Below are 144,179 nucleotides of genomic sequence, written 5' to 3'. Positions count from 1 at the left end.
ATAAGTTGACATACATGACTTGCGCACTTCTCATAGTTGAAGTGCTTTAACAACGAAACCTTAAGTAGCTCATCTACTATACAGTCAATCACACATCCCTATGTTTGACATACCAACAAAAAAACCCAATATTGCAACACCATAATCACAATACATAGTCTTCAAGTCTTTAACTTCTCAATCCAGGCTACTCACCCTCAAGTTGTCTTATCACCTCATCGATTTGAGTTACCTATTAAATCGTCTGAGTGTTTTTTTTATCTAGACTACTTGTGCTCGAGGCCTTCAAGCTCCTTCTTGATTTAGGCTACCCACTCTTGAATTGTTTGAGCATCTCCTCGATTTGGGCTGCTGGTCCTTGAGGTCTTCTAGCTCTTCCTTGATTTGGGCTACCTGCCCTCAAGCTCCAAACCACTTGATTTGAGCTATCTGCTCTCAAGTCCAATCTCACATTATTTGAGCTACTTGTTTCAAGAGCAAGATCATCTAGAATGACTAAACTTGCACAATTGAAACATCAACATGAAATACATACTTAATTCAAGTTACCTGCATTTACCTCCCTCCATATCCGTGGGACCGGCTCTAGGGGGGTCGTTGATGTGGCGGTTCCACTTTTTTTTTTAATTCAAGTTATATTGCTAAATTGTTAAATAAGATGGTCGAACCTGAGGAACTAATTTCCCAATTTGGCACCTTATGGCTGAGATGTAATTAAAACTCTAGGGGTGCACATGACACTGCCGTAGGTGGGTAGGGAAGTTTTGGTGCAACTCAATGCTACTTTAGGCCAACATGGAATTAGTATAGGTGTGTAAGATAACATTGTTGCAGGTGGTTCTTGTTAGTGAAAGAAGACATCGAGCCTGTTGAGGAGAGTTGGTTGTCTGGAGTCGCTGCAGATGCCCAAAAAAAAAAAACTACTGCACCTTTCGGACTTGTCCAGGAGATGGAGCATGACAGGGAAAGAAAAAAGTCTTCTCAAAGGAGGAGGCGTCAAGGAGGAGGCAGGGGGTGATTTGGTTGTGAGGGAGATGAGATGAACAAACAAATAAATTCTGCTTCATAGGAGGAAGCAGGGGTTGTATGCAGAGGAATTAGGATTGAGGTCATTTTTAAAGACTAACCCATATAAAATTGAAAATAAACTAAAATAATTTTTAAAAAAAGTAATAATCATATTCCTAAAAGACCCATTCAAACTAGATTTTAAATAAATCAACTCACAAACTATAAAAACAAAAACTAAATTTATGAAATTATCCTACACTCATAATAACTCCTGATAAGACAATTGCCCAATTTAGAGACTACCTTAAATAACTTATCCTCTTAATCAAGATAATTAATCAAAAATAATCTTTGACAAAATCTAAAATCTTTAAAAATTAAACAATTTAAATTCCTAGTTTGCATTAATGTATTTCTTGCCTCATAGCTTACCTATCTATGTTCTTTGTTGATACTATTTTAGTTTCTTGCCTAGTCTGCAATACCAGTATATGATGTAGTCATAGTGATTAGCAATTGCATACCTTTATCTACTTAGATTGTACTAAGTTTTAATTTCTTATACATATAGGTATCATCCTGATAAAAACACAAGCAATCCTGAAGCATCAGAACTTTTCAAGGAAGTTGCATATTCTTATAGTATCCTATCAGATCCAGAGAAAAGAAGACACTATGATTCTGCTGGTTTTGAGGTAATTATCTTTTCAGTAATGGCCCTAATGATTTCAGCACTAATGCAGTGTTTAAGTAGTTTTAAGTCTCTTATTAAAATTGCAAGCATATAACACCCTAGTTTTATCCCACATGGGAAGTCATAGTTATTAAATTACCACTAACACATGGGGTTAAACATTTTGGGCCAACTTATGTGTCATTCACGGAAATTATATAGTTGGAAAAGCTTGTGACATTTCAATTTAGTTTAACATGGATATTGTGAGCCAATCTGAGGTGTTTATAAAGTTTAAATGTGTACTGATATAAACTTGGTCTTAAGCATTTTGGTTCGACTATCGAGTTAGTGGACTAGTTCTTTCATCTAGCGTTGAAAGAGTTTATATATTACTTAGCTGTATTACAAATATAATGACAGATAGAACTAGGGAACCAATACCTCAGATATAATATTCAATGATGTATTTTTCCTTTTCTCACATGGATATAACTAAACACAAATATGTATAGTTACTGAGTGCCTGTTCCATGTATATCCATATGGGCAGTTCACAATTACCCCCACTGGGTTGTGGAAGTTTATTAAAGTTATCAATGCTTATGGTGAGAATCGGTTCAAACTGGTTCCTCAAAAAATAGATTACCTAAGAAACGACCTAACCTAGCTTTTCCCCCTCATGGATTGGCTACAGCTTAAGTCACAGACTCACACACTTATACCATAGGTTGGATAAGAATAAATATGATAGGAAAACTAATAATCTAAGATTTGGAACATGAAACATAGGAACCCTCACTGGTAAATCAATGGAAGTAGTAGATACGATGATTAGGAGAAGAATTAGTATTTTGTGTATACAAGAGATAAAATGGGTAGGCAAGAAGGTAAAACTGATAGAGAACTTGAGTTTTAAGTTATATGATACACAGGAAAGAGTAAAGTAAGAAATCGAGTGAGTATTATTGTAGATAGTTCGTTAAAGGATGAGGTTGCAGAAGTAATTAGAAAAGGGGATAGAATTATAACCCTTAAGATAATAGTGATGAAAGAAACTATGAACATAATTAGCGTATATGCATCGCAAATAGGATTAGATGAAGCTACCAAATCAATGTTTTGGGACGACTTGAATGAAATATTACAAAACATTCCGCTAAATGAAATGATTTTAATAGGAGGTGATCTAAATGGGCATGTCGGAGTAAAAATGAGAAATATGAGAGGGTATATGGGGGTTATGGGTTTGGAACAAGAAATGAGAAAGGAAAAACTATATTAGATTTTGCGATAGCACATAACCTTATATTAGCTAATATGTTTTTTAAGAAAAAAGAAGAACACTTAGTCACATTCAAAAGTGGGAATAATAAATCGCAAATTAACTTTCTTATGGTTAGGAAGAAAGATAGAAAAATTTATAAAGATTGCAAGGTCATCCAAGAAAGCATAACTACCCAACATAAGTTAGTAGTGTTGGATATACGCGTCAAGCATAATATCAATAGAAAGAAAATATATACGACTCCTAGAATTAAGTGGTGGAAGTTAAAGGATGGGAAACAAAATTTATTCAAGGAGAAAGTAGGAGTACAAGCATTAGGTGAAATATACGATGATTTTAATATAACATGGGATAAAATGGTATCAAAGTTGAAAATAGTAGCTAAGAGTGTACTCGGTGAGTCAAAGGGACATGCACAAGTAAGGAATCTTGGTGGTGGAATGAGAAAGTATAAGAGAAAGTGAAGGAAAAATCAATAGCTTATAAGGAATTATATATTTGTAAGAACGAGAAAAACCTACAAAAAATATACAATAGCCAAGAAAGAAGCTAAGAGAGCAGTGAATGAAGCAAAGAATGAAACTTTTGAATGATTATATAAAAAATCGGATACAAAAGAAGGGGAAAGAGATATTTATAAAATAGCTAAAGTGAGAGAAAGAAAGACAAAAGATCTTATCCAAATAAAATATATTAAAGATAAATATACTAGGGTACTAGTAAACGAGGGAGAAATAAAAGAGCCATGGAAGAGGTATTTTTATTAACTTTTTAATGAAGGTTTAGGTGACCAACTTAACTTAGATAATTTAATTAGGTCAAAGGAGCATAGAAATTTAAATTTTTATCGTAGAGTTCAAACTTCAAAAGTAGAACAAGCTTAAATAGGATGCACAATGAAAAACTCGTTGGACCAGATGATATTCTGATTGAGGTATGGAAGTACCTAGGAAAATAAGGTATTGAATAACTTATGAAATTATTTAACATGATATTGAAAATAAAAAAAATGTCTGATCAATGGAGAATAAATACTCTAGTTCCCTTATATAAGAACAAGGGAGGCATACAAAATTGTGTAAACTATAGGGGTATTAAAAGAGTCATACCATGAAACTTTGGGAAAAAGTAATAGAAAAAAGATTAAGGAAGGTGACCACAGTGATCGAAAATCAATTTGGGTTCGTGCCGGGAAGGTTGACAATATAAGCTATACATCTTTTTAGACAATTAATTGAAAAATATCAGGAGCAAAAACGAGATCTGCACATGGTATTATTGACTTAGAAAAAGTTTATGATAGACTCCCAAGAGAAATTATATGGAGAATTCTAGAAAAGAAAGATGTTGGTGTAACATATATTGAACTAATTAAGGATATGTACGAGGATATAACAACTAGAGTAAAGACTTCAGGCGGAGTAACTGAAATATTTTCAATAAAGATAGGGTTACATCAAGGATCAGCTCTAACATTAATTATGAACGAACTCACTACACATATTCAAGACATATTACCGTGGTGCATGTTGTTTGCAGATGATATTGTTTTGGTAGATGAAACACGTGAAAGAATAAATATTAAACTAGAAACTTGGCGGGAAACTAGAAGGTAAAGATTTTAGGCTTAGTAGACTAAAGACAGAATATATGGAATTTAAGTTTAGCAATATTAAATATAATGAGACAATTGTTAAGATAGGAGACAACGAGTTGTCCAGAACCAAGAGGTTTAGATATTTAGGATTATTTTTTGTAAAATGATGGAGGGATTGAGAAAGATATCTTACATAGAATACAAGCAGGATGGTTGAAATGGAGGAGAGCGTTGGGTGTTTTGTGTGACTGTAAAGTACCTCTAAAACTTAAAAGAAAATTCTACAAAATCGCAATTAGACCTACTATGTTGTATGAAGTTGAATGTTTGGCTATGACTCGAGCATATAAGCAGAAGATGGAGTTGCAGAGATGGGGATGTTAAGGTGGATGTGTGGACATATGAGAATGGATAAAATAGGAATGAGTGCATTAGAGAAAAAGTCGGAGTTGCATCTATTGAGGGAAAACTTCGAGACATACGTTTAAGATAGTACGGGCATATACTTAGACTACCAATAAATGCTCCAGTTAGGCGATGTGAAACTATGACAAACACGCATATCAAACGAGGAAGAAGAAGACCAAAAAAGACTTGGTTAGCCACGATAAACTAAGATAAACTTTATTTAAATATAGATGATGGTATAATTGGAGATAGAGCTCAATGGCGTAAAAGGATCCATATAGCCGACCTCACCTAGTGGGATAAGGTTTGGTTGTTGTTGTTGTTGTTATATGTATCTTTATCTTCTCTCTATATATAATTGCATTCTTCTTTAACTACTTTTGGATAAGCTTAGCAGAACTCTTTTTCTTCTTTGCCATCTTCTGTACCTCTCTGCTGTTTTCTCCTTGCAATCCCTTCCAAACTTATTGTTCTTCCTTATGTCTCTTTATCTAATCCACATCTCACATGCAGAGGAACAGTGTTCCCTTGATGTATGGAACTTTGTAGTGATTATCTAATTTAACCTAATTATCTTTTTGTTTCTCTACCTCTCCATTGTTTATCTCTTCTCTCATTTTCTTATTCTCCTTCCAATTCAAAACTCAGGTGTCTAATTTTTTGATAGTTGAGTGGCTGGGTTCCTTATGTGGGCCTATTCTACTAAATGGTTGTCTTGAAGTCAGTGAACTTCAATTAGGACGTTCATCTAGGTAGGATTTTGCTTATACAAACCAAGCTTTACCTTACATAGTGTACCTTGAACCACAATATATGGACTTACAAGCAGCTATGGTTGACATAAATCCTTGCTGAGTGATTTTGAAATTCTTGCCCTGCGGTATCAGATGGTGATGAACTTAATATTCTGTTTTAGTTATACATTGATGTGATTGTTTTAAGGAATTGATTAGGTAGTCTGATTTTTCTTGGCTGACGTATAAGATCTGTCTTTTTGCATCTAGATTTTGTAACTATTTCGTTTTGTTTAGTATTGATATCCTATTGACCTATTTTCCTTTTGACTACCTGTTCTGCAGCCAATGGCAAATTTGTTTAAACTTTAAAATGCACCCACATTTAGTCCCCCAAAACACTGACACCTGTGCATTCTTTCATTGGTTTAGGCTTTGGATAATGAGAACATGAATATGGAGATTGACCTTTCCAACCTTGGAACTGTAAATACAATGTTTGCAGCACTTTTCAGGTGATATTGAAATATTTTTGGTTATCAGTGTAATATTCTCTCTCTAAGCTTGCATTTCCTTTTCATAGCAAGCTGGGAGTTCCTATTAAAACTACGATTGCTGCTGCTGTCCTTGAAGAAGCTCTAAATGGAACTGTCACAGTTAGACCACTTCCTCTTGGAACATCATCAAATGGCAAGGTACTTTAGTTTGTTACTTTGTTCCTTGTGAATGTAAATTTTTTCTTGTTACTTTGTTCCTTGTGAATGTAAATTTTTTCTTATTCCTGTTGCTTCTGTTGTAGGTTGATAAACAATGTGCTCACTTTTTTAGTGTCACAATCAACGAGGAACAAGCACAAGTAGGGGTTGTTATCCGAGTAACATCAGCTGCCCAAAGTAAATTTAAGGTGATGGCTAAGGACATTGAATTCTACAAATAACTTGGATTTGTTTATGCTTCATTTCTTTTAGAGTTTTTCTTCTTTTTTCTTGGATGCTTCCATGTCTCTAACTTTCTGTTTTTTTGTTATCAACATAGTTACTTTACTTTGAGCAAGAACCAAATGGTGGTTATGGACTGGCTTTACAGGTGATTTTCACTTTTTTCTTCTTTTCTGCATCTTTTATAAAAACAAAGTAATATGCCAATCATATATTTGCTATGTTAAATATTGAAAGAATTAATGACGAATGCTTATTGATCTTACTGAAGTCATTGAGCTTGTTTTATTGGCTATAAGAAAGGAGGAATTGTAGCAGTTAATTTGCTGTGGACAAAGGAGGCATTCCTTTGATTAGTCATAGACTTGAAGTCCTTACTATCATTGTCTAAAACACTATATATATATATATATATATATATATATATATCAACACTTTGCCTTTGGCTGTTGAGAAGATAATATTCCTATGCTATCGTATCTGAAATGAATATCACTTAGTGTTAGATGTGATGATATGCAAGGATTTGATGTAATTTTACTTTGTGAAGCTGCATGTGGTCTATATTTGGTATTCTAAGTTTAGATTTGTGTTACTGTAGACTTTATATCGAAATCAACCATCTTAAACTCTAATAGCATGGGTCCTTGAGTTGTTTTACCTTTTTTTTTATCCTCTAAATTCAATTTTATCCATGAGGATCTTATTTTTTTTTCAAATAATTTGGTGTCTATTTGACTTTCATTTTTCATATCTCTTACTATTTCTATATCTTTCATCTATGATTTTTGTTAAATCTTCACTATTTTTATTGAGCTTTATGTCCCTTGACATGTTCATTTAACTCGTTGATGTAAGGGAGCAATAGAGGATTGAGAGAAAAAAGGAGGTGAGACGAGCAAAGAAACTTAAGTTCAATACCTTTGATAATCAGACTCATCACTACTCCTTTGCACATGACATTGGCAAATTTGAGTGGACACTTGAAATCTCTATTGATCACAAGCAAAAATTTATAAATATAGTGATTTTGGACACTTTTCCACATGCAAAAAATTATAGATATAGCAATATTGGACACTTATATCCACACTTATGATAGATACTCGTACTAGAGACCAATGCTCTAGTTGAAGAACTGACTAGATGATTAAATTTATCCACATAACCTATGCAGCATGGAAACGATAGTGTTTTTGACATTTACATTTAGGAGCATTGTTGAAGACAGAACAGTCATCTATGATATCTACTCAAATATTTGATATTGAAAATTAATATTTTAGTCAAAAGGTAAATCAATCAAATATGTTCAAATCCCAATTTTGTTTAGCTTTAACTACATATTGCCATGCTTCCTTACATTTTATCATGCCAATCTTGGTTGCACAAAGGAACAAGCCGCCATGCCACTGATGCTAATCATTGGAGTTGAATCACTATCAACAATGACTGAGCTGATTTTTATTTTAAGAAATTAGAATTTCACAAAAGATTAATGAGAATTTTGGTAAAAACTAAAATCCAATGAAGGTAGTTAGAAATTGGTTGGATTATATTAGAATCTTGATGGAACTCATTGAAATATGATCAAATAAAAAGTGGAGATGAATGAAATTGAGTTAAAATTTAGTTAAAGTTAGTTGATTTTGAAAAACTTGACTAATCTAGCCTTCCCTTTAATCCCAACTTCATTCTTAGGGAACTCATATAGAAAGGACAGGCTTTGCTTTCCTCTAAAATTGCTTATGTTGCCATAGGTTTATATCCACCACAAGATCAAGCATCACTTATTTAACTTTGATATCACTCGTTGGACTCAACACTCAATGTCTTATTCATCTTTCTCTTGCTTTCTATTGGTCAAGTGAGATTATCATGGATCGAAAGAAGGTATTAGGGATTGAGAGAGAACACAATAATCATTGGTCAACAACAATTCTAAAACTGTTATTCCTTTAACTAAAAACTAGTTAGAGATTTGACTGAACCCTATAGAATTAAATATAAAATAATAACACTTTCATATATATATATAGTCATGTTATGATGGGCGCCTAGCTTGCACGACTAGGGGGTGCCCCCACTGTGTGGGGCGCCCCCTCAGTCACGCAAGCTAGGCACACATGTTTTTTTTGGTCCTATTATGTGATAGGACCATTACACAACCCTCAAAATATCTCAAAGTTGTGCCAATTTAAAAAAGCCCACAGCTCTCTATGAACTTGCTTTGAAGTGTTTCTGAGGTTTTGGTCAAAACTTTAAAAGTACTTCAAACTACGACCATTACACTCCTACAGCCTCCTGAGTGTAACCATACTCTCAGACCTAGACTCCCCAACCTAGATTGAGAGATATGGATTTTTGAAATCTTCACAACCTTAAGACAATTTAACAAGCTCATTAAAGGACTTAGGCCTATCATACTTACTCATTAACACCACCAAAGGGTTCTTAGAACTCTTCTGGTTCAAACTATGTCAAGATTTTAAAATTTTGAACATTGTAGGACCATTAATGAGTTTTTGCCAAAAACTCATTGATGAACTTAAGAACCTTAAAATCACTTCAATTTAGGACCATTACATTCCTAGGAGCCTCTTGAGTGTAACTATGTCCTCAAACCTAGACACCACAACATATATTGAGAGTTGTGGGTTTTTGAAATGACAATTTGGCACAAGCTCATTAAAGAGTCTAGGTCTGTCATACTCACCAACACCACCAAAGGGTTTCTAAGACTCCTGATTCAGGCCATGTCAAAATTTAAAAATTTTGAACACTATAAGACCATCAACAAGTTTTTGGCCAAAACTCACCTCAGAATCGCTTAAAACCATAACCATCCTTAGATCTAGATTTCACAGCCTAAATTGAGAGGTTGGTTTTTGAAATCTTCACAACCTTGAAACAATTTGGCCTATGTCTGTCATACTTACTCACCAATACCACTAAAAGATTTCTAGGACTCCCTTGGTTCAGACCATGTCAATATTTTGAAATTTTGGACTCGAGTTTTGGCCAAAACTCGTAGATAATTGTCTATGTATCTTTAGTGCGATGATGTTATAACTTTTATTTGAAATAGATCTATCTATCTTTATGCTGCACCGATTGCTTTTCTCCAGGGTTATATAATTTTAGTTTTCTGTATCACCAGGAAGATAGTGAAAAGACTGGAAAGGTAACATCTGTAGGAATGTACTTCCTACATTTTCAAGTTTATAGGATGGATTCAACAGTCAATGCAGTGAGTTAACTCTTTCATTCCTAGGAAAATGATTCATTATTAATCATGATAAATGACAGTAGATGCATTCCAAACCGTTTGAATGTTTTATCTTTTTTGAATAGTTAGCAATGGCCAAAGATCCAGAGGCTGCTTTTTTCAAAAAGTTGGAGGGTCTTCAACCTTGTGAAGTATCTGAACTAAAACCTGGAACCCACATATTTGCTGTTTATGGTTCGGATTGCTCTTTGTTCTTATTTGCATGTTTACTATATGTTTTCCTCTGGGTATTTGACCTGAATTGTTCTTTCAGGTGATAATTTTTTCAAATCTGCTAGCTATACAATTGAAGCTATCTGTGCTGCATCATATAAAGATACCACTGAGAAGCTTAAAGAGATTGAGGCTCAAATTTTAGCAAAAAGAAACGATCTGCGCCAGTTTGAAGTAGAGTACAGAAAAGTAGGACTCTTTTTATTTGTCCATGACTACAAAGGTAACTTGTGATCAACTTTGATATTCTTCTTGTTTTGCAGGCACTAGCACGCTTTCAGGAAGTGACAAGCAAATACAACGAAGAAAGGCAATCTGTATGTATCTTTTGTTAATGCATAATGTTTTACTACTGGTTTCTACCTAAATAGTTTTTGGTTCTTTTGCCTATGTATCTTTTTGACTGACTATGTGTGGAGCTCGCTTCATATATTCTTTATGTTAGCATATTGCTGTTTTTGCTAAATTGATCGCATTTTTTTTTTTGGTATGTTTCATTATTATGGCTTTTGGTGCATGATTGTTGTTATGGACATAAATGTAAATGTCATTTATATTTGGGATGTATTTGTAATTAATAAATAATAGATAGTGGTAGCATGGTTTAAAATTTCATGGCATACAAGATAGTATGGTCAAAAGTACTGTTGTAGTAAATCAATGAAACTTGATATAAATTTACATGAGTAATCTTTCCTGTGTCGTCTGTGCTTAAGTATGCCAATGGGGATTGTATAATGCCCCAACACTCATCACTCAGTAAGGTTTGGCACACCTTAACACACATCCAGATGAATTTAAATAATATTTGTTATTTTTTGTAACTTGTTACTCTAATATTTATCTAATTGCTATTTTTTGTTTTCTAAAAGTAGATAAGGTTATTGGAAGAAGATTATAAAAGTAAACCTTATATGAATTCATTTTGACATTCATTGAAGTGAAAAATGAGTTAAAATAATATTTTGTATAACTGTCTAAATGATATAATCTTATTAATAAGTAGGCAAATTAATGTGAAAGAGGGGTAAATGAGTAAAATTCATCTTGACAACTATAACACATGCCAAAGCACGTTGTGCATTTTATAGTACATTAAAATTTTAATTCAATCGATTAATTGACTGTCTAATTGCTGAGGTTTTATTTTTAGAAACAAATAAACTACTGAAAGAGGAGTAAAGGAATTTAGGCATCTATATTCATTTAAGAATACTTTAGTATTTGCTCAAGTGCGCTCAAAGTTACGCCCTAGCATTGAATGTAAATAACTTCTTAGTTACTAAAGACTTATCTTTAAAAGAAAGAAGTGAAGTCAAAGATGTTAAGGATGAGATGCACAAGGAATAGCTATTCATGATATAAAGTAAGGAATAGTTATTCCTTATAAATCGGGAAATAAAATTTTGTAGGAATTAATATTCAATGTTATTTTTGCAGCAAAACATTGGATTGTTCATTCTATAGGAATTTATAGGGAATAGAAATACACTTAATGTGAACCAAAAGCACACTTAGTATGGTTACACAATGGTGCACGCAGAGTAGAAAACAGAATTATCAGAGCTAGCCTGAGATGTGAAGTTGCTTGAACATGGATTTTAGAAGCTGCTACGTAGACTTTGCCTCCCTTGTGGATTTAATCTCATGTTTCAGATGAAGACAATAAATCTTAATGTCCTCCAAAGTTCCAAATCTTAGTTATTTTCATTATTATGCACAAGGTGCATTGGTTGTAGAAATTGAGAGTTACTTTGTCGCCTCACCTGGTTGCTTGAACATGGATTTTAGAAGTTGCTTTGCCTCATGGATTTGATCTCAAAGTCAAGTCAGGTGAAGGTAATCAAGAGGACAAATTGTAGTTTTATAATTAATCAGTTACTTCCTAAGTTGTAATCCCTCTAGGCTCTAACACTGCCAAATCTTGTGAATGCTTCTGGGTATCACACAAGTGTTGTTTGTGATGCAAGGCAAAAGCCCTTCACTTCATGATCAATTTGTAATAGAACTAGCCTCCTTCACTTATTCTTTGTTTTTTGCTTTTCATTCGCCCAATCCTCTCTCTGTATATCTTCTCGCAATGTCCATGGATAAATTGACAAAAAAAACATTTTCTTCAGAAGTTCACTGGTTTCATGTATGTATATTTCTCCAGGTTGATGAGTTGCTGAAACAAAGAGACACTATACAATCCTCTTTTACAACTGTGCGAACTTTGGTCAATTCCAGTGGAGTTACTAGTAGCAGCAGCAAAATTCCAACCGAGGATGACAGATCAGATAGCCCGGTAGAGAATGCAAATTCTGATGGGAAAGAGAAGTCAAGTAAGAAGAAATGGTTCAACCTCAATCTAAACCGTTCTGATAAAAAGGATTGAGTAGTATAGAGTGATATTCTTTTGTAAATGTGGGAAATTTTATGGTTTGCTTGAATATGCAACGCTGCCCTCGTGCAAGTCTGTAGACGGGTAAAGTCAATTCAGCCATTAGTTAGCCTTTTCACAGGGCTCCCAAAGTTTTACTAGTTTTCACTCCAATGCATTGTTCAGTTGGATGCATTAGCTTTATAAACCTACCCATGGGCTTTAGGTTTAGCAAGAAAATGAAGTGGTGTTAATTGGTCAGCGGTCGTGATCTTCCTTCTATATGTTTATTTCAGTTTGTTGGATGTTATGTGTATGGTTATAAGTTAGTAGATGTACTCGATGAATGATCAACCCAAGTTTTGGCAGCCTGACTTGGTAGTGGCTCAAGGGTTGGGCACAAACATGATTTTTATTTTGCAACTAAAGAGATTGAACTGAAGGTACAAAGCATGGCAGTATACTAACATCGAAACTGTGAAGTAGATAGTCTAAGTTTTTTTATGTAGCATAGGCTTTAATGGATTCCTACTTTGGAATGACACATTCAATGGAACTCCATCAATAGCAGAGCCTCCAACTGGAGCACCAGGAAGACAAAGGACTGTCGTAAACTTCCACAGCAAGTGCACCAAAAGAGAACGAACCAACAAAACTAATATGAGGGATCCCTTTGGTATGTTTTATGTGAAGATCTATTTCATAGTCGCTTGAGAATTCTGGCAACGTATTGAGCACATTCGTGACAATTTTTTCCCTTCAATTTTGAGGAACTTTTCTTCTAGCAATGATCAATTACAGAATTTTTGCCTTTAATTTGTATGTATGATGTATATAGATTGAAGAATATGGGAAATATTATTAATTTTTGCAGCAAAGATCAAGAGGTGAAAACTTCAAGCTTATCAAACAAAGGGATTGCTAAAATATCCTATCACATATTTCAAAGACTCAGATGATGAGTGTGCTTTATTGAAACTCTGTAATGGGTCCTCGGCACTCCATCTTTTGTAACAAAAGGTGGAATTCGTCATTCCAATGGACTCATACAGTCCCACGATAATATATGAGGAGATAAATTGAAAAGCTATAGTTGGTCACTACGGAGAGAGTTATTTGTTCGGCTTTGCCAAGATCGATTCCTGCCCATTGTAACAAGTTCTATCCCATAATAACTAACTCAACCTTACCTCAGGACCCTCGACACTCCATCAAGAAGCATCAGCTAGAGAGGAGGCAGCTATTGACGATTAGACTTGGCAAGCATCTAGAACCCGAGAACCAATCATCTGCATCATCACCCGAGATGGAACTTTTAATATATATATATATATATATATACCACCCGAGAAGACTTAAACACATCAAAGCACCTACCCTCTAGCTCAACAAAGCCTTTGAAGAAAGAAAGCTAAACGGCCAAAGATGAGCTCAGCTGGTTTGGGCGAACAACCAGTGATGATGACCGATGACAAATCTGGCATAGTCATGCAGCTTTGCCATGGTATCATGCAACATAAGCAACCAAATGAAAGGCACTGATGTCCCCTATTCAGGGGCAGATCTAGAATTTTACGTTTAGATGGACTGCATACTTAAGTGACGAGTAGACCAACTATACACATTTTATTTTTGAAAGGCCAGAGCGGATTCTAAGAGAAAAATCAAAGGGCTTCAACTTGCAAGATAGCTAGCTTCTTCATTTCATCTTACTCTTCTTCCCTTTTTGTTGATGTCTATGCCTTCCATTTTCCTGTTCAACTGCAATGTCATGAAAAAGATTTTAAAAATTTGTTTTGCGTTTTGACAACCTTGATTGTGGTTTTGGTTTGAGAAATAGGAAAAAAGAAAGGTTTTCATGACAGATTAGGGTAGATATGAGAACGAAAATCTCCTGATTAGATTGGAGCTGATGTAAGATTTGAGGGAGTAAATTATGGATTCCTCGTCTGATGCCGGAGATTTCTTTCTTGTTGATTCTTAAATCAAGAGTAATTATTTTTTATGTGGCAAAAGATGATTCGTTCGCTCCCAACGCCCCCACCAATCTGTCTCTATGCCAACACGGAGGAAGTAAATCATAAGTAGCTACTAGTCATTAATGTAAGTGGTCAAGATATGAGAGAAGACATACTTGGAGGCATCGAATTTCGAAAACTTAAGTTTCAAAAGCTTTTTCATAAACGTATGCAAGTAGTTGTTATTCTGAAAGTTTATTTTCATCATTATATCTCTTTCTACAAGTCGAAACAAATAATATTAAATTAATGAGTTCGGGTTCTAAATCATCCATTCATATACAACTATAGAAGTTTGTATTAATTATTGCCTTCTAATAAATATTCTCCATTGTTAAGTAATACGTAAGCTTTCAGCTGAACACATTAGTTTATAGTACATTCTTGGCTTGTATAATTGTATTCCTTTCTCCTCCCTTTAGTTAATTGGATTCCCAATCCAAGTGTAAATCTGCTCCTGCCCCTATTCCACTAAGTCAGTCAATGTGATTTTATTGGGCATATATGTATGATGTACACGAGTAGGTAAAATTTGTGTCTAGCAAGTTATTTGGCAAAAGAATTGGAAGTAGATGCTCATTATATAATCAGAAGATATATATATACATTGACTGGAGCCTTGTAGAATGAGTCTAGATCCTATCACATTTTGAAATTGATGATTCAATAATTTCAAACTCACAGTTCAATAATTAAAAAAATCTCAACTCTTGATCTTAACTTTACGGTTATGGTTCATGATTCAAAATTATTGGTTGCGATTTGCGATGTATTTTAATTTAAATTTTTTATAAATTTTGAAAAATAAAAAAGGATTTTAATTGATTTAAGTTGCCTATATATTTTCTTAGGAAATAAGATAAAAAATAATGTAGTTCACTTATTTTTTTTACTCTTACTACTTTAGAAAATAATGTTGTTTATTCACTTTATTTCCCATCACTATAATGGTACTTCTTTCATATCAAAATCTTCTATCTCGTCATTTGAAAATTACATACCTTGTATTCTTTTTCAGCTCTAATCCAATGATCAAGTAGTACTTGAGTTTCCAAATAGTAGAAGCAAAGTAGATTATCTTTCATCTAAAAAAAATATTAACCAAGTAACATTTAAGATATTACATCTAGAGTTAATTAAACATTTATTCTAAAATAATGGTTACACGGGGTAAGCTAGAATCTTTTTTGCTATAACAGAAAGGATGAAATAACTTTGGCTTTTTTGTGACTAATAGAATATCAAAATCTACCTTGCTATTTTGCTTCATTAAAATTAAAATAAATTATAAAATAATTCTAAAGTTCTTGTTTAGAATTTAAAAATCCTCGTGGACATTTCATTTGTTCTGATAATAAAAGTTATACTTTCATGAATTTTAAATTACTATTTACTACTAATACTCTATGTTTCCACCACATTAGCTTCTAATCCATATTTTAAAATATATTTTTTAAACATCATATAAATTATTTCTAGCATTTTATACAATAAAAATAACATTAGGAGAAAAATAATCTTTAAATCACGATACATAACTAACATTTCATGCAAAATATCTAATTTAGATATAGGATCCAAAATAAAATGCAATCAAATAATTATCAAGAATATTTTCCCCCATTTTTGCCTTCATTACTAACACATAAGAAGATAAAATTTCATTGGTGCTATATCCATTTAAAATTAAAGCTTTGTTATAAATATTTATTGCAACTAAATAAGTAGGATATCATTAAATACTTTAATTTTATAAATATTATTACACATGTTCTATGGGTGAGAAAATAAAAATATATTAATATTACTAGTATTTTTTTAAAAATCGAACACAGTAATTTTCTATATTGAAATGCATCTTATAATAATTTATACATTAAATTCTAAGATATTGGTACATCATGTAAAAAAATTTTAATACCTTATTTATTTTTAGATTTTATATAATGGGGAATGGATGATTTCCTGGCGGAAACGTGCCCTCGGGGGAAAACTCCTCCCGCCCCTTAGATACTTAACGATCGGCTATAAGTTGATCATGTGATTTACCTCCCTTCACATAATTTAGGAATGGACTGCGAGAGACGTCTAGAACGTAATCACCTTTTGCTATAATCATGTAAAAATTTTATAGATTTCATACATTAATTTGATAAAATATACACCATTATTTCATTATACTAGAATAAATAAAACTAACAATTTTAATTGGTCAAGTTTGATTTTTTAAAGTTTTAAGTTTATCTTGCACACGTAAATTTAAACACGACATACACATTATATATAAAAAATATAAACCAATTATAGCATGTTGATATTCAATTTCAAGTTCTTCAATATTTGCAATATCAAAATTAGAATTATTAAATTATATTCAAAATATTTTAGAAGTTAATTCATATTTTTTTTAAAAAAAATTAACATATCAATTGAGATATGTTATGACCTGCGTGTGCTCCATCAAACACTAAATATGGTAGTGAGTGTTTTTGGATTGATCGAGAATTGTTAATCCAATGGAAAATTACATCAATATATGATTAAGTTTATTAATAATCACTCTAAACAATGGAATATAGAGATATTTTATTATTTAATTTACTAAATTTATTTTTAAAAAATTACCTTGTCTTACTATTTTTTTTAGTTGTACGAATGAGTGGAGTTTGGGAAATACATTTAGCAATAGCAATAGAGTTAAGAGATTTTTGACAAAAATACTCAAAAGTACATTTCGAATCAAAACTAAAAAAATATGTTGGACATAAATAAAAGCTAATAATTCTCTTGTTTTTAATATTATTTTTTAAAATAAACTAGAAATGATACCTCCACAAATCATTAAAACTCTAGATAATTGTATTTGAGAACAATCGACTTTAAACTCAACAAGGTGCTTAGTTTCAATATGTTATTTAAATGATCTATAACCGTCACTCTATTGAATTTGTTAAGACGCATTACAATACTTAAATTTTGCACACATCTATCTAAATGGAGCAGTGATTTTACCAAAGCCTCAGGACTACGGTGCTTTGGTAAATAGTGAGATGGGCTCTCTAGGTAATGAGGGTTCGAATCTGATCCAAGCCACATTAACTTGAGGAGTTCAAACTACTTATGACGTTAAGTCGTCAGCTAGGACCATCTGTGCTTCCTGATTTATGTTATTGTTCGGTTGAAAACTTTTGTGGGTCGTATCAGTCACATTTAGGATTAGTCAAATCATAAGAGCTGGATACCTGGATTACCAAACAAATAAAAAAAAAGTGATTTTATCAAAATATTCAATAATACTTAAAGGGGGAGTTGTTGAAGAGATGGCTCATATGTTTAGAAGCCAACACGGTCGTGTCCGATGGCATGACCGATACATGTCAGCTTCTGAGAGTCAGGACGTCGCATCGAAGTACACCATCACATGGCCATATCACAGTGCATGGCTTGGCCATGCCGGCAGGCATGGCCTAGCGGCGTCTAGGTCTGAGGGAACGATTGCACCGATGGCATGAGTATGCCCATAAGCATGGCATGGTTGTGCTTCTAGATGGAGGCACCGAGAGTTGAGAGATTTATAGTATTACTTGGTATTGAGGTCTAAAATACCAAGTATTGCTTGGGTTGTATATATAGGATCATTGTAAACTCTAAACCTAATTTTTAAATTGAGAGTTTTTGGTTATTTTGTGAAGTAGACACATCATCAAACAATGGTAGTTCTCAGGGTCGGCCCTAACTTTTATGGGCCCTTGGGCAAAAATAAAAAAGTGACCTCTATAGATAAAAAAATTTACTAACATACAATTTGAATATAGTTTAATAGAAAAACTTAAAAATCAATATATTTCATTTAAAATATGTTAAACTCCATATAAAATTTATTTCTCAAGATTATTCAAAAAGTGCAACACCATACAAAATATGTTTCCTAAGTTTCTCCAAAAAGTGTAATACCTACAAATAAAAAAAAATAAGTATAAAATAATCATTGAAAAAATCTATATCTTCTAACATTTTGAGAAGCAAAATCATCAATAAGGTATTCAAAATCAAGTTTTTCTAACACCTCATTTTTGATACATAGAATTGTCAAGTCATTTACATTCAAATCATTATCATCATTTTCTCTCAATTCTTCCTGCTCATTCGTTGCATGATTATGATCATCATTTTCTCTCAATTTTTTCCGCTTATTGATTTCATGATTATTTAATTCTTCTTGATTACTCGATTGCTGCTTATTTGTTACATGATCATTAGTTCTTCTTGACTTTCTTCTTGCAATTCATCAACTCAATTTTCAATTGAAGAGCTAGCTTTAAAAAACTTATGAAGAACACCTTTGTGAGTTTTAATAATCTGTTTCACTCTTTTTCTTTTGTTTCTTTTCTAACTCCAAGATTGATATTTTTTTAGAAACATGTTTGTATTACAAATTTCAAGTGTAAAAACAAAACATACAAAACCAGCAACAAAGCTAATAATGAACAAACACAAGCAGTGAAAATAATAGTCAAAGAACAATAAAACTTGGTTTGTGCTTGAAGCAATCGATATAACTTATTCTATAATGATTAAAATTGGGATAATTTATTTAAATTCTTTCAAATCGGTCAGAAAAATCATAAAATATAGACTCCAATATAATATTAAAAATCAATATTGAATATTGACAATAAGGAAAAATATAGATAAGTAGGTAACTTATGATGTAAGTTTATATATTGATGAATGATGATGTTGATGAAATTAAAATTAATAACCTTTTCTAATTTAATTAGAAGATATTTAAAGGAGAAGAAAGAAGGAAATTAGCGTTCCAGATTCATACTTTACTTTTTAGAGTCTTATGACTTCTGTAAACAAATTAATGAAGAAAGAATTGTACAAGAAATAAAATCTTGGAAAGAGAAAAAAAGGATCGTTTACCTTCCTTCTTGTTTTTTCTTTCTTTTCTTTTTTAGAATTTTTTCTTAAATTTTAATAGAAAATATATTTTTTGGACCTTTGTTAAAACAATTCAACAATATATATATTTTTGGACCTTTATTAAAATAATTCAATCAAATATATTTTTTAGGTTTTTATTAAAACAATCTAAGTATATATAATATATATTATATATGCATGTCAAATTTGGGGGCCCCTAAAAATCGGGGGCCCTTGGCCATCGCCCTCGGTGACATGCCTCAGGGCCAGCCCTGGTAGTTCTTTGTATATCTTCTCTTCTGTCTCAATTTTTCTTCTTTTTTCAATTTATCCTCTATGATTCTTCACTATTGTTGTGGTGCAATCTCAAAAACTAGTATCAGAGTCAAGTTATCATATTTGGGATTTCTTCTACAAAGTTTGATCTGATGAAGTTCGATAGAACTGAAAACTTCGAATTATGATATAGGAGGGTTAAAGATTTGTTAATGCAATAAGACATGATGAAGGCGCTAGGTGAAAAGAAACTTGAAGTGACGGAGAAGTTAGATTGGGAGGAATTATAGGTGAAGGCGGTGGCAATGATTACACTTTGTCTAACGGATGACATGATATATCATATTATGGATGAGGAAGCACCGGTGGCAATTTAGTAGAAACTAAAAAGTCATTACATGTCTAAGTCATTGATGAACAAACTTTATCTTCAGCAGAAATGGTTTAGGCTTAAGATGGCAGAGGACACAAATCTAATCCAGCATATCAAAGCAATTTATGACTATCCAATGAGGTCATTTACGACTATCCGTAGTGATTCAAAATTGAAAGAACCTATATATCCTTATCTTTGTCATTTTTTAGGTAGCTTTGTCTTTGAATGGAGTAGAGAAAGGAGACTCTAAGAACCTAATGATACATCCAATGCATACCAATGATTTGTGTCGAGAATACTATGCTAGGACATTTTCAATCAGATTATAAGCGATCTAAATTGAATTGATATGAAGATTAAAGATGAAGACAAAGCGTTGATGCTATTCAATTCTCTATTGTCATCTCTTACGTATAAGAATTTGGTTACGACTCTAATGTGGGAAAGGAAACTCTCAAATTAGAGGAAGTCACAAGTGCTATATTTGGTTTTCATTAGTGGAAGAAAGCTAGCGATGAGAATTCGCAAGGTGAATGACTTGTCGTAAGAGGTAATCAAGAACATGGTAGGAGAAAGACTCGATATGAGTCGGGCAACAATAATAAGGCCCAATCTAAATCAAGAAAGAAGCAGATCACATGTTACAAGTGCTAAATAAAGGGTCACTTCAAGAGATATTGTTCAGAGAGAGAAAATCAATGTAGAGAGTAAAGATGATTCATCGAAGTCTGCAACATAGTAGAGGAAAAAAATTCAGAGAACGACGATGGTAATATGCTTTCTGATCTATCTAGCTCAGAGCAATTGATAGATTCTTGGATCATGGATTCAGTATGTTTTTATCATATTATGCCTAACAAGGATTGGTTCGACATATATAGATTGGCTAATTTTGATTCTGTTCTGATGGACAACAATGCATCTTGTAGAGTCATTGGAATAGGAAATATCATAACCAAAATGTTTGATAGTGTAGTCAGAACATTGGATGATGTTAGACATGTATCAGATCTGAGGAAGAATCTAATTTCATTAGACATACTAGATGGTAGTGCAAGTAAAAAAAGTCAATGAAGGTGCTCTAACAATAATGAAAGGATAGAAATTAGCAAGGAATATATATAGATTGCTCGACACCACAATTGTCGGTGGAGCGGCTACTGTAGAATCTGAATATGATAATATAGTCTTGTGACATATGCTGCTGGGTCATATGAGTGAGCGTAAGATGATGAAGCTTTATAAAAGAGATTTATTAAAGGGTGTCAAATCATGCAAACTCAACTTCTTCAAGTATTGTGTTCTTAGAAAATAAAACAAAGTGCAATTTAAGATAGCCACACATAAGGCGGAGAGAATTCTGGACAATATTCATACAGATCTTTCGGACCAACCAATGTAGTATTATATGGTGGACATTTGTATTTTGTGAGTTTCACCGATGATTACTCATAGAAAGTCTGGGTGTACTTTATGTGTTACAAGTCATAAACTTTTTCAAAATTTAAGATGTGAAAAACTAAACTAGAGAATCAGACTGGAAGAAAAATTGAATGTCTGAGATCAAATAATGGTATTGAGTACACGGATTTAAAGTTTTTATGAGCAACATGGTATCAAGAGATACTTTACAGTTCGTAAGACATCACACTAAAATGGTGATCAAGAGGATAATAATCGAGAGAGATACTTTACAGTTAGTAAAGGATGAATAGGAGGACAATAATCGAGAGAGTTTGATGTCTCAGATTAAATGTAGGACTTGCAAAAAACTTTTGGACAAAGACAATAAATATGGTGTGCTTCTTGATTAATCGATCACCAAGGGCAATACTAGATGACAAAATATCATAAGAAGTATAGATAGGAAATTTGGTTGATTACTCTAGTCTGAGACTGTTTGGATGTCCAACCTACATACATGTTTCTAGTAAGGATAGATCAAAGATGAATGTGAAGTCTAGACAATGTATTTTTCTATGTTATCAAAAGGGGATGAAAGGCTTAAAAGCTTTGGGATTCGAAGGCAAATAAGATGGTAATCAACAGAGATGTGACATTTGATGAAAGAGACATGTCACAACGTACTCAGTGAGAAGAGAAATAAATACCAAAAAAATCACAACAACAATAAGGATGTTGTGCATGTGAAGCTAGAAACTCATGGTTCTAATGGTGGTGACTCAAAGGACATGGAGCATCGGACTATAGCCGGAGAAAGGACCAGACGTATAATCAAACTAACTACTCCGTATGGTTTTGAACACTTAGTTTTTTATACACTTATCACTAGTAGCTAAAATTTTACTACTTTTTAAGAGGTAGTACAAAACTCAAAAAAGGGCAAGTGGATGGGTGCTATGACGAAAGAGGTAGAGTGTTTGCATAAGAATTAAACATGAGATCAGGTGGAACTTCCTAATGGAAAAAAGGGCTATAAGATGCAAGTAGGTATACAAGAAGAAAGAACCCATCTCGGAAAAGGAGGAAGAGAAATTCAAGGCTCGGCTAGTAGCAAAGGGTTACTCAAAGAGGAAGGAGATTGACTATATTGAGATATTTTCTCCAGTGGTCAGATATACACCCTTCACGATAGTATTGTCTTTGGTAGCACATCATGATTTACAGTTTGAGCAAATAGATGTGAAGACAATGTTTCTTTATGGTGATTTGGAGGTGCAAATTTATATCACAACTATTGGTGCAAGGAACACCAGATAATCTAATTTAGCCTCTAGAATTTTGATGTTTAACAATATACCAAGGTCCAATCAAGTTTGACTAAGGGTTGATCCAACAAGACTTAATGTTTGGAAAAGAGAAGTCTAGTCAAGTCAAGGTTGATTGGATGACTAACAAGGTAAGAATTCCTAGTTCTATCTAGGCAAGGAAGTCATGGTTGGAGGGATTGGGCAAGGAAGTCCTGGTCGGAGGGATTAGGCAAGGAAGTTCTAGTCAGAGGGATTGGGAAAGGAAATCCTAGTCGGAGGGATTGGGTAAGGGAGTCCTGGTCGGAAAGATTTAGTAAGAGAAAGTCCTAACTGAAGATTAGCCAAGTGATAAGTCTATCGATTGACTATTCCTAACTGAAGATTAGGTAGGTGAGAAGTATCTACCTAGTAGCTAGTCCTAATTAGAGTTTAGGTTAAGTCCAAGATGATAAAGGGTGACCAGATGATTAGCAAAGAAAATCCAAGGGAGTGAGCCCTAGGTAGGGAAGATAAGTTTAATAGTCAAACAGACTACAGTTAAGGCTTAGGTTGCTTGTTTGATATTGTATGCTTGTCTTGCATAACCTAGAGCTGGAAGCAAGACTAGAGAAGTAGACAGACCAAACCAGGCATAGCCAGATCAAGTCCTAAGTGAACTGGACTTGATTCAAACATCCCAGACTACTCCAAGTACCCCTATTAAATCCAATGCCCCGAAGGTCCGAGCACCCTATCAGATCTAGGTGCTTGAATAGTCTAGGATCCCCTATCAGATCCAGGCGCTTGAATAGTCCAGGATCCCCTAGAAGAGTAAAAGCTTCTAGGCATCTGGAATGGGTCTTTATAAGGTGCTGCAAATAGGAGCTTGAGAATATTAATTCCTTCATTCTACTCTTCATCTCTATGCTCAGGAAAAGGTGTTGTGAATCTCTGCAACCGGGGAAGCTTCAAGAGGGGTGTACTACGCTCAGGACTTCTGGATCGGTCATAACATTTGGTTTGGTTTTTGTACAAATTGAGCTTATTATTTTAATTCTTTGTGCCTATATAAAAATTGTAAGACAGGTTTCTCCGCTATCGAAAAAGTTCTAGAAAGGAGACCACTATTGGACAAACGGTCTCCCTTGATTAGGCTTTGAATGTACTGACCCTGGGAAGTTGAAACCAAGAAAATCCCATGAGACTTTTAATCTCCTCTATCAAGCGCACTGGTCCTACAACAACCATGAGATTTTAGTCAACTAAGCAAGAGCACTTGGTCTGTAAATTGAAGAAGTCATTTTATGGGCTAAATCAATCTCTAAGATAATGGAACAAGCATTTTAACTCTTACATGGTTCAAAATGGGAACAGAAGATGTGAGTATGACTGTTGCATTTATGTGAAGAGCTTTGACGATGATTCACTTTTCTTCTTGCTACTTTATGTGGATGATATGCTGATTATTGTAAAGAATATGACTAAGGTCAATAAATAGAAGAAGCTATTGCGCAATAAATTTGATATGAAAGATTTGAGTACGACTAAGAAGATTCTTGGGATGGAGATAAATAGAGACAGAGTCTCTAGGAGATTATGGCTATCTCAATGGAGTTACATTGAGAAAGTGTTGGACAGATTCAGCATGGGTAATGCAAAGTTTGTAAGTACACCTCTAGCTCATCATTTCAAATTATCTCTTGCATAATGCCCAAGGGCAGATAATGAGATCCAAGACATGTCAAATGTTCCTTACGCCAATGCAATTGGTTCGTACAAGACTTGATTTGGCGCATGCTATTAGTATGGTGAGCAAGTTCCTTTCAAATCTAGTCGACAACATTGGGATGCGATCAAGTGGAATTCCAAATACTTAAGGAATACTATAATTATGGTATCATGCTCAACATACTTTTATGATATGTTGATGTAGATTATGTAGGGGATGTAGGTGACAGAAGGTCTACTGCAGGGTATGTGTTTACTGTGACAGAAGAACCTATTTGTTGGAAGTGTATGATACAACCCATAGTTGCATTGTCCACTACTAAGTCAAAGTACATGGTAGTAGCTGAAGTAACTAAGGAAGCATTTTAGCTTACAGGGTTAATCAGAGAACTTGGTGTTCAATAAGGTGGAGTTAAGTTGTATTATGATAGTCAAAGGACTATCTATCTGGCAAAGAATCGGGTGTACCATGCGATAACCAAGTATATTGATGTGAGGTTATCCTTATGTGTTGGCAAGAGAGTTGACGCGACTGAGCAATGAGTAGGTTAATCAAATTAGAGAAGAGAAATAATCCATAGCTCCTTTGTCTTTTCTTATTACTATCCTTTTATACACTTTTCCCTCAAACATTTCACCTTTCTCATTAATGAAATTGTATTTATTATAAGAGAGTAATGAACCAATTATTGGTTCATTAATTACAAGAGATATTTCATCTTCTTCCAAACTTTTAATGAGGCTATGATTGATGATGACATAGTAAATGCACATGAATATTAATTAGTTCTTCTGCCTGTTCCCCTTTCTAACGTATCATGAGCCCATAATGAACATTGAATATAAGCAGCGTTGTGCATTTAATGGAGGCCACAATAACGTATCGAGTTAATACAATAATTCGACCGATCGGTGACTTGGTAATTTGCCTCCTGAGCAGCAAGATACCCGAGTTATGACACGATTTCTCAAAACCTAGAAAGGATACTTTAGTGTCAGCGGTGACTCTACTCTAAACCCCCTCAGTAAGGCTTAGAAACGATAAGGGCTTTCCTGGTGAATGAATTGTCCACTCTTAATCAGCTTGATCATTACCCGAGCGATGTATCTCCCCTCCTCGACTTTAACTTTTACTGTCATCTCACTTGCTACATTGACTTCTTAACGTCACGTGGCACCTCCTATGGACCTCCACATCATATTGGTTAGTTAAGTACATCATGAGATCTTTCTTGGGTTTTTTGTTGTCAGATTGGGGAAGATAGCTTCTCCAGTTTGTCATTTTCCAAAGATTATGGAACATGATTAGATTTCATATGGTAGATTCTACTAGAAGAGACAAATCAACTTGAGCTGAAACAGGCAATATGCTATAGTGAAGTAGTTGTGAAGCAGGAACTCAATAGTATTTTTTTTGCATTTAAAGCTGCTTACCGAAATATTTTCTTGAACATGATTATACGAGAGTAGATAATTAGTTAATTAAATAGCTTTTGTTTTCCTTCAACTTTTAAGGAAACTTGAAGAAGACAGAATCCATGGGGAAAATAGGAATTGAAATTTTCAGTATTAATAAGAATTAGATTTACATCTGGAAAGATTTTAGATATGAAGGAGATAGATTTTGATTCTCTTCCAAGCATATAAGTAATTCATTGGAATTGATCATCACTTTTATATAATTGGGATTCTTTAAATTGTATTTTCATAGAGGACAAAAAATGAAAGAGAAGAGACGAGATGAGAAGAGGAGAAATTAAAGGAAAAGATGAAAGTACTTAGTGCTGGTTGGTTCTTTAAAAGGAAGAAAGGAAAATAAATAAATATTACTAAAACAAGCTAAGTTTTAAATTCTTGATCTTTCTTTATTATGAACTTTGTGTACCAAAAACAACCGCAAAAAAGGTAAAATCATTCGCCTCAGCTCCTCCACTGCACCTAACCCAAGGTTATCACGAGGAAGATAAATCATGATAGTCGAGAGGACAAATTTGCAAGATCTATCGATTTCATTGAACATAGGCAATGATGGTGTTATTACCAATCATTATTGTTGAGAGAAAATTAAGAATATCATGGACGAGGTATTTTTCCCATTTTAAGTTACACACATCTTTACCAATGGGTAGGTATAACTCTAAATTATAGTTATTTAATTATTTGAATTTAATCTTGCTCACATCTTTACCAATGTGATTGTAATAATGGAGATTGAGGGCACCAAGACAACATCAATTGATGGAAAATCTAAGTTCTACAAGGCATTCGACGTCAACAAGGCTAAGAGTTCATGACTTAGGCATCATCTCAAGCTGCGCTAAAAACTCAAGCTTCGATATCCTAACCACTAGAGGTGACCACGTCGATGCTATAGTTGTGGAGCTTTATGCACATGTATAACAAGTGCATCCAAAATCAAATTGTCTATTCTCACGGTATGTATAATTAGGGTAAAAGGAGAGATTGTTACAAAGGAAGTGACAAACTCCACCTCAATTAGGATTACAATTAATCCAACCACACTTACAATCAAAGCAAGCTTAAGACAAGTTTGTAAAAATCAACATTTACGAAAACCAAAGTATGCAAAAATCAACATAAACGAAGGGGACACTCAATTTATGTTCTAGAAATCAGCCTCAGGAGAAGTAAATCGCATTTTTGCCCACCATCTCAACTAAAAGAGTAGCTTTGCATGCGACTGCAAAAGAAGGGTGTAAAGCCCAAAATTTCTCAAAACTGTTTTAGAAATATAGTATGATTTTTCTGGAATTTTTAGATATTTTTCCGGAATTTTCCGAGTAGCGGAAGTAGCAAAAATAAATGTAAACGAAAACGGCCTAAGCGGGAATCGAACCCGAGACCTATGGTTTAAGGGATAATGTTAGTAACCAGTGAACCCAGCAGGGCCATGCTGAGAGAAAGGAGAAACATCTATATTTATATTAGAGTTGACCGGAATTACCACTTAATATAAATAGAAGGGTTAAGTGGGTTTGGTTTATTTTGCTTGGTTCGGCAAACTCCTCCCTCTCCAAACCCTCAACGCCGACGCCTCCTCCTCCTCCTCCTCTCTCGGCGCCCAAACCCAAGGACTCTCGGCTCATCTTCCGGTAATGACTCCAACACGAAAGAGGTTCTTCTCCGCGAGAGGAACGCGAAGACGTGAGCAGGTCGTCGAGAAGGCCATCTCCACCAGAATTCTAGCGAATAGAATTGTAAGGAATTTAGCGTACGAGGTAAGAAACCCCTCACCTGCGGTATAATAGCTCCGGTTGGTTTCCCACGCATTAGTTTTAGCTATATGCAGGTTTTTCCGGCACATAGGGTATGTTTAAACCCTCCTCGAGGATTTAGGGATCTAGTTGAACACCTCTAGACGGGCCGGACACGTTGTTCTCCTTTAGTTGGATATTCTAGACGTTGTCAGGTGCCTAGAGGTGATCTCCCTATTAGAGGAGAGAGTTGGAGCACACCAAGTGTTCGGTAAAATGTTAGTGTAGCTAAATACCACCTCAGTTATGTTTAATAGCTCAGTTAAATGCATTAGAGGCATTTAAACCAGCACATTAGTTTAGTTCAGTTTTATGGGACTACGGTCCAATGGGTGGGCTCCCACAGTCGCCTCTAGGTTCAGATAACCTAGCTCTAGGTTCAGATAACCTAGAAACAACAATTTATATCGTTTAGCTATAGATATCAGTATTTTATTTTCAGTGGCACTGTACTGGATTAGATATCCATTGGGTTGGACTCCCACAGTCGTCCCTAGGTTCAGATAGCCTAGACAACCCTGCTAAATTCGGGACTTGCAACCCCGGGTCTAGTAGGGATGCGCGCACAGCAAGTACAGTTGCCGGGCCCAACAACATGTTTAGTATTTTCACCTATTATGTATTAGATTTCAAAACTCAAAATCAATTATGCTAGTTGAGTTTGTTTCCAGTTACAGATTTAGTTTCAGTTAGTTTAGCTTATGTTCAGTTCAGTGTTTTATTGCTTGCTACGCTATGATTCAGTGTTCATGCCATGCTTATGTGTTATGCTTTATGATTTCAGTATACCATGACTTAGCAAGTTCAGTGCATATTTTCAAATAGCATGCTTTAAAAACCATATTGCACCGAATGCATGTTTTTGTGAGGTAGATGGTTTCTTACTAAGCTTGTTAGCTTACAGATACTACTTTTCTTATACTGCAGATAAAGGTAAAGGAAAAGTGGACTAGCAGTGGAGGCTGGAGGTCAATGCAGATGAGGATGTGTGTGTATGGAACTGGAATCAAAGGTCCTTAGGGGACATAGCAAATGGAGCATTAGACTCTTTAGCATTTACTTTAGCATTTTATTTATTGGTTTTGGTTTCCATGTTCTAGGCACTTTTAGTTATGTGTTGCCATGAATTCCTAAACTATGCCCTATGTTAAGTCAGATTGCTAGTTTATGTCGTTGGAATGTTATTATATGTTGTTAGAATAGTTATGATGCATTAGTTAGGTGTTAAGTGGGGTTTTGGCACGCCAAAGTGCTGAAATCCGAGTCCCCGGGTGAAATCAGACTCTGATCAGTCTCCCGACCGATCAGGGCCTGACTGTGTCACTAGATCGGTCAGCCGACCGATCCAGCCAGATACAGTATGCTACTGTATCCTCCTGGATCGGTCAGCCGACCGATCCAGCACGATACAGTAGCGTCCCAGGAGATTTCAGGTGCTTGGATCGGTCAGCCGACCGATCCAGACATACCTGGATCGGTCCGACCGACCGATCCAGTCGGGAACAGAACGTTCCCCAGCTCCGATCGATCCACGGACCGATCCAACCAAGAGCAATCGATCCAGTCCAGCTCGAATCGATTGGGAAGCTCAGGTTTCGTCCAAGAAACTTATCACTCCAGCTCCTTGACCGTAGGGGATGTAGGATACACCAGATATCCCTTAGATCATCTCCCTTAGCACAGGTAGAACCAATAACATGTATTAGGTCAGATATCAGTAGCAAAAGAAAAAAAAAACTCAAATTAGATCAGTTTTCCGCGCAGCTTAGCACAGTAACCGTAGCGATTCGCCTTACAGCCTAGTAGTGGAAGGTGGGTCGTTACAGAGTGGTATCAGAGCAGTGTTCCATACTTCCTACACACACATCAGCATTGTACCTGCAGCTTCCAAGTAAGGATACCTCCCCTCTCTTTATTGTTCTTGCTTTCTAGTTACAGTTCATGTTTATATGCCTACTTCCTGTTAGTATGAGATAGTCTTTGAACATGATATCAGTAATTATATAACTGTGATAGTAGTAGTTATACATATGTTCTCTATGTCTTTAGAAATGGCACGAGGACCCCCAGCTAGAAGGGCACTAGCTACTGAGCCCCAACAAGAGACAGGCAGTTCAGTGCCTCCTCCAGACCTTACAGCATTAGTGGCTCAGTTACAGCAGCAGCTAGCTGAACAGCAACAGGAAATAGCCACCTTAAAGGCTAATCAGCAGAATACCCCCACAGTCACCCCGGAACCGAACCTGACGACTCCAGAAGTCTTAGAGGTTCCACCAGCTCAGCCTACAGCGCCAACACCAGCACCAGTACCAGCACCAGCAGTCCCAGCAGCTGAGCCAAGAAAGGAAGCCTACCTGATCCAGTGGCAGCGAGTCAAGCCAGAGAACTTCTCAGGCGCTAGTGAACCATGGGATGCACAAGCCTGGTTCAAAACACTGGAGAGCACGATGGAGCTTCTGGACTGGCCAGAACACGAGAAGGTGAAGTGTGCCTCCTTCTGCCTGACAGGAGACGCACGCATGTGGTGGGAAAGAATCAGAACGAAGCGCCCAGTGAACCAGATGACATGGGCCGACTTTGAGAAAGAATTCTTTGAGGAGTTCTTTCATATGCGGGTTACAAACCGCCACTATGACGAGTTCACTGAGTTTCGCCAGGGCAACCTATCAGTTGAGGAAGTCGTGAAGAAATTCAACAGGTTGGCTCGTCTGTGCCCAGAGCTGGTCAGCACAGAAAAGGAACGGATTAGGTTGATGCTCAAGATGCTGAGGCCAGAGATAGCAGTGAACGTGGCTGGTGGCATACATAGGCCACAAACCACAAAGGAGTTGGTGAGCAGTGCCTTGACCACAGAACACTACCAGAACAGCATGAAGCAGCAGAGGCAAGTCTTCTCAGAGTCCAAGGGCCAAGGAAACTCTCACACTCAAAAACAGCAGGGCCACAGCTCTAACTGGAAAAGGAACTCCAATAGCAAGTGCAAATCAGGGAGTGACTCAAAAAGAGGACCATCTAGCAAGCGACCCAGTTATCCAAAGTGTGCCACTTGTGGAAAATTCCACCCAGGGGTTTGTCGCAAGGGCACACGAGGATGCTTTGAATGTGGACAAGAAGGGCACATGGCCAAGCAGTGCCCGAACAAGACCGGTCTTCCTCAGCCACAGCAGATCCAGTATGCAGGTCAGCCAGCTCAGTTACATCAGATGCAGGCCGCTCTAGAAGGTCCACTCATCAGCCAGGGCCGATTAGAAACCCCTCCAGCTATGGCGAATACGAGGATCTACTCACTCACCAGAGAGGACGTAGCAAATGCCTCGACAGTCGTCACAGGTCAGATTAGCATTTTTCAATATAGTGCTACTGTTCTATTTGATACTGGGGCAACCCATTCATATATAGCTCGGATGTTCTCCGAGAAATTAGAAATACCCCCAGAGGTACTCAGTGGTCAGTTTCTGACGGCACTACCTTCAGGAGAGGTCATGGCATCAACGCACTGGCTCAGAGCAGTGCCAGTCATTATAGCAGACCGGGAACTCTTTTGTGATCTGATCCTGCTGGAAATGACTGACTACGACGTCATCCTTGGAATGGACTTCCTGATCAGATACGGTGCTTCCATAGAGTGCCGTAAACAGAAAGTCGTATTCCAACTCGAAGCAGAAGCACACTCGGAGAACCAAAGAGAAAAGCCGGAAAATTTCTCTTATGAAGGCACGTGGTTGATGGATTCGGATGTACGGGGTACCTAGCACAGTAGTCAATACCCGACAGCTAGCCGAGGTCCGAGTTGTATGTGACTACCAGTACCTCGAAGAGTTACCAGCCTAGCACCAGACAGTGAGATTGAATTTGAGATAGAGCTCTTCCCGCACAAATCCTATTTCCAAAGCGCCTTACCGCATGGCAGCAGAATCAAGGAACTTCATGAGCAACTACAGAAGTCGCTTGACAAGGGCTTCATACGCCCTAGTCACTCACCACGGGGAGTGTTGTCGTGAAGAAGAAGGATGGAAGCATGCGGCTATGCATAGACTACAGAGCATTGAATCAGGTCACGATCAAGAACAGGTATCCTCTTCCCAGAATAGATGACCTGTTCGACCAGTTAAAGGGAGCAGCAGTGTTCTCTAAGATTGACCTCAGATCAGGATATCACCAAGTCAAAGTCAAGGAGGGTGATATACTAAAGACAGCATTCAGGACCAGATACGGACATTACGAGTTCGTAGTCATGCCTTTTGGCGTGACAAATGCTCCAGCTACATTCATGGATCTCATGAACAGAGTATTCAGGGAGTATTTAGATCAGTTTGTTATTGTGTTTATCGATGACATTCTTATCTACTCAGGAACTCAGGAAGAACACTCAGAGCACCTGAAACTAGTATTGCAGACCCTTCAGCAGAACCAGCTATACGCCAAATTCACGAAATGTGAATTTTGGCTAGATCAGGTGTCCTTCCTGGGTCACATCATCTCAAAGGATGGTATTATGGTAGATCCCAGCAAGATAGAAGCAGTAAGTAACTGGAAGAGACCCAAGAACGCCAGCGAGATCAGGAGCTTTCTGGGATTAGCAGGATATTACAGGAAGTTTGTAGAGGACTTCTCCATGATAGCCTCCCCACTGACTACTCTTACCAGAAAGAACAGAAAATTTCAGTGGACAGAGGACTGTGAGAACAGCTTCAGCGAGCTAAAAAGGAGATTGACCAGTGCTCCCATTTTGGCTCTACCAGACGACACCAGCAGCTTTGACATCTATAGTGATGCCTCTAAGTTGGGATTAGGAGCAGTACTGATGCAAAATGGCAAGGTGATCGCCTATGCCTCCAGACAACTCAAGGATTATGAGAAGAATTACCCTACTCATGACCTTGAACTTGCAGCAGTAGTGTTCGCTCTCAAAATTTGGAGACATTACTTATATGGAGCTCAGTGCAGAGTGTATACAGATCATCAGAGTCTGAAGTACTTCTTCACTCAGAAGGATCTGAATATGCGACAGCGCAGATGGCTTGAGCTGGTCAAGGACTACGATGTAGACATCCTCTACCATCCAGGGAAAGCCAATAAGGTAGCAGATGCCCTTAGCAGAAGATCCAGTGCTACCTTATTATCTCTTACAGCCATGTCACCGCCCCTACAGAAGGAGATCGTAGATTTCGGTCTTGAACTCATCGTTGGACAGCTCTCTACTATGACCTTAGAGTCCACCTTGCTTGGTGATATTCAGTCAGCTCAGGCAGGACCCTGAAATTCGAAAATCAAGCAAGGGCTAGCGGAATCAGAAGTGGAGAATTCAGAGTGTCCGATAGCGGGTGTTGTATTTTGGTGATGGACTCCGTGTTCCAGGAGGAGCTACGGAGACAGATTTTAGATGAGGCTCACAGGACTCCTTATGCGATGCATCCAGGTTCCACCAAAATGTATCAAGACCTGAAAAACCGTTTTTGGTGGCCCGGGATGAAGCGAGACATCGCCAGATATGTTAGCATCTGCCTCACCTGTCAGAGGGTCAAGGCAGAACATCAGCGACCAGGAGGAGTTCTGCAGCCTATACAGATCCCAGAATGGAAGTGGGAGGATATCTCTATGGACTTCATAGTGGGACTACCCAGAACCGCGAATGGTTTTGATGTCATCTGGGTAATAGTCGACAGGTTGACTAAATCAGCCCACTTCTTAGCTATTAGAATATCCTACTCCATGGAGCAGCTAGCTCAGTTGTATCTTAAGGAGATTGTCAGGCTGCATGGAGTCCCACGGACCATTATATCAGACAGAGACAGCAGATTTACATCACACTTCTGGAAGTGTGTGCAGTCAGCTATGGGCACCCAGTTAAAATTCAGCACAGCCTTCCATCCTCAGACAGATGGTCAGACGGAGCGAGTAAACCAGGTACTCGAAGATATGCTCCAAGCTTGTGCCCTAAATTTCAAGGGAAGTTGGTGCAAATATCTGAGTCTAGCAGAATTTACATACAACAACAGTTATCAGGCCACTATCGGCATGACTCCTTATGAGGCACTCTATGGGCGGAGGTGCAGATCACCAATCTGCTGGTATGAGAGTGGTGAACATAAGGAACTAGAGCTTCAGACAGATCTAGTAGCAGATACCACAGCAGCAGATTCGCCAGAGGATAGAGACAGCACAGAGCCGTCAGAAGAGCTATGCCGATACACGACGCAGACCCCTAGAGTTTTCAGTTGGGGATACAGTTTTCCTCAGAGTAGCTCCCATGAAGGGAGTCATGCGTTTTGGGAAGAAAGACAAGCTAGCTCCCAGATATGTGGGACCCTACCTTATCACGAAGAGAGTGGGCAAGGTAGCATATGAGCTAGAGCTTCCTCAGGAGATGTCAGCTGTCCACAACGTATTTCATGTCTCCATGCTGAAGAAGCATATTCCAGACGCCACCCAGGTGATTGAGCCCCAGTTGGTACAGGTCCGTGATGATCTCAGCTATGACAGTCGGCCTATTCAGATAATAGACCGAGCAGTAAAGAAATTACGGAACAAGGAGGTACCATTAGTCAAAGTCAGCTGGCAAAATCACACAGCAGCAGAAGCGACTTGGGAGACAGAGGCCAGCATGAGACAGAAGTATCCAGAATTGTTCTAAGTTCGAGGACGAACTTTTTATAAGGTATGAGGGATTGTAACGCCCGAAAATTCTCAAAACTGTTTTAGAAATATAGTATGATTTTTCTGGAATTTTTAGATATTTTTTCGGAATTTTCCGAGTAGCGGAAGTAGCAAAAATAAATGTAAACGAAAACGGCCTAAGCGGGAATCGAACCCGAGACCTATGGTTTAAGGGATAATGTTAGTAATCAGTGAACCCAGCAGGGTCGTGCTAAGAGAAAGGAGAAACATCTATATTTATATTAGAGTTGACCGGAATTACTGTAGGATCGAAAAGAATTTAGATATCTCCACAATAGCATGATATTGTCCACTTTGGGCCTAAGCCCTCATGGTTTTGCTCTTGGGCTCTACCCAAAAGGCCTCATCCCAATGGAGATATTTTTTTCTCTTATAAACCCATGATCTTTCCCATGTGTTTCCAATATGGGACTATGTTTGCAACCTTGCAACCCCAACAATTACCACTTAATATAAATAGAAGAGTTAAGTGGGTTTGGTTTATTTTGTTTTGCTCTTGGGCTCTACCCAAAAGGCCTCATCCCAATGGAGATATTTTTTTCTCTTATAAACCCATGATCTTTCCCATGTGTTTCCAATATGGGACTATGTTTGCAACCTTGCAACCCCAACAATTACCACTTAATATAAATAGAAGAGTTAAGTGGGTTTGGTTTATTTTGTTTTGCTCTTGGGCTCTACCCAAAAGGCCTCATCCCAATGGAGATATTTTTTTCTCTTATAAACCCATGATCTTTCCAATGTGTTTCCAATATGGGACTATGTTTGCAACCTTGCAACCCCAACAATTACCACTTAATATAAATAGAAGAGTTAAGTGGGTTTGGTTTATTTTGCTTGGTTCGGCAAACTCCTCCCTCTCCAAACCCTCAACGCCGACGCCTCCTCCTCCTCCTCTCTCGGCACCCAAACCCAAGGACTCTCGGCTCATCTTCCGGTAACGACTCCAACACGAAAGAGGTTCTTCTCCGCGAGAGGAACGCGAAGACGTGAGCAGGTCGTCGAGAAGGCCATCTCCACCAGAATTCTAGCGAATAGAATTGTAAGGAATTTAGCGTACGAGGTAAGAAACCCCTCACCTGCGGTATAATAGCTCCGGTTGGTTTCCCACGCATTAGTTTTAGCTATATGCAGGTTTTTCCGGCACATAGGGTATGTTTAAACCCTCCTCGAGGATTTAGGGATCTAGTTGAACACCTCTAGACGGGCCGGACACGTTGTTCTCCTTTAGTTGGAGATTCTAGACGTTGTCGGGTGCCTAGAGGTGATCTCCCTATTAGAGGAGAGAGTTGGAGCACACCAAGTGTTCGGTAAAATGTTAGTGTAGCTAAATACCACCTCAGTTATGTTTAATAGCTCAGTTAAATGCATTAGAGGCATTTAAACCAGCACATTAGTTTAGTTCAGTTTTATGGGACTACGGTCCAATGGGTGGGCTCCCACAGTCGCCTCTAGGTTCAGATAACCTAGAAACAGCATGTTATATCAGTTAGCTATAGATATCAGTATTTTATTTTCAGTGGCACTGTACTGGATTAGATATCCATTGGGTTAGACTCCCACAGTCGTCCCTAAGTTCAGATAGCCTAGACAACCCTGCTAAATTCGGGACTTGCAACCCCGGGTCTGGTAGGGATGCGCGCACAGCAAGTACAGTTGCCGGGCCCAACAGCATGTTTAGTATTTTCACCTATTATGTATTAGATTTCAAAACTCAAAATCAATTATGCTAGTTGAGTTTGTTTCCAGTTACAGATTTAGTTTCAGTTAGTTTAGCTTATGTTCAGTTCAGTGTTTTATTGCTTGCTACGCTATGATTCAGTGTTCATGCCATGCTTATGTGTTATGCTTTATGATTTCAGTATACCATGACTTAGCAAGTTCAGTGCATATTTTCAAATAGCATGCTTTAAAAACCATATTGCACCGAATGCATGTTTTTGTGAGGTAGATGGTTTCTTACTAAGCTTGTTAGCTTACAGATACTACTTTTCTTATACTGCAGATAAAGGTAAAGGAAAAGTGGACTAGCAGTGGAGGCTGGAGGTCAATGCAGATGAGGATGTGTGTGTATGGAACTGGAATCAAAGGTCCTTAGGGGACATAGCAAATGGAGCATTAGACTCTTTAGCATTTACTTTAGCATTTTATTTATTGATTTTGGTTTCCATGTTCTAGGCACTTTTAGTTATGTGTTGCCATGAATTCCTAAACTATGCCCTATGTTAAGTCAGATTGCTAGTTTATGTCGTTGGAATGTTATTATATGTTGTTAGAATAGTTATGATGCATTAGTTAGGTGTTAAGTGGGGTTTTGGCACGCCAAAGTGCTGAAATCCGAGTCCCCTGGTGAAATCAGACTCTGATCAGTCTCCCGACCGATCAGCCGACCGATCCAGCGCGATACAGTAGCGTTCCAGGAGACCTCAGGTGCCTGGATCGGTCAGCCGACCGATCCAGACATACCTGGATCGGTCAGCCGACCGATCCAGACATACCTGGATCGGTCTGACCGACCGATCCAGCCACACCTGGATCGGTCTGCCGACCGATCCAGTCGGGAACAGAACGTTTCCCAGCTCCGATCGATCCACGGACCGATCCAACCAAGAGCAATCGATACAGTCCAGCTCGGATCGATTGGGAAGCTCAGGTTTCGTCCAAGAAACTTATCAGTCCAGCTCGTTGACCGTAGGGGATGTAGGATACACCAGGTATCCCTTAGATCATCTCCCTTAGCACAGGTAGAACCAATAACATGTATTAGGTCAGATATCAGTAGCAAAAGAAAAAAAAACTCAAATTAGATCAGTTTTCCGCGCAGCTTAGCACAGTAACCGTAGCGATTCGCCTTACAGCCTAGTAGTGGAAGGTGGGTCGTTACAAAGGGGCCACTGCTTCGCCATGCAACAAGCGGTCACTTCGCGTGCGGTCGCACGCGAGGGGGCCGTTGCCTCAGTCAGAGTCGTAACTTCCATTAGACCAGAGAGGCAATCGTCTCATGGCCCAGCCCAATGAAGGGTCCATTTTTTTTAATTATACTAAAAAAATGAGAGACATGGATCCTAAATGGTCGTTAAACCTATTCTCACGGCTCTGAGGCACATACTGGCGCATGCCTCTTCTTTGCATGCAATTTCTTCTCTGATGTTGCTCTTCTTTGCACGTGATTTCTTCTTCGGCGTTCTTTCTATCAAGGCACGGATCCAAGGAACAAGAGGTAATCATAATCTTCTTCTTCAACCATCTTCTTCGTCTTGCAACACGTGACACTAATTGTAACCTAATCGTGCAACAAGGATCGTTTGTGCGACCTAATTGCGTCGATTCTCATAGTGGCTATCTCACTCGACGCGGATTGGCGGTTAACCTTTACTTGTGTGACATAATTGCGTAGCACAGGACTGTCGCACGCTACCTCAATCGCTTGTGCAAACTGCGACCTAATTGCATGGTGTTTACTACTTATCGTCTTGCTACTGCCTGCAGCCACCGCATTGGTATCAATGTTACAGGATACACTAAATGGACTATCAATGTTATCGATTGAGAAAGAAAGAGTTCGACGAGTAGTATTTATATAATTATTTTAAATATTTATTAACTTCTTAGTGATGTAATATATTTATTTTTAGTTTATTTATATATTTAGTATATGTGTTATTTGTAAATTAAACTTTATTATTATTTATCGTAACAAAAAAGTCATTTTTTAGTATATGTTTCAGGCCCCGTCGAATGCAGGTACAACTCTGTGCCTCACTAGGAAGCTGGCAGGTGGTCGATTCGTGCGGCCGATACTTGTTGGGATTCTATTTTAAAGAGAAATAAGAAATCTATGATTATCTTTGAGCTCCTCCTTACTTACTGTAGAGAAGTACTGGCTCTATAGATCATTCTTACTGGCTCTATAGATATAGAATGAGATAAATACAAATACATTAGATATATGGTGGGAATTAATTACTGAGGTTCAACCCTTGATATCTATGCCCTATGGCAATGACATCTATATGAAATTGTCACGGAAAATAGTCTAATGGATAATTTTCTCTTAAAAAAATATTTATATTGATATTTTAGATTAAATATCATTAAAAAAGTCATAATTGATCTTATTTTTATTTCTAATTTACCATCAATCGTCTACTAAAAAATTGTATTCTCAATTCTTAAATATTTTTTAAAATAATATAAGTGCCGCCGAACATTGCCCCGTAGGTAAGTTTCCCATATTAATTTGCTAATGAGCAGACCATCCTTAGAAAATGCTTCGCAATCATTATAAACTGCGCCATGATGACATTTCTATTCGAACAATTTTTATTTTGTTACTTTAATCAATCTCACTTTTGAATATTCAATTATTATTATTATTATTATTATTATTAACTTCTTCACTCAGTCTCAGGCTCAGCAGCTGCTGCAGCGCCAACTGTTATCAATGGTGGATTCGATTGGGCTTGCATCGGCCACCATTTAGATATTATTATTATTATTTCACCGATTTGTTTAAAGGAGGGAAGAGTCGGCATTTCCGCGTTGGTGTTGGTCTCGGTGTTTGATGATTTCCTCTACTTCTTCCCTTCCTCTTCCCTTCGCCCGCGCCCACCAGATCTGCGCTCTTTGATGCTTCTCTACCCGGCGGAGATGGCGGACGGGGAAGCGGGGGAGGGTTGCAGGGAGGGGCGACCTCGCCGCGCCGGGAGCGGCAGCATGGTACCGCTGGCGCAGCTGATCGGGGAGGAGGCGAGGATGGAAAAGGTGGAACGACCGCGCGTGCGATACGGATGCGCCGCGCAGTCGAAGAAAGGGGAGGACTACTTCCTTATTCGGACCGATTGTCAGCGCGTCGCCGGCGACCCCTCCTCCTCTTTCTCCGTCTTCGCGGTAGGCTCCGGATCCCACTTTCTCTTGAGCTGTCCTGTCTTAATTCACGAATGAATACAATTGTTCTCCTCTTTGGATGGGGTTTGGGACAAATATTTTGTTCATGGTCTACTAGGGAAGGGAAACTGCCCTAGTTTTGTAGTGGCACAACTCGCAGTATCGCTGCAGTTTATGCATACTTTCTTCCAGAACAGGAACATTAGGCACGATCCTTGTGAATTTGTTTTTTTGATAAAGCTACTACTTAATGCCTTCAGAATACTACATATGATCAAGACGGCTCCAAGCCATTTTAGGCTAATAAATTAAAGGATATAGGTGTGTTGTCTCAATCAAACAAGACTATGACCTCTCTTGATCCACAATAACCTTGCTAAATTGTTTGTGAGCGAGAGAAATACCGGTGTTCATCTCCTTAATTTTTATGTTGCCGATTTCTAAAAAAAAAAAAATCAGATCAGTCATTGTCAATAATGATCCAACACTGGTGATGTACATCTGTATCCGTTGATTTCGCCTACTATGATCTGCCACACTTCATAATGCTCAGACTTTTTTCCATAGGAACATTCTAAAATGGTTATTTAGAAAGGAAAAAAAATCATCATGAGATAGTTATCACTATTCTTCTCAGATAAGTTTAACATGATGATGTATATACATCTCCTCATTCTCTCTCTAAGAACACCTAATAAGTAACCCAAACAACAAACTTGATGCAAATATTTGTTGATTGGTCTGTTTTATGAGTTTATATGAGTACTCAGATGGATTTAGAAAAATAACTCAAATGTCTAAGATGTGCATTAACTCTGTTTTTTTATCAGTCACCAGAAAAATCATTTGGAGTTGTTATATATACAATATTGATTAAGATCTTATTCACAAACACATTATATATGACCTGCATTAATTCTAGGTCTCTCATTTTCTCTAGTGTTTTTTCTTTGGTGGAATGAAAGGTTCGGTGAAGATTGAAAAGATAGTTTAAGCACGGAGGCAAAGATCTAACTATTTGGTGATTTAATCTTTTGATTGTAAGTTTTCAACTAGTTCAATCTGACTTCATGATGATGCCATAGATGTTCCATTAACAAATAGAAAAAAAAAATATTTAAATATATATCAATTCTACATGAAAATCTATGACAAAATTATATATACATATATATCGTGTGAGTGACAACCAAATTGGCTGATCTATTTACATACAATCAAACACATGTTTCAATCAAAGCTACTTTCATTGGAGTTTCTTACAGTATCATTTTGCTCAGACCCATTGTAGCCTATTAGCTAAAATTTCAACTTCAAATCGATTCATTCTCAAAGCATGAGCCACATTCCTCAAAAAGAATTCTAGTTTGAAGGAAGAACCAATTGAGAAAAAATCACACTAAAAGAGATGTTGAGAGATAAGAGTTTTTTTTTACTCTTAGGGCAACATAATTCATTGGTGATGCTGATGAGTGATGACATTGTCCATTATGCTAGAGCCAGTTTATTAACTTTCTCATCACATAATCATATGCTGATCAGTTGTAAAATCTCAACATCGATCTCATTAAAGTTGCACTATTGTTTTATTTAGAAGGCCAATGATATCAAAAGTAAAAGGTGATTTGATTCAAAGAGAAAGGAGGTTGTTGATCTCTTTAACCTAGGATTTTTCTGTTTATCTTATTCTTGAGGGCATTGCTGTTTTTGTTTGTTTTAAATTTATTTTATATGCGTGTGATATATATACATGTGTTGAAGGATTGTTCACTGGCCAGGGTTTTTACTAAGTTATTCTCTGCATTATGAAACAGGAAATCAGGCAAGGTCAATGAGTATATTTTTCTTTGCCAATTATTTGGAAATAAAACTTTTTATATTTTGTATAAGTCAGATGCCTCATGCGGATTAGGCAAACTATATATTTCAATAAACTGATCTATGTTCATTTTATGTAAGGTCCTCGATGGGCATAATGGTAATGCTGCAGCAATATATACAAGAGATAACTTGTTGAATCATGTTATGTGTGCAATTCCTCATGGGCTTGGTCGGGAAGAATGGCTTCAAGCTCTACCTCGTGCTTTGGTAGCTGGTTTTGTTAAGACTGATAAAGAATTCCAAAGAAAAGGCCTGCTTTATTTCCCATTTCTAGAGATGTGTGTTTTTAGGTTCTTCTCTGCATACGAATTTCTTATTTCTATTTGTTCTATTTTGTTTTTCAGGACAAACATCTGGAACCACAGTGACATTTGTAATAATTCATGGATGGACAATTACTGTTGCTTCAGTAGGAGACTCTCGGTGCATCCTAGATGCACAAGGAGGGGTGGTTTCTGCACTTACTGTTGATCATAGGCTTGAAGAAAATGTTGAAGAGTGTGTATTGATGCTGTTTATTTTTTCATAAGCAGCAATTAGATGGTGTTTACTATATTTCATAGAAAATTATGTTCCTTGATAGGCGGGAACGGGTTACTGCCAGTGGAGGTGAAGTAGGGAGACTCAACATTGTTGGTGGCGCTGAGGTGGGGTTTATATGATTTTCATGAAAAAAATTCACATTGAATGACAAAATTAACATTTCATTTTGCTTTGGTGGCCATGGATAATCTAGATTGGCCCCCTTCGTTGTTGGCCAGGGGGGTTGTGCTTATCTAGATCAATAGGAGATATGGATGTTGGGGAATTTATTGTCCCCATTCCTTATGTCAAGCAAGTCAAGGTATTATATCGCTTCTAGTTTCTTTTTCCATTCATAAAGTACAAATAGACTGAAGACATCAATGCATGCAAGATGGTTCCATGGGTTTAAACATTCAACTAAGTTATCATGCCTGAATTCACCAAGCGCGCAACCTAGTGGATGCATGCTATTGCTGCTTCTTTTTAGTTCTTCTGGATCTAGATCCTTCGCCATTTCATTATTACCTAAAGATCTTTAGTTTTATGTCAGCTGACAAATGCTGGAGGAAGACTTATAATTGCTTCAGATGGTATATGGGATGCTCTCACTTCTGAAATGGCTGCAAACTCATGCCGAGGTTTACCTGCAGAGCTTGCTGCCAGACAAGTTGTAAAAGTAACTAGTTGTAAAAAATTTCCATTTCAATCTCAGATTTCTTCCATCGTCATTCTCTGAAATTAATAATGATTGGTCTTTTTATAATCAATAATTTATATGTAATCTTAATTAACTAATTTTCTACCTGTTTATCTTGGGTGATAACCAAACAGGAAGCACTTAGGACAAGGGGTTTGAAGGATGATACAACTTGCATTGTCGTCGACATTACTCAACCTGATCATTCAGACCCACCTCAATCTCCACCAAAAAAGATGAACAAATTCAAGTCTTTCATCTTCAGAAAAAAATCAAAAGATTCTGCTAATAAGCTACCTAAGAAATTATCTGCTGTTAGTATAGTTGAAGAAATATTTGAAGAAGGATCAGCAATGCTTTCTGAAAGGTAAGTGATCAATGAACCATATAGAGTAGTTTAATAAGCTTCATATCCAATGTGAGCTTATTCTTACTCTTATTTTATACCACTGCCGGACATCATATTATTGAGTTAATAGTTCTCTTATAGTAAAGCTATGTATTAACAAAGGAGTTCTCTTGGGATGGTCTAGTGGCTAGCGCATGAAGTGTTGCCACCATGAGGTCTAGGGTTGGAATCTCCATAGCCGAGGTAAATGTCTCCCTTATGCGCTAGTAACTATTCCAAAGGCTAGTAGTCATCCATGTTACCTCTTCCGTGTTGGTCCTGGGAGGGGTTGGCGGGGGTGTTGAGGGCAAGCATAGTCGTCTTTTTGCCACCATGTATAAACAAAGGATGTTAATTGTTTCTAAAATGTATCTACCCCTATCATGTCCTTATGTTTAGCGCGTTTGAGATTTAAGAAGATTTTTATATTAAGTTTATAGTCTCTGGTAACTGGCTGATTATTGATTATGTCTGATATATTGATTCATATATAATAACTTAAATTTGGAGGAAAATATTTGTGTCTTGGTTGAAAACTCACTTTTTGAAAATCACTTCATTTTTCTTTTTGCAAGTTTCTTTCAAATTGTATAAGGTATTAATTAAACCAGACCACGTATTACTGTATGGAGATGCCAACTTGATTTCTGGAGCAGCCTCTCGCAGTGTATTAGTTCTTTAGACCATTTTGCTGTTGCCCTGAACATATAATTTGATTGTGACAATAACGCAACCTAATACTACTGTTGGTTGGACTGCTTGGTGTATTGTTTATACACAATCGTACCGTTGCAGCATGATTTTCTTTTCAAAAATCATCTCCATACAAGTCTTGATTCCACTCTTTAATCGTGCTTTACAGACTAGGAAATGGCCCATCTGCAGAAAAAACATCCAATATGTTCACGTGTGCTATATGCCAGGCAGAGCTTGCTCCAAGTGAAGGTGCATCAGCTCATGCTGGCTCCATCTTCTCCACCAGCCCAAAGCCATGGGAAGGACCCTTCCTCTGCACGGATTGCCGCAACAAAAAGGATGCTATGGAAGGCAAACGCCCAAGTGGTGTTAAAGTGTTGTAACTCCCAGCTTCATCTCAGTTATTTTTAGTTATTGTGTATTCATTTGCTGCCATTTTTTTCGGCTGGCTGCATCATTATTTCATTCAGGGGGTCGAAGAGGCATCCATGTATCTACAAAGTGATGCGTTGTTTTGTTCTATGAAGATGGCTATTCTGTTTTTAAACTTTTGTCTGTGAACCAGGAGTATTTTAGTTGCTGTTAATGCGTATTGCAATTAATACTGCATATAGTTTTATTTTCTTATTGTCCCAAAATGTGAGAGTTACAGTGCCGAAATGCTTTTCAAAAATTCGATCCTTGTTGATATCTTCAATTTTTTGTTAATTGGATTGTTCCAACATTGTTGCAGAAAGGCATGAGTTAGGTTCTCGAAGGTAGGAATGTTGAATTTTATTATCTGAGTTTATTTGTAAGTTAGAATATGTGAATAAAATTTAAACCTTTTAAAATGATCTATCTTATGTTTATTGGGTTTCAGATTATTGGATGTGGGTTCAATTTGTAACCTTTTATCCAATCCGTTATCAACTGATTCCGGGGAGGTTTCCAATGGTTTAGAGTAATATCGACCAAGTTGTTCCTCATCAATAAGAGCTTTTCAATGTCATCACCTTCTAAGGTCCTTGGAAGACATTCTTCTTTTTTCCGCTGCATCTTCTTCCATAAGGATCATCACCTTCTAAGGCACTTGGAAGACTTTCCTCTTCTTTCTACTGCATCTTCTTCTATAGAACAAAGCCAATGAGACTAAGATAAGGACAATGACTTTTCAATCAGTTTTTTTGTCTTTATGTTTATATATTACTTTCTTGTGACATATTTAATTGATAGACTTATTGTCCTTTTCAATCAGTTCTTTGTCTTTATGTTTATATAGTACTTTCTTGTGACATATTTAATTGATAGACTAAATCTTCTTGTTCTTGTATTTCCTATATTGAGTTTTTCATGTTTTAGAATTCATGCGGCTTAGGTTTAAAACATGAAAAACTTACGTATAGGAAATACAAGAACGAGAAGATCTAATTTTATCAATTAAATAAAAAAATATAAATATAAAAGACCTCATTGAAGAATCATTGTCCTTGTCCTAGTGTCGTTGGTTTTGATCCTCATGAAAGAAGATGCAGTGGAAGGTCTTCCAAGGGGTTTAGGGGGTGACGACGCCAAAAAGCTTCTTGTCAATGAGAAATAAGAAACTATGTTAAGATTATCCTAAATCCTTAGGAACCTTCCCTTTATATAAGAATTTAATCTATTATCAGTTCATAAATGATAACAGATTGAGTTAAAAAGTTTTATATATTGAACCTGTTGGTTAGTCCTAGGAAAACATACCGGTTCCATTATACAAAAATTTTTGTACAAGTGTCGAACCTTTCCTTAAATAACCTATTGTATTATTTAGAAGTTAAATTAGGAATCGCAGACGGAACTTAACATCATTGATTCCAAATTTAACTTATATGTTCTTAATGGTTTAGATTTGAATCTCAAGCGGAACTTAACACTATTGATTCAAATCCACCTATGTTATTAATTACATTAAATATTAATTTTCAAAATTGGCTTCCAGGACTGCATGGCGAGGCACATGGCCTTCTTGGATATGGGAGCAACCACCACCGCCTAGACAAAGCCTTTTAAGGAAAGCTAATATTTAATTTCCTTAAATAACTCTAGGTTAACCAAAAAGAACAATCGAATCACAAATTCGAAAACAAAGAAAACACAAATTTGAAAAACTAATTCGAAATACTAGATCTAATGCCTCTTGTGTTTGGAATTTATATAAAGAAAAATAAACTAGCATGATGCGGAAAATAAATACTAGTAACACATTTCTTTGTGAACTTTAATGACCTCTTGATCTTCTACCGTATTCCTCTTCTTATCTCGGACGTTGTGTGGGCAACAATCTACCGAGATGAGAATCCACTTAAGCCACCTTCTTCTCCAAGCAAGATTCGGCCACCACAATAGCTCCATGAAAGAATGGGGTTCGCCCACCACCAAGCTCCAAGGGATGCTTCCTTTCTCTCCTTCTTCTCCAAGCTAGAATTCGGCCACCTTCAAGCTCCATGAGATGATGAGGTTCGCCCAATGAAGAAGAAAGAAAAGGAAGAAGAGAAAACTTCTATGGCCGGCCACACCAAAGAAAAGAGGGAGAGAAAAAAATAGACTCGTTAGCCATGAAGGCACCTCTACCCCCTCTTTTACAATCCTTGGTCTTGGTAAATAAGGAAATTTAAATAAAAAAACTTTCTTAATTCTTTTGCCCTGAAAAGGAAAATTTATTTAATTAAAAAATAATTTTTTCTTCTCACATTACATGGCCGGCCACATTAAAGTTATAAACAAGGAGAGTTTTAATTAATTAAAACTTCCTAATTTGTCTCCAGAAATTTATAAAAAAATTCTCCAATAATTTTTCCCTTCATGGTGGTTTGTAAAAAGGAAATTTTATAAATTAAAATCTTTCTTTTAAACATGTGGATAAAAAGAAAGTTATCTCTAAAAATTAAAATCTCTTTTAATCTACAAATAAGAAAAGATATCAAATCTTTTCTTAATCTTTTGTAGAAGCTTTATAAAAGAAATATTTAATTTTTAAACTCTCTTTTAAATCATGAACATGATTAAAAAGGAAAGTTTTCTCAAAATTGAAATCTACCTTTCAATCTACAAATAAGGAAAGATTTCAAATCTTTTCTTAATCTTTTGTAGAAAGTTATAAAAGGAAAGATTTAAATTTCAAACTCTCTTTTAAAACCATGATATCCACATAAGAAATAATTTTAATAAAAATTCTTTTTATTTTCTATGTGACCGGCCACACCTAGCTTGGACTCCAAGCTAGGGTCGGCCACTAATCTTGACTCCATCCTTGGGTCTTGGCCGGCCCTAGCTTGGATTCCAAGCTAGCTTGGCCGGCCCCCTTGAGTTGGATAAGAAGTGGGTATGTGGTGAGTATAAATCTCTATATACAAGAGGCTACGATAGGGACCGAGAGGAGGAATTGGTTTTGGTCTCCCGATGAAATTAAGCTTCCCGTGTTCGCCCCGAACACACAACTTAACTTCATCAATAATAATTCATACCACTAAAGAATTATTATTGAACTACCGCACTAATCCCAAATTACATTTTGGGTTCCTTATTATTATGAGTGTGTTAGTCTCCCTATGTTTAAGATAACGAATGTCCACTAATTAAGTAAGTTACTGACAACTCACTTAATTAATATCTAAGTCCAAGAGTAGTATCACTCAACCTCATTGTCATGTCGGACTAAGTCCACCTGCAGGGTTTAACATGACAATCCTTATGAGCTCCTCTTGGGGACATCATCAACCTAGATTACTAGGACACAGGTTCCTTCTATAATCAACAAATCACACTATAAGTAACATCATTTCCCAACTTATCGGATATTTTGATTTATTGAGCTAAATTTCACCCTTTGATAAGTCAAAGAAATAAATATTAAATATATGTGTTTGTTATTATATTAGGATTAAGAGCACACACTTCCATAATAACTAAGGTCTAGTTCTTTTATTAAATCAGTATAAAAAGAACTTACCTTAAATGGTCCTGCTCAATACACTTAGAGTGTACTAGTGTAATCTATTAGTCAAGATAAACTAATACCTAATTACACTACGACTATTCCAATGTTTGCTCCTTTCCATCTTAGTCGTGAGCTACTGTTTATAATTTATAAAGAACTGATAACATGATCTTCTGTGTGTGACACCACACACTATGTTATCTATAATATAAATTAATTGAATATCTACATTTGGTATATATAAATGTAGACATTTGACAATGTGATTCTTATAAATATTTATACAAAAACTAGGCTTTTAATATACACTCCAACAGAACCTATGTTCAATAATCTAAAACTCAATAAACATAAGTTATATCATTTTAAAAGATTCAGATTATATTCATATATTTAACTTATAAATAAATCTACCTAACAGGAATAAAAAAACCCAATAAGGAATGATTTGGAATAGGCAAAAGATGAATTGCGCATCATTTTTCCTATTTATCCGGTCATTTATTTGCAGTTTTTTTTTCATTTCATGTCAAACTGCGTAAAACGAACTTTCCTTCCTTCGTAGCCTCATGCTAATATCTTGCACCGGTGTGACTCGCAGTTGTGCTCATGCGCTCAAGGTCCCCCGTGGCCATAAGTGAGGCAACTCATGGCCACTTTGCGATTGCGAACAACCTATAGAGGGTGCTCACAGCCGTGCTTGTTCGCCCAAGCTTGCTCACGGCCACAAAGGACCTCACAAAGGTTGCTCGTGGTCGTGCGCGATGCTGTCTCATTCGCAACCGTGCTCGTGTGTCCGAGGTCACTCTTGCCCATGAACAACCTCGCAAAGGTCACACTGCCTCGTTGACGCTCGCGAGGTTCAGCGAGGCGACCACGAGCTGCCACGAACTTGAAGTGGCAAGGTTGGTTATGGCAGTCGACTACAATCAAGTTTTCTTTCCCCTTTTCTTTTCTTCCTCTCCCGTTGATCCGTTACGAATATTTATCTTTTCCTCACTACTAATCTTCTTCATATATCTTTTAGGTAAACATAGCATGCGCAGTAATAGACGAATGTGTTTGGTAAGAGGTAATCCGTTTTACAATGTAATCAAGATTACATTACAATATTGATTACTTTGTTTTATACAGTTTTAAAGTTGTATAATGTAATGTAATCCAAATTACAAAAGGTAATAAAGTTTTGCAATCTGGATTACAAAGCCAATACCATGTAATCCGATTACATTATGAGGTCATCGTTTAACTAAAATTTAAATACTAAATATACGCCTAGTCTATTTTCAGCATCAACTGGTCACTGTTGTTGCTTCTGTCGATCGTTGCTGGTCATCACTATCGCCGGTCACCGATGTCACTGTCGCCACCGCCGTCACCACCGTTGCCCGCCGTCACCACCGTTGCCCGCCGCCGCCGCCGCCACCATCGCAGGTTGCCGCCTCTGACAAAGATCACAGGATATTTTTATCATTTTATAATAATACGAATTACATTCCTTATAAAAAATAATGGACACCAAACAAAAGAATGTAATCATCCTTGTAATCAAAGATTACATACATTACATTACCAAAAGTAGTAATGTAATCAAGATTACATTATATTACATTACAAAGTTTATTACATTACAAGCTTGATTACATTACCCCTAACCAAATGTAGCCTAAAAATGTTGGTAGTCTCCTTGGTACGAAAAATAATCCAATACAAGAAAAAAAAGTTTCCCATTTGCAACGCAACATATGGACAATAAAAAAAAACTACACATTTACAATAAAACATGCCCACACGACTTAAAGAATAGACTCACCAAACTGAAAATTACTGAGGAAAAAGTCATCTTGGACAAGCTTCTTGGAAAAATGTGAATAGAAATGAGTAGTAAAGGTAAAAAAATTTTATTGTGAATTAGAATTTAGTCCTATTGAGTATGGTGGTGATACAACAATCTGCATGGACATAATGACAGTATAACACTATTTAGGCAAAGTTGAGGTTAGAGTTGAACTCTATATTTTTAAAACACATTTGCCCCGCACACAGTGTTCAAGAAACACAATAATCATTTTCCAAGCTACAATGACTTTATTTTGCGATAGCAACACTGTACATCGCAAGACCTCCGAAGAACTGAAAAACTAAAGAATCTTTTCGAACTCTTCAAATGCAAGTATAGAATGCAATACTTGTTTTGCTTTTAATTGAATGAATGAAATGACAAAGTGGGGGGCTTATTTATACTTTGTAAAAGATTAGAAGAACCTCTTGGTTCAATCAAATATCATCTAGATCGCATTCCTTCCCAAGGAGCATCCCTTCACTTTGGCTCATCTGATTCATCCATTTCGAAACTAACTGCTCAAATTAAATCACATTTGAAAGAATACTTTGTCTCTTCATTTGGATGAATCTGAGTCTTCTATTTTGAATTCAATGGCTGAGATTGAGCCATCTGAAGAGACACTTATGTCCTCTCATTTGGATGAATCTGATTTGTCCATCTTAATACGTCACCAATCCTTATAAGTGAATTTTTTATTCACACATAGATTGGTTAAAAACTAATTTTTCAACAATCTCTCACCCCCCACGTGAATGCAAATTAATGCATGCGTATATGTTGACATTAAAGGAGAGCCCAATTGAAAGGTTATTATATCATAAGAGGTAACTTGTAACTTTAAATCTTTCGTAGTAGAATACCATCAGATTTACTAGGTTGTTTAATGAACGCAATGCCTTGAACTACGTTTGTGCAAACCAAAACAATTATTCTTACCCAATAACCTATCTCACCTATTTATGGTTTCTTATTGTTATGTCAGTTTAGGCCATAGACCACATTTTGGATTCATAAGTGTTTTGTTAAAGTGGTTCATTTTCACACTTATATAAGTAACCTCTTATTAAAAGTATCCTACCATACTATGCTTTTTCAAGTATAAGAGTCATTAAAAGTTTAAAATTTAACCTCACCACATATGGTAGATAACACTTTTTCCATCCTAGGAATGAGAGGGGAACTAGTTCAAGTGTTTATATAAACTTTTATAATTTCATTGTCTCATTGAATTAAAATCTTGGGATCTCCAATCAACAAGATTGGGTTATAGGGTTGACAATTTCCTCCAAACCTGATGGAGGATCTGATATCCAACCCCAATGGAGGAGAGTATAGAGGGACTATCTATATCTGATATTTAACCCAAATACCCGATTCAATAATATATATGTGTATATATTAAAAAACAATTTCCTAAACTCACCAACTAGTTTTGTTAATGTTAGGTGTAGGTTGTATAGATATTTAATCTATTTTTTAATTTTATATATATATATATATATATATATATATATATATATATATATATATATATATATAATATGATGTAAATTCTAATAATTTTCTATTGAATGATGATAGTTAGATAGAAAGAAAAAAATTATTAATATAAAAATATCCGATCCTTTAATGAGTATAGGTATGAGAATGGATATCCGATTCCCGATGGATATGGGGACGGAGGATATGACATATGACCTGAACCCGACCCATTGTCATCTCTTTTGGGTTACCACATGAATATTCTGTTGGAGCAATCCCAATGGTCCGTGCGATCATGTGTTTTGGTGTTTGGGCAAAGGGTTTAAGTTAGGTTCACCCTTGTATTTGATATGTGTATTTGAGTTGTGCAGGTTTGCAGGATACACATGTGACTTAGGTTGATGACTTCGGGTCCGGTGAAGGATGGAGCATCCGAGGGACTGTGGACAAGGCAGCGAGGACAAGGGCCGAGGGAAGCGACTTCGAGGTATACGCGAAGGATGGTATTGGGGACGAGCCGCAGGCTTGAATGCATCGGAGGGACGAGAGCCAAAGGAAGTAGGCTTGAAGGCAAGAGGTCAAAGCTACAAAGGAGGCGTCAAATGAGTTGTAAGGGTGAGGATCCGAGTGCTGAGAGATTGTACTTGGAGTAAAATCCTAGTTTTAGGGTTTTATTATAGCAGTACTGTAGCGTTACTGTAGCAGTTGACTGTATGTTTTAGCAGTCGACTGGTACAGTCGACTGAGCAGTCAACTCGGTGCGAACAAAATAGTTCTGCTCGTTCGGTTAGTGTGGAGCAATTGACTGCTAGTTTTAGCAGTCGACTGGTATCGAGCCGTGGGATGTAACGGTCGAATTTCCACAGAAGGCAGTCGACTGGTAGGCGGGGTTTTCTAATCCGCGGCCTATATAACCAAGCCTTTGGAGCTTGGTTGAGGTTGACGAAATAGAGGTGGTTAATCTCTATTAGTAGTCTACCTGTGTCCTAGCTTGTAAAGAGTCCTTAGTGAGAGTTGTGGTGAGGTTTCTCCACCCATAAGGAGTTGCGTGAGCTAGCCGGAGGTCTTCCGGGGAGTAATCCACCGACGGATAGGGATCGTCCACCTCAAGGACACGCCGTGGAGTAGGAGTTTTATCTCCGAACCACGTAAATGATCGTGTAGCTTGGTTTGCATTCTTTCTTGTCTTTAGTTTAATTTCCTTTAGCTTGTTTGTTCTGTATATTCCGCTGCGCATACTAACAAGTGTAGGAAGATCAATCGATTTGGGGGCGCCGTCTATCCAACCCCCCTTCAAGCCGGTCGACCGATCCCCTACAAGTGGTATCATAGCGAGGCCGCTCTCAATTGGACTAACCGCTAAGGAAGCAAAGATGACCGGCTTAATTGAACCGCCAAAGCTTAAAGGTAGAGGCTTTTGGGACATCACATAATGGATGATGAAGATGAAGGTCTTCTTCGACACGTATTGGGACACCATGATGGTGGTCAAAGAGTCGTTCAAAGTCCCGAAGGACAAGAAAGGGAAGAAGTTCCGACCACGACATTGGACAGAGGAGCAAACCTCACGGTTAAAGGCAAACGACAAGGTAATATCTATATTAATTGATATTTTGCCTAATGACGTGATGAGCCGTGTAGGTAAATACGAGAACACCCACGATTTGTGGAACAAGATAAAGAAGGTTAAATGGGAAGAACCTATGCCTACACAAGAAGAAGAAGAGCCCAAGGAGATGGAATTAATGGCTTAAGATGAGGAGGAGCAACCGGAAGGTGACGAGCACTCAACTTTCGAAGAGGAGAAGGATAAAGAAATGTCATCCACTAGTGTGGATGAGGATACATTCTCAAAGGTTGAAGAAGAATCCAAGACAAGTGACGAAGAAGAAGAAGTCTTGGAAATCAACCTAGTGAGCACCTCCACCGAAGCAAAATCAAAAGATCACATTGTGTGTTTCGGGTGCAATGAAAGGGAGCACTACAAAAGTAGATGCCCTATAGGTAAGAAGAAGGTATCTCCTAAACTCAATTCAATTCATTTTGAATCTAATTTGAGTTGTAGGAAGAAGAAGGAGAAAAAGCACATAGTGTGCTTCACGTGTGGTGAGCGGGGGCATTACCACACCAAATGCCCAAAGAAAAAAGAAATCAAGAAGTTGGGGCATTTGAAGAAGGAGGAGAAGAAGTAAAGGAAGAATGGAGGCTCATGTCAAGGGGGGGCTCCAAAGGTAAAGGGTAAGGTAAACCCTAGTTTAAATTTGAAGTCAAATTTAAATTCCTCCATACATGCTAGGAATAATTGTTATTATTTACCCATGCAAAATTTTGGATTTAAATATCATGATAGGAATAGGGTAATTGTAGATCAAAATCCTAGAAGACCAATGCAAGATAATTATAGAAATGATAGACCTAAGGAGACTCAAGACATTAATCCTAAGAAGGGGAGACGCATGCCTAGAAAAATGGGTAGGTCTAGGAATGTCCAATGTGGACATGTTGATTCTAGGTTTAGGAACCTAGAAAGGGAAAATCAAGCTTTGAAGGCAAAGCTTGATAAGTTGGAGAAAACCCTAGAAAGATTCAATGTTGGATCTAGAGGGTTAAGTATGGTGTTGGATAGCCAAAGATCCAACAATGATAGATCAGGTCTAGGATACCGATCTAGTGTCTCCAAGGCTAAGGGAAAGTCGTATGCTAGGGTTGCATATGACTATAGCAAGGAGAAGTCAATAAATGGTAAGGGAAAGTCATTTAAAGGTAAGGAAAAATTAACCAAGAACAAGGTGTCCAAGGTTAAAAAGATAAGGTTTGTAGGCCAAGTGTCACCGGAAGTGCACCAATGTGGCCTAGCCATTGTGGATGAGTCACCTAGGGAGGTGGCTAAGGTTAAGAGTTCTAGGGGGAGCTCAAAGAGTCAATTTGGGACTCATGGCCAATGGATCTCAAGTGGGTTTTACTTGGGAGTCTAGGTTGTGTCTTGGATTGTGCCAAGTGGTTTGGAGACGGACTTGAGTCTCAACCAAGGGAACTGGCACACAATTGGGTTGTGTTTCATGCTTAGAAATATGACATTGGGGTCATAGTGCATGACATTTGGTTTTGGATATATAGATGTCATATAAACCAATGCTAGGGATGCATTGTGGGTTGGCATGGGCAAATACATCAAGAGGAAGCCAAAACTAGGACTTTAGGTCAAGGTTCTATTGAACCATTTAAGCTAGTTTTGGATTTTGTTTCAATCTTGAGATTGGTGATAGATACATTTTTGAATATATTTTTCCCAAGTAGACATGGGTAAAACAGACCTCTCCATAAAATTTAGAGATTTTTGGAGGTTTGTGAAATTATTGGTGTATTTCTGAAATTGGGTCAGAAATGTTGAAAAAGGCTGAAAAAGTGTGCCAGTCGACTGCTAGTTTTAGCAATCGACTGCACCAGTTGACTGCATGTTTTAGCAATCAACTGGCAGTGAACAGAAGCATTCTGTTTGCTCAGCTAGTAGCGACCAGTCGACTGGTACTTCTTGCAGTCGATTGATACTAGCCTGAAACTATCTTTCAGCGCTGTTTGTGACTGAGTTAGCTCGTATAGGTGTATGAAATCCATGGGGGATTAATATATGAGTTTAGGGTCAATTTAGATGACAAGTTTTCAACAATTGGGATATTGTTGGAGAACTTTTTGGATGTTAGGCAAAGTGGGAGAAGTAAGGTTTAGTTGGAAAACCCTGAAAATATCTTTGCAATGGTAAAAATCATAGCTCGGGAGCATAGGTGTAGGGGGAGCCTTGTGATAGGTTCTTAAATATCTCTGTGGTAAAATTCCTAGCTCAAAGGGGAGCTTAGGTGTAGGGGGAGCCTTGTGATAGGTTCAAATGCATGTTGCATTGTTTTTGATTTGACAGTGTAAGTCCAAGTGTGTAGCCTTGGCAATGTAAGTTCATTCGGCAGTTTAAGTCCAAGTGTGTAGCCTTGGCAACGTAAGTTCATTTGGCAGTGTAAATTCAAGTGTGTAGCCTTGGCAACGTAAGTCCATTTGTTTTAGTATATTTATTTGCTATGTGTTTTCCCTAACTTAAACGTATTGCCAAACATCAAAAAGAGGAAGATTGTTAGAGCAATCCCAATGGTCCGTGCGATCATGTGTTTTGGTGTTTGAGCAAAGGGTTTAAGTTAGGTTCACCCTTGTATTTGATATGTGTATTTGAGTTGTGCAGGTTTGCAGGATACACATGTGACTCAGGTCGATGGCTTCGGGTCCGGTGAAGGATGGAGCATCCGAGGGACTATGGACAAGGCAGCGAGGACAAGGGCCGAGAGAAGCAACTTCGAGGCATACGTGAAAGATGACATTGGGGACGAGCCGCGGGCTTAAATGCATCCGAGGGACGAGAGCCAAAGGAAGTAGGCTTGAAGGCAAGATGTCAAAGCTACAAAGGAAGTGTCAAATGAGTCGTAAGGGTGAGGGTCCGAGTGCTGAGAGATTGTACTCAGAGTAAAATCCTAGTTTTAGGGTTTTATTGTAGCAGTACTGTAGCGTTACTGTAGCAGTACTGTAGTAGTTGACTACATGTTTTAGCAGTCAACTGGGTGCGAACAAAATGGTTCTGTTCGTTCGGTTAGTGTGAAGCAGTCGACTGCTAGTTTTAGCAGTCGACTGGTATCGAGCCGTTGGGATGTAACGGTCGAATTTCCACAGAGGGCAGTCGATTGGTAGGCGGGGTTTTCTAATCCGCGACCTATATAACCAAGCCTTGGGAGCTTGATTGAGGTTGACGAAATAGAGGTGGTTAATCTCTATTAGTAGTCTACCTGTGCCCTAGCTTGTAAAGAGTCCTTAGTGAGAGTTGTGGTGAGGTTTCTCCACCCCAAGGAGCTACGTGAGCTAGCCGGAGGTCTTCCGGGGAGTAATCCACCGACGAATAGGGATCGTCCACCTCAAGGACACGCTGTGGAGTAGGAGCTTTATCTCCGAACCACGTAAATTTTCGTGTAACTTGGTTTGCATTCTTTCTTGTCTTTAGTTTAATTTCCTTTAGCTTGTTTGTTTTGTATATTCCGTTGCGCATACTAACAAGTGTAGGAAGATCAATCGATTTGGGGGTGCCGTCTATCCAACCCCCCTTCAAGCCGGTCGACTGATCCCCTACATATTCTTATTTGTAGATTTTTTTTTTCCTTTCGAGACGATCTAGGGGTTAACCCATGAGGTATTGCCACCATGAGGTCGAGGTAAATACCTCCCTTATGTGCTAGTCATTATTTTAAAAGGCCAGTAGCCACCCATGATTTACCTCCTCCGTGTTGACCTTGGGATGAGTTGGCGGGGGCGCTGGGGGCGAGCATATTCGCCTTTTGCTACCTTGTTTGTAGATTTTTTTTTAATCTCATTCCTCTTGATGTGTAGTATATTTGAACTTTATTCAAATTTTTTATAAACGGATCTGCCAAATTATTTTTCAATTTGACATAATTAATAGAGATAACTTCATTTGAGATCAACTGCTTAATGATATTGCATCTTCGATGAATATATTATGACTTACCATTATAAATGCTATTTTGTGTCATTGCAATTGTTGATTGATTTCACAATGTATCAACATAGCAGACACTGGCTTTACCCAACATGAGATATCCTCCAAGAAGTTACGAAGTCATTCGACTTCTTTTGCGACTTTATCTAAGAATATAAACTTAGATTTCATAGTTAAATGAATTATACATGTTGGCTTCATGAATTTCCATGATACTGCTCCACCATCAATGATAACTACATATCCACTAATGGATTTATAGTCTTTTATATCATATATCAAATTTACATCACAATAGTCTTCTAGTACAGCTGGTCATCATTTGGATTACTTGTAAATCTACTTAATTTGTTTATCAAATAGGAAATATCTGGACATGTGCAGTTAGGATATACATCAAATTGTCAATTATCTTTGAATATTTCAATTGGGATACAAGTTCAACATAGTTCTTAGCCAAATGCAAGCTCTTAAGTCCATCAATGTTTTTACAGAGGAAAGATCATATGCATTAAATTTTCTTAACACTATCTCAATATAATAAAACTATAAAAGGAAAATTCCTTCTAATGTCTTAATGATCTTAATCCTAAGTATAATATCTGCTATACTTATATCTTTCATATTAAGTTCTTTATCAACATTTTCTTAGTAGTCATGATTATATCATGATTACTCCCTATGATGAGCATATTATCTACATATAAGTAGACGATGACAAACGAGTCAGGCATGCTTTTGATATATATATATATATATATATATATATATATATATATATATATATATATATATATATATATATATATATATATATATATATATATATATATATATATATATTTGTCACACTTGTTGATTTTAAATGCATTTGACATTATTTTTTATCAAATTTCTTATGTTATTATTTTAATGCTTGTTTTAGCTCGTATAGTGCCTTCACGAATCTGCACACTTTATTTTCTTATCATGGAGCTACAAGCCTTTTAGGTGACTATATATATATTTCTTCATTTAATTCACCATTTAGAAATGTCATTTTCAAATCCATTTGATGTATTTCAAGGTTCTATAATATAGCAATAACAATGAGTATTTGAATGGATGTGATCCTTATTACTGGTGAATATGTATTGAAGAAGTCAAGATCTTCTTTTTTTGAATCCCTTACCTCTAGTCTTGTCATGTATTTGTCAATAGTGCCATTAACCTTATATTTCTTCTTTAGGATCGATTTACATTCTAAAAGCTTGATTTCCACAAATTCCCATGTATAATTTTGCATGATAGAATCTATTTCACTATTAATAACTTCTTTCCAAAAAAGAGTTTCAGGATTTGATAAAACTTCGCTTATTGTCCTTGGTTCATTTTCTATCATATAAGTCATAAAATTATGACCAAATGATTTTACTAATTTGACCCTTTTACTACACTTGGTTCTTCATGATTTCCAAGATTATATCCAATAAAAATGTAATTAATTATCTTTAGTCCTATCTTGATTTATTTTAGCTTAGACACTTCCACCTTAGCCAAATACCTTCACACTTTTAGAAATTTATGGGACGACTTATGACCATTCTATAACTCATAAGGAATTTTATCTTTCTTTTTGTGATATATTTTATTGATAATTTATGATTTACCGATAAAATAACTTCCCTTACAAATCCTAGAATAAGCCTAAACTATTAACATAACATTTATTATTTCTTTAAAAGTTTGATTCTTATGCTTGACAATGCCATTTGATTGAGGAGGGTAACATATACAACTACAGGAAAAAGCAGGATTACTGACCAATAGAAATGGTCGGCAATACCCTTTTTTTGGCATGTAATATGTGTTACTGGCCAAAAAAATTTCATCGGGGTTTGACCGGTAATCCTTGTATGTTCCCCATCTATTATTTTGGCTAATAATTTATTTAAAAACATATTGGCCAAACAAATGACTGATAATTATTTAAAAAATAATAACCAAATATATATTAGGCCCATATTTTTTAAAAAATAATAATAACCAATATATATTTGATTTATTTTTTCAATAAATATAAATATATATTTGACTCATAATTTTACTTAAATTATCTATCAAAATATATTGGACTCCTAAATTTAAAAAAAAATATTGTTGTTAATTTATTAATTTATCTCTGCAAAATTATATATATATATATATATATATATATATATATATATATATATATATATATATATATTTAAAATAATTAAATACATAAAACAAGATTAATACCATCCATACAAAGATAAAGTAAAAAAAAAAACAAGATTAATACAATCTGTAGAGGATAAAGTAAGTCCCTAGGGCGTAGCACAGTTGGAGGCACATGGTCTTATGACCGAGAGGTCCAGGATTCGATCCTCAGGGTGTCACAATCTGAGGTTAACGTCTCTGCCATGCGCTTTCAACTATGTACATATATTTACCTCCCTCAATATCCGTAGGACCGACTCTAAGGGGGTCGTTGATGCCATGGGAATGGAGCCACCAGAGAGAGGAGATGAAATCGCCAATGTTTAAGGCACTGAAGAACCTGGAGAGCTCTCCTTGGTCCCAGCAGCTCTGCCTAGTCCGTATAGCTCTGCATCTTGAAGGGCACCTGGAAGATGATGCCCATTGTCATCTTGAGCATGCGCTCTCGAACGTTAGCGGAGGCACCGACGGAGGACCTCTCTATCACTGCCTGCACCACCTCACCCAACTCCACTTGCACTGATGTAGCTTGCTTCCTGCTAAACAACTTCATAATGCACAACCTTTGCATCTAGTGCAGAAGGGGTCGTAATGGGCGAACAACATGTCGACATGGTCGTACGTCAGGTACGAAACCATGGCGAATGTCGGTCGATTGGACAACATGGCATCCTATGCCTGCACCGAGAAGGTGGACACGTGAGGTGGTCGTGGCAATAGTGCGAGGCAAATGCATTGGCAAACTTGTGAGGCGCATGATTGTGTGAAAGAAAAAGGTTAGGGTTTTAAAAAAGGAAGCTGTGTAGGCTTCTCTGAAAAAAAATGTTAGGGTTTTAAAAATAACTTTTTACCAAACCAGATAGGTAAGATTTTAAAATTATTAAATTGTGTTGGGTGATTTATAAATGACAAAATTATATATCCACTTCTATTTTTTTGTCCTTGCTATTGTTTCTAGTCAAGTTGATTTTTTATTAGTCAAATCAAATTTTTTTGTTGATCTGACTTATTAGTGTTTAAAAAATTACTCCTCTTAATATATTGAGTTAAATTAATATTTGATAGCATTTTTATAATTAGAATAATTAGACGAACATATAAAAACTAGTTTTATGTCATTTTGAGATCTCTAGGTGCATCAGCTGATTTCGATTAAAACTGACTGATGGACCTAGATACTTCGGAATGATATGAAATTAGTTCCTATGTGTTCATCTATTCTCCTAATTATAAAAATACTATCAATATTAATTTGACTAAATATATTGAGAACAATGATTCTTGAACACGAATGTGTCCGAAAAACTAATTCGTGTTTAAATCGACTGAAACTGACTGATAGACCTAGAGACCTCGGAATAACATGAAACCAGTTTCTATATGTTTGTATTATTTTCTTGATTGTACAAATTCCATCAAAAATTAATTTTACCTAATATATTAAAAGAAGTGATTTTTTAAATATGAATTAGATTTTTTAGATACATTCGTGTTTAAAAAATCACTGCTTTCAATATATTAAATCAAATTGATATTTGATGGTATGAATATAATAAAAAAAACTATGTAAGTACTTCGTGTTAGTTTTGATATGATCAACCAAGTAAAGTTAGGTCCTGTGTAATTGATCCTTGTGTCTAAGTGTGCAGGAGTTTAGGAATATAAGAAGTCGAGCGAAAGATGCAGCGAACAAAAGGATGGCACGAGAATCGAGTCAACGGGCTCGGTGCATCCAAGGGATAAAAAGTTGTGGAAGAGTGCACCGGTGGAGCGAGAAGGATGCGTGTGGTGCTTCCGAGGGACAAGAAGTCAGAGTAGAAGACTCCTCGAGGAGAAGGCCGGAGTTGGGTTCAGGTGAACTCAATTCTGGAAGGCCAAAGGATCACCCAAGTGATCGGAGATGAAACTAGTGGTCGGAGACGAATCCAGTGATCAGAGAAGACACCAGATGATCAACATGTGGCTTATATATCCCGACGTTCGAACCAGATAGTCTGAGTGCCCAGATTGTCCGGGCACTTGGACCACCTAACCCGGCCCCTCGGACCAGCAAGGTGCCTAACAGGCGCCTCGTCGCAGAATCGTTGCAGTGGATCACCTTCGGGGTCCACGTCAGCAATGGTCTGAGCGCCCAAACATGAAAAGACTCTATTGTCTAGCCATTGCGAAGCCGTTATGTGTAGATAGAGTTTGCCCAGCTAGAGGTGCCGGGAGAGGGTCTAGGTGCCAGGAGATGCCACGTCAGCAAATGGCTAGTTTCGACCAATGGGCTATAAATAGAGCCTTGGTCTTCTTCATTCAACACAACACTTGTATTCAAATCTTTTGTTTACTGTTTTCATTTTCTAAGCTGTAAAGTCATTGTACAGGGCTTCTTTGCCTCCGAGAATTTGCTCGAAGAAGGAGTTTTGATAGTGCACATCATTCATCTTGAATTAGCAACCTCCCCAGTTGCAAATCAAGTAAATCTGGTGCCTCGTTTACTTTTATGCTATTAATTTCTATTTTTCTAACAAGTGTTTATTAGTCAAAGCCAAAAGTTATGAGAAGAGTATATTTGTAATTTCAGGCAATTCACCCCCTCTTGTCGGTTGCATCGGGACCAACAAGTGGTTATAGAGCGAGGATGCTTCAGAAGGACTAACTCCTAATCGAAGAACACAAGAAATGATCGGATCATGCTTATACTCGCTTCGAGGGGGAGTTCGTGACATAGAAAAAGAAAGGTATTTTTCAAAATAGATTTTAATTTATTATTAATAATGAAATATAGTTTTATAACACCTAAAGATCAGCAAGGAGCCGATAAAGAAGAATACCTATAGACAAAAAGGGAGCAAGCTGACTTCGTGGTAAATTGTAAAGTAGAATTCCATCTACCGAGCATTTTACTACCACAAGAAATCAACCAGATCAGAGCCTACAAGTTATCCAAAGAGCTCTGGAAGAAGTTCCTGGAGCTACACGAAGGGACCTTGGAGGCGAAACTCTCAAGACAAGATTTGCTTCAAAACCATATCAGCAACCTCCTAATGGAAGAAGGTGAAATAGTCGCTCATCTACACTCAAGGATCAAGGAGCTGATCAGTGGACTCGTAAATTTTGGTGAAATGGTAGCAAACTAGGATTCATTAATGTACCCTTTAAATGCATTTCCTAGATCACCTATGTGGACATCCATAGTTGACTCGTTTTACATCTCTAAGGACCTCGAGGTTAGTACATTAGAAAACTTATTTTCTACTTTTAAACTTCACGAATAGAGATGTGCATGCTTAAGAAATAAAAAAGAAAAGACAACTGATAACCTAGCACTGAAGGCTAACCAGAAAGGAGAACCAGATTCAAACACATCACTCGACGAAGACGAAGCTGCTTTTATGGTAATAAAGTTTGGTAAATTCCTTAAGCCTAACAAGTTTAACAAGTCATAGGCTAAGAAAAAGGGCATATCAAGGACAACTGCCTAAAAATGAAGAAGAAGGACAAGAACAAAAGATCACCCCGGACGAAGCACAAGAACCTAAAGATGATATGGGACGAAACATTGTCATCAAAGTCAAAGATTGAAGCTTACGTCAGACTTGCACTTATGGCAAGTCACCAAGAAGTAAACGACGAATCAAGCTCATCCAAAATGAGTATCGACAGCATCGACAAAGGGGGAGCCACATTAGAAAGAAGCAGCTATGCAGGGGGAGCATCGGATAACAAGATCGATAAGGTAAGTAAGGTACGATCTCTATCTCCTAATAAATTATATAATTTTATTAAAATAATTTCTAAAAGTTCTTGTCAATTAGAAATAGAAAATGAAAAATTAAAAAAGAAAAATATAGAATTAAAAGTAACTTTAGCGAAATCCCGTCGATTAAAAAATTTCGACAAATTTAAAATTAAAAAAATTAAAAGAAGAAATATAGTTATTCAAAAATAATGATGCATGTTTAAACACAAGTTCTTTGCAAAATTCAAATTTTAAAAATCATGGTAGGCTTAATTGGTATTTTAGATACCATAAGGGTCAAATTGCAAAGTTTCATAAAATTTATTCCTAGAAAATATCCAGTTAATCCGATAGGTAGGAACATATATTGGGTTCCAAAATCATGTCTAGTTTAAATTCCTTTTAAATTTAATTAATTTACTAAATTAAAATTGCTTTACTTAGAAAAATATTTTTTTGTACAAACTTAATGCTAGTATTTTTTGTTCAAAATTTTTTTAGTAATAAGACAGTAAATTCTTTGTTAGAATAAATAATATCAAAAACCTTTTCCGTTAATTAATTTTCTACTATTTTTTTTGTCAAAATATTAATTTTAATATTAAAAATTCTCAAAAAGTCAATTTTTTAAAATTTAATTTTTCTATAGGTAAACTTTCTATTTTATATATTAAGAAAAAGTTACAAGATTTTTCGAGCTTAAAATATATATATTTTTAAATATTTTCCTTTATAAATACATGCTTCTGCATAAAATAAATATTTTTTTTGCTAATATTAATGTTATTTTCTTGTGAAAACTTTATCTTGACAAGATATATTTTTTTTGTTTTTTTTTAAAATAAAAATAAATTTAAAATTATATTTTCTAAAACTAGTTTTAAATAATGAAAATTTAGATTTTTGAAAAATAATTCGCACAATTTTTCTAAGTGTTAGTCACTATTTTTTTAACCCTTAGAATTTTTTCTTAAATTTTTATCTCTATTTTTAATGTGATCAAAGGGGAGAAATAATAGATTAAGTCTAGGGGAAGAAATAATTTTTTCCCAATTTATTTGCATTGCATTTAAATTTTGCATATTTATGTATTGCAATTAATTTAACATAGTTATTTCACTTTACTGTCTTAGTTTAAATCCTAACTTAACTTGGGTTGATCATATCAAAAAGACGGAGATTGTAAATACCCCGTGTTCATTTTGATGTGATCAACCAAGTCAAGTTAAGTTCTGTGTATTTGATATGTGTGTCTAAGTATGCAAGAGCTTAGGAATATAAAAAGTCAAGTGGAAGACGTAGCGGACGAGAAGAATGACACCATAATCGAGTCAACGAGCTCAATGCATCTGAGAGATGAGAAGCTACATAAGAGTACACCGTGTTGGTGCAATATCCCTTAGGTCAAGGTTGACCTGGTTGACCAAGCTTGAGTCTTGGTTTGGATTTCGATGTTTGACAATGAAAGGTTGATTGCAGAAGAGTCAAGTAGGTCAAGGTTGACCGGATACTTGACTGTGAAAGTCCTGGTGAGTGAAGCCAGGCAGAAAGAAAATCCTGATGAGTGAAACCCGGTGAAAGACCTAGTGAGTGAAGCTAGGTAGTATTAAAATCCTGGTGAGTGAAGCCAGGTGAAAGACCTAGTGAGTGAAGCTAGGCAGTATAAAAGTCCTGGTGAGTGAAGCCAGGTGAAAGACCTAGTGAGTGAAGCTAGGCAGATTGGAAGTCCTGGTGAGTGAAGCCAGGCAGAAGGAAAGTCCTAGTGAGTGAAGCCAGATGAAAGACCTAGTGAGTGAAGCTAGGCAGATTGAAAACCCTAGTGAGTGAAGCTAGGTGAAAGTCCAAGTAGGTCAAGAGAGTGACCGGATACTTGGCATGAAAGAAAAGTCCAAGTGGGTCAAAGGGATTGACCGGACACTTGGTGAGGGAGTCCTAGCAGGTCAAGGGAGTGACTAGATGCTAGGCATGACGTACCAACAGGTTAAGGTTGATCGGATATTGGTTTGGGAGGTTTCGGACTTGGTTTTGGGCAAAAACCAAGCTCTGGATCGATCAGTGGATCGATCCAGACCTTTCCCAGCGAACAGAAAGCCTCTGGATCGATCAGTGGATCGATCCAGAGGTCCCAATCGATCAGTGGATCGATTGGGACGCTGCTGCTTCGCGCGATAAGCGCTGGATCGATCCGTGGATCGATCCAGGCGTTTTTCCAGAGCACAGAGGCGCTCTGGATCGATCCGTGGATCGATCCAAAGCCTCCCCGATCGATTGGGAATAATCGAATCGATTGGGATCCGACCGTTGCGTCGTATTTAAGCCGCAGGCGAGCGTTGTCTTCGACATCACTTCACAGATTCATTTCAGATCTTCACCAGCTCCTCCACAGCTCTTCTCAAGCTCGAGATCGCCAGTTCTTGAAGGTTCTTGGAGGCTCTTCCAAGTCAAGAGGCGGATCAAAGCAAGAAGAAGAAACTAGGGTTAGGGTTTGTGCACTCATTGTAAGCTTGTAAGCTTGTAAGCTTGTAAGCTTGTATTTCTTTACTACCCTTTCTTCTTCTTGTATTAAGTCTTGTAGGGCTTCTCCGCCCTTGGTAGTTACCATAAAGGAGAGTTTCATTAGTGGAGGGTGCGTGCGTTGTGTGGATCCTTGGATTAGTCACCTCCCTTGGAGGTGGATACCAAGTAAAATCCAAGTGTTAGCGTGTTTGTATTTGTTTCTTTGTATTTCCGCTGCGCATCCTTGAAGAAACAAGCAACGCCGAACACCGGGCACGCGACGAGCTATTCACCCCCCCTCTAGCTACTTTTGGTCCTAACAAGTGGTATCAGAGCAAGGCCGCTCTTCACCGGAATCATCTCCGGAAGGGGCAAACAAAACAAGCAAAGCTAGAGGGTGAAGAAGTTGGAGCAAATTCATCAAAGTCAAAGAATTCAAGAAGCTCAACTTCAAGATGCAATTCCAAGATGGACTTGGATTTGACACAAGGGTGGCTCCACCGTACACATCCACAAGCTTCGATTCTTGGAAATCAAGAATCAAAAATTTTCTTATGATGGAGATAGAGCAATGGTTTACTCTAATGGAAGGCTTCAAAGCTCCAACAAACTCCAAGGGCAAAGCTCTCAAGAAAAGCAAATGGAGTAAGGAGCAACTCCAAAGATGTGAGGCAAATGACAAAGTGACCAAGCTTTTGGTCAATTTATTGCCAAGCAACATCTTGGAGCAAATTGGAGAGTTTGAAGATGCCAAGGAGCTTTGGAGCAAATTGGCAAGGATTCATGAGATCCCCTCCACTATACCAAATCAAGGAGAATCCAAAGAGGGCGACTCAATGGATCAAAACCAAGAAGAGGAGGACTCCGAGGTTGAGAGATGCTCAACCTCCGAAGAGGAGGTCCAAGAAGCTTCATCCTCAAAGGAGAGCAATCAAAAGAGCAAGGAAGGAGTATATTCCTTGTTTCATGTACAAGAGGATGAAGATGAAGAAGAAGGTGAAGCCTCCACCTCTAGGATTGAGGAGGAGCAATCTTCATTGACACCGGAACAAGAGCAAGAAGAATCCTCCACATCCGGGTCAAGAGAAGAAGAGGATGAAGAAGCTTCCACCTCCACAAGTTAAGCAAAATCAAATGGAGGAATATCACCTTCGGATCAAGAGGAAGTTTCTACCTCCGGATCCAAAGGAGAAAGTGTCATCCCTACACAAAAAGGTATAAACATTTTAATTAATAATAAAAATCATATTATATGCTTTGAATGTAGGGAACATGGGCATTACAAAAGTAAATGCCCTAAATTGGCCAAGAAGAAGGGCCAAGTGGCACAAAAGAGCAAGGAGAAGCCCAAGGAGACCATCCCCGGAACAAAGAAGAGTAAGGAGCACATTGTGTGCTTCTTGTGCAATCAAAAGGGGCATTACCGAAGTCAATGCCCCAAGGGGAAGAAGATGGTCAAGGCTCAAGGAGGCATTAGTCAAGGGGGAGCCTCCAAGGTAAAGAAGAAGGTAACATTTATTGAGCCTACCCCTTTACATTATGGTAAAAAGCATGATAGTTCTAATTTTTATCATTTTAATGTAATTTACCATAAGAATAGAGAGCATGGTAAAATTAAGGAAAATAATGTAGCTTACCATGCTAAAACTGCCACACCTAGGATTAGGAAGGTAGATAAAAATCTAGGCAATCACACTAAGGACCTTAGCTACAAGCCTAGAAATAAAAATGCTCATAAATTTAATGGAAAACCAAAAACTAAGGACTTAGTGATAGAAAATCAAGTCTTGAGATCAAGGCTTGATAAAATGGAAAAGACCCTAAAAAGGATGGAAAATATCCTAAAAGGGCAAAATGAGAATAGCCTAGGTCTAGGAGCACAAAGGTCATCTAATGGCCATAGGGGTTTGGGATACAAACCAAAGGCTAAGAAGGATGTAATCTCTTACCATAGGGTTCCATATAGTTATGGAACCAACCCTAGGTCTAGTGGTCAAGCCAAAAATACAAGGGAAGTTATCCCTAAGAGTATTTTTGCAACAAATGTGACTAAGACTTCTAAGAAGTCTAAGAAAGTCACAAAGAAGGTTACAAGGGAAGCAATCCCTAGAGTTGACCTAGAAAAAGTGACCAAGACTTCTAAGAAGCCAAACAAGGTCACTAGGAAGGTATCTAGGGAAGTTATCCCTAGTGAATACCTAGAGCATCCAAGGAGCACCAATAGGTTTTGGGTTCCTAAGAGCATTTTCTCTATCCCATAGATGGGTTAGAGAGTGTCAACTCCGATTAGAAGGGTAGTTAACCCAACTTTGAGGAAATTGACACTCAAGGAGCATTTTCAAGGTTTTTGTTAACCTTTGAAAATGGAATGGAATTATTGCTTACTCCTTGAAAGAGTAAAATGTGCCTAATGGTGGAAAGATTGATTCTATCTTAATTGGCACAAAATTGGAAAAATATAAGAAATACCAAGTTGGGATTTTGGTATTTTCTTAGTAATTACTCTTGAGGAAAAATGGAATATGCCAACATTTGAGGATATGCTTAATTTTTAAGTGGCATAAACAAATCAAGAGAAATAGAAATGTCAATTTAGGTTTTGGCATTTCTGTGAAGCATTTAGGGCAATCTAGGTTTTTTTTTTTTTGTTAAAACAAGTGGTATATTTAGAGTTTAGCTAAATGGTTAAGGATACTTAGGTAGGTAATCTAGGTATATTTTATTTATGCTAAATCTTGCCATGATTGTTTGCCCATAATATGCCATGACATCATATTTTATTTGTATTTTACATTCATGACTTATCATGAAAAATACAAAAATACCATGCCATGTCATACATACATCATGTAGTATAGGAACTTTCTTTTGAAAGCTATTGCATTTTGATGTATGTCATAACATCAATCATGCATTATGTTTTATTTCTTAAATTTAAGGACAAATGTCATTAGTTAAACAAGTGGCATTTGTTTAACAAGTGAATCAACAAGTAACATCCTTGGTGGATGTTTACCACTCAAAATGCCTAGATAGATATGCATGATCCCTAGAATAGGGCAAAAACCAAAATCTCACATCTCACAATGACCTATAAGATGACTTGTATGTGTTTTAGTGCATATTAGATACAAGTGAGATGTTAGGATGATGAACAAAACTCAATATGTTGATTTAGTGCATTCTTTTGAGTTTTAAGCTCATCAAAACACATAGTTATGTGTTTTCCCATCATTGGGAAAGCTAATGTACAAGTCATGTGCATTAAGCCCAAGGAACATGGTGGGATATTGGTTTGAAAATGTTTTCAAAATGATTTTGGAAAACCTTGGTGAAGGCTATCTTTTGATAGTAATCATCATTGAATAGTTAGACACAAACTTGAAGAAAACACTAAAGTTTTTGCAAGTTTTCAAGTTTGTATCAATCTTTGAAAATATGAAGTATTTTCATAGAAAACTATTTTTTCTTGATAGTATATGCCCTAAATAATGCCTACACGAAATTTCATGATTTTTGGATTTTTGTAGAATTTTCTAGGGGTTTCTGAAGTTGGCTGATTTTGAAATTCAGCAACTATCAGAGCTCCGATCGATCCATGGATTGATTGGAGTGCCTGAATCGATCCGTGGATTGATTTAGAAGGCAAGTCTCCCGCGAGCAGAAGCTCGCTGGATCGATCAGCCGATCGATCCAGGAAGTCTGAATCGATCAGTGGATCGATTCAGAAAGATTCAATCGAGTGGAACCCAACTCCAATCGATCCAAGTTGCTGATTTTGGCTAGGAAAGCTTAATTTCAGCATCTTTAAACCTATTTTAGTCTAGGTAACCTTTCCAAACCCCTAAAAATATATTTGTATACATAAAAATGGTGTTTTCATGTGAAAACAAGGATGGATTGGTTAAGGAAGGCTAAGTTGAAGTTTAGGTTGAGGTTTGTTTCAGATTTTGAATATTTGAACCTCAAAACTTCTATAATTGGGTTTCCTAAAGTTTTAGGGATTCCAGGTCATTGTTGGTGCAATGACAAAAGTTACCACCATGTCTTTAGGGGGAGGTACTCTTTAAAGACATGAAAATTATTTTTCATGAACCTTGGAAGGTGGTTAACCTTCTGTTTGAAAAAGCTCAAGGTTGCGCGTTTAAACTTAAATGGGGAGTGGATAACCTCATTGTTCAACTGGTTTCAGTGGATAATGCTCAAGGATGGGCATTTGCCTACATTGAGGAAGAAATGTAGGGTTAAGGATAAATGAAGGGTATGGGACCTTCATTTAGGTCATTGGACTTTGTTAATGCTCAAGGGTGAGCATTGGTGATAATGAAGGGTATGGAACCTTCATTATCGTGTTGATCACAATGAGTAAAGTTGTGAACAACGATGAGCAACTCTTCAGGGGGAGAGTTTTCAACAAGTGGATTTGTTGATGTGTGCCCAAGAATGGGGCATGGGTTGATGTGTACCAATAGGGGGAGAATGAAAGGACTTATGAAAGGGGGTAAGTTAGGCTGTCATTACCTAGAGGGAGTTTGCCCTCTTAGGGGGAGAATGAAGAGCTCAACTTATGTGTTCATTACCTAGTGGCATGAAGAAGGAGACTATGGGATTAACCTAACTTACATGTGGTATTGTAAGTGTTATTGTTGTATTGTCAAACATCAAAAAGGGGGAGATTGTTGGTGCAATATCCCTTAGGTCAAGGTTGACCTGGTTGACCAAGCTTGAGTCTTGGTTTGGATTTCGATGTTTGACAATGAAAGGTTGATTGCAGAAGAGTCAAGTAGGTCAAGGTTGACCGGATACTTGACTGTGAAAGTCCTGGTGAGTGAAGCCAGGCAGAAAGAAAATCCTGGTGAGTGAAACCAGGTGAAAGACCTAGTGAGTGAAGCTAGGCAGTATGAAAATCCTGGTGAGTGAAGTCAGGTGAAAGACCTAGTGAGTGAAGCTAGGCAGTATGAAAGTCCTGGTGAGTGAAGCCAGGTGAAAGACCTAGTGAGTGAAGCTAGGCAGATTGGAAGTCCTGGTGAGTGAAGCCAGGCAGAAGGAAAGTCCTGGTGAGTGAAGCTAGGTGAAAGACCTAGTGAGTGAAGCTAGGCAGATTGAAAACCCTAGTGAGTGAAGCTAGGTGAAAGTCCAAGTAGGTCAAGAGAGTGACCGGATACTTGGCATGAAAGAAAAGTCCAAGTGGGTCAAAGGGATTGACCGGACACTTGGTGAGGGAGTCCTAGCAGGTCAAGGGAGTGACTAGATGCTAGGCATGACGTACCAACAGGTTAAGGTTGATCGGATGTTGGTTTGGGAGGTTTGGGACTGGTTTTGGGCAAAAACCAGGCTCTGGATCGATCAGTGGATCGATCCAGACCTTTCCCAACGAACAGAAAGCCTCTGGATCGATCAGTGGATCGATTGGGACGCTGCTGCTTCGCGCGATAAGCGATAGATCGATCCGTGGATCGATCCAGGCGTTTTTCCAGAGCACAGAGGCGCTCTGGATCGATCCGTGGATCGATCCAAAGCCTCCCCGATCGATTGGGAATAATCGAATCGATTGGGATCTGACCGTTGCGTCGTATTTGAGCCGCAGGCGAGCGTTGTCTTCGGCATCACTTCACAGATTCATTTCAGATCTTCACCAGCTCCTCCATAGCTCTTCTCAAGCTCGAGATCGCCAGTTCTTGAAGGTTCTTGGAGGCTCTTCCAAGTCAAGAGGCGGATCAAAGCAAGAAGAAGAAACTAGGATTAGGGTTTGTGCACTCATTGTAAGCTTGTAAGCTTGTATTTCTTTACTACCCTTTCTTCTTCTTGTATTGAGTCTTGTAGGGCTTCTCCACCCTTGGTAGTTACTATAAAGGAGAGTTTCATTAGTGGAGGGTGCGTGCGTTGTGTGGATCCTTGGATTAGTCACCTCCCTTGGAGGTGGATACCAAGTAAAATCCAAGTGTTAGCGTGTTTGTATTTGTTTCTTTGTATTTCCGCTGCGCATCCTTGAAGAAACAAGCAACGCCGAACACCGGGCACGCGACGAGCTATTCACCCCCCTAGCTACTTTTGGTCCTAACACACCGGTGGAGCTAGAAGGATGTGTGCGGTGCTTCCGAAGGACGAGAAGCCAGAACGAAAGACTGCTAGAAGAGAAGGCCAGAGTTGAGTTTGAGTGAGCTCAACTTTGGAAGGCCGGAGGATCACTGAAGTGACCAGAGACGAAGCCAGTGATCAAAGAAGCCATCAGACAGTCAGTATGTGGCTGACTGATCCCGATGCCTGGAACAGATAGTCCGAGCGCCTAGACCAAATAGTCCGAGCGCTTGGATAGTGTAGGTGCACGAATCGTCCGAGCGCCTGAATTGTCCGGGCACTCGGATAGTCCAGGCGCTCAGATCGTTCGGGCACCAGACCACCTAGTTTAGGCGCTCGGACCACCAAGACACCTAATAGGCACTTTGTCACAGAACTATTGTTGTGGATCACCTCTGGGTCCAAGTCAGCAACGGTTCGGGCTCCTGGACATGGTCTAGGCGCTCGGATATAAAAAAAACTCTATCATCCAGCTATTGCGAAGCTGCTACCTTGAGATAGAGTTTGCCCAGCTATTGACACCCAAAGAGGGTCCAGGCACCCGATGATATCATTTCACCAAATGACTAGTTTCGATCAGTGGGCAATAAATAGAACCCTGGTCTTCTTCATTCAATACAACACTTGTATTTGAATCTTTTGTTTACTGTTTTCCTTTTTCAGCTACAAAGTTATTGTACGAGACTTCTCCACCTCTAAGAATTTGCTCAAAGAAGGAGTTCTAATAGTGCATGTCATTCATCTTGGATTAGCAACCTCTCTAGTCGTAAACCGAGTAAATTAGGTAGCCTCGTTTACTTTTATGCAATTAATTTCTATTTTTCTAGCAAGTGTTTATTAGTTAAAGCCAACAGTTGTGAGAATGGTATATTTGTAATTTCAGGCAATTCAATTCCTCTTGCCGGTTGCACCGGAGCCAACAAACTAGACAAACTCATAAGACTTAGTTTCACGTCATTTTAAGTACTCTAGGTCCATCAACCGATTTTTTCTAATGAAGCTAAAGAGTTCGGTCAAAATTGGTTGATGAACTTGGAGAGTCGAAATGATGGGAAACCATATCCTATGAGTTTGTCGAGTTCTTATGATTATATTCATGCCTTCAAATATCAATTTGACTTAATATATTCAGAGCAATGATTTTTTGAATACGAATTAGTTTTTCAGACACATTTATATTAAAAAAAATCACTACTCTCAATATATCTGGTTAAATTAATATTTGATAACATTGTTAATTAATAGAACTAGACAAATTTATAGGAACTAGTTTCATATCATTCTGAGCTCTCTAGGTCCATCAGCCGATTTTGACCAAAATTGATTGATGGACATAGAAACATCGGAATAATATGAAACCAGTTATTATCTGTTTGTCTAGTTCTACTGATTGTAAAAATGATATCAAACATTAATTTGACCCAATATATTGAGAACAGTAATTTTTTGAATATGAATAAATCAAAATCAGCTAAAAAAATCGATTCAACTAATAAAAAATCAACCCAACTAGAACAGTAGCAGTGATAAAAATGAAAATAAATATATAATTTAATCATTTATAAATTATCTTACGTGATTTAATAATTTTGAAATCATATTTATATGATCTAGTAAAAAGTTATTTTAAAAATGAAAGCTGGGATGTGACTGAAAAAAAAATGCGACTGTGAAAAAACTAGGAGGGAGAAAAGAATAGGAACAAATTATATAGTTAATAATTTTTGTTAAATATTCTCTTTTTAAAAATATATAGATTTATGATTCTATAAAAATCTTAGATACGTATAAATTTAAAATAACTTTTTTTTTGAAAAATTTTAAATAATTATTTTATATTGTAAATAAATTTGTAGATTAATATAGTAGTATTTTAAATATATAATATGGAAGGGATTAATAATTTCTTAATAAATTAATCTTTATTATATAAATCCAAAATATTTTTTTAAAAAATAATTAATAATAAGTATAACCAATGAATATTTTATCAATTTAATTTGACCAATAAAATATTAAAAATTACTAGTAAAATTTAACTTTGATCATAAAAATTATAATTTATCTGTCAAAATAACTTAAAAAATTATTAAATATACAAAATAGCACAACAAAAATAATTTAATTAACACATATTTAATCATGTAAGATAAGATAATATAAATATGTAAGAATGGTTGCAGTTAACTAGTATAAATTGACACATAAGATAATTAAAATATAATGATTCTTATTTTTTAATTTCTCCTTTCCAAAAAATCTCTGGAAAGGTGGATAAATTTTACAGAAAAAAATGTAAAAACTAAACATAATTTAAAACAAATATGGCAACACACAAAATAATGAAAAGTTACGCTAGATGTTGTTGATCATAATTGAAGCACGAGGTTATAGCGTGTTGAAATATAGAAAACACGAGAGTACTAGAGCATGAGAGACATCGAACGTTCACTAAATCCTTCTTAGAGATGCTACAACATGGATTTAATCTGGTTCATTTACCATTAATATTGTAACAACTATAAAACTGTAGTTATTACAATGCAGATTTGACCTATTCACATAATATTCATGTTATACCAACTGTTGTGATCGTATTCATCTTTTACCACAATATTATACCAACTGTAAATCATAACTGCTACAACATATGTAGCAGCTATAAAATTGTATTTGTTACAATGCGCCCGACTGATTTAGAATTTTGGTGTGAGATAATAATAAAAATAATACTAAACAATACTAGAGGATAATTGAGTAATTGTATATGTGGTAAAAGATGATTCGCTCACCCCAAGATGATTCACTCACTCCAACGTCGCCACTAAAATTTCATGTGACAATATTCCATATCTTAGGTATCGCACCGCATAGGGTAAAATGCTCTTTGAAAAGAAAAATCAAACTCCATGTCCGTGATTTGAAAAAAAAAAATGCACTTTTGATTTTTGCTCATTTTTTTTTAGATTTCCATGTGCCATATGGTACCCAAAGATTGTTTATTAACCATTATAAAAACAAACGGGAGGCAAAACGTAATCTATTGGAATTTTGAGGGTCAAAAAGGGAAAAGTGTTTTTTTTTTCAGATGGACAAAAAGTCGTGTGATGCTTTATCAGCTTTCCGTCTTGTCCGGCGGCATGGCGGATGGCGAGGATGCGAGGAAGGAGGCGGAGGATGCGAGGAGGGAGACCGCCTTAGCATCGACACTTCTCTTCCAACCCAACTTCAAGCCTTCTAAGGTTACCCAAGCACAACTCGACAAGCTCAAGGTATTCTGATCCTCTTCATCGTTTGGGTCGGAGGCTCCAATGTTAATCCCATTTAGATCTCTCTCTCTCTCTCTCGATTGGAAAATATCGTATGACAGGATCTGCACAGGAAGCGTTTGAAACTCAAGGAAAAAGCAAAGGGGAACCCAAAATCGAATGGTGCTTTTTTCTTCTTTGTTTTTCTTCTAACATTATCTGACTGTTGACTCATGCTTTCCTTCCATCAGAAATCGCACAAAGGAGCGTAAGCACATGTGCGGAGGATATTGATTTCAAGTATACTACAAGTCCTGCAGCATGTAATTCCGACGGGAGTTCGAAGATTCCTGTATTCGATCTAAAGGCATGTTTGGTATGGACAAATAAGATTTAAAAGAGGCCCTGTTTACTTATTTGATTATACTCATTTCCTTATAATTCAGAGAGCAAAGTATAGTTATGACCAAGAAGACATTATGCTTCCTATACCTTTTCCCATGCATAATTGCAGTTGAATTCTTGAATCAGAATAGAAATGTAGCATATCTTTCTAACTGTAATCACCTTTTTTAAAAAAATGACATCAAGAACTTTGCTTCTCTCTAGTAGCTCTCGTTAGAAAACCATTCAAAAATAATTTTTTCCATCCATGTCATCAGGATCAGAATGCTCCATGTTTAATCCCCAACAAGAGAAGAAAGCTACGCTGGGGGTATCATTTTCCTACACCCTCCTTTATTTATTTATTTATTTTGATGAAACACCCTCCTTTATGTTCCTATGTATAATGTTTATTCATATTTGTCTTGTTTGGTAATCTCTCAAGTTGGTATAGCATTTCGTGATTGATATACACAATATAGGATTCTATGAACTATGAAGCACTTCATTTTATTTACATAATATTTATTTTCTTCATTTGTTGTAGTATCTATCCCTGCATTTTACCCTATTCCCAAAGGATTTAGTTTTATCTCTTCATCCTTCAATAATAAGTACTAAACTTTTGTGCCAAAATGCTTACAATGTGCCTTTTCCATTCCTCAAGAATAAATGTGCCACACCCTACTCAAGCTAGGCCTGCCTAAAAGTAAGCTTCACTCACAGTGCATGCATCATCTGTAATAGTGTTAGAGCAAAATACAACACAAAATCTAATTGAAATTTATATCACGAAAGGAAACATGATTGATGCCATGATTACTGTAATGACACTTGTTCTTGGAAGCTAAAGACTCTAGAAAATGAGCACAAATTTTCAAAGTAGGTAGTTAAGAGGGATGTGTAGAAAAGATGTGCAAGAATTTGATATCTTAAATTAAGAGATAAAGGGAATACCAACAATCAAAACTCATATTAAAGTAATTCCATCCTGCTTACACCTTTAGTTTACTCATTATAAGTATTGCGATTCTTTAGGATAGTACTAATATTTATTCTTTATTATACTCACTCATCACCATTTGTTTGTCACAAGTAAATCCATCTTTATTTATCACTATTTAATATCACTAGTCAAGTTGTTTAATCATTTAGTATACATCATTTCATATAATTATCACAATTTATTATCTCAAGTAATTTCACTTAATTCTTTACCATATTTTTATTACAAATAAATCCCCTTTAAATTGTCACCTTTTAATCATTACCAATAAATCAATCAATAGTAAATTTAATAAGAAATGAATCACTAGAGCTAGGTTCTCAGAGGCGGTGCGATGCTTAAGGCATGGGGTGTTGCCACATTAGGTCATGGGGTTGAAACTCCGCGCGTCCGAACATGCCTTCCCTCATGTCTTGGCACTGCACTAATGACTAGTAGCCACCAATGATTTACCTCCTCTGTGTTGGCTTAGGGACGGTTGGCGGAGGCGCTGAGGCGCTGAGGCGAGCAAATTGCCTTTTGCCACATCATAGTATAAATAGTGTCGTATGATATGTAGGATAAAACCCTCATCTATGATAAACAATGATATAATGCCCTCACGCATACAAATACTAGGCGACCCATGCTACAACTTATCTATGACGATCATATACTCTACTAAAGGTTATGCTTCAAGTATTCACTTTTTAATATTTGTTTTCGCCACTTATAGTAGTTGTTGTTAAGTCTTTTTACAACAATAGTTATTTCACTTTGGTTCATATTTTATTTAACTATGTCATTCTCAAGTAACGATTAGTTTGAGTGACTAACCTTAGTCACCATTAATAAATGTTGGCTAATTTAACTATACATATTATCAGATAGTCTCTAGATGATAACATACAAAAAGTGTACATGTATCAACATATAACTCAATATGTAGCATGGTTGTATCATACAAGAGGTGCACAAGCATCAACATATAACTCAACATGTAACATGTATATTGATATGGTGCAAACCGCAAGTGTACGGTTGTATCAAGTAATAAAATATTGAATCCACTGGGATTGGTGCTTAGTACTAGTCTATTAAACAAATGCAATTGTCTAGACTAATCGTGAGGTTTGAGTTGTGCAAGAGCAAGAGATCTAAGGAGAAAAATCAGAAGATATGGTGAGGAAACAGTATTGAGTGAGATAAGAGAAGAGAAAGGAGAGTGATATAAATGAATTCAATGGGAAAAACGATTCTAGAATTTTGGTTTTACTACCATGATTGTAAACACCTAATTTATGTTTGGTTTCCTATCCATAGTGGTTATTTATGTATGTATATTATCCTATGATATATGATGTGAACTTTTGGGACTACATTGGCGTATCCGGTCCAATTCGTCGTCTACTTTTGAAAACGACAAAGCCGAGGGATTGCTTTCTTAAGGAGATCTCTGTCACGTGATCCTACAATCCCTGAGTTGCCAAATCTTAATGCATGGCGATGAATTGGAATTGATCTATAGAGATCTATGATAGCCTATTGCTTCTCGTGGCATATCGATCTACTTTTGTAGGCAATTCTCCACGTCTCGGGTTTCTACGGGTCGGGGAATTGAGTTCTTTTGGTTCATCCCCGCTCCTCATGGGATACGAATCTTGTGCTTTTGACATAAGATCATGTGTTCATAGTAGACCTGGACCATAAACTCACATTGCATTGAATAAGAAACATTCAAATTCAATAGATTCAACAAAATAGTGTTTATATATCCAAAGGGCTAATCCCTAACCCTAGAATCAAAAGTCTTTTCCATAAACTCGGAGTTACAACCAGAGATCATCATTCAAACAAGTTACAATCAAGACAAATTCAGAAAAGGGAAGAAAAGCTTAGTTTCGATGTGTAGGATCGTCTCCGGATGCTCTCCAATCTGAAATATGGGCGTTAAGGCATTGAAAATCCCTCGTATCTACGCTCCGAAGTCTTCTTGGGGCCCTTGGGCGACTCCCTATCAAGATCCCCTGCTTGAGCTCCAATTCACCTTTTATACTTGATTTCTAGGTGCCCGGCACGACCTACCCATGTCGGGCGCTGTGGTTGCTTTTGGGCGGTGGCACGATCGTGCTGGTTGGCACAACTTGCTCGTGGCAGATTCTAGAAAGAATATGGAAATGAGGCACGACCACTCTAGGATGGCCATGTTCGTGCTAGATGTTCACGGTCATGGCAGCTGGAATGCACTCAGGAATTGGTCTTTGAATTCCGTTTTCGCTCCTCTCCGCGCCCTATCAAAGTAAATAAACAAAAGCAGCTCTTTGAATTAGAAAAGTATCAAATTAAAGCATGAATAGATGAAAACATGAGATAGATGCACATAAAATAGGATATGATGTGTCAAACTACGATAAAAACCCTATATGAAATGCACATATAAAATCCTCCAAATCAATCCTTTGCTTGCTCTCAAGCAAACATCAATATCAAGAATACATGTGAATAATCATCTCCCAACTTTAATAAGTTTATCTAATCTTATCAAATAGTATTATCATTAAGCGAAGACATTCAATTAGTTTCACCAAGCCTAACAAGAAAGTTTAAGTGCTCGGTGCATAGTTTGCTACTAAAGTTTTGAGGCTAAGTCAAGTTGTCATTCCATTGTGTTCCCAAGGTTTCTAGCATTAGGTACTTATCTGCCATATGCTAGGTTCGTCCCCTTTTCCCAACATAAAGTCTCAAAGGTATACTTGATATTGAGAGAAATTGATAGGTGTTTTCCTAGTAACCTAACTCGGTCTGAAATGAGCACCTTAGCATTTCCACCCATGATAACTATTTTTTTATCTCATTTTTATCACTCAAAATGTTTTATTGCTTTTCAATTTGCTATTTTTTAAAATATATATACATTGAGTTTTGAATTTTATTTCCAAATGGGTTGATACAAATCCGAGCATAATCTAGTAACTAAAATGTCGGGAGAGAGTCACCTACGGTCATTAAGGTACTAGTCTGACAGGATGAATCATGACTATGTCGTACTAAATTGACTTTTTGGAAACAAACCATAAGTGGAAGTGAAATGGTCAAACTATCAAGTAGACATTTGGTGAACCATTATCAACTCAACAACGCTTTTATAATCTTACTACAAGATAAAAGAATATGCATTACCAAAAGTAAGGAAGTGTATTCACATGGTATCGTCAAGACTAAACACAACAAAATTTTGCTTAGAGGACAAAGCTATGCATGTGTGCTTCAATTTAAAATAAAAATGAACAACATGAACAAAACATAATATGTTGCATTCTGGCAAATACTATTAAACTAACAAACTGTAACTAAGTGACTGAATACTAACCAACACTCCTCAATCTGGGTTAGACGATTCAAGAAAGTCTTGCGCTTCGCCTTTATCAATTTTCATGTTCAAAAAATACTTCTTCAATCTCTGGTCGTTCACTTAAAAGTCTTCGATGCTTTGCTCCAAATACTGGTGACTCCGTATGGATGATCTTCTGTACTTAGAAGGCCCTAACCACCTTGATTTCAATTTTCCGGAGAAGAGCTTAAGTCTTGAATTGAATAACAACACCGAGTATTGAATTCTTTCCTCATGATATGCTTATCATGTCATATCTTGATTCTTTCCTTATATGATTTGACATGCTTGTATGCATCTTTCTGGATTTCTTCAATTCACTTAGTTGAAATTTCTTTTTTTCTCAAGCTATCTTTAGATCAAAATTTAGCTGCTTAATATAGCCCAATAAGCTCTATGCTCCAATTCCATCGGCAGGTGACAAGGCTTCCCATAGATTAGCTGAAATGGAGTGAGAGTTTTACAAGCGGTTCGGTATGCCCACATGGCGTCATCCAATTTAAGAGAGCAATCTTCATGGGACGTTAATATTGTCTTCTTCAAAATACTCTTGATCTTTCTATTTGATATTTCTACGTGGCTATCTTATGATTAACTCCATATTTCTTGAGTAAATTTCCGAACTGCCTTTCAATAAAGTGAGATCTTCCATCGCTAATCACTTTTCGGGGAATTCCAAATCTAGGGAAAATGACCTTTTTGAACAACTTGATCATTATCTTGGCATCCCATGATGGACATGCGATAGCCTCGACCCAATTGGAAATATAATCAATAGCGACCAACATATCCTTGTTCGCTTCGGATGTGGGGAAAGGACTCATAAAATTCATCCCCATGCATAAAAAAGTTCCAACTTCTATGATAACATTTAGTGACATTTCATGTCCTTTGGCAGTGATCACATGCCACTACGAAATCCCTTGCGTTCTTAAATATATGAGTCCAATATAATCCTGCTTGTAGAACTTTTGTTGCAATTTTCATTACCCCAGGATGACCACCGTAAGCAGAAGAGTGACAGTGGTGAAGGATATCACGAATCTCCTCATCTAGGACACATCTTCTATAGATGCCATCTGCACATCTTTTATGCAAGAATGATTTATCTCAGATAAAATATTTCGCATCCGCGATGAATTTCCTCTGTTGATTGGTGTGCTCTGGGTAAGATTCTACATGCTAGGAAGTTCACTAGGTCTGCGTACCATGGAGCATCTGAACTTCTAACAACTAAAAATTGCGCCTCAGGAAAAGAATCATTAATTGGTAAGCCATTACCCGTCCCGTCTCTATCATAGTGGTTCAATCGAGAAAGATGGTTCGCTATTAGATTTTTCGGGCCTCTTTTATCCTTGATTTCCAAATCAAACTCTTAAAGCAATAATATCCATCAAATGAGTCGGAGCTTTGCATCTTTCTGATTCAATAAATACTTGATCACAACATAATCTGTGTAAATTATCACTTTGGATCCCACCAAATATGACTTGAATTTGTCAAATGTAAATACCACAGCTAACAATTCCTTCTCCGTATTGACATAGTTTACTTGAGCATCATCTAGAGTCTTGCCTGCATAATGTATGACATGTAGCTTCCTGTCTTTCCTCTACCCCAACACTGCTCCAACCACAAAATTACTAATATCACACATAATTTCAAAAGAAATATTCTAATCGGATCTTGCATTATTGGGGCTATCACCAGAGTTTTCTTTATCCTGTGAAAAGCTTCCAAATATTCTAGGTTAAAGGCTTCCAGGACCCTAACCTTTTTACCATCTACCTTGCTAAACGATATCTCAGATGGGGTGAGGTGTTCATTTGAGCATTCCGATGGAAATTCTATACCTCTGGATACTAGCCTCTCAACTTTTTTCCTTTATCTCGTTGATGCTCTGGTTCTTAACCTCAACATTTCTCTTTATTTGTTCCAAATTACTTTCTGGACTCGTTCTGTGCACGACTACACATTGTGTTGCTGTATCAGTATCATCTTCATCTCCGTTAGAGGGACTTTAATCTTATATCTTCCTCCGACAAGATTAGTTTTGATATTACGTCCTTAGTAAGCAAATAAGCGTCTTCCACATTTTCCCTTATTAAAGAACCCCTACTGCCAAATCTAGTGAAATCCTTGCTGCATTGGATATCCTCATGTAGAATAGATGAATTATGAACCATTCTTCCAAAATATGATGGGGTAGTGCAACAATCCCTTGAGTCTTTCCCAAGTCTTAAACAATGATTCTCCTTTTGACTGTTTGAACTCTGTGATTTGGTTTCTCAATTTCGCTGTTTTGGTTGGTGGAAAATATTTATCTATCCCCAAGTTGATATTCCCTGATGGAAGCGAGTATAACCAATCACTGACTTTGCTTGTTAAAGAGAAACTAAATCCCATTAATCTGATTGTATCTTCAGAAATGCCATTCCACTTTACCGTATCACAACATGTTAGAAAACAATTCAAATGTCGGTATGGATCTTCTGAAAGTGTGTCCCAAATTGTTGTTGTTGGATAATAAGAATTAAATCTGTGTTCAGTTTGAAATCCTTGGCCCCTTCGATTAGGGGTCTAACAATGCAAGATCTTAAGAATTGAGAGAGAGGCGCATCAAAGTCTTTAAGAAGTCTAGCCCCGTCGACCACCCTCATTGTCTTCACTTGATTTCCAACATATTTTAGATTCAAAATCCCCCCTTAAAAAAAAGAAAAAAATAATGCTAAGAAAAGTGTAAACAAATGCAAATAAAAACTATGAAGTAAATCAGTCCAATCAATTTGCAATTCAACTAATATTAACCAAAACCAATCTCCACAATGACGTTAAAAACTTGATGTGGTACAAACTGCAAGTGTATGGTTGTCGTCAAGTAATAAAATTATCGAATCCACATGGATTGGTGGCTAAGTACTAGTCTACTAAACAAATGCAATTGTCTATACTAATCGTGAGGTTTAAGTTGTGCAAGAGCATGAGATCTAAGGAGAAAAATCAAAGGATTTGGTGAGGAAAGAGTATTTAGGGAGATGAGAGAAGAGAAAGGAGAGTAATTTGATAAGAAAAGCGATTCTAGGATTTCAATTTTACCACAATGATTATAAACACCTAATCTATGTTTGGTTTCCTATCCTTATGGTTATTTATGTAGGTAGACTTTTCTATGGTATATGATGTGAACTTTTGGGACTATACCAACGTATTAATTCTAATTCGTTGTCTACTTTCAGAACGATAGAGCCGAGGGATTGCTTTCTTGAGGAGATCCTGTCACGTGATCCCATAACCCCCGGGCTGTCAAATATTACTGCGTGGCGATGAATTAGAACCGATTCATTAAGATCTACGATAGCCTATTGCTTCTCGTGACATACCGATCTACTTTCGTAGGCGATTCTCCACGTCTCATGTTTCTATGGGTCGGAGAATTGATTTCTCCTTTCGGTTCATCCCTACATCTTATGGGATACGAATCTTGTGCTTTTGGCATTAAGATTGTGTGTACATAGTAGACCTGAGCCACAAACTCACATATCATTGAATAAGAAATATTCAAACTCAATAGATTCAACAAAATAGTGTTTACATATTTAATCTCTAACCCTAGAATCAAGAGTTTACTCTATAAACTCTGAGTTACAACCATAGATCATCATTCAAACAAGTTATGATCAAGACACATTCAGAAAAGGGAAGAAAAGCTTAGTCTCGATGTGTAGGATGGTCTCTAAATGCTCTTCGATCTGAAATCTGGGCGTTAAGCCGTCGATAATCCCTTGTATCCACTCTTTGAAGTCTTCTTGGCCTTAGGCGGCTCTAAATTGAGATCCCTCTCTTGAGATCCAATTCACCATTTTATACTTGATTTCCAAGCGCTTAGACACAACCGTGTCCGCCGGCACGGCTTGCTGTGTCGGGCATTGTGGCTGCTTTCGGGTGGCAACAGGCCTTGTCGGCTGGCACCTGCCCATGGCAGACTCTGGAAGGATTTTGGAAACGGGGCACGACTACTCCAGGATGGCCATGACCATGCTAGATGGCCACGACCACAACAATTGGAATGCACTCGGGAATTGGTCTTTGAACTCTATTTTCGCTCCTCATCTTGCCTTATGAAAGAAATTAAACAAGAGAAGCTCTCCGAACTCGAAATGTATCAAAATGAAGCATGAATAAATGAAAATATGTGATATATGCACTTGAAATGAGAATGAATGTGTGACAAACTACTATAAAAATCCTATATAAAATGCACACATTATATATATAACAAGGAGTATTTTTTATTTATCCCTCAACGGTCTAACTAATATTACCTAGTGGTTCATGCATAGTTAATTAAGGCATGAGGTGCTCAAAAGTGCATAGGTGCTATGGGACTGAGGCACATGTCTTACCGAAGTAAGGCACTTTGGGTATAAATTTATATAATTCAAGAAATTTTTTGCTAATATATTTCACTAACAAAATTATAATCCATAAACTATTAAACAATAATGTAAATATAAAATTCATTAACATTCAAATATTGAAATAGTTTATCTGGATAGTCAAAATCAAACTTTAAATTAAATAAAAAAACAAACTTCAAATATTGAAGAGTCATGTAGAGAGAAATAAGTTTCTAAGGGAGATTGATGTTCATTTTTTAGGGGAGAGGAAGAGTCATGCAAGTAAAGTATATTGTGTGCATGCAACCTAATTAAATTGATGTTTATTTTTTAGGGGAGAGGAAGAGTCATGCAAGAAAAATATATCGCGTGCATGCAACCCAATTAAAGGTCGATGTTCATTTTTTAGGGGAGAGGAAGAGTCGTGCAAGTAAAATATATTGCGTGCATGCAACTTAATTAAAATTGATGTTTATTTTTTAGGGGAGAGGAAGAGTCATGCAAGAAAAATATATTGCATGCATGCAACCTAATTAAAGGTTGATGTTTATTTTCTAAGGGAGAGGAAGAGTCATGCAAGAAAATGTGTTTGCAATCAATTAAAGGTTGATGTTGACTTTCTAGGGGAGAGGAAGAGTCACTCAAGAAAAATATGTAGTATGCATGCAACCTTATTAAATGGTGATGTTCAGTTTCTAGGAGAGAGGAAGAGTCATGCTAGAGAAATATGATGCATGCATGCAACCTAATTAATTTAAAGGGTAATTAAAGGTATAGGTTGGACTTTAATTTTTTTCACTTCAATAAGGTGAGGGAAATCACGCCTGTGCCATAACCTCTTAAAAGACGCGTGCTTAGGTGCGCTTCTTTCAAGTATTGTGTTTGGGTCCATGTGCAAATGGTGCGCCTGGCTGCGCCTTGCGCCTAGGTGCAACCAAACACGTTTTTTTCACAACTATGAGTCCACGTGACAAACGCATTGTCAAACACATGCACATGATACAATCAATAGCTACTCATATACATAAAACATATAATAGAACAAATCAACCAGTATATTTATTCAAAAACATTTGTATACATGCTGAAATACATCAATTAGTTAAACACTAAAATGTAAAATGCTAAAAAATTTAAAATGAGAGGCTTTTAAAGATTTGTATGATAAATCTCCTTGAAGTGCAATAGCTAAGTGTTGTAGGGCGACACCTAATGTACTTAGTTAACATTATTGGGGGTGGGGTAAAATACATCCACTCGTGCTTGATGAAATAAGTATACTTTGTTGGTGATGCAACACCAAAATTGAATTCATAGAGAATTGTTCATGCAAAAAAAAGCTCATAGAGAATTGAGACAAAATTGACGTGACATGAGGGCAACTAGAGAAATAAACAAATTCATAGAGTTGAAACTTGCATAAAAATATAATTCGGTAAAATATCAATTCACATGGGGGAGATCAGCATCCTTTTAAAGACATTTCAACCCAACTAAAATTAGAAAATAAACTAAAACAATCAAGGAAAGAAATAGCCCTTAATAAAAAAAAAGTTCATTCAAACTTCGAAATAAATCAAATTACAAATTAAGAAATAGATAGAAATAAATCAAATTACAAAATTAAGAAAACAACCAAATTAGATAAAACTTCTTACAATTCTTCCACACAATTTTAACTAGGACAATTATTAATTTGAAGGCTTTGTTTAAAGAATTGTTTTCCTAAAGACAGCCTACAAAATAACTTCTTGCAAAAAAAAAATTTATTTCCTTTTTTCCATCCTTCACTAGGGGAAACTCTATTCCTGATGAATTGTCCAAAGATAGAGATCAATTTCATCTCTAAATCTATTGAATGGATTCTTCATTTTCTTTCTTTGGTCATCCCTTCTAATGAGCAAGGAAATTGTGTTTTTTTTTCTTTTCAATATTATCCTAAGGATAAATTTGTAGTTACATAGTGATGACAAAGTTAATTTACAAGGAAAGAGACTTGAATCTCTCCTTATTCCCTAACTTGAAAATTCAATCAATATTTATATTAGTAAGTTAAATAAGCATACATTATAACTAATTTCCTGATAATGTGGTTAAACAAATTTGATATGAAGGCTCCTAAAGTAGTGATGTGAGAATTTGAGCGGATAATTTGTTGTATCACTAGATAACAATTTCTTATCATGTGTCTCTTTTATCATCTTAATAGACAAGGAAACGGTCTCTAGGATGACAAATGTTAACGTCACAAGGAACCATAAAAGGATACTAACTAAAATGTTATATAATTTATTAATTGCTAATGATATTTTTTTATTCAATTTTCTCTTTGGGTATCTATTTAACATAAACATTATCAAGAGTCTCATTTGAGATATCAGATAACTCTCTGAGCATGCCATGAAAGGAGGGTCCTTCCAAGGATGAGTCTTGTAGGTTAATTAATTGTTCTTTATTATCCAAAGAAAAACCTGCCAATGATGGTCCCAGGCCGAATGAAAAAGGATAAGGGTTGCGTGTTAGGTTGATGGCAAACATGGACTTTCAGGCAAATGTTTAATGAATGGATCAATCAAACTATTGAGCTAATGCTAGGATGTTTCTCATAAGGAATGTGTTGCAAGTCCGTAATGTCTTGACAAGAACCGCTACATCTCCATGAGAATTTGGGTGTAGCATTAAATATGCAAGCGTTTTCGCACTATAGGTTGGGTAAGAATAAATATTATAAGAAAGCTAATTGTATAATATTTGGAACATGAAATTTAAGAACGCTCACCGGTAAAGCAACGGAGATAGTAGATACGATAATTAGGAGAAGAATTATTATTTTTTATGTACAAGAGACACAATGGGTAGGAAAAAAGGCAAAGATGATATAGAATTCAGATTTAAGTTATAATACACATAAAGGAGTAAAACAAGAAATGAAGTAGGTATTGTTGTCGATAGTTTGCTAAAGGATGAAGTAGTAGGAGTAGATAGAAAAAGGATAAAATTATAACTCCCATGATAGTGGTGGCGGAAAAAACTATTAATATAATTAACATATATGCACCTAAAGTAGGATTAGATGAACACACCAATCTAGATTTTGGGATGACCTAGATGAGGTATTACAAAATATTCTGTCAAAATAATTTTAATGGGAGGAGATCCAAATGAACATGTAGGAGTGAAAAATGAGGAATATGATAGGGTGCATGGGGTTATAGGTTTGGAACAAGAAATGAAGAAGAGAACACTATATTAGATTTTGCGATAGTATATGACCTTATACTAACTAATATATTTTTAAGAAAAGAGTAGAATATTTGGTCACGTTCAAAAGTGAGAATAATAAATCACAAATTGACTTTCTTATAATTAGGAAGGAAAATAAAAAAAGATTTATAAAGATTATAAGGTCTTCTTAACTATCCAACATAGGTTAGTAGTATTAGATATACGCCTCAAACATAATATCAATAGAAAGAAAATATACATGACTTCTAAAATTAAATGGTGGAAGTTAACGGAGGTGAAACAAAACAAATTTAAAGAGATGGTAGAGTATAAGTATTGGGAAAAATATACGATGACTTGAATATGACATGAATGATATCAAAGTTGAAAATAGTAGTCAAGAATGTACTTGATAAATCAAAGGGCGTGCATCATCTAGTAAAGAATTTTGATGGTGGAATTAGAAAGTACAAGAGAAAGTGAAGGAAAAACGAATAGCCTATAAGGTATTATATACCTGTAAGAATGAGGATTTTAAAAAAATATATAATAGCCAAGAAAGAGGCTAAGAAAACATTGAATAAAGTTAAGAATGAAACTTTTGAACGTTTATATTAAAAATTAGATACAAAAATAAGGGGAATGATACATTTACATAATAGTCAAAGCGAGAGAGAGGAAGACAAGAGATCTTATCCAAATAAGATGTATTAAAGATGAATGCAATAGGGTACTAGTAAATGATGAGGAAATAAAAGAGTGATTGAGGAGGTATTTTTATTAACTTTTTAATGAAAATCTAGGTGGCCAACTTAACTTGGGTAATTTAAGCAGGTCAAATAAGTATAAAAATTTAATTTTTTTATTATAGAATTCAAACTTTAGAAGTAGAATAAACTTTAAATGGGATGAAAAATGGAAAAACAATTGGACGAGATGATATTTCGATAGAGGCATAAAAGTGTATAGGGAAACAATGTATTAAATGACTTCCCAAGTTATTCAATTTGATATTGAAAACTCAAAAAATGTCTTATAAGTACTCTAGTTTCTTTATATAGGAATAAAGTAAAAGTACAAAATTGTGCAAACTATAGGGATATTAAATTAATGAGTTATACTATGAAATTTTAAGAAAGAGTAATAGAAAAAAGACAATAGAATGAGACCACGGTGATCAAAATCAATTTGAATTTATGCTTGGAAGGTTAACAATGAAAGCTATACATCTTCTAAGATAACTAATATTTATGATACTCGTTGACTAAAAAACACTTATGATAGAGTCCCAAGGGAAATTATATAAAGAATTATAGAAAATAGATGTTAACATAACGTATATTAAACTAATTAAAGATGTGTACGAGGATGTAATGACAAAAGTGAAGACGGATTAACTGAAACGTTTTCTATAAAGATAGGGTTACATCAAGGATCACCTTAAAGTCTATATTTTTTGCAGAGAATATTATTTTGGTAGATGAGACACGTGAAAGAGTAAATACTAAACTCGAATCTTGACGGGAACGGTAATAGTGAAAGGTTTTAAGCTTAGTAGAGTAAAAACAGAATATATGGAATTTAAGTTTAGTAATATTAGACGTAATTAGATAATTATTAAGATAGGAGATGACAAATTGTTGTAACTGAGAGTTTTAAGTATTTAGGATCTTTTTTGCAAAAGGATGAAGGGATTGAGAGATATTTTATATAGAATACTGAAATAGTTGAAATAGAGGAGAGTGTTATGTTTTTTTTTTTGGTAATCGTAAGGAAGGTTTTACAAAACGACGGTTAGATTTGCTATGTTATATGGATTATGGAGTTGAATGTTGGGTTATGACTTGAACACATAAGGAGAATATGAGAGTTGCATAGATGAGGATGGTAAAGTGGATGCACGGACATACAAAGATACTCGGGATAAGAAATGCAAATATTAGAAAGAAAGTCGGGGTTACACCTATTGAGGGAAAACTTCGGAAGACACGTTTAAGATGATATGAACATGTACTTAGACGACCAATAAATGCTCGAGTTAGGTGATGTTAAATTATAACAAATGTGCATATCAAACGAGGAAGGAAAACAAAAAAAGATTTGATTAGCAATTATAAAATAAGATAAAATTTATTTAAATATAAATGATGATATAGTAGGGGATAAAGTCCAATCGCGTAGAAGGATCCATATACCCGACCACACCTAGTAGGATAATGCTTGGTTGTTGTTATATTATCCAAAGAAAAGTCAAATATAGTTTTGGTGGTCATGAATAGTCGTTACCTCAAACTTAGTACGAATAGATTGAAGGAATATGATGGTAAGGAGCTTGTCAATGATCTCACATGACTTTAACATCTGAATTGATCTAGAAATATCTTTGAAATCAACCACAAACACTTGGAATTTTGTGTCTAGTTGGAGCACCTTTATTTTCTCATTCTTTTAGGTTTACACGAGGCTATGTTTTATTTTGTAGTAGTTGAGATTGACTAGTATTGGTGTAGATTGACTGAATTTGATCAATATCTACAAAGGCCAAACTAATCTTTGATGAGAAATTGTGCAACTCCTAAAGAATGTTGGAGAACAAAGAAAGTTATGATTTGAAGAAATTATTTATAAATCAGTTAGATTCTACTAGAAAATAGAGGAAAATGATTAAAATTTTCCCAAATTGACCGTGAAAATGAATGATATCTCGAATTTGCATAGTTAGGTTGTCTCAAAAATATAGGGATTTACCAAACTTTTCACACGCCCCAGCTTAAATCCTAGTAAACTCGCAAAAGGATGCAAGAGAGCACTCTTTGTTCTCTTGAATTCTAATTTAAATTTCTTAACCTCATCAATACTTGAGATTATCATGTGCTCAATAGTTCAACCTTGCATTGTTTGGCCAAGCTACTATATAGTCCAAAGGCCTCTTCTGTGAGAGAAATCCTATATAAATATAGCCCAGTGTGAGTTAGGTACCAATTAAGCTTATAATATGAAATATTTAATGAGAAACTATTGTTATTGAAGAAAATTAATACAACAACAATCAATCCTTATCCCACTAAGTGAGGTCGGCTATATGGATCTTTTTACGCCATTGAGTTTTATCTCCTACTATATCATCTATACTTAAATTTTATTTTATTTTATTGTTACTAACCAAATCTTTTTTGGTCTTCCTCTTTCTCGTTTGATATGCACATTTGTCATAGTTTCACATTGTCTAACTTGAGCATTTATTGATCGTCTAAGTACATGATCGTACCATTTTAAACGTGCCTCTCGGAGTTTTTTTGCAATAGATGTAACTCCGACTTTCTCTCTAATGCTCTTATTTCTTATTCTGTCCATTCTCGTATGTCCACACATCCACCTTAATGTCTTCATCTTTGCAACTCTCATCTTTTGCTCATGTGCTCATCGAAGAAAATTAATAATATAATATTATTCATATTATTATACTTTTAACTTTATTATTTATTCTAATATTTTTGTTATTTATTGATTTCATATTAATAGATATGGTTGATTATTTATTGATGGACTAATGGTTCTAAAATATAATTTTATCAAATGATAATAGTAATATTATACTATTAACTTGAGAATGATAATAATATCACATTACTAATATTGAGATGATGTATTGTACGTCTCTAATCTTATTAGTTCCAATATTTATTATTTTAAAAATATATTCTTGATTATATAATATTTTATGAAACACTTTCTTATTGTGATGGAACACATTATCACACGTGAAACTATTTTATTTATTTATTTTATTAATAATTTTATCGATACTATTGATTTAATACGACTGTTAATTAGGTTCTTTGACTGCTTAATCTTGATATGATTACTTATTTTAGCAATCATGTTCCACGTCTCCACCACTCATATTATGTATGAGGCTGGATGCTTTTGAGAATTGAATACATACAAGTTAAATGATTGCTCCAATCAACCAACATTTTAAGAATGTTGATTGAATTATTGCAGCATATGTTTTTTTTTCTTAGTTAGAGTTTTTTTGGGTTGGAAACATTGTTTCTTGGAATATATATAACCTTCTGGATAAAGTTTTATCTAAAATTATTCTAATATCTTAAACTATTGATATCCTTTTGACCAGGAGTGGAGCTAGGATATTAGTCTAGTGCAGGCGCGGTCGCTACCTGGCGAGATAGTGACGTGATAGTCTCACCCGTGGCTGCTACCCCACCAAGCAACGATGTGGCTGCGCCTTGCGCGACCACTTTCGAGGTGGTCACACCGCTCCCTTGCGGGCAATGGCTGCTTTACGAGCGGCCACATTACTGCCCGGCAAGGAAGTGGCTGCGTTGCTACTTGGTGGGGCAACGACTGCTCATGAGGTTGCCACGTCGCTGCCTCCCTGAGCAGTGTGAGCGGGGACATCGTTGCCTTGCATCTTTTTTTGCTAAATAAGAAAAAAATAGGGTTATCTTTGAATATAATTCCTTGCTGTGCGGAGGGCGTTGCTTGCTTTAAAGAGGGAAGGAGACGGAGGGTGTTGCTTGCTGGCTGGCAGCGGAAAGGGAAGGAGACGGAGGGTTGCTTGATAGCTTGTTGCAGAGAGTGAAGGTTGGAAGGAGATGAAGTTGGATTGCTTACTGCGGAGAGAGAAAGGAGACAAACAATTTAGGTCTTAGGATAAAAAAAATGTGTAATTGTTTTTTTTTTATTATTTTGTGGCCATGAGAATAGCTTTTGGCTTGACTCCGATGGTGTTTGAAAGAGCAGCGACAACATCTTTCGTATCAAGACTGGGCAACAAGTTCTTTGAGAGAGCGCAATTCATGAAATAACTCGAGTGTGTGTACATCTACAAATGTCATGATCTGGATGCCCAATATTTCTTTTGCATTTGTTAGGTATGCTTCATAGTACCTTATTATGTGCCCCAAACGTTTTTTTATATTTTTTATTTTGTGGCCGAGTGTGGGAAATTGCTCACAGGGCTCAAGTTGGCTTCACTGGTGCTCTTGACTAATCTCTTGTCACAATATTGAGCACTATGATCTAAGGTTTAAAATTTCAAACCATGTCAGAGTTTCATTTTATAACTTGAACGATATAGTTTGGTGCTGTATGGTGTCATGTCGATAAGGTTTTGGTATTTTTTAAAATATAAAATATTTTTCTCAATAATCCGTCTCCACCATCTTTAAAGAGGTACTTGGTCTTTATTTACTGGAGGAAAAAAATAATAGGGAAGGAAAATGAATTAACTGTAAAAAAAATGAAAAAGGAAAGAAAGAAAAACCAGCATTGTCGATCAGCCTTGCGACCTCGCGAAGGCCTTTGCGAGGTTGGCACGAGGCTGCCACGGTGATGCCTGTGCCAATGAAAGTGCAAGTCGGCAGACGGAACGATAAATTCTGTCCATGTCGACTAGCACAACTTGACATTTGATTCCATGCTACGAACAATATTTTATCTACATATGCATGGTGCTATTATTAATTGTGTCACGACTTTGGTTGTTAATGATTGTTTTATAGTTCTAAATAATTTTATGTACATAAATCTGCACTGGGAGGTTTCTGTATTGGATGTGTTTGGCTTCCATTCTTTTGGTGAAATACCTTACTCAAATTCTCACTTGGAGTTCTCATTAGCTAATTTGCATCCCACAGCCCCATTGTTAAGCATCAGGATTATTTGGTGGCTAATGTGTTGAATATAGCGACCTTTTATTTTTTTGGACATGGAAATTACTTTGAAGTGTTTTTTTCCCTCATTGGCAGGCTTGATGCTAAAGAAAGATGGGAAAGAAAGGCGAACATGTGATGGACTGACTCCAAAACAGGTGTGATTGATTACTTGAAAAAAAGCTAGAATTAGAATATTTGAACATTTGCTCAGAAGTTCCAAGTTTCGACCATGAAAAATTGACTGCAAATATCTTGTAACTTGAAGCTAGATAAAAAAATCTCTTGTTCTGGTTCTTCCACTAGTCTGTTTTATACATACTTATGTAGCTTTTGGAAGAAAGCCATCTGAATCATTGACTTAGAAAATTGACTACTGAGTAAAATGCCATCTATCTATGAAAAGCATCCTCGCAATTGAACGAATGTTAGTCAAAACTAAAAACAAGTCCTATAAGATAAAAATGTAATTTTTTTGGGTAGTTGTATTGTTCATTGAGATCAAAGATCTATGCAAAGAATATTTTTCCTTGTGAGAAGTTCTAGTTGGATTATCAATTTTCTCTTTCAAGTACAAGATGTCTCCATCTTAGGATATGAGGGTTAATAAATTCCAATCACTTCAATTAACTTTGACCATGGTTGAAAATTTCGTTCTGTGCCGGGCGGAACGGGCGAAACTTACCATTTTGCCCATGCACATAAACCGGCACCAGTCTAGCGACAATTTCGTCATCGCGTGCACGCGACAGAGGAATCGCGTCGGCGATAATTGTCCGCGCTCTTCGTTGCTCGACAATCGCACATGCTCTTCGTAGCGCAACAGAAGGTGTGTCGCGATTCCATCGCGACCAGCGCCGTCGGAGGAGTCATGGGACTCTTCCAGTGGCGTTGGAGGACTCTCCGGCGTCACCGGAGGAGCGTCTTCACGAATTTAGGAGCGTTTAAGTTAAAAATTAAATATTTTGATTTAATTAATTCGAACATTTCCTAAGTGTGATATTTCGAAGAGACTTTTATAAAGCCTAATTAAATTATCCCAATAAAATATAAATATATTTAAAATTTTTAAAAATAATAATAAATTTTATTAATTAATATTCTGAAAATTAATTTTACTAATTTAAATTTTATTCAAAATATCTAAAAAATTCTATTTTTTTAAAAATTCTAATAAATCAGATAAATATTCTGATATTTTAAAATTATTTTATGTTGTTTTCTGTTTTACTATTTAATTTTAATTATTTTATGTTTTTTTGTTCTGTTTTACTATTTAATTAACATTATGATTTTTCTCATTTTAAATATATATTATTTAAAATAATAATTCATTTAAATAAATAAATAGTTAATTTATATAATTATTATACATAAGTAGCATTTTTTAATTAATTTATATACATATTATAGAAAAAATATAGAATCAATTTAAAATTTAGATTTATGGATATTAAGATATTTAGTTTTTTTACTTTTAGAATTCTTATTTTCTGAACATATAAAACATATATTTTTATCTTAGAATGTCTCTATTAATTTACTTAGGAAATATTATATGTCCTTTATTTAAGAAATTTTGATAAAAGTCTGTCAAGTTTATGATTCCTAATAAAACATTTATAATCTTGTACACCTCTGATCATTCTAAATTGAGATAGTTGAATTATTATTATTAGACGATTATTTCAAGTTTAAATAAAAAAATACTGAAACTGTATCGTTCCGAGACCGAAATCTTGGCACGGATCGAGATTTAAACCTTGACTTTGACTATCTAATTTGTCTTGGTTCTATGGACCATTCTTAATCACCATCAAGTAAAAATAGACTCTCAGGTTATCATTCGATAGCCAACTCTGATCAAGTCTGCCACCTACGCTCGGCTTGATGGAGAGAGTGTGTTTGACTTGCACTGCCTATAAGCAGCCAAGGAACCTGCATGTTTTTTCCCTACTTCCCATGACTTAGGTCAGACGTCAGCTGGTTTGAATTCAAGCTACTTTGTAAACTGCAGCTATTCGATTTCCCTCATTGTTTCATTGGAGTCCCTTCTCATACTCTTTTCCCTTTTTTTTCCCCCTCTTTTTAGGTTCTTTAATCATGAAGACACCATGACCCTCATTGAAATCTCTCTGGAGGTGTTTTGTATATTGTGAACTTTAGATGCAAAATTCATTCTCTACTGAAGCAAAATAATAAACTTATTGATGCATTTGAAGCCTGATATCACTTCAAAATTAGATTTGTTGTTCAGGAATTGATCACAAACTCGTGCTAAATCAAGCACTTCCATTCACAAGTGAAATGTATTCTTTTTCTCTATGAATTTCGTAATTTTTCTTAGTGTAAAAGAGGTGGTAAAATTCAAAAATATATATGAATAAATAAATTTGTCAACCTATCTATATAACTTCCCTTTTAAAATTTTAAATGCTTGAATCTTGGGTTTTGGTTTGACCCGACATGAGTGACTGGACCCATTTCCAACATTTCCCACTTGACATTCAGGTTCAAACTCGAAATTCTACACTAGCATTTTGTCAGAATTCAATTTGCATGTAATGCAAACTGACTCGTGCAATAAGCAAGCACTCTACAACAATAGATGTTAAGAAATTGTTATGTATTACATTAGTGCTCTATTAGAATAATAGGAGGTATCAAGATATTGCTTACCCTAGACATCCTAGACCAAATTGGAATCACATTTGTCTCAACATCTCTAATTCCTCTTACACATTTTTCCATGTATCTAAAGCATATTGATTACTTCTTTCAATTACAATCGTTAAGATTTTATTTCTCATACAACAACAACCACCAACTTTATCCTACTAGGTGGAGTCGACATACAAAACAAAAGACATAATTGATTGCTCGATGAACATACACAAAGATGTTAAGCAATTTGCTTTTCAGTTTGTATCTATCCATTTCAATCAATCACTTTCCTAATCAATTGAATCTATCATAATTTCTCGGGGCTCAAGCTAAAGAAGCAATCAATCCAATCCTTTTTGTTGCTCCAATACATGGTATAATCGCATGCTACAATGTTATTTTATTTTCAAAGAAAATAACTCATGTTCATCCAAAGAATATAGTACAAAGTACAAACTTAAAGTTGTTATGACATCCTAAGGTTTAACTTAAGTTCATATCTGTCACGCCCCGAGGGTATATTTGTCTTGCAAATTGCACGGTACTCCTAGTAATAATATAGGAAATAATCGATATCAAATCATTTAAAGCCAACACAACTAGCTAATAATGATAATGCTGTACGTATGCATGTACATGTGAACACACTCAAAATCTAGAACAGAAAGAAACTATAACCATAAGCAACAGAAATAATAAAATGAAGTATCTCAACATAAATCTAACTCGAGCGGGATGAACCTCTGAGCGACACAACACCTCCTCTATCTGCTAACTTGAAAGTTAAAGGAAAAGCAAAGGGTAGTGAGTATAATAACTCAGTGGGTATACCGTTAGGAGATCAAAGGATGCAGTCAGGTAAAGTATTGACTATAACAATACGTGAGTTAACATGAGCAATCACTAACGAAACATAATTAACTACATACTCATCTACTAACTTGTTCCACCGGGTAAGATCGATAAATCGGGGGTACATGTAGGTCCTGCACAGTATAATCGTGTACACATGCAAGTAGCAGAAAACAGTTATCATACGTAGGAGTAAACACTCTACCATAAGAAATACAAATGACCAAGTCATCTAGCTAGGGACTGTGGGAGAAACGCTCTACCACGAATGGTCTCATGGACAGATAGGTAGTAGCTATCTAGCTACGGACTGCGGGAGAAACACTCTACTCGGATGGATCTCGTGGGCAGTCTAGATATATACATCATGATCGCTGACGACTCTCTCAACCATAAATGGGAAACAATGGTCGACAGGATATACTAATGATCGCTGACGACTCTCTCAATCACGAATGGGAGACAATGGTCGACAATATATACTTTTGGTTGCTGACGACTCTCTCAATTACGAATGGGAGACAATGGTCGACAGGATATACTAATGATCGCTGACGACTCTCTCAATATACTTTTGGTCGCTGACGACTCTCTCAATTACGAATGGGAGACAATGGTCGACAGGATATTCTATCGATCGCTAACGACTCTTTCAACCATGAATGAGAGACAATGGTCGACAGGATATACTAATGATCGCTGACGACTCTCTCAATCACGAATGGGAGACAATGGTCGACAATATATACTTTTGGTCGCTGACGACTCTCTCAATTACGAATGGGAGACAATGGTCAACAGGATATTCTATCGATCGCTAACGACTCTTTCAACCATGAATGAGAGACAATGGTCGACAGGATATACTAATGATCGCTGACGACTCTCTCAATCACGAATGGGAGACAATGGTCGACAATATATACTTTTGGTCGCTGACGACTCTCTCAATTACGAATGGGAGACAATGGTCGACAATATATACTTTTGGTCGCTGACGACTCTCTCAATTACGAATGGGAGACAATGGTCGACAGGATATTCTATCGATCGCTAACGACTCTTTCAACCACGAATTGGAGACAATGGTCGACAATATATACTTTTGGTCGCTGACGACTCTCTCAATCACGAATTGGAGACAATGGTCGACAATATATACTTTTGGTCGCTGACGACTCTCTCAATCACGAATGGGAGACAATGGTCGACAATATATACTTTTGGTCGCTGACGACTCTCTCAATTACGAATGGGAGACAATGGTCGACAGGATATTCTATCGATCGCTAACGACTCTTTCAACCATGAATGAGAGACAATGGTCGACAAGATATAGCAACCAAGGGTCTAGTAGGATACTCGAAATACTACACTATGATATAATTTTACTAATGTATAGGCATGAGCCTATATAACAAGTAAGGGTCTACTAGTATACTTGACATCTTATACACGATATACTCCTACTAATATATAGGTAGAAAATAGATAATCAGGTCCCAAAATACTAGTTAACCAATCTCATCAAGAGAATATTAGTCATCTAGTATTAATGTCTCAACTAATTCGATGATATCATCACACACATATAATAAACAATGGGGTCAAGATTAAGTAGTCCTAGGAGTTGATCTAAAGGGACAAGCCTAGAGGAATACGCTATCCCTCTGCTAGGGAGTGATTTCTATCAAGTATAGGTCAACACAATCTCACTAATATATATGCCCTCACAAGTATACAACTATATTACATGTAATATCAATACCCTGTAGGCACGAGCCTAAGTATTTAACCATACTATACTATAAATGCACGAATGTAAGCCTACAACTAGACTATGGTAAGGTAATATCATACATATATATAAACCCAATCATGAATAACAACCAAGATCGCATAGCTATCAATAATAGATCAAATATAAAGACAAATAATAAGGTATCAAACTCCGGGGTAATATAGAACAGATTTAAGGTAAACTAGTAACTGCGACTTAATCAAAACATGACAGTAATCAATCATGCATTACAAAGCTCTCAAGCAGGATCTACCATCTCAATTATAGAATATCTTATCTATCCTTAAGTCAAAAGTCTGCCTCAAGCTCGAATCCTACCAGTACAGGATACAAAGACCGTCTAAGTACTAGAGTAATCCTAATCAAAAAATCAAATTGGTTTATCAATTATTGATTAATTCATATGTTAATCCATTAATCCACCTATCAATTAACTAATTAATTCATCAATCTATTAATTAATTAATTGACTTCTTAATTAATTCCAAATCAGATTAACACTTAATAAACTTCTAAGCGAGTGCATCATTATTCAATTATTAACCATTAAAATCAAATCTCAATTAATTAATCTGATTTACTCAATTTATCAAAAATCCCGTTGTTAATCAATGTCTTAACTAATTAATTAACTTAAAACAAATTAACAAATCCTTAATTAAACCTAGGCTTAGTCAGGTAATGAACCTGATCGTTACCCCTATCGCAGTCGACGTCCTCTTCCACAACAGTGGCTCACGATAGCTAACAACGGTGGCTCACACGAAGGGAGCGACGATGCCCAACGTGCCAAACGTTTGAGCAACTGTAGATGAGGCTAGGTAATAACGTCATGGGTCAGCGGCGACAGGGATGACAGTTCTCGCCACCCACGGACATGAGAAGAGCGGCGGATCCATGTCCAGAATGATTATTGGAGATTAGCATCAAAAACAGGAAGACTTTTCACAAGCCCAGAATTATCAGAAAAGCTTTGGGCGAAAATGCTGGGAGATTTAGGAAAAAGAATCAAGACTGTCTTTGAAAATAAATATCAAGGACATACCATTGGAGTTATCCTAAAAATTTTATTTGCTTACAGATATCTGGAGAATGAATGCAAAGATGCAGCGTTTAAAAGGACCTTGAAAGATTTATCCTTCTGCAGTAAAATCCCTATTCCAGGATACTATAAGGCACCAGAAAGGAAATATGGTGTACGCAAATCCAGAACTTATAAATGAAAACCTCATTCATCGCACGCCAGAATAGAAAAGAAAAAGCAACTAGTAAGAAATAAGAAGTGCAAGTGCTTTCTTTGTGGAGAAGAAGGGCACTTCGCTAGGGATTGCCCTAACGAAAAGAGAAATGTCAAACGAGTAGCAATGTTTAAGCAACTCAACCTCCTGGAAGATTGTGAGATAGTTTCAGTAGAAGAAGGAGAAGAACAAAGTGACGCTATCTATAACATCTCTGAAGGAGAAGGTATGGAGGAGTTACAGTACAATATGAATACAATACTAATGGAAAATATTTTCATGTTGCGAGAGGAAGGAAGGTCATGGTGGATTGGACCAAGCACAGGATACAGGTCTCAAGTACAAGTATCGCAGAAACAATTTGAATGCAAACACCTATGGGAGATTAATGAAGAATTTCCCGGGGAACATTCAGTCTGCCAATGCTGTAAAAGGGAGACACAAAAGAGACATAGGAGGCACTTCATAATATGCAAGATAACAGTATGCGGGATGTGTATTATCTACTATTTCGACAAATGCACTCTCCTGTAGCGCAAGCCACACCCATCAGGTACAACCCTAAAGACTTGCTTAAGGAACAACAAGATTATATTACTTTTTGTGAAGCAGAAATTAAAAGACTCCAAGCAAAGCTAGAAACTCAGCAAATAAGAACAGATGAAGAAGAGCAGGTCCGAAAACAATCATTGCAACTAGCTGAAGAAAATATAAGGCTTCAACATGAAGTAAGAGAATGGGAATTCAAATACAAAAGGCTTGAAGAAGAGTCTATGAATCTGGATAGATTAATATATGAAAAGGAAGATCTAAAGAAAGAAATCCAAAGGTTAAAAGACAACCCAGTTTACCAAAAGGGAAAGAGGATAGAAGAAGAAGACCTCTGAGAGTTTACTTGAGAAGTAAGTACTATCTTTAAGTTTGTGCAAGTCTTTGTAAGCTTTTGAAGGTTTCAAATAAAATCTGTACTTTTTCTAGTTCCTGGTACTTATTTTTGTTTGACACCCTCATTTACCCAAATCAACCCACCACAACCACTTGGTATCAGAGCTAGTTAGGAATGGCGAACTAAAACCAATAAGATACTCTAGGGGAAGGGCAGTGTCAGCTCAAAGAGAAGCTTCTCTTTGTATTTGATACCATTTCTTCTATCTTACTATTTATAACTATCCATTTATCTTCCCATCTCTATCTCTCTATTCATATTTTCTTCAGCTAGTTGCAATGATTGTTTTCGGACCTGCTCTTCTTCATCTCTTCTTATTTGCTGAGTTTCTAGCTTTGCTTGGAGTCTTTTAATTTCTGTTTCACAAAAAGTAATATAATCTTGTTGTTCCTTAAGCAAGTCTTTAGGGTTGTACCTGATGGGTGTGGCTTGCGCTACAAGAGTGCGTTTGTCAAAATAGTAGATGCTGCACATCCCGCAGATTGTTATCTTGCATATTGTGCAGTGCCTCCTATGTCTCTTTTGTGTCTCCCTTTTACAGCATTGGCAGACTGAATGTTCCCCGGGAAATTCTTCATTAATCTCCCATAGGTGTTTGCATTCAAATCGTTTCTGCGATACTTGTACTTGAGACCTGTATCCTGTGCTTGGTCCAATCCACCATGACCTTCCTTCCTCTCGCAATATGAAAATATTTTCCATTAGTATTGTATTTATATTGTACTGTAACTCCTCCATACCTTCTCCTTCAGAGATGCTATAGATAGAGTCACTTTGTTCTTCTCCTTCTTCTACTGATTCTATCTCACAATCTTCCGGGAGGTTGAGTTGCTCAAACATTGCTACTCGTTTGACATTTCTCTTTTCGTTAGGGCAATCCCTAGCGAAGTGTCTTTCTTCTCCACAAAGAAAGCACTTACACTTCTTATTTCTTACTAGGTGCTTTTTCTTTTCTATTCTGGCGTGCGATGAATGAGGTTTTCCTTTATAAGTTCTGGATTTGCGTACACCATATTTCCTTTCTGGTGCCTTATAGTATCCTGGAATAGGGATTTTACTGCAGAAGGATAAATCTTTCAAGGCCCTTTTAAATGCTGCATCTTTGCATTTATTCTCCAGATATCTGTAAGTAAATAAAATTCTTGGGATAACTCCAATGATATTTCCTTGATATTTATTTTCAAAGGCAGTCTTGATTCTTTTTCCTAAATCTCCCAGCTTTTTCGCCCAAAGCTTTTCTGATAATTCTGGGCTTGTGAAAAGTCTTCCTGTTTTTGATGCTAATCTCCAATAATCATTTAGGAACTGCAGAATATCTTTTAGATTGTTGCAAGATAGATACTCTAAATCTTTATAAGCTTCTTCTTGGATTACTGTAGAACCCTGATATGGGTCTTCAAGCATAAAGACTGTTCTTATTTGTGAAATTATATTCTGCGTACCTGAAGATCCATCAGCATTATTTAGTAACTCCTGGTATTCATTAGGATAAGACATTCTCCATTGGATCCAGGTCAACTTTTCTGCTTCTCCTAACAGATTTTCTATGAACTCTGCTTTACTTGCTGCATCAGTGAATCCCTGGAGTGAAACCAAGTTTTTTGTAATTGACTCCCATCTCATGAAAACTTCATCAAATCTTCCCAGTTCAGTAGGGATTACAAACATAGCACCAGTTTGATGGAAGGCTGAGGGTAAACTCTATTGCTCCGAATAATTTTTTGATTTGAATTTCTCGTTTCCTCTATATCCTTCAAATTCTGGTCTATGTTCAGAGCCTGCCCCTATTTCTACCGCCGGGGGGTAATTGGGCGGTCCCATGGTTGTATCTACTATGGGTCTATATGTTGAAATTGCTGAGTATATTTGTTCAGATAGCCTTGCTAATTGTGGGTAATCTAGCTCCCAGTTCTCCTCTAATTCTTGTCCTGCTGCTAGTATTTCAGGAGTGATTTGGGATGGGTAGGGTAGCTCGTATTCTCCACCACCTTCGTCTGCGTTAGAAAAGTATGAATTTAAGCAGTCTTGCAAGTATTCTGCCTCAGAGGTAGAGGATTCTTCAAAGATTGTTGTTAGAAATTCATCATTTTCCATTATAGGATATTCCATGGATCGGTGTACAGAGGGTCCTGGCCGTGCATCACCTGCATGGGTACCATATAATGGGAAACGATGACTAGCATTCTCATCTTGTTCTTGAGGGCAGAGAATGTGAACAATATCCTCCCATTGTGGTACTTTACTTGTTGAGTGTGCGTCATGGCTTTTCATAGGCATGTTTATAGTACTATACCATGTTCGAGGATTCATATCCTTTGTTGGTGTTGATTCAGTTGAGCTTTGATCATCTGGGATGAAGCTAGTTGCTAAAGACTTTAGCCATGTGGTCGTTAACTGTTGCTGCAATTGTCCTATCGGTTCTCCTGATGTTGAGCCGAAAGCATTGTGGCCTCGTGCTGTCTCATTTAGATCATCTACTTCATAAACCTCTGGTGTAGAAATATTTTCAAGAATAATCTATGCAATACATTCATGTTTTTGCAAAAAGATATCTTGGCTAGTTAAATTGAATGCCAAGATTTTAACTTCACCTCGGTAGTCGGAGTCTATTACTTCTGCTCCGATTAAAATTCCTTTCTTAAGTGCTGCACCAGATCGTGCCGTTATCCTTGCATAAGTTCCTTTTGCTGCTTTAATGCTGAGCCCTGTTGTTAATAGTGTTCTGCTGTTTGCAGGAATATCTTGGGCTCTATTAAGCGGTAAGTCATAGCCTGCTGCCCCTGCAGTTGTTCTTCGTGGTAATGCTGCTGAAGGATATAATCTTTTGACTAGAAGTCCTTCTTCTATTAAGACTGCTACTGTGTGCAGCCTTAATTCTTCTTCATCACTTAAGGCTTCATCATCATTTCTGCTATAAGTGGCGTCATGTATAAATGGTGCTGCTCGGTAATTAGAGAAACTGATGGAGAGTCTTCCATCCAATAAGTTGCTACTTGATACTTCATTAGGTTGTAGAGGAACAACTACATTTGTGGGGCAAATCACCCAATTTTGTCCTTGTAATTGCCTTGCTGAGTATCGCCTTCCTGGAAGAGCAATTACTCCATGACTGGTTAGATAATCAACAACACCATTTACCTCATAAGCGAAGGCGACGTTTGGTGTGATTGAAAGCCTTCCGATTAATCCTCGGGTGATAAGAAAATTGGCTTCGCCATTCTTCCATGTCTCGTATCCCTTTGTTGCTATAGTTAAGTGGATGTTTCTAAAGAAATCCCCGATTGTCATCATGATATCCGGAATTACATAAATAAGTTGACTTCCTCTTGCTAAATCCACCTCCATTGTTGCTATTATCGACCTGTCGTCTTGCCATTGGTTGTCATGGAATAGGACAAGAGCCAGGGTTCCTTCTTCTTGCCTGTGAAGAATTTGAAGTCGTACCTGGAGGACACCTAGATGGATATATTGCATCTTGCTTCTTTGTAGCTGATGGAAGCTTTCTTCTTGGATGAATGTTTGGTCAACTTGATGGTTGTCTGTACATAAGATCGCTTCCTCTGATCGGTGTATATACACACGATGATTTGCATCATCCCTTCGGGAATGATATAATACTTCAGCTGGAGCTATTGCTACCCTTTCTCGCATAGATAATCTAAGTTGCTCTTGGGGGTTTAGCTGTTGCTCCAGTGTGTGCTGGGTTGCAGTCCTTCCCATTATTCGCTGACCCATCCGTCTGGATACTTGTTGTAGGTTGTAAAGGTGCCTCTGGTTGTGCCTGTACTCCCGTATTTGATCTTCCACCAGGGGTGTAGTGGGTGCTTCTTGAGTTGTCCTGGTTTTGGTTGTCATTTCGTGATTTTTATTGATCCTGTCGAAGGATTTTGAGGGGGTCCTTGAACACCAGAAGTTTTCCTTTTGGCTCCTTGGGTCGTTCTCCTGACCCTAAGGATAGATTGGAAAGCTTTGTAATTATATCGTCAGACAATATAGGTGTACCTCCCTTTTTTCTTTGATATTCAAGAACTCCTTTTAGGTCATCATGGATCTCTTTTATGCCTTCTGAAATTTGTGTCAGTAATTGAAGTTGAAGGTTGTTTTGCTTGATTATTGCTGCTCCGCTGGCAATAGTGCTTGAATACTCACTTGGCTTTATAAATCCAAGTGCAGGGGGCTTCAAAAGTTCAACAGCTTTGATGGATTCTTGGTAGGAATTTGTATTTTTGGACAACGTATAGCTCATCCAAAAATTTGTTTTTCAATTTTTACCAACGATTGCTCCACTCGATGCAACTTCTTTTCCAGGCTTGCTGATAATTGAAGAGTTTTCTCCTCAATAAGCTTTGGTTGCTTCAGTGCTTCAATAAGTAAGCTCCTTGCTTCGTGTTGCGTAAGAGTTTTGTTGTTAACTTGTAAGGCAGTCAGAGCTTGTACATCCTTCTCAAGCTTCTGTAGCTCCTTTTCAAGAGCTTGATTTTGTTCTTGGATGACTCTGAAATTCCTTAAATGTACCTTACTGGATAAGCAGATTTTGTCAAATATTATTGAAATATTATGAGCTAGTTCCTTATGGGATGATTTTTCAGTGTTTGCTAAATCAAGGTATTCTAGGTTTGAGGTATGTGAGCTAGCATACCAAGATCGTATTGCTTCCTCCCATCGTTCAGACATAAGATTTGGTTATAGGCACTTGATAGTATTTTCCTTAAGAGGGGTTTATACCTCACCTTTCCAGTGATCCTTCTTAGGAATTCCTCCTTCTGTCACCTTACGTCTATTGATACAAGCTCCTCAAGAATTATATTTTTCAAGGACCTATTTGCAAAGTCTAAGTCCAAACTAATGGAAATATTTTCAACAATTTGGTAGCTAAGGACACTGCCCTTCCCCTAGAGTACCTTATTGGTTTTAGTTCGCCATTCCTAACTAGCTCTGATACCAAGTGGTTGTGGTGGGTTGATTTGTGTAAATGAGGGTGTTAAACAAAAATAAGTACCAGGAACTAGAAAAAGTATAGATTTTATTTGAAACCTTCAAGCTTACAAAGACTTGCGCAAACTTAAAGATAGTACTTACTTCTCAAGTAAACTCTCAGAGGTCTTCTGAATTGAGTTTGCAAGAGATAGATAGGGGCTTATATATAGGAGTAGAGATGAGGATTGGGTGCCCATGGGTGGCCCTATCGCATCCTTATCTTCTACTTTACAGCTACCCCGATTAGTGCTTGACAGCTTAAAAGATACAATAATTCACAAAGTGTTTGGTGCTAGTACAATAATGCACCGAGTAGTTGTTGGAATGTATACTAAAAGTCTATCTTTTTTTATAAACATTTATTTAGAAATAAGAATCACATTGGTCAAATGTCTACATTTATATGTTAAGTGTAGTTGTTCAATTAATTTATATTCTAGATAACATGGTGTGTGGTGTCACACATAGAAGATCATGTTATTAGTTCTTTATAAATTATAAACAGTTGCTCACGACTAAGATGGATAGGAACAAACCATTGGAATAGTCGTAGTGTAATTTGGTATTAGTTTATTTTGATTATAAAATTACACTAGTACACTCAGAGTGTATTGAGTTAGACCATTTAAGGTAAGTTCTTTTTATACTGACTGAATAAAAGAACAAGACCTTTGTGATTATGGAAGTGTGTGCTCTTAATCATGATATAATAACAAACACATATATTTAATATTCATTTCTTTAATTTATCAAAGAGTGCGATTTAGTTCGATAAATCAATAGGCTCGATAAGTTGAGAAATGATATTATTTATATGGTGTGTTGTTGATTATAGAATGAAACTGTGTTCTAGTAATCTAGGTTGATAATGTCCCCAAGAGGAGCTCATAGGGATTGTCATGTTAAACCCTGCAGGTGGACTTGGTCCGACATGACAATAAGGTTTAGTGGTATTACTCTTGGAATTAGATATTAATTAAATGAGTTGTCAGTAACTCATTTAATTAGTGGACATTCGATATCTTAAACACAGGGAGATTAACACACTCATGATAAGAAGGAGCCCATATAGTAATATGGGATCGGTGCGGTAGTTCAATAATAACTCTTTAGTGGAGTGAAATATTATTGATGAACTCGAGTTTGGTGTTCGGGGCGAACACGGGAAGCTTAAGTTCATTGGGAGACCAAAATCAATTCCTCCTTTCGGTCCCTGTCATAGCCTCTTAATTATAAAGTGTTATACCTGCCCATACCCACCTTCTTACCCACCTTAAGGTGGTCGGCCAAGCCTAGCTTGGAGCCTAAGCTAGGGACGGCCAAACCAAGGTGAGTTGGTGGCCGGCCCTAGCTTGAACCTAAGCTTAATTGGCCGACCACATTAAATTAAAAGGATTTTATTTTTTAAAATCTTTTCTTATGTGTAAGCCATGGTTTTAAAAGAGAGTTTAAAATTTAAATCTTTTCTTTTGTAGTTTTCTACAAAAGATTAAGAGAAATGTTTGATATCTTTCCTTATTTGTAGTTAAAAGGAAGATTTTAATTTTTGATAAAACTTTCCTTTTATGTAACCATCCTCATGATTTTAAAAGAGAGTTTTAAAATTAAATCTTTCCTTTTTATAGTTTCTATAAAAGATTAAGAGAAAAGATTTGATATCTTTCCTTATTTGTAGATTGAAAGAAAGATTTTAATTTTTGATAAAACTTTCCTTATTGTAACCATCCACATGTTTTAAAAGAGAGTTTTAAAATTAAATCTTTCCTTTTTATAGTTTCTATAAAAGATTAAGAGAAAAGATTTGATATCTTTCCTTATTTGTAGATTGAAAGGAAGATTTTAATTTTGAGAAAAACTTTCCTTATTGTAATCATCCACATGTTTTAATAGAGAGATTTTAATTTATAAAAGTTTTCTTTTATAACCAACCATGAAGGGAATTTTAAAGAGAAATTTTTATTTTAAAAATTTTCGGAAACAAATTAGGAAGTTTTAATTTTGTGTTTAAACTTTCCTTGTTTGGAGGAATTAAGGTGGCCAACCACATTGATAGAGAAAAGGAAATTTTTTTTAATCAATTAAATTTTCTTTTCTATGACAAAGAAAATAAGGAAGTTTTTATTAAAACTTTCCTTATTTGTCAAGATCAAGGAATATAAAAGAGAGGGTAGAGGTGCCTCACCTCATGATAATATACATCTAGTATTCCTCTCTTCTCTTCCTTGTGGTGGCCAACCCTCTCTTCTTCCTCTTCCCCTATTCTTCTTCTTAAGTGGCCGGCGGCATCATCTTCTTGGAGAGATCTTGGTGGCCGGATTTTGCTTAGAGAAGAAGGAGAGATAAGAGACATTGTTTCTTAGCATCCCTTGGAGCTTGGTTGGTGGCCGAAGTTCTTCAACTCAAGGAGTTTGTTGTTAGCCGAAACTTGCTTGGAGAAGAAGGAAGCTTGGGTGGATTCTCGTCTCGGTAGATCGTCGCCCACATGACGTCCGAGATAAGAAAAGGAATACGGCAGAAGATCGTGAGGTCTATAAGCTATAAAAGGTATAACTAGTTATTAGTTTCCGCATCATAACTAGTTCGTCCTTTTATTTAGATCTTGAAATACCAAACATAAGAGGCTAATGAATCTAGGTTATCGAATTTATGTTTTCGATTTTGTGTTTCTTTTGTTTTTCGAATTTGTGATTCGATTGTTCCTTTTTGGTTAAACCTAGGGTTACTATAAGGAGATTAAATATTGGTTTTCTTTGTAAGGCTTTGTCTAGGCAGTGGTGGATGATCCCATACCCAAGAAGGCCTAGTGCCTCGTCACGTTTGACCTGGGAGCCGAACTTTGAAATAAATATTTAATCAAATTTGTAACATAAGTGGATTTGGATTAATAATGTTAAGCATCGTTTGCGATTTAAGTCTAAACCTTTAAGAACAGATAAGTTGAATTTGGAATCAATAATGTTAAGTTTTGTTTGCGATTTCAAATTTAATTTTAAAGAACACAATAGGTTGTTAGGAATGGTTCAGGACTTGTACAAAATTTTTGTACAGGGAACTGGTACGATATTTCCAGTAGCAACCAACAGTAGTTACCTAAAGCATATTTAGAATGGACAGGTCTATCCAAAGTAAATCTCCTTTATTTATGATTTTGGATTTCTGGGCCCACCATGTCCGCCTCAGATGCTAAACGACGGAGTTCTTTGAGCTGCATCTTTTACGAGCCAAAGGGCCTGCTCCAGCTGGTCATCTTGTTGTTGTACTGCTGGTAGCCAGTCTCCATGCCAATTTGTCTTGTACTTCGTTGTTTAATGGCATGCCAAATCCAAAGAGAAGCAACCCAACATGCTATCAAATCATTACAACAGTACAGGGAAATACACTCCATTAAACTCCATGAGTACAAATAACGAAGTACAAGACAAAATTGGCATGGAGACTGGCTATCAACAGTACAACAACAAGATGACCAGCTGGAGCAGACCCTTTGGCTCGTAAAAGATGCAGCTCAAAGAACTCCATCGTTTAGCATCTGAGGCGGACATGGTGGGCCCAGAAATCCAAAATCATAAATAAAGGAGATTTACTTTGGATAGACCTGTCCAATCTAAATCTGCTTTAGGTGACTACTCGGTGCATTATTGTACTAGCACCAAACACTTTGTGAATTATTGTATCTTTTAAGCTGTCAAGCACTAATCGGGGTAGCTGTAAAGAAGAAGATAAGGATGCGATGAGGCCACTCATGGGCACCCGATCCTCATCTCTACTCCTATATATAAGCCCCTATCTATCTCTTGCAAACTCAATTCAGAAGACTTCTGAGAGTTTACTTGAGAAGTAAGTACTATCTTTAAGTTTGCGCAAGTCTTTGTAAGCTTTTAAAGGTTTCAAATAAAATCTGTACTTTTTCTAGTTCCTGGTACTTATTTTTGTTTGACGATTTGTCAGCGTACAGCGGGCGGAGGATGGCATGACTTCCGATGAGCGGTTCGTGGCTGACGGTGAGGAATGAAGGCTGCCCCGAAGGAGGGTAAAGGAAAAGCGGCTGGCCTTCGGGATTTGCTCACGGTGGTGTCGCGACATCGAGCACGACCGACAATGAAAGCACGATACAAGATTGCGATGGCTCGAGCGCAGGGACAGAAAAGGCCGACATCAAGGAAAGGGGCGTGGCTCCGGCTCGCGAATAGCGGCGTCGTGCGGCGGAACAGCACTGCGAGCACGAGAGGAAGAGAAAGAAATGGGGTGGGAGAGGAAAATAAAAACTAAGTTTAGATTATCTAGACATAGGTTTTATATTCAATCAACTCTCACTTTAATTGGGCGTTCTAAAATAGACTTTTCTCTTGCCCATTTATACTCTTTAAAACCTAAAAAGGTTCCTTTAAAATCCAAAAAAATTCTAATAAATTTCATAAATTCATATAAATTTATTTCTCTATAAATTATCACTAAAATATATTTATTTTTCTTAAAAATTTAATTATGTCACATTTTGATTATTTACATCTTTATCTACATTTTTGGTATACTACAATATCTCTTGGCCACACTCTCACAAACTCACTTTTGGTTAAAGTAGACTTAGTAAACGATGAGAAAAGTTACTTTGAATATTTACCAATATTGAATGATATTCAACAAATATAGACGATTGCCCATGTGAAAAGATCAATCTTAACATTCCAATAAGTTTATTTTGATATATCACTTAAACATATAAATTTAAACATTTTAACATACGTTGTATCATATTAGATCAGATATTTATTAAATCAAATTAATCATAACATTTAGTTATATAATATTGATTACACTTTAAAAAGCACTAAAGATCCCATGTGCCCTTGAAATGATTTGTTTGCCAAAGGCTTATTAAATATTGCATGCATGGGGACATATTCTTTCTATCATGTCCTTTACAAAGTCCTTTACAAAGTGATAATAGAACTGTGTTTATCTTGCTTTGATATTTGAGATCTCTCAAGAAAGATTTGTGGCTTTACTATCACAATTTATTACTATATGGTGTCTTTGAGGCTCAAGTCTCACTCATGGAAATATAGACAATGATCTATTGCCTTTTTCCAAATATCTGAAATTCATCTTGACCACTTTCCAATATCTTATTCTCGGATTAGACTAGAAGCGGGTTATAAGCCTTACAACTTAACAAATATTGGGATGGACACAATATTACGCCCGTTAGACTATCTACTACATTAATATTTGATTTTTTCCCCCTTCATTACAATTATATCTCTTTAGGAGTTTTAGCACCCCTGCTCTTACTCAAAACAATATCATGTGCAATAGGTGTTGACTTGATATCATAATTGGTGATATTGAAATCTTGTAACATTCTAGTGATGTAGGATTCTTGAGATAAAGCTAAAACCTTTTTTAAACAATTCTTATAATCTTAGAACTAAAGGTGCATTCTGCCTCCTGCATTGTGAAGCAAACCTAATCTTTACTTTAATAACAAATTTTATCATTTCTAGCTCGAAGTAAATCATCAACGTCAATCTTAACAAACTTTTGTCATTTTCTTTTCAAATTGACACAATGGTCTTCATCATCATCCTAATAAATTAAAGATAACAACTTCATTGAATCTCATTGGGTATATCCTTTTGCAATAAGACTCACTCTACGTATTCATCTACCTTACATTTTATTTATGAACTCGCTTATTTTCAATTGCCTTGCTACTACTTTTTTTTTCGAACGTAGTTTTTTCTCATCAATTTCATCTCCATTTCCATTGCAATTCATTGTTCTTTTTGTCGGGCACTCAAATGAATCTTCAATGGTGTGAGATTCTTCCTCATCTAGTGAGATAATTATTAAGGCTTCACCTCAATAGTAAATCTTTTACAAGGAACAAACTTTTGATTATCCTTTTGTAAATTTTGATTCTGAGAAAATGTGTCTTCTGATGATATATTTCTTCCAGTAGGTTATTTAGACTCCAACAGCTCTTGTTACTACATCCAGTGATGGAACATCACTTCCTATCACCTCTATTTTATGTAGAGGTAGTCTTGTAAACCTCACCTCGACTAGGAAACTCATTCTCAAGGAATGATGCATATCGAGATTTGATTTTAGATGTGATTCCATTAGGTTTCTCACCTATAAACACCTACCATTTAGATATATTTACCTTGCGGTCCTAATTTGTGTTTTTTTGTATTTATGAGCTTTATCCAAAACACAAGCAGCTAACCCCAATGTGGCAGATGACTAAGTTTTAATTTTCTATTTATCTTTAGATTATATGGAGTAGGTGGAACTTAGTTGACACACGAATAAGTATGTAGGTAACAACCATTAAAGCATCTGACTATATCTCTAGATGACGTCTTTTGCTTCTCTTAGCTATCCCATTTTGTCATTGACTTTGTGAAATAGTTTACTCTCTCACTGTCCCTTTGTTATGAAGACATCTCTAAACTTATCAGATAGATACTCACAACCTTGGTTAGTGCCTAAGGTATTTACCTTACATTCTTGCTGTTTGGCTACTTCATTCAACTAATAGATAAAACAATTTAATGCCTTAAGCATATGTGGACTTGTGAGATTTACACATGGCTAAAACACGCAATGTCATCTATGAATGCAGTGAAGTAAGAAGCTCTGTACAAGCCCTGAAGCCCATAACGCGGGGCACCTGTGCGTGTCTGGATTCCATTTTATCTTTTTTTTTTAAATCAACATTTCGTTTAAAAAAATAACATTATATCTTGTGAGATCTAAAATTTTTTTTATCTTGAACACTATAATTCAAGAGGGAAGCTTGAACCCTAGAGGAAAAATTTTATTGGCTTAAACCCACTCTAACTCATCTCCTAAATTTTAAAATCTTAAACCTTAAATACATATAATATATCCAAAAAAACAAAAAACAAAAAAAACTTTTGATTGAATCCAGGGCGCCTGGATTCAATTCAGGTGCCCTGGGTCCGTATAGTCCCGTAGTAAGCAGTCCGTAGCATGACAAATGGTTTTCTATTTGCTTTTGCCTCAAGACAATGCTCATATATGACAAGATAATCTTCGCTAGAGAGCCTAACAAACTCATTTTTTTTTTTTTGCCAATAATTCATTCTATCTCATCTTAAATGTCCTAATATGTCATGTCATATTTCAGAATTAACATTAGCATTACTAGAAAAGATAACCATAGAAAAAAATTATTCAAACCATTATTATTAATAGGAGATTTTATATCGAGAACCATCAATCAATTCAAATAGCCATATAATAATGCAATAGAGGCATATACAATTCTATCACAACTACAATAAAAGTTCAATACATAACCCAAATCAAAAAGAGCACAACTAATACTAAGTTCTATAGAATATCAGAAGCATAAAGGGTGTTATATAGGAACAAAAATTTTCTACCGAGCAAATTCAAATTGTAAGTGCCAATTCCTTTAAGTTTGATTTTTGAATTATTTCCCACATAGACCCACTTGTTGCTAGTTGGTACTCGACGGAACTTTACAAACTCGCCTCTCTAGTTAGCTACTTGGTTTGAGGCTCCTAAGTCTATAGTCCAAGAGAATAAGATTTAGTATAGTGCTAGCAACAAAATTCTCATAAAAAATGTCTGCCCTTGAACTTGTTCTTCTTGATTTGGAACTAGAAGCAAATTTGGTGCATTTGGCCAAGAAAGCTGGTCCACCACTCTTCATTGGCTCAACACGATCGGCCTCCAATTCAATGCAGTGAACAACATTAACAAAGGAATTGATACCTTCATTATAATTCAAGTTTGGCTTCATGGTTTTCTAACTTTCAGGAAGGGGACGAATCACAGCTTGAACTGTTATGTGCCTATGAGAATGTGACTAGTTGTCTACAGTTCTTTAATCATTCTTGACATCTCTTGAAGGTGCCAAATCATAGAATGATTAGGCCACTTCCAGTAACGATCAAACCTGATACTTACTACCTCATTTTGCTTACATCCATACCAGCAAAACTCCCCTGACAAGAAGGCTAAACTTCATCTGCAGTTGGGTACTGCTGCAGATGACATCATCCTCGGTGAAACTAGTGAGCCCTTAGCATCATATTGTCCATATGAACAACCAGTGTTTGATTCCCATGCAGGATGATTGAACTATAGAAGATGCTGGGTCGCCACGTCAAGAGCCACCACGCTTCTTGGGTTTACTTGGTGGGCCGAATGTGGGGCCGGACTGTCCATCCTAGGATTAGTCAGTTCGCAAGAATGGGATGCCCAGTTAAAAAAAATGCTATGTGAATACTACAAAGGGATAAAGTGGGTTCAATATTTTTAAAATAAAAATATTAGAACTCATATGGATAGAGAACTCTAACAATCATGATGATTGGGTATCTTCTTTTTCCGAAAGAATAGATGCGGTAGACACAAGATGAGACGACATTGATTTAGGATTCTTCAACTTCAGCAATTGTGTATTTGCTGGCATATGCACTTTCAGATTTTTTTAGAACATTTAATGCTATCCTTGTTTTGTAATCAGCCGTTTTTGTTGGGTGGGGGGGGGGGGGTGTGGCTCTTTCAGTTTGGGAAGCTAATTGGCTGCTCAACTTGGTTATGTGGAGCGTGAGGCTTGATCCCCATTCAAAAACTTGTGTGGGCTTTGGTGATGGATCATGGAGATTGTGGCCTAGGGTCGCAACCTAGAGGTAATGATGTCGAGGTAGAGCTGCAGTTGACTCAAGATTAGGGTTCATTGTTGCCAATCACATCTTAGGGCCAGTGGAATTGGAGGTTAAAGTTGGTTGTGGTCTGCTCATTAAGAAGGCAGCCTGGCTTTATGTTTTGCAGTCAATACATGTGCACCCATGCAGAACACCTCAATGGGGTTTCTTCATAACTAGACAATGATAGCTGCTGCAACAGTTGTTGGCTAGTAGTGTCACTGGCTACATGATCAGAGCATGAGGAAGGCAATCTTTATGAGTTTTTCTTTTTCCAAATTTTAGCACTATCATCATTGAATCCTTGAAAGGAGGAACTTTGTTGTGGACCAAAGAAGCTGACAAATCCTTTAATATCATAAAGGAGGTGACTGATGCGTAAATACTTGCACCTCCAGATTTAATAGATTTTAAAGTAGAGTGTGATGTTTCAAATGTGAGAATCAGTTCTGTCCTTAGCCAGGCAAGTAACTCAATTATCTTCTTTAGCGAGAAGTTCAATGGTTCTGTTAGAAATACTCTACTTATGGTAAGGAATCCTATGCTATTGTTAGATACTTGAATCACTAAAGACATTACTACATTTTAAAAGACTATTCTCTTTTATGATCACATTAAAATAAATTAATGGCCAACACAAGTTGAGCGCAGAGACATGCAAAATGAGTTGAATTTCATCAAGCTTTTTCATTTCATATCAAGCAAAAATCTAAAAGATTGAATAAGGTGGATGATACCTTAAGTTAGGCAAGCAATCTTTGCAATTTATAATGCAAGTTAAGGTCTTGGGTTTTGATGTTACAAGGATGATCTATATGTTGAATTTTCATATAGTATGCTTATGGATATTGTGATCAAATTGTTTTAAGATGTTTTTTTTTCAGGGAAAATCAGTTCTGTTCCTGAATGCTCTCGGATATATAGGCCATTATCATGAAATCTCATGGAGTACGCATGCTGGTCGCTTTGGAACATTTCCACGAGTCGTGCAAAATAAAAGACTATATACTCCATTACGAGTTCCTAAGGCTTCTTGGGAGGATGTGAGCATAGATGTTATGTTGTGTTTGCCTACTGGTTCATAAGATGGCATATTTTATTTATTGCAACTTGCATCTGGATGCAACAAGAATAGCGGATGTTTACTTCAAAGTTGTAAAACTTTATGAAAGCCTTTTGACAATCACTTTTTATATGGATTCTAAGTTTGTCTTTATTGGCGAATTTGTTCCAGGAAGTTAGAACTATTCTTCAATTTAGTTATCTTATGACTAGATGAACTAGTCAATTGTAGTTTGGGAAATATTGTTAGACAGTGGGATCTCATGCTTGCACAAGGTGAATTATCTGCTATCACTAAAAGAACGGCAATTAGCGACCAAAATTTCGGTCGCTAAGTAGATTTAGCGATTGATTAGTGATAGAATATTTCGATCGTATTAATTTTGGTCGTTGATGTTATTTTAGCAATTGAAATTTATTTTCGTTGTTAATTGATGATGGAATTTAATTTTCATCATTAAAATTAGCGACGGTATTAAAATTCAGTTACTAAATAAAATGACGGAAGTTGACCTCTGTCGTTAATATTAGCGATGAAAAAAAAAACTAATATGTCACTAATTTAGCAATAGATTATTTTTAATCAGTGATGGAAAAATTATTTTATCATTAATTTTAACTATGGAAATTAAATTTTATTGTAAATTTATAATAATTTAGCGACGGAAAAAAAAATCATCATTAATTTTCTAAAATTTTTTGCCAGCACCTCTCCTCTTTTAGCGATTTGATTCGTTTACAAGATACATCAATTACGATACATACTAAACAAATCAATACACATTCAAATCCAAATACATTCATGATACATTTAAATGTATCGAGGAACCATGCTCAAATCTAAACACACTCAAATCAATACGTGATACATTCACGATACACACTACATCAATTCACAAACACATTCAAATTCAATTACAAATCACATTATCAAATTCACGATACATTCACATTCACGATATATGAATTTAAATTGATACATGGTTCAAAAATTATATAATTCAAATTCATTATATTCCAACTCAAATCTAAAAAGCTAATACATTATCATATCTCATCATCATAACCTAGGTAAATATAATATGATAGGTTATTTAAAAAATAAAGACATGATTTAAACTACACTACATTTTATATTTTAAAACAATCATTTTTATATATGAATCTAAAGTTAAATTATTTATCAGAAAAATACAAAAACTCATCAACTCAAGTCTAACATGCTTTAAAAGAATACATACCTTAATGATATAATATAATATCAAATCCAATTATACTGACTATATAAATATAAATATAAATAGTCAATATAAAAGAGATTTGATACTCTACACATTTTTAGGTGCTCATCACATGTACGAGCGCTCAAATATTCGTCCGGGCACCCCGACTCACTTTTTTGAGCCTTGGTGCCCGGGCGGGCATCCGGATGCTTGGAAATGTGAGAGATGTCCAAGAGTATGCAAGGTAAGGGTGTACAAGATATCAAATCTTTTTTTTTTCTCTCTCTCACCTCATAAGATACTTATCAAGCGCGTTCATATCTTGAGTCTCTTGTAAGTCAAAACGATGTGACGTTTGAAAACTTGGAGTCCAACTGTTTATGAATTCTTGCATTTCCCGCACCACTAACGTCTTGACTCAATCTTCCATCGATTGCTCTATTGATGTGGCCCAATCCATTAATTCTTTATTTTCTTATTCTAATGCTTCCACTCGAGCAGATGAAGAAGAATTGGAATGACCCCTGAGCCTAGGAGTTATCGCATGATCATATGCGACTTTTGTCTGGGAGCCAAGGTTATAGAGGGACTTCTTTTTTCTATCCATTAATAATATCATTAATAGATATCATTTAGTACATCGTCTGATAGAGTCTATAACTCCTCTCACTCTATAACAGGCTGAGACATTTGAGCAACTTGATCAATGATATCATCCTATGTAAAAAATATTATTAATATCCAATATACAATTAATAAAGTTAGTAATTGTTAAATGTGAGCAATAATTAAGTTTATATTCTTACATTTATGACTTTTGATCAAGTATTGATAAAGATGTCATCTTTCTTTTTGTGTATATTGAGAAATACCTCCCAACTAGTGGGATGTCTCTATAAAGTATCAGCCTGCATACACAATTTTTTTTTATAAAATAAAATAAGTTCATTAATAATAAAAAAAATTCTAATATAACTTTATAGTAGACTTACCATGTCTATTCTACAATAGATCATAATTCATTTGTATGCTTTGTGGATTCAGTGAGGGGGCTAGCGACCTCAGTATTTCTATTATTCCAAGCAGTCGATGAATTTTGTTATCATTTTTTTGGTAGCCCAAGTGTTCTTCCATACATCCCAAATCTCATATGGTATATGAGTTGATCTTGTTCTCTTCCTTCTCCACTTGTATAACAAGTCCTTTTATAGTTTTGTATAATAATTATTCAATGTTTCTTTAAATTGTGCCTTGAATCCTGACTCCCAAATATATTTTTTCTATAACAATATCGAGAAAATTAGTATCAAATGATATTATATTATACAATATCAATAGTATGCAAAATACTTACAACGAATTCCCGATAATAAAAGTCTTTAAGATCTTGTGGTACATGTCTCCATGTAGTACTAGATGAACATTGACATTCTTTAAATTTATTGCTTATATAAGCAGCTACATTATGCCCATCGAGAGTAAAACAACATGGAAAAAAATTTCAAGAAATTTTAAAATAATAAATAAAAGATTAGATGAATTAGAATTACTAATAATATCAAAACTTACCAATCCCTAGCAATCCTCACAAGAATCTTACCACCGTGTACTCCTATAATATCCGACATGATTATATCTGTAAAATAACATTATAACACATACATATGCTAAATAATAATCAAATCAGAATAATAATATCATATATAGTAAACTAACATGTAAAAAGTAAGATTATATCTAAAATTTAATTATCATTATAATCTGAATCATTAATATTAACTGTTTGTAAGTCTTTATCGCTAGATTCTATTAGTACATCAATCTCTTCACTAATGGACATCTATCAATCATCTATTTTATCATAAGTGACATTTTCATCTATAAGTAATTGGGATGTGTATTGAATTTGTGTATCAACTGAATATATCTCTAGTTCCTTATTTTGAAATGTATCATAGTTTTGGCTCATTATGGAGTTCGATATTTCTATGATCCAGCGAGGCTTCATTCAACAAACTACTAACCATTCACTAGATCTTCGTTTCGTCAAGTATTCAAGATAAAAAACTTGTCCAGCCTATACTACAAAAATGAAGAGTTCAAATTTGTTGAATCTTTTGTTTACATGAACCTAAACTATATTGTAGTTTGAATGTATTCTAGTATTTTTTTCTTGAAGTTGGATCATATCATGAACATTTGAATAACACATACTTTTTTATGGGTAAAGCAGGATATTTAACCTTAATAATTTCATCAAGTCTACCATAGTAATCAAATTCAGTATTAGTGTTGTTGATAGATCCTTTTATGCAAAAACCTGAACTTTAGGTTAGTGTGTGTGAATCACGTTATGCCACATGAAATTTAAAGCTAATAACATAGTAACCAGAGTATACTCTTATGTTACAGAGAGGTCTGAATGCAAGATCCATTATCTTTTCATCTTGGACATTTGATATTCTACGGTCCTTTACTTAGAAGGTAGTTATGATATAAATTATCCATTATATAATACACTTGAAGAAAGTTAATTAGTTTATAACTTAGATAGATTTCAAATCAGAATGCAAATTCTGTCTCTAACTTTTTCTCAACTTCACTTGCACCTATTGATGGATTTAATAGTTGTAATTGTTGTTCATACTGTATGTACTCTATGGTAGTTTTAATGTGGCCAACTAAGTTAAGTTAGGTCCTGTTTGCGTTTGATGCCTTGTGTCTAAGTATGCAAGAGCTTAGGAACATAAGAAGTTGAGCAGAAGACGTAGTGGATGAGAAGGATGACACGAGAAGCGAGTCGACGGGCTCGGTGCATTCGAGGGAGGAGAAGCTGTGGAAGAGTACACTAGCGAACAAGAAGGACGTTCATGGCGCTTCCAAGGCACAAGAAGCTAGAGCGGAAGTCTACTTGAGGAGAGGTGGCCGGAGTTGGTTTGGGTGAGTTCAACTCTAGATGGCCAAAGAATCACCCAAGCGATCAGAATGGATGATTCAGACTTCGAAGCATTAATCAACAAAGACGAGGCAGCCTTAATGGTAAGAAATTTTAGAAAATTTCTTAAAGCTAATAAATTTAATAAGTCACAGATGAAGAAGCACCTTTAGAGCAAAAGGATAGTTCGATGCTACAGCTACCATGAAGAAGGGCACATCAAGGAGAAAGACAAGGGTAAAAGACCAACAATATCGAAGCACAAGACCCAGAAGATGACATGGGACAAATCATCATCATCATCAGAATCAAAATTAGAAGAGTACACCGGATTAACCCTAATGGCAGACCACCAGAGGAACGATGAAAGTTCCTCAGAAATTAGCATCGACGAAAGGAGAGGATATTTAGAAGAAAGTAGCAATGAAGACGAAGTATCAGACCACGAGGTAAGTGAGGTACGAGCCTTACTTCCTAAAGAATCTTTTAAATTTATTAAAATACTTTCCAAAAACATGCTAAAATTTGAAAATGAAAATGCTATGCTAAAGTTAAACTTAGCAAATTCATGTCCTTTAGTAATGTATGATAATTTAAAAATGAAAAATGAAAAACTAAAAGCACAAATAAAGAAACTGGAAAATGACTATGCATGTTCAAATGTTTTTCAAAAATCAAGGTTTAGAAATTATGACAGAATTAACTGTTATATAATTCCTAGGGATTTTTTCTTATTTGTCCCTTATGATTTCTAATGTACCAGTTAACCAAGTAGAATCTAGGCTTACAAGGTGATGTGTGCCCGAGTTATGACACGATTTCTCAAAACCTAGAAAGGGTACCTGAGCGCCGAGTGGTGACTCTACTCTAAACTCGCTCGGTAATGCTTAGAAACGATAAGAGCTTTCTTGGTGAATGAATTTCCCACTCTGGATCAGCTTGATTATTACCCGAGCGGTGTATCGAAAGATCTCTTATAATTAATGAATCGATAATTTGTTCATTACTCTCTTGTAATAAATACAACCTCATTAATGAGGAAGGTGAAACATTTGAGGGAAAAGTGTATAAAAGAATAGTAATAAGAAAAGGCAAATGGGTTGAGGATCATTTCTCTTATCTAATTTGCTTAATCTACACATTGCTCAATCGCGTCAACTCTCTTGCCAGCACACCGATGAGTCCTCTTGGAGAACCTCGAAGAAGGATCACAGTAATGCAAATAAATGTGCCAAAATACATTACATCGTTACAAATAATGGGTGGCTGCACAACTAAAAACCTCAATGTGTGGCATGCATGAAATAAATTTAAATAGAGAAGAGGCACTTGAAGCTGTCTGGCTACATTTGGAATCGATACATATGAGATGATAGTAGCTAGGAATGAGCAAACTATCACCCAGTTGGCAAATATGCACCCCACAAAACCTAAGGATTCAGGGTGGCCAAATAAGACTGTAGTGGTCAACTTTCAACTGTGTTTTATTGGTTATCAAATGTCTTTATAGATATGCTTCGATACTATCTGCATGAATATAATAAAGCATCTTGATATTTACATGTGGACGACCATCAACAATTTAACACTTTGACGAAGGAAGAGTCCTCTCAGTTCAGTTTTGAGATCAAGAAAGGAGAGATTTGAGATCACCACTGGCTGACATTTGAGCATTCTAATAGGCCAAACTCCTTGCCGCTCAAGAGTTGGTTGTTTTGCAATAATTGTTATATATAGAGAACAAATACATAGTGTGCCAATCATGTAAGTTGTGTTGTAATAGTTATTAAAAATACATATTTTTTTTTCAAATATAATTGAGTAAGTACTTCTTGTATGATAGATTGAAGATACAAACTCCCAGAAGATGATCTAGTATCAAATGATTTGAGATCACTTATTAGAGGTGTAATGATCAACTTTCTGAAGATTGTAATTATCAAGTGAGTTCGAATGATATATTTGCAAATAGGCCTGGTTGAGTAGCTTGTGATGGTGCTAGCCCATCTGATTTATGGGTTGTAGTTCCAAGTTGTGGCACATGCAATCAACTAGTAATGGAATAGAATACAAAGTTAGAAAAGATGAATGAGCAAATTAAAAAGCAAGGCTAACATGTTGCAATGTTAAAAATAAAGATTTTTGATCACATCCTCTTTCAAATTACAATAATAGTCAACATAATTCATCAAATAGTAATCCATAAGGTTCTATTCCACCTTGTCTATCCTTATGGGTAAGATTTATTCAAATTCTATTTTATTATATGTTCCACACCTCTTGAAAACTTTTTCTATATTTTGCACTTTCATATAGATTGGAAGTTCTATTTTGATCAAAAGTTTATTTGATTTGATAAAAATTATGGCGAGTGCTCTTTAGCATGGATTCAAATAATATAGTAGGGAGACAAAAACTAGGATCAAATTAGTGTGAAGTATAAGTACTAGTTGTCTTAGAACCAGAAGAAAATTTAATTAGACCTTATGATCTTTTATAAAGGTTTGAGGATACACTTGAAGGAATGTGACCTTGTCGTCTTGTATGATTTAAACATTTTAATGAATTATTATTATTATTTTTTATATTTATCATGTTATTAAAATTTTAAATAAATATAAAATATATTTGCAGTTGGCAATAACCAAAGATTTCTATTAGTGCATATGGAATGATACTTTATCTATTTCTCGTTTAGTATGATATTTAATATTTTAAATTATTTTTATTAGGTTTATATTCTTATTATTTAATTTATTTATACAAATTTATGGATTGTATTTGTAGGTGACATGTACTTAAATTTTGCTTATAATATGATGCTTAATAGTAAATTAGTTGAGTTTTTATTTTTATAAGACTTTGGTAGTTCTAAAACTCATGTTTTGCTAGTATTTAGTTCATGTTGGATTCAATACTTTTATATTAGTATTGCATTTGTACTTTTGTGATGATGGAATGAATTTTGATGATGTGGTGAATGAATTGGATATTTTGAATATAAAATTTTTCTATTCTGTATAGTGGGTGAATTGTGACGATGGATAAATTGTGATGATGTGTAATTTTTTCTATTATGTGGTGAATATTTTGTATTCTGAATAAATATCAGTAACAATATTTAATGTATTTATAAAATATTATAATTGACATTTAAAAATATCATTATAGATCAATTAAAATGATAGTTTAAAATGCTCTTATAAATTATCATTACTCCTATTCAACATTTACCAAATCCCAACATCCCAATTCACAATATACACTTCACATATGAAATTAAACCTAATTACTGATCAATAACCTCTTAAACTAGAGATCTTACCTTAATTTGGTAGCTAAGTGGCACCGATAGTGGCTCATAGCCAACGACGACGGTCTGCTACTACCCACCACTTCCTTTGTTGTGTCACTTCGGAGCTAAGGGGGTGAATAGTTCTCATGCTTCGATGATGATGATTTATAGATGAATAGACTCGAAGCAAGCTCCTAATGCTAACACAACAATTTACTTGGTATCCACCTCAAGAAGAGGTGACTAATCCAAGGATCCATATGGTGCACACTCTCCATTATGAACACAAACTCATTCTCGGAACAATCGGAGATAGAGAAACCTCGTACAAGACTCTCACAAGCATACAACTCAAAAAAGAAGTAAATACACAATAAAACAAATGAAAACCTTCTTGCTTGATCTCTTGTAGCTTGTAGATGTCTCTGGACCAGTTGGAAAGTGCAGCGACACTTGTCTTCCAAGGATCTAGGTTCAGCAAACTGTAGCGGAGAAGATGGAGTCAAGAGATGTGTTATTTGAACCTCGCTGTCGCCTTTATATCTGCACGATCTAGGGCTCCCAATCAATTGGGCCTCCTCCCAATCGATTGCCACGTTAGATCACAGCGATCCCAACCATCCAAAACCTGCATCTTATGCAATGATCATATCCTAATCGATTGACCAATCAATTGGGTGTAGCTGGATCAATCAGCCTATCGATCCAACGGTTTTTTGTGCTTTCACAGAAAGTCCTATAATCGATTGACCAATTGATTCCGGCTTTTCCTCGCGTCACTGTAAGAAATCAAACCCCAATCGATCTATCGACCGATCGATTAGAGCACCCCAATCTATCGGCTGATCGATTGGGGAGCACAGTGCTCTCTTGTGCGAATGACCTCCAATCAATCGGCTAATCGATTGGTGTAGCCCCAATCGATCGGCTGATCGATTGAGCTCTGGTTCAATCGATCGGCTGATCGATTGACCAATCCTAACTTGACTAACTCAAGTCTAGGGTTTTCATACCCAATATTTGGTCAATCGTTACTTGTTGGGACTCACCCATGCCTAGCATTTGGTCAACCTTGACTTGTTGGAACTTTGTCAACAAGTGTCCGGTCAATCCTTTGACCCACTTGGACTTACCGTCTCATGCCAAGTGTCCAATCCTCCATGATCCACTTGGACTTCCAAACACCAGGTGTCTGGTCACCCTGGACCCACCTAGATTTTCATGTGCCTAACTTCACTCACTAGGACTTCCTTACTGTTTAGCTTCACTCACTAGGATTTTTATCTAACTTCACTCACCAGTATTTCTATCTGCCCAGCTTCAGTCACTAGAGCTTTCATCTGGCTTCACTCACTAGGATTTCCCATCTGCCTAGCTTCACTCACTAGGTCTTTCACCGTGCTTCACTCACCAGGATTTCCCATTTGCCTATCTTCACTCACTAGGTCTTTCACCTGACTTCACTCACTAGGATTTCTCTTCTACCTAGCTTCACTCACCAGGACTTTCTAGTTAAGTATCCTATCAACCTTGACCTACTTGACTCTTCTTTACATTAAACTGGTCAACCTTGATCAATCTCCCCAAACGGATGATTGCTCCTGTAATCTCCATACATTGTCAAAACAATCTTCATCTATTGTCAAACATCGAAACTCATACATTACGACTAAAACTTGAGCCAAATCAAGCTTAGTCATCCTGATCAACTTCGGCCTAGGGAAATTGCACCAACAATCTCCTCCTTTTTGATGTTTGATAATTTATTTAAGTTAGGCTAATCAGCCCCGGCCCAGAGGCCGGGCCACCCTGGGCGATTGCCCAGGGCCCAAGTTTGGGAGGGGCCCATAATTTTGAAACATTTATATAATTTATATATGCATATATTAATTGAGAATTAACCTTGTAAACTTTCACTGTTGCACATCCTCTGCTGCCGCGCCTGTTGCGATTTCTGCCTCTCCTTTCTTATATTCTCTTTATTTTTTAATTTTATCTTGAATTTATTTATAATTACATCACTTTTCTCTCTTCTTTTTTTTCTTTTTTGTTTCCTCGATATATATAATCCAAGGAATTGAGATAATCTAGATAATAATACACATAATATTTTAATTAAAAAGTGGCCTACAAGAGAAATGAATCTATTTCCTTTTGATCATTACTATAGACATTTTTCAAATACTCATTATTTTAAAAAATTAAGCAATGGAGAGGTAAGTATACAGTAAACATGTAGATAAAGTTTCTCAAAATTATTCAAAATTAAAATTGTTAAAAAGGAGATCAACAATGTCACAAGAGAAATCAAATGAATTAACAATTTTATCTATTGAAAAGATATTTTAGAAAATCTTAAAATTAATAATATTATAGATGATTTTACATCTAGAAAAGTTAGAAGAAATCATTATAAATAAATTTTACTTTATGAAAATAAAAAATTAAGGACCTATTTTGATCGTTTCGCCCCGGGCCTCCCGAATGTTAGGACCGGGGCTGAGGCTAATCCATAGCCTCAACTTCTTCTTCATGTCAAAGCATGAATGAGAATTTTCCTTCTTCCTCTCCCTTTCCTAGAGGGGATACTCCCCCCACTACATCAAAAATGTTAAAAGACAACACCACAAAGACAACGATTTTAAGAGAAACCATTGCGAATTTGGTCAAAGACAACGGTTTTTGACAAAACCATTGTCTTTAAACTCCCATTAAATATAAAAGACAATGGTTTTGTGAAAACTGTTGTCATTGAGCGACTTCCTTTTAAATCAACAACACTTTTTACAACTATTTTCTAAACTTGTTGTCTTTAAGCACTTTTTTAGGAGCTACGACAACAATTTTTGATAAAATCGTTATCTTTGACTTTATTTGTAAAATACCGAAAAAATGGCGAATAATGATAAGGGAATTTTCCGAAATTTTTAGAAATTTTCTGGGAATTTTTCGGAGACCGTATGGACAAGTTTACGGGGATAAAAACGAGGTCAGGGAAAGCCTGTTTAGGCTACCCATTTAACTGAGGAAATGTTTTATTTTCCTTTTTAATTCCTTTTCCTTTTCTTTTATTTCTTTTTCCCGATCCTCGCCGAACCTGCGCCGCACCCTTGCGGTTGTCTTCTCCCAAGCCAACTCCGATCGCCTCTTTCTTTCTTTCTTTCCGAGACACCGTCGGCCACAGGAGTCTACCGCCGGCCTCTCCTTCTCTTCCTCTCCCGAGCGCCGGTCGCCGGCAAGTATCCCGTGCCCTAGCTTGCTACTGCCGGTTCTTTCTTCACCCATCTCATCTACCTTCTTCTGTTGAATCGCTCGCGGAGAGGAAGGCCGAGCCTTTGCTGATCACCGGCTACAGGAACCCAGAGCCGATCGCCTTCCCTCTCGCTACTGCCTCCACATCTTCTCCCACACTGTGGTCGCGCCTCCCGTGCCCTAGCTCCGAACCTTGCCTCCTCCTCAGAGTAGAAGTGGTTCGGCAGTGTGACAGCAAGGTAAGATGATTAGGTTGTTGTTGCATTCGTGATCTCCATTTTGATATCACCTTATATTGAGCCGTAGGGGAAGATTTCAACAGGAATGGTATACTGTGGGGGAGTTCATGGTTTTGGTAGCAACCCATCTAGCATCCCCTTGTTCCAGCAGCAAAAGCTCGGTTGTATATTGAGGTAAGGTTCGGGTATCGGAAGTCTTCTTGTTGCAATTCAGTTGTTGGACTGATTCTAAGCTGAAAGGATGTTTTGTTGTTCCTTAGGTGGTTGCCGATAGAAGCTTTAGAGCAGTGAGGTGGATTTCCAGCGGCCCACCTTGTTTATGGTTGTGAGTTTGAGGTATGTTGTAGGAGTTTGGCTACATGTTGTAGTGGATAATGGATTGATTTAGGTATGATCTAATTACATGATTATGTGAAGTTTTGAATTGGAGGTTGTAATTAGCTGTCAAGTGTGAATTAGGTTTATATTTATGTGTTGACTAGAGTTTTTGCCCTAATTCAGTGTTAGAGATTTTATTTAGCTACTTATTTGAATTTAGCTAAATAAAATATACACATTGATTTATACAGGACTTTGGTTTGAGACGAGACGTCGGATTTGGACTGGATTTGGACCTTCCTATTCGAGGCGGGTACCTCTTGACTTATCTTTTATGATATCGTCATTTGGATATGCATAGTATTTTATAACTACATGCAATGAACATGTTTGCCTTTGGTATGTCACTGTTTGATATCCATAGCATGTTAGGTTTGTCACCTGTGATGTATCCGTGCTTATATCTCGTGATTTGTTGCCATGATTATCTTGTTACCATGAGTATCTTAGTTTCTAGAGTGACATACCATGCTTACTGACGTTAGGACTAGGATTTGGATTGTTGTTTCTGGCCTGTGTATCTAGATTATCTGATACTTAGGTTTTTGTGCCATATCAGATTTGTGTACCTCTATTTGTATATCATATATGATTCGGGTGTTTAGACCCTAATTCTTTGATCTGTGTATATTGTTGGTTCATATACTATGGAAGAGGGATATGATTTGGGTCTAGGTTGTTATACCTTAGAGGACTTGTATACCCTAGATCCGTGGATTTGGCTTACTGATACTGTGGTACCCATATTATGTATATATGGATTTTTCTATGCTGATCAGAATATTTCATACTTATTATGTTCAGGACATAGGTTTTTGATATTCTATCTGACCTGTGTACTCTAGATCTTGGTATGTGACCATTGATTTTACCGTACTCATTTTATACATATGGATATGGTTATGTTGATCAGTTTATGACTATGCTTAGTGTCATGCATCATGATTGCATGCTGCGCGATTGTCGGCTCCACTATGGTTGAGCACATCGCCAGTTACATGTACTGCACACACCACCACTCATGGGTTAGTGGTATATCAGACAGGTGTGTGGCGGTTCTGCTGTTTGGCTCCGTTGGTCATATGACCCAGCGTGGTAGCCGGCAGTCAGTTCCGCTCTGTTTGGCTCCGCTGGTGCCGGCAGACGGTGGACTCTGTTGGCTCCGTTGGTCGGTGACTCAGCGTGGTAGCGGCAGAGATACCTCCCCGGTACCGGGAGTTGAGAGCATTGAGCTCCCCATTTATGATTTGGGGTCACAGGGCAGGAGTACTCCGACAGCATCCCGTCCACTCGGTCACTCATCGGGAGTAGTGACGACAGAGTGCACCCCTACCCACTCGGTCTCACCATTTGTGTGAGATGATTGACTGGCGGGGTGACCAGGACGCATCATTAGCATCATATGCATTGATGCATTTATATTTTTATGATTGTGTTTGCTGCATTTGGTTGCTGCATTTTGGTTGGATACATACTTTTGACCTGCATACAGGATTATTGACACTTTCGGTTTGTCAACCTTTTTGTCTGGATAGGAGTTCCTGGTGAGTACAGCTTCCTCAGTTACCTTTCAGTTTTTGCATATTCCCTATATATGATTAGGAAGCTGTATTCCATGTTTGTTGCTGTTAGATATATCTTACTATTCATGTCCATTGGTATTCGCTGAGTTGTTGAACTCACCCCCGTTGACACTATCTTTTTCAGGTACCAGGTTATTTATGGTGTCGCTTGGAGCATCCTGTCTGCTGGTCCCCACGTCACATCAGAAGACTTATCGGTTTCACGTATGTTTTTGTTTGTTTTATGTATCGGTTTGTTTAGCTCTGTACTCTGGTTTTATTTTTGGAGTGTTGACGTTGTTATGTGGTATTTTGTATTTATGTTATTGGTTGTGTAAGTCTAGCCGGCTAGCAGTTTTGTGTTTTGGTTTTGGTACAGCCGATTGGGCTGCTTTATTTTTAACTGCGTAGTGTTTGTTTCCTTTTATTGTTATTATTCCAGCCGCATGTGGCTGAGGTATATAGTGTTTGTAGAAAAGTTTCAGATTGTCCGCCGTACAGGGGAGATGCTGCCGAAATTTCTTCGGACAGAGACTCCTCCGGGGCGTGACATTATTCGTTCGCCATTTGCTCCCTTCGTAATTTTGCTTTCCCTCTCTCCGAAAACCTTTTGGCGCTGTGTTTTCCCCCTTAGCATTCCCCAACCCTAATCTATTTTTCTTTCCCTCACCTCGTATGATCTCTTCATGGCATCCTGTCAACCGCGCGACAGGAAGGGGTGGCGCCTCCGCTGGTTCTCCCTCCACGACGGTGTGCTCTCCTACTCCAAGATCGCCCGCCGGATCTTACTGACCATACCCTTGAGAAGCCGAGTGCGCCTCATTAGAAATTCCAATTCCATGTTCTCCTCCTCCTATTCTTGTGGCGGATATGGCTGTTGGCAGCCCTGGATACCTGTACGACTAGTCCAACTCAAGGTACGCAAGAATACAAAGTATGTCGGTTGCGTCTCCACTGAAGTCCCCGCCGCCGCCCCCACCTCCGCCTTCCTCCTCCGCCCCTTCACCTGCGCCTTCAGTTTTTATCACCATGTCGAGTGTCGTCGCCGAGCTTCAAGCTATTCGCGCTGTGCCTCCTCCATTGTCGTGTCCCTGGACCTAGGTAAGATCCTTCCTCACATCTTTCTTATGTGTTATTTGTTTTTTTTTTCCGATCTATGTCTCTACAATCTCGAGATCCTCTTTCTGGCTTCCGTCGGTAATTTTTTTAGGCCATCAATGAGGTGCCCGTTCTCTGCTTGATCATATCAGTTTTCACTCGGGCATATGATCTTTTCGATCGATTTGTTGATTGTAGTGAGATGATAAATGTTTTAGGTTCTAGGGCTTCCTCAGATCTGGGTTCTTTTTTATTCTTGAATTAGGAATTTTGTTCTAGGTTTAGATTCAATCTGCCTATTTTTCCTATTATGTTTTTAATCTGTGTTGAGTTTGTGTACTTTCGGAAATGCGTAATTAAGATATGGTCATAGGAGATACTAGCATCGGTGTCTTGATTGATTCTTCATGCTTTATATTGTATTCTCCTATTCCATTGAAACTGGATAAAGACCTCTTTTTGGTAAATTACTTTAGTATTGTAGGTTACAAGTGTTGATTAGAATAGAACTATTCTTATGCAAAGACCCTGATATCTTAGAATGTATGCTTTAATATGTTATAGCTAGTTACTACAAAATTACTCTATATATGACTCTAGGAAGTTATCAGAACTAACTTTCAAATCTTAGATATTACAATTAGAAATTGGCTAGTTGACTATTGCGATATAATGACCCCTTGTTGCTTAGAAATTCTCTGATCTATAAGGGTATTGGATGCAATTATGCTCTATATTTGACTCTAGAAGTTCTTTCAAATTTTTATTTGCAGATACATGACAGTTCTTTCCTTTAAATACACTTGCAAATTTATTGGATTTTGTTACATTTACATGCCTTTTCTTCAGTTATTTAGTTTGCACTTGATAGTGTTAAAAGTCTACAGGTTCTAGGCATTGCTTTGCATATGTGTGACAGAGATTCCTGTTGATCTGTTCCAAGAAGTGAATTAGCTATTTGATCTAGTGTGCCTTCTCACATCTACTTAAGGTAAAAATTTGACCCTATGTTTCTTCCTTAGTGTGTAATTTTCTTTCTAATGAATCTTTTAGTATTCAATACCTCTCAAACACATACACATCTGTATGATTCTTTGCTATTTTTCTAAAAGTTAGTTTATAGATGAAGAAAAATTTACAGAATTTACTGTTTCCAATGCTGAGCATTTACTTCAGGGATCTATTATTTTTCCAACTATAATCTTAGGGCAGTTGTCAAAAAGTCATTATCGTGGTTATAGATAAAAATTGATGTAGTACCTAAAATTTCAATATTAGCAATATGATTGTCTAAAAATGTTTTCTCACTTATACATGATGTATAACATAGATGGTAGGAAAATTGAGCACTATATGGTAGTTACATTTTAGAAATACTAAGATTATGCTTTATGATGCATTGAATCCCTAGTGTTTTGACTCATGAGATACTAGAAGAGTTAACATTGATTTTTTCTCTTTGTGAGATACACTTCCTTGCATCATTTCACGGATATGCAGGTTTCAAGTTTTTCTTGTATAGTGTCAAATGGACTACAAGAAGTTCTTGCAATTCGTTGAAGAGAAGAAGAAGAAAATTCTGGATCAGAAAGAGGCCCCCCTTGAAATGGGAGCAGAAGCTTGAAGCTGTTACTAAGGCGAAGGCTGATGCAGAAGCAAGGGAGACAAAATTAAAGGCTTCAACAAAGCACAAAAGAAGATCCTACTTTGAATCAGACAGTGACAATGAAGATAACATGTAGAACATATTTTGAATCAGACAGTGACAGTGACAGTGATCAACATATTTTGGATTTTGATTACATGTACAACTATCATTTTCTCATTTTGATGTGTGGTTAATTTTTGAAATTTGAAGATAACATTTTCATGGATTGAATGTAGTAAATATTTAGTTTTGTATGAGTGGTTTGTTTATATTAAATAAAGATGGGTTGTTTGTTATTATCATGTTACAACATGAACATTAAAGACAACGGTTAGAAACATTGTAAAAAGTACGTAACCACAACAGTTTTTTTTTTATGAAAAATGATAAAAGATAACAGTTTTATTCGTCGTAAAACATATTAAAATTATCTACCACAACGATTTTAAAATGTTGTCGTATAGGGTAAATTTTTTTTGAGTATATAAACAACAACGGATAAAAATCGTTGTCGAATGTTTACAAAGACAACGGATTCAAAACCATTGTCGTAGGGCAATGCATTTTACAACGTTGTCAGTTACAACGGTTTTTTGACCCTACGACGGTGGATAATATCCGTTGTCATTTGCCATTTTTGTTGTAGTGCCCTTTGGGTAATGAAGGCCTAACTTAAATCCTACACTCTCCCCCTTTGGTACACATCAAAAACTCTCCCCTTGAAGAGTTATCCATACGTTGTTCACAACTTCATAATAAAGGTGCCATACCTTTCGTTGTCTCAAGTGCTCATCCTTGAGCATTAAACCACATCACAATGTTCATCCTAGAATATTCACACTTCACAATGAAGATTTCCAATCTTTCATTATTTTCTAATGCTCAACCTTGAGCATTTACTATAACGGAGGTTTTACAACCTTCCGTGGTTTCAAAAATTATTTTTATGTCTTTAAGGAGTATCTCCCCCTCAAAACATACTCTAAATTTCTATCATTACACCAACAATGACTTGAAATTCTTAAAACTTTAGGAAACCCAAAATTTCAAGTTTTGAGGTCTAAAATCCAATAATGAAACTAAATCTTATCCTAAACTTCAACTTAGTCTTCTTTAACCAATCCAATCTTATTTTCATCAAGAAAACTACCCTTAAATGTTCAAAAATGAATTTCATAGGGTATAGAATGGTTAATATGACTAAAACTAACTTAATGGGCTAAAATTAGACCCCTTTCAGCTAAAATCAACCTTTCAATCGATTGACCAATCGATTGAGCCTTTCAATTGATTCACTGATCTATTTCACAAGCTTCTATTTGTGGAAAATGCCCTTGAATCGATCACTTGATCGATCCAGGTAGGGTCAATCGATCGACTGATTGATTTCATGAGCTTCTACTCATGAGAAAGCCCAGTTCAATCGATCGGTTGATCGATCGAACTCTCCCAATCAATCGATTGATCGATTGAGTTTCTAATTTCTTGAAATCAAAATTCAGTTGAAATTCAGAAATGTCCCAATAATTTTACAAAATTTTAAAAATCATGAATATTCTTATAGACATTATTTAAGATATATACTATCAAGGAAAAATAATTTTCTACGAAGATAATTTCTATTTTCAAAGATTAACATAAACTTAGAAACTCTTAAAAACTTTAATATTTAACACTAGTTTGTGTCAAACTTTTCAATGATGATTACTATCAAAAGATAGTTTTCACCAAGGTTTTTCAAAAATATTTTGAAATAATTTTCAAAATCAATTTCCAACCATGTTTTTTGGGCTCAATGTACATGACTTATACACTAGCTTTCCCAATGATTGGATAACCCATATCTATGTGTTTTGATGAAGTTAAAACTCAAATGAATGCACTAACTCAGCATCTTGAGTCTTGTTCATCATTCTAACATCTCACTTGTATCTAATGTGTACTAAAATACATAGAAGCCACCTTATAGTTTTTGTGAGATGTAGACTTTGGTTTTGTCCTAATCTATGGGTTCATGCATATCTATCTAGGCATTGTAAATTTGATCATTCACCTAGGATGCCACTTGTTGATAAATTCTTTTACCACACTTATTGGTAAATACCACTATCCTTAATTATAAAGAATTTAAAATAATGCATGATGACTTATAACATACATCAAAATGAATATTTTTCAAAAGATAAATCTTATAGCTACATGATATTTTTATTATATTTTTCATAATAAAATGAATGAAATATGATGTCATGACATATGATGGACAAACAATCATAGTAATTTAGCATAAATAAATGTACTTAGATTATCTATCTAAGTATCTCTAGATCTTTGCTAACTTAGAATTAATCCTAGATTGCCTTCATTTTCCTAAGAAAATGACAAAATCTCAACTCAACATTTCTTTTACTTTTCCTTATTTGCGCCAATGTAAATTAAGTCCAATTTTTCACAGTTTGGCATATTTTATTCTTTCAAAGAGTAATCATTTAATTCTTTTCATTTTTAAGGTGTAACAATACCTTGAAAATGACTTCCAAGTATCAACTTTTTCAAGGTTAGGTTAACTACCATTCCAATTAAAGTTAACACTCTATAAACCCATCTAGGGTGTAGAAAATATACTCCAAGTAACCCAAAATCTATTGGTGCTCCTTGAGTGTTCTAGGTATTCACTAGGTATAACTTCCCTAGTTACCTTCCTAATGACTTTTCTAGGCTTCTTAGAGGCCTTGGTTATGCTCCTCTCCTCTAGGTTAACTCTAGGGATAGTTTCCCTTGTGACCTTCTTAGTGACTTTCTTAGACTTCTTTAAAGCCTTAGTCACATTGGTCTTCTCAAAAATACTTCTAGGGATAACTTCCCTTGTATCTTTGACTTGACCCTTAGACGTAGGATTAGTTTCATAATTATATGGAACCCTATGGTATGCCACCACATCCTTTTTAGCTTTAGATTTGTATCCAAAATCTCTATGTCCATTGGATGACTCTTGTCTATCTATTCCTAACCCTAGGTTACATCCATTTGACCCCTTTAAAACTCTTTTCATTTTATTTAGGGTCTCTTTAATTTATCAAGCATTGACCTCAATGTTTAGTTTTCAATCCTTAAATCTTTAGATTTGGATTTTTCCTTAAATCCTTGGGCACTTCTATTTTTGGGCCTATATCCAAAATCCTTAGAATTATTTCCCAACCTATTTTCTACCTTCCTAGCCTTAAGTGAGGTAGTCTTTGCATGATGGGCTACATATTTTTCCTTAACCCTATCATGCTTCCTATTTTCATAATAAATAGCATTAAAATGATATAACCTAGACCTAGCATGCTTTTTATCATGTGTTAAAGGAATTGATTCAATAAATGATACCTTGAGTTTTCCCTTAGAAGCTCCTCCTTGACTTGAGCTTCCTCCTTTGATTTTGGTCGGATTCTTCCCCTTTGGACACTGGCTCCGGTAATGTCCATTTGTTTACACAAGAAGCACACAATATGCTCCTTGCTCTTGTGTAGCATGGGGTCGACTTCCTTGGGCTTCTGCTTGCCCTTTGATGCCACATGACCCTTCTTCTTGCCCAATTTAGGACACTTATTCTTGTAGTGCCCTTTTCCCTATACTCAAATCAAATGATATTATCTTTATTATTTACAATTAAAATTTCTATATCTTTACTTGTAGGGGTGACACTTTCTCTATTTGATTCGGATGAAGAGACTTCTTCTTGATCCTACATTGATGTTCCACGCTCCCCCTCAATCCTTGAGGTGGAGGTTTTTCCATCTTCATCCTCTTGTACATGAAACAAAGAGTATACTTCCTCTTTATCTTTTTCGTTGCACTCCTTTGAGGATGAAACTTCTTGGACATTTTCTTATTCCGATGTTAAGCACCTCTTAACCTCAGAGTCCTCTTCTTGTTGATCCAATGAGTTGCCCTCTTTGGATTTTTCTTGACTTGATGTAGTAGAGGGTTCTTTATAGATCTTCGCCTACTTGCTCCAAAGCTCCTTGGTGTCTTTGTATTCCCCTATCTTGCTCAAGATGTCGTCGTTAGGCAATAAATTGATCAATAGCTTGGTCACTGTGTCACTGGCCTCATATCTTTGAACTTACTCCTTGCTCCATTTGTCCTTCTTGATGATTTTGCCTTTGCTATCCTTTGGAGCTTCAAAACTTTTCATTAGAGCAAATTATTGCTCTATCTCCATCATGAATATGTTTTTGATTCTTGATTTCCAAGAATCGAAGCTTGTCATTGTGAATGGTGGAGACACCCTTATGTCGAATCCGAGTCCATCTCAGAATTCCATCTTCAAATTGAGCATTTGATGAAGTCTTTGACTTAATGAAATTTGGGCTTCAACTTCTTCTTCCTCTAGCTAGTTGCCCTTCTGGCGATGAGTTCGGTGAAGAGTGGCCTCATTATAATACCACTTGTTGGGTCACTTCAGAGCTAGAGGGGGGGGGGGGGTGAATAGCTTCTCACGCTTTGATGATGATGATTTGTAGCAGAATATACTCGAAGCAAGCTCTCAATGCTAACACAAAGATTTACTTGGTATCCACCTCAAGAAGGGGTGATGAATCCAAGGATCCATAGAGTGCACAAACTCCACTATGAACACAAACTCCTTCTCAGAACAACCGGAGGTGGAGAAACCTCATACAAGACTCTAACAAGCATAAAACTCAAAATAAGAAGTATATACATGATAAAACAAATTAAAACCAGTTGGTGCAGCGGGGCCTGCTAGAGGGGAGGGGTGAATTGCCTGTAAAATAAAAATACCCTCCTTAAAACTTTCAACTCTAAATTAGCAACAATAATTTAAGTCAGAAAATAGAAAAGAAAGAAGACTCAACGATTTTAACTTTGTTACAACCAAGAAGGTTGTTAATCCAAGGCGGTTGGAACGTACACTAGAAAAGTCTCCTTCACTGTAGGCGGAGAAGCCTTTTTGCACACTAAGAAAGTACAGAAGTTGCTAGGAATTAAGTGCTGAGTTGATTGATTAATTTCCTAGCTCTAGGGGCCTTTATATAGCTCCTAGAAACTCTATCTTGAGTCTTGAGGGCGCCTCCAAAGGGGTTGAGGGTGCCTCGAAGGGGTTTGACCGGATAAAACTCTATCTGATATGATTACAAACGACCACTTTGGCCAGGTCAAAGGCACCTCCAATGGCCTTGAGGGTGCCCTGGACAAGGTTGAGGGTGGCCTCAAGGCAATGAGGGCGCTTCCAAGGTTGCAGGCAGCGCAGGCGCCTTCAGCACTTCGTTGAAGGCGCCTTCAGCTATCTTTTCCAGCTCCTTTTGGCTTGTTTTCTTCTTCCGAGGCTCCGATTGCTTGGGTGATTGCGGCCAACCGAAATAAGGCTCACACGAACCCAATTTTTGACCTTCTCCTCGAGCAGGCTTCCGACCCGAGTTCTCGTCCCTCGAACGCCGTACACGTTCTTCTCGTCCACCGATGTACTCTTCCACAGCTCTCTCGTCCTTCGGACGCACCGAGCCCGTTGGCTCCCTTCTCGTGTCATCCTTCTCGCTAGCTGCGTCTTCTGCTCGACTTCCTGCGCTCCTAAGCTTCTGCACACTTAGACACAGGGATCAAATAACAAGCATGACCTAACCCAATTTGGTTGATCACATCAAAACAACCATGGGGTCTAACAATCTCCCCCTTTTTGATGTGCATCAACCCAAGTTCAAGTTAGAGAAAAATAGACAAACAGTAATTTATAGAAATTACTAAACTAACAGTTTAAGCATAAAGATTGCAATAATAGAATTTGCAACACTAAAAGAAGAAACTTTTTAATTCTTAACTCTCCCTAAACTAACTTGTTCCTATTTCTCCCCCTTTGATCATAGCAAAAAAATGGGATCATAATTTTTAAGTAGAAGTTTTCTAAGGAAAAGTTCAAGTTTTAAAAGAAATCATTTTCAAAATAATTTCTAAGGTAAAAAGAATTTTTTAAATAAGATTTAAAATAAATCAGTTTCAAAATAATTGCCAAATTTTTTTTTTTAAAGATTTTACAAACATAACTATTTTTGAATTTTTTTTAAGTAGAAGAAAATTTTAACTTAGGCAATTTTTAAACAATTTTGAGAATTTAAATCTTTTGAAACTTTTCTAAGTGAAACTTAGGTAAGACAATTTTCTGAAAAAAGTTTAATCAAAAAATTTTTCTAAGTAAAAAATTTTATGCATGAAATATTTTTCTAAGTATAAAAATATTTATGAAGAATTTAAAAAAAATGTTTGAAATTTTTTTTTAAAGCATTATTGAATTCTAATTTTAATGCTTTATCAGAAAGTTAATTAAACATTTTATTTCAATATTTTGGCTTCCATGTCATGGCAAGGCACTAGACCCTCTTGGTTATTGGAGCAATAACCACTTCCTTAGACAAAGCCTTATAAAGAAATTTTAACGTTCAATTTTCTCGCTAAAAGCTTTAACTCAAAAGAAATTTAGTCTAGAAAAGATTTTGGAACCCAGTAAAGGTTCCTTCCTACTGGATTAATCAAGAACTCGGGGGGTACGTAACTTTTGGGAACTTTTCTAAGTTGTCTTTGATGTTTTCTAATATACCAATTCAATTTTCCATATATTCTAAGTTTTGATTTTGAAAATTTATTTAAGCATACATGATCATTTTTCAATTTTTCAATTTTTCAATTCCATTTTTCAATTTTTCAATTTCATTTTTCAATTTTTCAATTTTTCATTTTTTCATTTTCTAACTTTAAATTATCGTACATTTCTAGAGGACATACTTTTGCTAAATTTAATTTTAACTCACTATTTTCCTTTTCTAATTTAACTAAATCTTTAGTGAGTACTTTAATGAATTGAAAAGACTGCTTGGGAGTTAGTGAACGTACCTTACTTGCCTCTGTTTTTGATGCTCCCCCTTCATCGCAACTTTTTTCTTCTGATGATCCTCCTCCTTCATCTATGCTTATCTCCGAGTTGGTTTCTTCAAAGATTTGATGGTTGGCCATCAGTGCTACTCTCGAGAAGGCTTTGACTTCTGATTCCGAGGATAACGATTCATCCCATGTAGCCTTCAGACTCTTGCGCTTCAAGGACATCGTCTTTTGAGACTTCTCCTTGTCCCTTTTCTTTAGTTTTGGGCAGTCATCCTTGATGGACCCTTCCTTGTTGCAGTTGTAGCATCAGACCATCCTTCTATATATTGCGTTGATACTTTCTTGACTGTGATCTAAATTTGTTAGTTTTAATAAACTTATTTAACTTCCTTACCAATAGTGCCGCTTCAGGTTCATCGATCGACGCTTCAGAGTCAGTATCGTCCTTTTCGGCTTGTAGGGCTATATTGAGATTTGACTTCTCTACTTGTTTAGGCTCTGCAATTTGAGATTCGTGAAGTTCAAATGTAGAAAATAAATTTTCTAAAGTACTTACCTCAAAGTCCTTAGAGATGTAGTATGCATCTACTAAGGATGCCCATTCTGGAGACCTTGGGAAGGCATTGAGCGCGTACTGGATCGAGTCTCGTTTTGTTACCGATTCTCCGAGGCTGTTCAGTTGAGTTATCAACTCCTTAATTTTTGCTTGAAGTTGCGCTACTTTTTCGCCGTTGTTCATCCGGAGATTTATCAATTGGGTCCGAAGGATGTCCCGCCTTACTAATTTCGCTTCTGAAGTGCCTTCGTGGAGCTCCAGGAATTTCTCCCAAAGGTCTTTGGCGGAGTTGTATCTTCCGATCCGACTTACCTCCTGGGGTGGTAGAACACTGAGTAGATGAAACTCGACCTTTCCATTAGCCACGAAATCAGCTTGCTCCTTCTTCGTCCACTGATATTCTTCTTTGTCTTTTGGAGCTGTAAAACCAAATTTCATAGTTAGAAGAATGTCAAAATCTATTTTAAAAAAATACCTTTTCTTCGTCTCCATGTAGCGAAGTCTCCATCGAAGTTGGGGGATGAATGCTTGTTCCGGCCATCGTCTTGATCTTGATGCTTCAGTTGGTGGTCAGTCCTTTTGAGGCTGTCTGGTTCTGATACCACTTGTTGGTGCAGCGGGGCCGACAAGAGGGGAGGGGTGAATTGCCTATAAAATAAAAATACTCTCCTCAAAACTTTCAACTCTAAATTAGCAACAATAATAAAAGTCAGAAAAATAGAAAAGAAAGAAGACTCAGCGATTTTGACTTGGTTACAACCAAGAAAGTTGTTAATCCAAGGCGGTTGGAAAGTGCACTAGAAAAGTCTCCTTCACTGCAGGCAGAGAATCCTTTTTAAACACTAAGAAAGTATAGAAGTTGCTAGGAATTGAGTACTGAGTTGATTGATTAATTTCCTAGCTCCAAGGTCCTTTATATAGCTCTTGGAAACTCTATTTCGAGTCTTAAGGGCGCCTCCAAGGGGTTTGACCAGATAAAACTCTATCCGATTATAAACGGTCACTTTGGCTAGGTTAAAGGTGCCTCCAATGGCCTTGAGGGCACCCTGGACAAGGTTGAGGGCGCCCTCAAGGCAATGAGGGCACCTCCAAGGCTACAGGCACGCAGGCACCTTCATCACTTCGTTGAAGGCGCCTCCAGCTAGCTTTTCCAGCTCCTTTTGACTTGTTTTCTTCTTCCGAGGCTCCGATTGCTGGGGTAATTGCGGCCAACCGAAATATGGCTCACCCGAATCCAATTTCTGGTCTTCTCCTCGAGTAGGCTTCCGACCCGGCTTCTCATCCCTCAAACACCGCGCACGTTCTTCTCGTCCACCAGTGTACTCTTCTGCAGCTCTCTCGTCCTTCGGACGCACCGAGCCCGTCGGCTCTCTTCCCGTGTCGTCCTTTTCACTAGTTGCGTCTTCTGCTCGACTTCCTGCACTCCTAAGCTCCTGCACACTTAGACACAGGGATCAAATAACAAGCAGGACCTAACCCAACTTGGTTGATCACATCAAAATAACTATAGGGTCCAACAAAACCTTCTTACTTGATCTCTTGTAGCTTGTAGATGCCTTTGGACCAGTTGAAAAGTGCAGCAACACTTGTCTTCCAAGGCTTTAGGTCTGGCGAATAGTAGCGGAGAAGATGGAGTCAAGAGATGTGTCGTTTGAACCTCATTGTCACCTTTATATCTGCATGATCTAGGACTCCTAATCGATTGCCACGTCAGATCCAGTGATCACAGCCATGCAAAACTTGCATCCTGCACAACAATCATATCCCAATCGATTGACCAATCAATTGGATGTAGCTAGATCGATCAGTTGATCGATCCAGAGGTTTTTTGTGCTTTCATAGAAAGTCCCAGAATCGATTGACCAATCGATTCCATCTTTTCCTCATGTCACTGCGAGAAACTAAACCCCAATCGATTGACTGATCGATTGGAGTGGCCAAATCGATCGGTTAATTGATTGGGGAGCACACTACTCTCTTGCGCGAATGCCCTCCAATCAATCGGCCAATCGATTGGCGTGGCCGCAATCGATCGACCGATCGATTGAACTTTGGTTCAGTTGATTGGTTGATCAATTGACGACCCTAACTTGACTAACTCAAGTCTAGGGTTCCCATACCTAACATCCGGTCAACCGTGACCTGTTGGGACTCGCCCGTGCCTAGCATCTGGTCAACCTTGACCTGCTGGAATTTTGTCACCAAGTGTTCAATCAATCCTTTGACCCACAAGGACTTATTGTCTCATGCTAAGTGTCCGATCCTCCATGACCTACTTGGACTTCCAAACACCAGGTGTCCAGACCTATCTGTATTTCCACGTACCCAGCTTCACCCACCAATACTTCCTTACTGCCTAGCTTCACTCACTAGAGCTTTCACCTAGCTTCACTCACCAAGATTTCCATCTACCTAGCTTCACTCACTAGGACTTTCACCTGACTTCACTCACCAAGATTTCCCATCTGCCTAGTTTCACTCACTAGGTCTTTCACCTGACTTCACTCACTAGGATTTCCCATCTTCCTAACTTCACTCACTAGGTCTTTCACCTGGCTTCACTCACTAGGATTTTCCTTCCGCTTAGCTTCACTCACTAGAACTTTCCAGTCAAGTATCAGTCAACTTTGACCTACTTGACTCTTCTTCACATTAAACTGGTCAACCTTGACCAATCTCCCTAAATGGATGATTGCTCTTGCAATTTCCATACATTGTCAAAACAATCTTCATCTATTGTCAAACATCGAAACTCATACATTATGATTCAAGCTTGAGCCAAATCAAGCTTAGTCAACCTAGTCAACCTTGACCTAAGGAAATTGCACCAACATCCTTCTCTTGCTAACCTAACAACGCAAGTCAACGGATCCATCAATTAACCTTGTTATCCAATTCAAACTTGAATTCATCGACCTTACCCCTCCAAATATGTGTTGGCAGGTTCCTCTTCGGTAGAGATTAACTCCCGACAACCTGGCGACAATGAACCGGCGACGCAGTGGTGGTCGTGGACAACCTCCTGCGTCTGGCCATTGTGTATATGGTGGTCAGAGCAGGGAAAAGGTGGTGATGATGGTAGGCTTGCCGAACGGTGGTGGCTGACAATGCAAGAGTCGTGGCTATCTCTTGTGCGGAGGAAGAAAAACGGAGGTGCGGTGTGTGTCGCAGTCACGCATAGGAAACATTCTTGTGCTAGGGGAGTAATGCGACATCGACGGAGGTGTACGACAGTGTTGTAGTTGTGCGATGCCGCGACATCAGATAACTCTACTGAATAACGACGGAGGAGATGCGAAGGAGGAGCGGGGCAGTAACTCAGTCGGTGGTGAATGGAGGTCGTGACAATCGACGATCGGAGTGGCGCGACAAGGTCGGGATAGCGAGAGGGAGGCGAGAGAGAGAAGGAAGGGTAGCGAATGAGGATAGGGTAGAATAGGGAATAAAGAGAAGAAACCTAAGTATTTATTTTTATACCTAGGTTAATTAATTGTTAATTAAATCAATCGACTCCTACTTAATTGATATTTTAAGTTGACTTTTTCTAAGCCTAATAGATCTGTCCCCTTAAAAAGTGTTATACTGACTCCATTTAAATTTTGAAAAAATTTCTAAAATTTTTTAGAAAAATCTATAAGGTTATTTCTCCAATAACACTTATTATTTAATTGTTGTATCTTACACATATCAATTGTCTAATTCATCTTCTCATCTTAATTTCTCAGCTCAAATATAACTATACCAATTGCAGTATCACATTCTTGCTAAATCTCCCTCTGCCCGACCTCCAAAGTGGTTATTCTCATGCAAATTCCTTTCAGCTAGGAAACACTGAACAATAATTAAAAATTTTAACAAATCAAAGTGGTTTGTGGAGATTCTTAATCCAAAATACATCAACATCAATTTAGTGGGCACCAAAATGTAACAAACCATCATCAAATAGCACAAAACTTTGCATAAATCGCACAATGACTTGTTGAAAATCGAGAAGTCAAAAAATTCGAATAATAACCAACATCAAACAAATAATGGACTATGGAAATCAAACAAAATGTGACTAATCGATTAAAAAACTACAAAAAATGAAGAAACTTAGTGTACTTTTGGCACGCGCGTTTTTCATTTTCATTTTCTGAAAAACGCACGTTTTCTGAAAAATGGTGTTTGGTTTGCGTTTTTCGTGCCTATTTTCTAAAAAAATAGATAGCGTTTTCTAGAAAAACAGATAATGACAAAAAGTCATTTCCTGTTTTCTAGAAAACGCACGTTTTTCAGAAAATGAAAATGAAAAATGCACGTGCCAAACACACCCTTATTATTTTTCGAAGTGACTGACTAGCTTCGACTCTTTCTTTTTCATTGCTTCCTTCAGTCTCCTCATCGATGGGTTTGGTTGACTAGTGGATCTCAGTGGTTAGGGCTTTACATTGTAGTTGGTGGGGATTGGTGGACAGATGAATTTGTTTTGTTAGGGATTTTCTTTCATAGGGATGGAGATTGTGTTCGGGGAAGAAATGGGGGAGAGGGTAAAAAATTAATGGGGGTAAATTTGTAAATTAGTATATTAGGGAGTAAAAATGAAGTTTTAGGGTGTGTAAAATATGATTTTCTCGTATGGGGAGGGGACATTAAAAAAAAAAATATTTGTGGTCCGAGATTTTTCTCTAGTTTATCGTTGTTTTATATCTTATAATTTAATATGTAGATTTTTTTTTAATCTTATAACCAAATATTATGAAAAATTAGATTAGAAAATTCATAACAAAACAATTAGAAATTAAAAATATATTAAATAAAATGAATTTAACTTACTACGTTAGGTACAATTAAACAACCAATGTCACTAAACTTCGGAACCATATCTTGTGGAAGTTAGGGGTACAAGGAACACATTTCATCAGAGCTTTACTTGTGCTAGTGCTGTCTTAGGCTTGACATCGATGGTAAATGCATGATAATTTACCTGTAATGGAATTTTAAGGAATGTGTCGTCTATGTTTGTCCCACTATGCACTTAACACTTATGCTATGAAGAACTTCATTCCATCGATGTGGAACGGTTGCGTGGAGGGCCGTTAATACAACCATGTGGTGAGTCTTGTATACTAAACTTCACATGGGGTAAATGAGCTTATTTTTCTACTTAGGTTCTTCCGATAGTTTAGAAAATTAGGAAGACTTAGACTTATTAGATTGTCGTAGAAAACATGTTTTAATACTATAGGATATGTTAATTATAATTTCTGGCAATGTAATACAATTTTCATTTGACTCTTATTTTAGTGCCGATAACCGTCTTGGATGAGAAGAGGAGTCTCTTGAAGGGGGATAGATCTTCTGGTCCACAAACACTGAATCAATTCATGGTCCAACCTTTGCATTGGTGGGGGACAATGGACCCCCACCTATTAACAGGTGGGGGTCATTATCTCTCACCAATCTCTTTGTCCCGGTCCAAGAGCGGACCAGGACAAGGGGACCAGAGGATCCGGTCCTCTCTTGAAGAAGGATGCATTGAAAATATGTATATACCTAAAATTTTTTCAATATGTAGAGAAGTTCCTAGATTTCGAGTTATGCAATAGGACAAAGCCAAGCATACCCACCTTCGTGGCTTTGCCTCATCCTCATGACTTCGCATATGGTAAATAAATGTTGGTAGAACTTTGTTTATTCTCATTCTTTCGAAGGACGTGGGTAACCTAATAGAAGGTTGGGTTTGGATCTCAAATTTATATATTTTTCCTCCAAGCTTAAGTCTTGAGATGCAATATACTTTTGTAAATGAGATTTAATATTCAAATTATATTATATTATTTGATTGTTTGTATTGTGTTAAAGTGGTAATTTAATATTTGAAGATTATAATGTAATGTTACAAATATATAAATTAATTAATAAAAGTTTAGAGTCTTTTTTAATCTAAGAACATCTCGGATGGTAAAAGGTGTTGTAGGGATTTTTGTGGCCCTACAATGGCACATCAAAGGAAAAAATTTCACTTGTCTTTTCGCTATAAAAAAATCTCATAATAACTTTTTTTATCCCACTCTTTATTTATATTTTATATTATATATAGATAATGTATTTTATATTTTATTTATTTATTTATTTTACATAGAATATGTATTTAGTATATTATTATTTAGATTTATATATAACTTTTTTATAAACAATAATTGATAAAATATAATTGAAATTTTATAAAATTTAAAAAGAATGAGTACATTAAGCACCGAATTCTTACAAATTATTCATAACATAAGATAATTAAACATATCATAATTAGTAAATTATTTTTTTCACTAATTGTGGTCGTAGTACGTTGATGATGCTTGGGCCGATCACTTCCAAATTCTCGACATAGTTTCAACGGGCCGATGTTTGTTGTAATAATCAATGATACATTTTCAATAACTTGATCATTTTGGTCATTATATGACTTCGCAAAGATTACGTCTTCATCGGGAGATCAAATTGTTGATTTCAAGTCATTTATCATCAGGGGCGGATCTAGGATTTTAAGTTTGGGAGGACCGTATACTAAGTGACGAAAATAATTATTAAATGTATTATATAATAATGATTTCTCCAAACTTTCAAAATACATAATGTATATTTAGTTGAAATGTGAAAAATA

General features: G+C 36.5%; 3 protein-coding genes, 1 long non-coding RNA gene and 1 other non-coding gene across 10 annotated transcripts in view; all 5 read left to right on the top strand.

The window, feature by feature from the left end:
• The window catches only part of LOC122046940 (chaperone protein dnaJ 15-like), a 17,187-nt gene extending 4,361 nt beyond the window's left edge, over positions 1 to 12,826 (top strand). Inside the window, exons 2-11 of the mRNA XM_042607899.1 lie at positions 1,583 to 1,706; positions 6,144 to 6,226; positions 6,295 to 6,406; positions 6,511 to 6,615; positions 6,747 to 6,797; positions 9,810 to 9,899; positions 10,004 to 10,112; positions 10,192 to 10,340; positions 10,415 to 10,468; positions 12,307 to 12,826. Coding sequence (XP_042463833.1) covers positions 1,583 to 1,706; positions 6,144 to 6,226; positions 6,295 to 6,406; positions 6,511 to 6,615; positions 6,747 to 6,797; positions 9,810 to 9,899; positions 10,004 to 10,112; positions 10,192 to 10,340; positions 10,415 to 10,468; positions 12,307 to 12,528 — 1,099 coding nt within the window. The 3' untranslated portion in view covers positions 12,529 to 12,826. The remainder of the gene's footprint in view (positions 1 to 1,582; positions 1,707 to 6,143; positions 6,227 to 6,294; positions 6,407 to 6,510; positions 6,616 to 6,746; positions 6,798 to 9,809; positions 9,900 to 10,003; positions 10,113 to 10,191; positions 10,341 to 10,414; positions 10,469 to 12,306) is intronic.
• A 26,184-nt stretch (positions 12,827 to 39,010) lies between these two features.
• Positions 39,011 to 44,174, top strand: LOC122046939 (probable protein phosphatase 2C 3). The gene is made up of 8 exons (XM_042607898.1): positions 39,011 to 39,373; positions 41,330 to 41,501; positions 41,596 to 41,749; positions 41,835 to 41,898; positions 41,988 to 42,095; positions 42,327 to 42,452; positions 42,608 to 42,840; positions 43,724 to 44,174. Exons 1-8 carry the CDS (start codon positions 39,113 to 39,115, stop codon positions 43,938 to 43,940), a joined length of 1,335 nt encoding a protein of 444 aa, XP_042463832.1. The 5' UTR covers positions 39,011 to 39,112; the 3' UTR covers positions 43,941 to 44,174.
• A 29,828-nt stretch (positions 44,175 to 74,002) lies between these two features.
• Positions 74,003 to 104,286, top strand: LOC122046936. 6 transcript variants are annotated; one of them, XR_006130437.1, is made up of 8 exons: positions 74,006 to 74,184; positions 74,283 to 74,343; positions 74,412 to 74,536; positions 74,823 to 74,875; positions 92,317 to 92,378; positions 102,457 to 102,480; positions 103,895 to 103,931; positions 104,030 to 104,286. XR_006130437.1 is itself a non-coding variant. In XM_042607896.1 (6 exons), exons 1-5 carry the CDS (start codon positions 74,020 to 74,022, stop codon positions 92,357 to 92,359), a joined length of 438 nt encoding a protein of 145 aa, XP_042463830.1. In that variant the 5' UTR covers positions 74,003 to 74,019; the 3' UTR covers positions 92,360 to 92,378; positions 102,457 to 102,827. The 6 variants fall into 6 exon arrangements, 4 of the variants coding, with proteins under 4 accessions (XP_042463830.1, XP_042463829.1, XP_042463827.1 ...); XR_006130436.1 differs by lacking the exon at positions 102,457 to 102,480; XM_042607896.1 differs by lacking the exons at positions 103,895 to 103,931; positions 104,030 to 104,286 and having other exon boundaries at positions 74,003 to 74,184; positions 74,412 to 74,527; positions 102,457 to 102,827.
• LOC122049990 lies at positions 81,113 to 81,215 on the top strand. The gene has a single exon (XR_006131215.1). It is a non-coding gene; the product is annotated as a small nucleolar RNA R71 (small nucleolar RNA).
• A 3,874-nt stretch (positions 104,287 to 108,160) lies between the features above and the next one.
• On the top strand, positions 108,161 to 109,032 carry LOC122046938. Its single transcript, XR_006130438.1, has 2 exons — positions 108,161 to 108,535; positions 108,647 to 109,032. It is a non-coding gene; the product is annotated as an uncharacterized LOC122046938 (long non-coding RNA).
• The last annotated feature ends 35,147 nt before the right edge of the window (positions 109,033 to 144,179 follow it).

The sequence above is a fragment of the Zingiber officinale genome, chromosome 2B, assembly GCF_018446385.1.
Source record: "Zingiber officinale cultivar Zhangliang chromosome 2B, Zo_v1.1, whole genome shotgun sequence".
Lineage (NCBI taxonomy): Eukaryota > Viridiplantae > Streptophyta > Magnoliopsida > Zingiberales > Zingiberaceae > Zingiber > Zingiber officinale.
This window is presented reverse-complemented; position numbering and strand designations above follow the sequence as displayed.

Bases quoted from the DNA above. Each gene is read 5' to 3' on its own strand.
- LOC122046939 (XM_042607898.1), top strand. From the start codon at position 39,113: ATGCTTCTCTACCCGGCGGAGATGGCGGACGGGGAAGCGGGGGAGGGT. The intron at 42,096-42,326 runs GTATTATATCGC...GTTTTATGTCAG, and splicing joins CTTATGTCAAGCAAGTCAAG to CTGACAAATGCTGGAGGAAG. The intron at 42,841-43,723 runs GTAAGTGATCAA...CGTGCTTTACAG, and splicing joins TCAGCAATGCTTTCTGAAAG to ACTAGGAAATGGCCCATCTG.
- LOC122046936 (XM_042607895.1), top strand. From the start codon at position 74,020: ATGCTTTATCAGCTTTCCGTCTTGTCCGGCGGCATGGCGGATGGCGAG. The intron at 74,185-74,282 runs GTATTCTGATCC...ATCGTATGACAG, and splicing joins CACAACTCGACAAGCTCAAG to GATCTGCACAGGAAGCGTTT. The intron at 74,344-74,411 runs GTGCTTTTTTCT...TCCTTCCATCAG, and splicing joins GGGGAACCCAAAATCGAATG to AAATCGCACAAAGGAGCGTA.